General features: G+C 42.5%; 1 non-coding gene across 1 annotated transcript; it reads left to right on the forward strand.

The window, feature by feature from the left end:
- The first annotated feature begins 10090 nt into the window (after positions 1-10090).
- LOC101419849 (uncharacterized) lies at positions 10091-77751 on the forward strand. The gene is made up of 3 exons (XR_009187184.2): positions 10091-10411; positions 58099-58151; positions 73239-77751. It is a non-coding gene; the product is annotated as an uncharacterized protein (transcript).
- The last annotated feature ends 66428 nt before the right edge of the window (positions 77752-144179 follow it).

Consider the following 144179-nt stretch of genomic DNA (forward strand, 5'->3'; position numbering starts at 1 on the left):
GGGAGGAAACACAATGAGAGAGAGAGCAAAGCAGGGAGCAGAGGTGGCTCAAGCAGTTGAGTGCCACTCTCCCATGTGGGAGGTCCTGTGCTAGGTTCCCAGTGCCTCCTAAAGAGATGAGCAGACACAGAGAGCACACAGTGAATGGACAAAAAGAGCAGACAGCAAGTGCAAACAATGAGGGGGCGAGAATAAATAAAATAAATCTTTTTTAAAAATTAGATAATATGGGTGAAAAGAATAAAGCATGGTTTAAAATGACAAGAGGAACTCCTGCTTCCAGTCAAGATGAAATAAGGGGACTGATTTTTACCCTCCCACCTGAAACAATCAAAAACAGACAAAATATATGGAACAACAGTTTGCAAGACACTGTAAATCAGGCAACAAAGAACAGTGATCCCTGAGAGACGGAGAATAAAAAAGCTAGCCCCACAATTCCCCTAGTTTGCTGCCCTGAGGGATTTCCCAAGCCACAGCATGGAGAGCGGGAGCCCTAGGAGAGCCTAGTGGACTCCCTGAGATGAAGAGATTGAGATTAGACTTCAGGGCAGCTCAGATTCACATAGAGTACAGAAGAGGGAGGAGCTACATAGAAAGAGAACCCCAGAGGGCTGCAGAAGGTCTCTCTTGAGTAAGAAGACAGGCATAATAACTATGAGTAATGATGAATGCATGCATGTGAAGCAACTACCTGAGGCCAGGAAAAGAACCATCTGCAAGCATCAGAGGTAATAGTGTCTGATGTTCACACAGGGCCAGGAATATTGCCTGTTTCTACCAGCCAGCCTAGAAAACCTCAAGATTTAGGGGGCACTGGTAGACAGACTACACATATGGGTCTTGCTTCATTTGGGGAAAAACTTAGCCCTACAGTTACAACTGCTCCTATCCCACAAAATAAATCTTAAAAGCAAGACTTGAAAGAATCATTCTGTTTCCAAGTAACTTAACTATATTCCAGAACAAAGCTCAAGGCAAATTATAAGAGTACAAAAATACCCAGCACCCAACAACATAAAGTTTACAACATCTGGTAACCAATCAAAAATTACCAGGCATGAAAGAAGAAGAAAATATCACCTATTATGAGGAAATAAATCAACCACTTGAAACTAACCCAGAAGTGACACAGATGTTAGAATTAGCAGACAATGACATAAAGCAGTTGTTAAAACTGTATTTCATATGTTCAAAAAGTTATATAGAGATGTGGGAGATATTAAAAAGACACAAATTGCACTTCTAGAGAGGAAAAGATGAAAAATCCACATGATAGGATTAATGGCAACTTAGAAATTACAGAAGAAAAATTAGTGAACTTGAAGACAGGAATAGAAACTATTAAAAATGAAACAGAGAGATAAAAGGGAATTAAAAGAATGAACAGAGTATCAATGAGCTGTGGGACAACTTCATGTGGCTTAATATACATATAATTGGAGTCCTTAAATGGGAGGTAGGGAGAGAAGAACTTCTTTTAGGAAATAATGGCCAATTTTTTTCCAAATTTGATAAGAACCATAAACTTACACATCCCAGAAATACAACAAATCTCAAGCACACGAAACATTAAGAAAGCTACAATAAGGCACATCATTATTAGATTGCTCAAAAGTAGTGCTAAAGAGATCTTATAAGCAGCCAGAGGAAAAAATGATACATTATATACTGAGCAACAAAAATAAAGATGACAGCAGATTTCCTATCAAAAAAAGGTAAGTGAAAAGACAGTGGAGCAAGGAAGTGAAGACAAAAGCCTGCTGACCTAGAATTCTATACCCAGTGAAAATATCTTTCAAAACCAAAAGCAAAATACAGACTTTTTTTTTTCCTGAACTGACCTGCCCTACAAGAAATACTAAAGGAAGTCTTTCAAGCAGGATGAAAATGACACCATACCAGATGGAAATAAGTATCTACACAAAGGAATGCCAGAAATGGTAACTGAATGCCAATTATTCCTTCTTAAAGGTAATAAACATAGACAGAGTGATAGGAGACAGTGGAAAAGGGTGCTGCTCTTTATGATTTGGGGCCTCATCTCCTGCTGCTTTTCTCCACATACCTCTCACCGCCTTGGCTCTGGAATCTTGCTCCAAGCAGAGCAAGAGGTGCTTCCCGTTGTTGTCCCTGCAGGAGTGTGGGCTCCAAGGAGACAGGGTAGGTCCTACTCCTGCCAGTTCTCCTTCTGCACTTGGCTCATGCAGTATGTGGTGGGAGCTAAGTTTGGTGGATGAAACGAACTGAGGGCAAATGAGTCCCTACACAAGAGAAGAAGGCATTTGTATTTCATAGAAAGGACTGCAATTTACCTGCCTTTCTGTTCCTGCCAGTTGCATCTTCAATTCCCAGTCCTTTATCCCCCATAGTCCCTTTCCCACTCTCTGAAACATACAGCAAGAGTTCTTGACTCCTCTGTGGAAATAGAAGTTTACATTATAAAATGGGTTTTTAATAAAAATATTAATAACAAAAGCTAATATTTATTGAGAGGTTACTGTGCTCAGTTGTTTTTTATCACAGTTTATGCCATTTAAGTTTCACAACAACCCTATAATTTAAATTGTGATATTACCCTTGTTCTACAAAAGAAGAAACTAAGAATCAATTCTCCTTCCCAAGGTCACATAGAAAGTTGGGAGCCAGAATGTGAAACCATGAGGCTCACACTTTTTTTTTTAAAGATGTATTTTATTAATTTCTCCCCCCCCCCCCCCATTGTCTGTTCTCTGTGTCCCTTTGCTGCCTGTTCTTGTTTTTGTCCGCTTCTGTTGTCAGCTGCACAGGAATCTGTGTTTCTTTTTGTTGCTTCATCTTGTTGTGTCAGCTCTCCATGTGTGCAGTGCCATTCCTGGGCAGGCTGCACTTTCTTTCGCGCTGGGCAGCTCTCCTTACGGGGCACACTCCTTGCGCGTGGGGCTCCCCTACGCGGGGGCACCTCTGCGTGGCACCGCACTCCTTGTGTGCATCAGCACTGCGCATGAGCCAGCTCCACACGGGTCAAGGAGGCCCGAGGTTTGAATCACAGACCTCCCATGTGGTAGAGAGATGCCCTATCCACTGGGCCAAGTCTGTTTCCCAAGGCTCACACTCTTAAGGCAAAGAATATCAAAGGAACTGAGGATATTTAGTCTGAAGAAGAGAAAACTATGTAAAATAATAATAATAGCAGTTAGAAATAAGAAGAAAAAGAGTAGCTCCCAGTTTTTAAGGGATAGCTATGTCCTGGGTGCTCTGCTAGAGAGCTTACATACACTATCTTTAATTCTCACAACAGGTAACATCCCATTTAACAGATGAGGACTTGGAGAGATTGTGTTGCTTGTGCGCAAGATCACAGCTAGTATGTAGCAGATCTGGCAGTAGTAGAGCCAGGTTTATTTGACTCCAAAGCCAGTGTTCTGGTCTCTATTCAATGTTCTCCTTAAATAATGGAACTTATATGACCCTGGGCAAGTCATAAAGGCCCCCAGATTCTCGGTTTTCTCATTTATGAAATAAGAAGGTTGGATAAAGTGATCTCTTTAGATTTTCTAGCACTCTAAATCGAAGGTCATCAACCTGCAGGTATAACTCTGCTACAGTTAAACAGACAGAGCCATCAAACTGCCTGGAAAGCAATCCATCATTTGTACCTCTCCTTCATTACCATTTTTCACTGTTATTATTTCAACAATTAAATATACTTACTGAGAACTCACAGTATGCTAGACACCATACAAAGTACTCTAAATATATTAACTGATTTTGATCCTCTCATAAACTCAGGGGAATAGGTACTATCATCCTCATTTTACAGGTGCAGACACAAAGTCTCTGAGAGGTTAAGCAGCACATAATCTCTATAAGAGATTACCACAACTACTGTCTTATAGAACCAGTATTCAATGCCAATCTGCCTGATCCAAAGCCTGTGCCCTTAACCACTATACTTCCTGGCCTCAAGGCCTCCATGAATTTTGAAGCCCCAAATCGAAATTAAATTATTTCCTGCATAGGAACCAGTGCTCCAACAATATTTACTTTGGAACATATTTTCGATCTCTGACTCCTCTTTTACCCTCCAGGTACAGAGGAGTTGGTTTGGGAATTTTCTCCCTCACAATCAGCCTAAAAGTTCTTACTCACAAAGACAATATAAGCAAGAAGGACTAGGATGAGCAATGCCAGACTCTTGTTTGTTTCCAGAACTCAGCCGGAAAAGCTAGACGTTGGCCCTGGTGTGGGATGCATTAGATGCTGCTTAACTAAATGGTCCAACAGAAACATTCTCCCTGTCAACCATTCACCCCCAGAGCTTCCCTGAAGAAAATACAGATCTCTGTAGTGTCAGAAAGGGAAGTAGCCTGGTAGAATGATGATTAGATTATTGGTCCATCGAAAGCCTATTCTCCTGGGTTTTAACTCACACAGAGGTATGACCTGTGATGGGAACTGTGATGGGAATGGAAAGTATTTACTCTGGGACTCTGGTAGCAGACCTGCTAATTTCATTTAGCTCTGCATACTGGTGAGAATGAAAAGTACCAGGCCTGCAAATGCTGTGACTGCTGTTTATACTGATTTGTTTTCAAAATGTCTGAAACATTTTTTCACAGTTTTGGGGACTCTCAGAAAATGTGATTATAATGCTGTTTTTCCATAGTCCAATAATACGTGATACTTTAGAGTACTGAAATCCAAGCATTATTGTTTCTATTACTCTGTTATCTCAATATTTTTTAAATAAAAATATGAATCATTTCTATCTTGAGAATTATACACCACATTAAAATTTTGAACTTAATAACGGTATATTAGTTTAGAGAGTGTTCTAACAACATTCCTCTTCTGATTAAACCCTCCCCAGGTGTTTTATTGTATTTTTCCTTTTGTATTTCTTGCGTTACTAGGGAAGTTGAACATCTTTTCTTAGATTTATTAGCCATCTGTGGTCCCAGTACCAGTTTGGGCATGTATCTACTCCAGAGGTCTCTGGTGGAGTGTGCTGGAGGGGAGGATTCCAGGAAATGAGGAGGAGGGTGTGAGGAGGAGTGGAGGAAGAGGCAGGAGGAAATTCAATTCCAGCCTTTTATCTGGAGCCTGACACTCTTCCTTCCCCCTCCATTCCCTCAGCCCCTCTAGCTTTTTGCCTCCAGTTCTGGGTCTGTACTTTAGGACCTCACCCTTCCTCCCCCAGGACATCCCCGACCCTTGCACCTTGCCCAAAGCAGAGAAGAACCCGAGTACTCAACTCTGGCCTTCTCTAAAGTGGAAAGCATCTGAGGACAAAATGTAGAACCCAATGGTGACCTTCCCTCATTAGAAGAATGAGAAAGGAGAGGAAGAGCAGGAGGAGGAGGAGAAAAGAAAGAGGAAAAGAAGGAAGGAAAGGAGGCTCTACAGACATGGACTATTTGAATAGGTATTGTCACTTTGCTCTGTTATTATAACCACTACTTAGAACTGAAAGGTGCCTTAAGATACACAGACTGTGTATATTTATTTAAAGAAAAAATTCAGAAACACTGAAAATTGAAAAATTGGTAAAATCTAGACTGCAGTTTGTCATATTGAAAAAGTTTTCTAGCCCAATTGTCTACACCAGGAGTTGCCACACGTTTTCCCTAAAGGGGCAAATAGTAAATATTTCAGACTTTGCCATACGGCCTTTATCGCAACTATTCAACTCTACCATCGTGGAGTGAAAGCAGCCAGAAACAATAGGCAAATGAATGGGTAGGATTATGCTCCAATAAAACTTTATTTACAAAAAATGGGCAGCCCAAGGTCTGGCTTTTCTTCCTTTTATAAAATGAAAAAAAGGTTCATAATATGAGCAATATGTATGATCCATAAAAAGCTATATGTTCACTGTAAACAATTTCATACAATATGAAAAAAGTATAAGTCATCTGAGATTCTACCACCCTATGATAATCACTGTTTATATTTTCACAAACATTATTGCAGATATACTTGTATAGAGATTTGTGTGTGTGTGTGTGTGAAAGAGAGAATGTATGCTTTTTTATAAATTAATAAGAAATTCTATACATGCTGGTCTATAACCTGCTCTCTATGTTCAGTGTGAATATTGAACATAGTGAATATATTTTCATGTGAATATATTTAGAGCTACATTTTTTTTAACAGGTTGGTTTGGATGGGGCATCATAATTTAGTTAACCAATCTCTGATGGACATTTGTGTTGCTTCCCTCAATGTCCCCCAATGTCCTCTATATCTCCACTTCCTGTTTGACCACTGGTTGAAATCCTTCAATGATGGAAAATTCATTAACTCTTGAGGTCATATATTTGACCTCTAGACAAAAGTGTCTGGGGACTTCAGCTCTCCAGGAGGCTTAGCTCTGTGATAAACTCGAGAGCTCATACTGAGTTAGTAATCAATTAGCTTGAATTAGTGCCTCAATTTGGGGCTACTCATGCACCGCCTTCTGGAGGCTTTCACTTGTACAAAGACAGAACTTTGTTGAAAAGCCTTCTGATCTATAGCCACTTTTTGGTCATAGCTCCTGCCCATGGTAGTACACGTTTTGACAGGTTACTTGGGGATTTCCAAAATTGTGGGTGCTTCTCCCTGACCTACCTTCTACATGGAAATATGGCAGCCTCTGACTGAGCAGAAAAACCAGTTTGTGAAATACTTACCCAGGTAACATATTCAAAAGCAGGTAGCTCTCCATAACTTCTAGGGCAGGTTCAGACAAAGAGTGTGGCCATGTGCAAACAGGACAAATAAAATCCTTAGGGATAAAAGCTGATATCCTATAATTGTTCTGAATTCTTTGGAGACGTGGTTATTCACAGACTGATTTGTTTCACTTTTTAAATACTTATTCATCCATCTCTTTCTGACTAACTCTTACATTAGGGTGTTTTGAATATTGAATATAAGTTCACATATGAATTGCAATTAATTTAAAAAGTCAGCTCACCTGAAGTCCAAAATTGCGTTATCTTGCTTGCTTCATAAGGGGTTGTATAGCAAAGAAAGCTGCCTCTTTTATTAAAATTAATTTCCACAGATTTGTGGTTTTAGAGACCATTTTCTTACAATCACTTTATCTAAGCAGAGGTCCAGTGAGGTTAAATGACAGCCCCAAATTCACACAGCTTGTTAGTGGCAAAGCCCAGACTTAATCCCAAAGATCTAGTGTTATAATGCGTAATGTTTAATCTCGCTCCACTTCCCCCAATGTCTCCCAATGTCCTCAAGATCTCCACTTCCTAACTGACCACTGGGCAACAGGTTTGTTTGTTTATTTATTTATTTAGTCTCAGGTGCCATTGAGCAGAAATAAAATAGATGGAAAAGAACATAAAAAGGGAAGGCAAAACAAGTTTTTAAAAACTTTGGAGAAAGACAAAAATGGAAAAAGAAATTGAATTACGGTATGAGGAAGGTAGGTAAAGTGCAACCAAGAGTTGTCCCAGTGCTACATGGACAGCCGGGGGCGGGGAGGGTTGGTCAGGCTGTGGTGAGCAGAACTGAGTTTTCCTGTTATGACTGACCATAAGCTCAAGTGAGATCCCAGAGATAACCTCCTTGTAGTGTATACCAGGGAAATTTTCCCAGATCCCTCTTTCAGGGCTGATATATCTATTCAACAGCCCAGGGAAAGTTGAGTGCTGATCCCTTATTGTGCCTGAATCTGATAACTACCCTCAGCCTCAGGGAATTGCTTTGTCCAAGGTTAAGCCTCTTCCCAGAAAGGCAAGTATGGTGATACAAAGGTCCAGCCCCTTTGCCTCAATTTCAGACAACTCTGAAGAGTCATCCCAGGTCCAGTTTCTACCCACTCCCGCCACCTATCAGCTTAGGACCACCTGAAGCCTCAGTTGCAACAACATTGTGAAGTAGCTTCTCCCTCAGGTTAATCCTGCCATCCTCACTTCTTTATGGGCACGTCTTTTAAACCACTCGACAACACTCCACTTCAAAGTTTGTTTCCGGGGAAGTTAATGTAAGACATCCAAATTCACACTTTGTACTATCACTCTGTCAGAATTGGAACCATAAACCCAGGTTTCCTGACCCATCATCACATTACCCTAAACCATTCTCAACTACTATATGTCTTCCTGTGGCCAAAATCTTTCCCCTAACACTTGATATAACCCAGAAGTCACGGTTTCCCAGTGTCCGAGGTGTGGTATGCTGACCACCACTGTGTTGCCTTTAGGTAGAACTTGGATGGGACTGTTTCTACTTTAACAGTTATTGTCTTAGCCTGGGGTCCTCCTAAAGCTGACTGAGAGGAGGATTAGGACTTAAGTGAAAATGATTTATTAGGACCAAGGCTAGCTAGCTTCAAGGGTGTACAACCTGTGCAGTTGCATTACACACTTGTGCAGTCACACAACTCTTCTCCCCCCTTACAAGGGCCCCCTGTTTAATTTAATGCTCTGCTGGTGCCATCTTGAAATTCTTAATAATTTATGAACACGGGATCCTACCTTTTCATTTTGCACTGAGCCCTGTAAATTATATAGCATGACTTGTTTAGGATGTGTGGAAAAAATTACGAATATGTGGAAAGTGGGTCCTGGAAGACAAATGGGACTGAAAAGGGGAAGAAGGGCAAGCAAAGATGCAATATCAAGCAAAGTCCCATGGGGTGTGGGGCTGAAGCACAGGGGGGACCTTGCTCAATCTTCCAGGGGGCTCTGTAGACAGCATCATTTCACCTCAGAGTTGCCCCAGTTGGGGATACTCTTCAGATACTGGTCAAAGCCTAGGGGTGGGGATGCAGGTCATTAATTCCCAGGCATTTCCACCTGTCCTGTTAGAAGGCAATGGGACTCCTTTAGCTAAGGGTACCATGAGAAGACAGGTGCTGGCAGATGGGAAGGACAGCATGCTTGGGTCATTGTGCAAAAGACTGGAAACAGATCCAGGGGTGCATGGCAGAACACTGACAGCGAACACTATGTTTTGCATTTACTTTGATGTGAACTAGGGTAGATGACTGATTCCAGCCTAGCATGGGTAGAATTACAAACAGTAGGGGGAATAACAACAGTGAGTCAATCAAAATATAATTAAATTGAAAAAGTAATGTGAAGATGGAACGTGAATGAATGAAGTTTGTAAAACACCCACACTGTAGAAAGTATACTGGATCTATGTCGGGGGATAAAAGCACAAAGTCAGCGACCAGGTGCTCTGGGTTCGAATCCTGGCTCTGCCATTTACCAGCTGACTTAACCTCCTGGAGCCTCCCATCTAGGATTTTTAGGAGGATTAAAAGAGTTAACATATGTAAAACACTTTGGACAAACAACTGGGCCTCTCTACTCACACTGGTTCCAAAGTGACCTACTTTAGCCTCACCTTCTCTTTTATCTCCACCCTGTCAAACAAGAAAGCTGATACCTAGGAATACCGGAGAGGTCTGCTGGGTGGGGAGATTTCCATACCTCCATCTTCTGGACTCCTTGTAGATTTTTTGAGGGTGAGACCCATGTCTGAGTCATCTCCCTATCTCTCCCATCACCTTTACTGGCGTGTTTGGAACACAGCAGGTACTCAATGAATGTTAGTTGAATGTATGAATAACTTGAAGTTTGTGGAAGCAGATGTGGCTCTTTAAACTTCCTGACCCTCACTCCATCCATAAAAAGGCTATCGAAGCCAGGGAGTTCATTACGGACCCGCTCTGTCAGGTACTGGGCATTCGGAAACATGAATTTCAAGAGGCAGAGCGGAGGATAGAAGCTCATGAAGTGTTTATGTAATTCGAATTCAACAATCCGCAGTTGTATCTTCACTTTCTGGGAACCGAAATCTCTCCGTGGCTCCAGGGCACTTTAAATATTACTGTTACTGTTTTCGTAAGAAAATCCTGGAGCAGAGCCTAACTTTTGTGTAGGGGTTTGGCAGCGTGCATCTTCCGCGGCCCAGGGTACTTTTGGCACGAGGGCTGGAGAGGCGTTTGCACGCGAAGGAAACTTCTGAGCAGACAGGGCAGCCCCGCGCGGTGGCCGAGTCCGGGAGCGGGGAGGGGGGGCGGTGCGAATCCCTGAACTCCAGATCCTCCGAGGGAATCAGGGGAAGCGGGGACGGTCAGAGCGGCCGGACGGTCGCAAACGGCGCTTCACCAGCTCCCATCCTCTCCCGTCTTCCCGTGAGGGGAGCACAGCTCCGCGGCTGAGCCCGGGAAACACCCGGGCGTGTGGGCCGGCGGGAGGGCCGAGGCCGGGGGAAGGCGTCCTGGGCCGCGAACTGCTCGCCCCGGCGCCGCCGCCCCGCCCGTCGGGCAGTCCGCCCCGCCCACCCCGAGCGAGGCGGAGCCGGCGCCCGGAGCAGCGAGCCGAGGGAGAGAGGTCGGAGCCGTCTCCAGGAGCCCTTGGAGACAGAGTCCTCGGCGGCCGCGGTGGGAGCGGGGGCAGCGCACCGGCAGGCGAGTGTGGACCGAGCGGCGGGCGGGCGGCGAGTCGGGGCCCGCGGGGACGGGGCTCGGCGCGGGGCGTCAGCCGGGGAGTTGAGTGGCCGCCGCCGAGTTCCCGGGGCTGGGAAACGAGATGGAGGGAGTGAGCGGAGGAAGGAAGAAAGGAGGGAAGAGTGTCCCGGAGGGCGGGACTGGTCGGGGCACCGGGCGTCTGAGGAGGGGTGGGGGCGGGCGAGAGATCCGGAGACCCGGAGACTTGAGACCCGCGCGCGGGGCGCGGGCGAGGGCGCTGCGCGCTGGACGGGCGGCGGCCCGAGGGCGCGGGAAGCGGGGGGCGCTCCGGGACTGGACCCTGGGATGGGGGCGGGGACGGGAGGAAATGTCTCCCAGCTTGGCGGGCCCGCCCCTGTGCGCCCCGCGCGGGGTTGGAGAGTCCCCCAGCGTTCCCGCCGTTGTTTGCGAGGGTGCCAGGCTTTGGGGTAGGGCCGACATTTGGGGCGAGGGGAGCGCCACGCCCCTCTTCCCTACTTTCTTCCGCGGCTCCTGGTTGGGACTAGCCCGCGGGAGCGCCGCCCGGGAACCCGTTCGGCTCTAGGGGGTCTGGCGAGGAAATAGCGGGCCACCGAGAGGAAAACCCAGATCACACATCCCGCAAGGGACCTCCGAGTCAGGACTCCAGAGGCTGCTCTTTTGGAAACTGTTTGCAGGTGGGAAACAGAGGCCCAGGACTGGGCGTGAATCTTGCGCTATTTTTTTTCAAGTGTCGCACGGACACTCATTGCGTGGATTAAAGGTCTTTTTTTTTTCTTCTTTTAATTAGGGCATCTCAATTAAAGCTAATTTAAAAATGCCACTCCTAACGTCTCCTGACATTCACTTGTCCCTCGCCTTGTGTTTGTGTTTGTGTGAACTTAACCATTCATAACTTTCGAAAAGGAAGTAGTGATTTGCATTGCGTTCACCGTCGCGAGGGAAGGTTTGAACACCTCGGGATCGGAGTGAAGGGACTGACCAGGCCTGTCATCCCGTGGCCATCCCTGTTTGGGTGTGGTTGTATACAAACAAGTGGATAGAGAAGGACAGGGCCAAAAATCGGAGAGAAGGGAGGTCCCTTTCCCCACGTGTCGAGGCACGTTTAATGGCTGCTCCCTGAGGAAGCAAACCAGGAGTCTGTTAGACCTTGTGGAGCTGGACAGACTTCACATGATTAGCTTCCTTCCCATCAGTTTATTTCCTCTCCCCGCTCAACACCCCAACCCTTGACGGACCCTGTTTATATTTCCTGGCGCAGTTGTAGCCTCTCTTGAATAGATTGTAATAAATCTTTCGGATGTTGTCGGAGGGAGGGTCTGTGTGTGTTTTCTGTTTTAAAAGCAGAGTTTAGCCTTGTTTTTAAAGTGAAATCATTAGATTGCACCATTGTTGGTGCTTCTCCGCTCACCCTTTAAATTATCGCAGGATCATGGTCCTCAGCTGGGAGAACCGGGAAGGCAGGCTAGGATGATGGATTGGGTTTTACTGTTGCCAAAACAATCATTCAAGTTAGTAAAAATTCAAGTGAAGGAGCTTTGTTGTTGTTTTTTAACCAGCTTGTATGTATTAGCAAACCCCTTTTCCAGTAAACAGAAATGTGTGATTCACATACACAAATTTTTTTTTAAATAACCAAACATTAAAAAGACTTAAGTATAAAAGAATTTTAGGATCAAATGTTCAGTCCATTGCCTTCTCTAACAACTAGCTAGTACCATAAAATCCTCATTGAAGTCCAAAGAATGTTGGACTGTCTAACTCCTATACCATTAAACATTATAAAAAATGCAGCAGTATTTTTTAAACTGCACAAGTAATTTGCTGGGTATTGAACCCTGACTGGGTGTACAGCACTTGACTTGTATAGAAATATATAAAATGTGAATCTATCTTTCACAAGAGACTGAAAAGATTAGAATTAGAAAAATAATATTTTTGGCATAGAAGACCTCAGTCTTTAGAAGACCTCAGTCTTTCTTATGTGAGAGTCTAGCTCTCTAACAATTAGATTTGTGGTGTTGGACTTGGGTTGTCACTTGTTAGGTAATATAGGTGGTTTGTCAAGTTATGAAAGCAGTAAGCTTCACAGTAAAAACAAAAAACCAAAAAAAACTTAAATGGTTAGTTAATATCAAATTAGTTTTATTTTTATGTTGAAACCCCTTCTCTGAGAGGGAAAAATCTTTGAAATTATGTCATTTACTGTGTTAAATTTATATTGGGTGGTTTTTAAAGTTTTATATGGCAGCTTTAATTCCAGACAGTTAAAACTGCTGTCAAGCAAATTTTTCTGAGACCTGACTTTGAAGACAAGCAGTTGAACAGTGGTTTGGGTTTGGACTATGGTGCTGGACAGACCTGCATGGAAATATTAGTTACTTAAACTTTCTTAGTCTGATTTGTAAAATGGGGATGGTAAAATTTCATAAACTTTTTATGAAAGTATATGAAATAATCCTTGGGAGAACAGTACAATACCTAGCAATAGCAGATGCTCTAAATTATTACGTAAAATTAGCATAAATGGAACCCGATAGCTGTTTTATTTGCCTGGCCTGCTCAAGCATTAGGCTATTGGATAAATTACAAGATGGCTGTTTGAATTTTCTGGAAATGATAGCTAGAGCTGCTTGAAATTCCAAAGAAGTTCCTGATTTTATATATATATTTAGTGTGTGTATGTCTACGTATATTTATTTATGTGTGTCATGTTTCTACCACAGAAGTATAAATAATGATTCATGGATTACTAGTTTTAATATGCTTTTAGTACCAAAGTTTCAATCATATAATATTTTTAGAAACAGGGAGTCAGAAACATTTCATGAATTATCTTTTAAATTTAAAAAGAGAATTTATATTTCAAATGGTTGTGTTCATTAGCCCTGGATAGGAAACTAAACCAGGAACAGATTTTTTTTTAACCAAATATGATTTTTAATTAAAGCATGAAAAAATGTGACTCAATGGTATCCATTTATTTACTTTTTCATGTACTGATGTCCATTGCCAACAGATAAGCCATAAGAAGTGTTTGGGATGATTGTGAAGTTTTATTTTTAATCTTGTGTGCAAATGGGTGTTTGGTTAATTTGTGGAATATAATCATCACATCATTGAATCATTTGTAAGATTTAAAAAATGTTTCCATCTTTAAACCAAACCCTTTTTATGCCTGTTTTTTTCTTAATGCACATCATGTGAACAGAATTGGACTGTGGTAATCTTAGCTCATGCCACAAATGACTTCTCATTTTACTAATTGTTTCACAGGGATGCAGAGATGGTCTTAATAATATTTAAAAATAACTATAAAGGGTATAGTGTTATTATGAATGCTTTCTTGCCTATGACATTATACTCTGAGGCAGCGGAGGACTTGATAGAATGAATTATTGATTCTTTTCACTCCTAGACATTGTAGCATAGTGATAGATTCCTGGCTTATACGTCTAGGTATGTAGACTGTGGACAAATTACCTAATATCTCTGCCTCAGTGAGGCATTGTGAGGAATAAATGAATTAATCATGTAAGGCATTTAAAACAGTGTCTGGCACATAGTCCATGTTCGAGAAATGTTAACATTAACTTACTACTTAATGAAATTTTCTCGAAGTGTTACACAATGAACATGCGTTATTTTTGCAATAAGAAAACAACTGTAGAAGATTTAAACATTTCCCAAAAGTGTAAAGAAGCTCAGTAAATTAAAAATCCTCCATATGAAGTCGTGGTTATGAAGGGAATATAATCAGGTAAATGTCATTGCATCTCATCTCTTCAATGTGAGATGGATTGCGATGTTTACTGAATTTGTTCAACTAAAAAATTAATTCTTCTAGTTCCCAATTCTATTTTCCTTTCTTATTAGAACCTTAAAAAGAATCAGTAACCCATATAGTTCATGTTAAAATAAGTAGGGAAAAGGTAGTATTCACAGTGAGAGGGCATTATTGTAATTACAGCTAGGTTAAAAATTATTTTTTAACTATGCAAAGAAAAAACAGCTAGAAGACAAGATGGAGAATGGATGGTGGAATTACAGTGCTTCCCCCAACCCTTTTTCCCCCATTTTGCCTAATGAGCATGTATATATAATGGAAGGTAACTAATTTATGTAACTGTTACCCAGTAAAAATTGCAGTTCATTAGCTGCTATCCTAAAATAGCAGGATTTTGTTGTTGTTTTGATAAAACAAACAAAACACCAACCTGCATAGCAATCGAAGACCCTTAAGTTAAATGTCAAAACCTCCATAATGAGCATAGTTTAGCAATGAATGAGAGGTGCTTGCAGAATTTTTTAGGCTTGTCTTCATAAAAGGTATTTAAAGGTCCAAGAACAGGTAATTATAATCTGTCTGTAGACCAAGTCCACCAGCCTTGACTTTATGGAAGTTGTCTCTTCCAAGATCTAGGCCCTCCACTGACAAGAGAGCATTGGTAGAGCGCCTTCAGTGTATCAGACACCTCGGAGACAGTAAAAAGTAAGATGTGGGTGCCCTTAGTTTACCAGGAAAGTTTGATATAAAAAATAATCATAGCACAATTGTGTGATTTCATGGATGTTTTAGGCCCTGCTGTAAACCATTTATGTAGGCTATCTTGCTTGGTTCTCACAATAGCCCAAATAAGGGAGCCGAGGTCTCCTAAGGGTCAGAACCTTGGTGAAGTGGCAAAACCAGAATTCGACCCAGAGTTGTTCTGACGTCACATCTCATGCACTGAGCACTCCGCTGAGTGCCACACTGGAGGGGCATCCAGCTTAGAGGTAAGGGTGAAGAGGGCCTTTTTGGAGGTTGCTTCCTTTAAAAGCTCTAAATCAAACCAAGGGAAGCAGGAGACTGCTCATTTCAGGGGTGAAGTGATCCAACCTGAGGAGAAATTTCACTCCCTCTCCTTTGGGCTCACCCTGCTTCAGCCATGGAAGTAGAAGCTTCCAAATTTGCCACAGATACCCAGCAGGCCTTGAAGTGAGCACAGGCCCAGTCCTTCGGTGGCCTGTGAAGTCCACCTCACCTGTACTTGACTCCCGGAGGGGGCCTTGTTAGTGCAGATGAAGGCACTGCCCTGCTAAGTTCTATCTAGAATCAGCTCTTACCAACAGGTCCTTGACTTCCCACCTTTTCCTCTTAGGAACCAAAGGAAAGTAGTGAGCAGGGAGCTTGGATCCAGAGCAGAGAGTGGAGGTGACTCCAGTGAAAGTAACTTCTAGCTGGATTATTTAGTTTATTGTTGAGTCTCTTTTGAAAATCATTCCTTAGTGTTACATAAATGTTTGGTTTACCATGTCATAGTTTATTGGGTATCATAAAAGTGCTTAAATGTGAGTGCCTGGTTGCCATCCTCTGACAGGGGATGTTCTGGCCTTTTTAAATAGATCTGCCATTTTGGAGGATTCCTGTTCAATAAAAACCAGGGTGTTGCACATTGTTAAGACTTTTGATCCTTTCATATCTGGAGAATTACTAGCTAAAAGATGAACTTGATTTAGGTCTGCCTTAGTGAATCAGGTGCTAAGAATCTTTTGTAATTTTCACATTCATTGATTTTGAGTTGTCAACTTGGAGATAGAGAGGCAGGAGGTCATATGTGATGTGCATTCTTACAAGGTGGGCTTTTATTCCCCTTGCAGTCAAGGTCATGTCATTGACATAGGGTCTCCTTTTGTTGACTGAGGAGAGAAGCAAAAGCTTGATTTTGTCTTGGTTTGTGTGATTATATGTGCTTACTGGAATGGACTTTGAATCAGTCATCATCTGCACTTCCATTATTTGTATTGAGAGCTGCCTTCATTCAGAATGGCTGTGTATAAACCCACATGAGTCCATTGGGAGTGGAATATATTCACTTCACTGGATGTAGAATTATCGGGCTTTTATTTAGCTGCAGATGCTGCCACCCAAGATGTCCCTTACCACTGGACATTATACTCTTACCCCCTACTGGAACCTTTGACTCAGACCCCAAGCTTGTGGTGACCTCAAATTTTATCTGCTTTTTGGTGAGAAATTATTGCAGAGGAGCAACATGGGGCTTCTCCTCAAATGAAGATCCAGACAGAAATCCATTAAATCCCAATATGAGCTAAACTTAAATATTGAAAGAGGAATCAAAATCCAAAAGCTTTTGAACCATATTGAGGTTCTTAGGGGACCAAGACAAAACCATCACACCTAGTTCATTCAACCAAAATCTCAGGCAAATTGGAAAGGGGTTGAAACCAGCAGACTTGGTACCTGACCTGTACCTTAGACTAATGAAAACTTTTAATTATTAGACCATGGTCTGCACATTGGACCACAGGACTTCATATAGATGTGTAAGGTCATAATTGGCCTTAGGTTGTCAAGTGTGGGTTGAGTGTCTGGCCAAGAAGCAGATGAGTTGACTTCTTGACAGGGCTGCCTCGACCTGTTGTATAGGTTGCTCATGGCACAAGGGTGCCTGGCCAAGGAAGCACCTGGGGGCTGAAATCTGTTCAGCGAGACTTGCATCCTGGATAGAGCTGCCTCTGCCAGGAGGAAGGGACACTTCTTTCTGACCTTGTCAAGCCTACAAGACTAGGTCCACTTGGATGGGTTGCCTTTTTCTAACTCACACAAAAGCATAATATAGCTAGCAGCCACTCTGCCTCTCAAAGGCCCTTAAGTTACAATAACCCTTTGAATATCATGAGCCGGCAGCCTGGCACATAGTAGGTGCCAGTGGACTAAGGAATAAAACCACATTTTCTGCAGTGTGTGCCAGCAAGGTGCATGAGCCAGTGTTCTTTTTTTTAATAAAAAAATAAAATTGATTCTGTCTGCTCAGAAACTCACTGTCAGTGGTACACATTCCCTCTGGCAGGCTTCTTCCTCTTCAGGTCTGCATTTCCCAAAGGACAGGTAAAGTCCAGCACTTGGAGTGTTATTGACATTGTTTACTGTTAGTTGAACCACAACATGTCCAGTATTGCCTGGTAAGTTCTGGGGTCCCTGCACTCCTTTTCTAGACTGCCTGATGAAGGGAACGTAAGTGGTGACTTCTGCCAGTATGGAAAGGCCTTCATATTATTTACTGACCAGTGTGGACCTTCTCCATGAGGACAGGATGCAGGTGTCAGAGGCTTCAGGAACCTTTAGAATTTACCTAAGAATGCTGCTGCTTGTGGAAAGGATTTTTCTAGTTTCAGGTAAGAAGTGGGGTGGGGCACCTTGTGGTCAAAACTATCAAAAACTACGAAAGGGAGTTTTGTCTGTGCCTCTCTGTGAGCCGGTTGGCGCTTCGTGTGCGCTTTCTCTTTTAAGTTGATCCTTTGGAAAGTCTACTATCAGAATTAATTTCCTCTTCCTGTCCCCTCTCCTGGGAGGCAATTACACAGCAGGTAGGACCAGCCATGGTAAGTGGATCTAACCACTAGGGCAGTGGTTCTCCAACATCTACCTCTAATACCTAAGGATATAGGTAGTGATTCACATGTAAGACGTTGGCCTTCTGCTCTTTTATGGAGAGACTGCACCTCTTGGCGGGGAACAAAGCCAACAGGTGCATGAACTTGAAAGCATTTCACATTTAATCTGGTTAAATGCAACCTTTTCAGACAAACTCAGATTCCCCAAACAGAAATATCTGGAAATGACAGTTCATCACAAGGATTCACTACAGAATATCTTTAAAATAGCAAGCTCACCTTTTGCATTTACTGTGCTTTGATTTTGCAAAATTCCAGGATTCTCAACTTTTGAGGAATAGTGCTGTTGAATTAAGCAGACTACTCCGGCACATGCCTTGCCCTCTATTTAACATAAACATTTGATGAGCAGCATGCTTGAGCCATTACTGTCTAAATCCAGAAAGTAAATAAGCGCTCCTGGCATGATGCCTGGGAGGTAATCCTAGCGTTTCTATCTTTGCCTCCCATTCACCTACAGTTCGCTGACTTCCTTCTGGCTGTAATAAATATTGGGGGCTCAGGGCCACCCACACCCAACAGGTGCTATAAAACAGGGCAGAGAACAGTCTCTCCTTGCTCACTTGTGCTCACCTCCTGAACTCTGGACTGAGGTTTCTCAGACTTACTGGCATTTGTCCATATGAGAGTTTACCTGCCCCAGCTTTGTTTCTCCCAAGCTGTTCTTGTCTTGGTCTTCACACTCCTGTGAAAAATAGTTTAGGCAAACTCTTCTTAAAATATATACACACACACATACATCTAGGTAATATATTTGTATGGTCCATAACACTCACCACTACATAAAAAGTATGCACAGAGAAATCTTATCTCATCCCATCCCCATCCATGCCTTTCCCTCACTCTGCACTTAGCCACTTCTATTAATTTCTTGTTTATTCTTTCTGCAAATAGGAGCAAATACAAATATGTATTTGTAGTCTTTCCCCTTCTTTCACAAAAGGTGGTATTATCTATACTGTTCTGTACCTTGCTTTTTTCATTTAACAGTATGTCCTGGAGCTCTCTCTCTATCAGCACATAGAGAGTTTTCTTGTCTTTTTTGTTTTGTTTTGTTTTGTTTGTGTGTGTGTGTTTTAACTACATATAGTTTTCCATTGTGTGGATGTACCCTAGTTTATTCGACCAGTCCCCTACTGCCACTGTACCTTTGGGTTGTTTCCAGTTTTTTGGTGATACACATAGTGCCTAGATGAATAAATGTGTAATAAGTCATTTTGTTTTTGTGCAGGTTTACCAAAAGGATTGATTCCCAGAGGTGGGACTGCTGAATCACAGAGCAAAAGTCTCTGTAATTCCTCTCCGGAAGGCTGAACCATTTGCCTTCCCACTGGCAATGTATTAGATTGCCTACTTCCCCACAGCCCCAGCAGCAGAAAGTGTGGTCAGCTCTTTTTATTTTTGCCAGTCTGGTTGATGAGAAGTTGTAACTTAGAGTAGTTTTAATTTTTCTAATTATGAGTGAGGTTGAGGCTTGGGGCCATTTATGTCTTTGTCTGCACAGCATGGGCCTGTCGATCTTCTTGTGGGCATTTATTGACCTTTCCTCCTTAAGCAAGTCTCTTGTATATGTCACTATCAGAATCTCTTAAATACAGACTCAAGAATGCCATGGCTCTTTGGGGCCTAAGGGTAGAGTGGGCTGCCAAATTGACTTTGTCAGTGCAAAATCTAGAGAAGTGGAAAGCAGGGTTTTATGCCAGTTGCTAATGTCCAAATTATAAATAGTTTTTGGCTAATGATATTATTAAACTGGGAGTTCTCCAAAACCATTATGAAGATGATCTTCTAAGTCTAGAATTTCTCTCTCTCAAACAAAAACAAATGAGAGATATTGAAAATATATAAATTCCAATGGCATTTCCTGCAAAATTTTTAAAGAAAAGTACATTTTCCATTTATGTATCTCCTGAAAAAAGATGCTGTGGATGTCACTTTTTTGTTTGTTTGTTTACCCTCTGAATCAGGCTCCTGTTCCCTCTTTCACCATCGGAGATGTCTATTCTATTTTCAAGGTGAAAGAGAAGATGGAAGTATAAAGTAAGGAGATGTGCCAGAGGCAGGATTCCATGAAGGGAATGAGATTGAAGCTGCAAAAAATCATCTTTCTTTTTGAGATGCTTTTTCCATCACCTCTTGGGATGCTATTTTAATATGGAATGCTCATCTTTTTGAAAATGAATCCATCTAAAGAAAGGAAAATTGTGATTTGGTAAAAAGGTGGTTGTGGTTTTGTTTGTTTTCAGTAATTCATAGATGAGGCAGTCTTGTATAAAGTTGGCCTACATTCCCATGGAAAGAAAAAAACAAAACAAAAACCAACTACCACTAACAAAAAACCTCTTTTTCTCAGTGTTTCCATATTAACAGTGACCCAGGAAAGAGTCGAAAGAGAGGATCTTAATCTTCCTGGCCCTCTATTCTATTTCTTTCCAGCTCCTGAATATGTGAGTTATTACTTTTGTGAAGGCTGATTTAAACCATTCTGGGTGTTTTGGTTTTCTTTTAGCATTTACCTCTGTTACCCTACTATTGGTCTCCCCACCTCTGGTGTCATCTACATCATGGCAGGGTCTTGGTTATTCCAGCCCTAGTAGCTAGAATGGAACCTAGAATTAGTATCTAGAATAGTACCTAGCACCTTTGGGTGCTTGACCAATAGTGAATGAGTCTGTGCTGCTGAGGGTAGGTTCCTTCTGGACTGAGTTGGATCTTTGCGGTCATTTGTGTTAGGGATCCTAGGTCAGACAATGCCTTGGGAAGTCATGGCAATCATTTCCTTAGCTTTTTGGCAGGATATTCTAGATCTTGTGAGCTCTCTGGCGGCATACGTGATGGTTTAGAGTTCAATCCTACAAGGTAAATGACCTGGAAAATTCACCTAGCCTCTTAGAACTTTGGTTTGCCTATTTCAAAATAGAGATAATTACACTATAAAAAATTAAAGATGCCATTGATCATGAAATACATGATCAATGGCATCTTTAATTTGTGTGTGACTAAGAAATTTTAAAAGACTGCCAATTAAACTATAATCCACATCAATTATAAGAGTGTATTAGTTTTTTATTTCTGCCATAACAAATGACCACAAACATAGAGTCTTAAAACAGCCCATTTTTACTATCAGAAGTATGGGGGACTTGTCCGGTTTCTCTGCTCTGGGTTTCACAAAGCTAAAATCAAGGTGTTGGCCAGCTGGGCTCTTATTGGGAGACTGGGAAGAATCAGATTCCAAGTTAATTCAGGTTGTTGGCAGAAACTAGTTCTTCACAGTTGTAGGATTGAGGTCCCTGTTTCCTTGCTGCCTGTCAGCTGGGGGCCACCATTGGCTCCTGGAGACCTGCGCCTGGCCTCCTGTATCTCAGAGCCAGCAATAGCGGGTAGAATTCTGCTCATGCTTTGAATCTCTCTGCTTCCAGCCAGAAGAAGGTCTCTGCTTTTAAGGCTCCTGTGATTAGATTGGACCTCCCCAGGTAGTCTCCCTGTATTAAGATCTGTAGCCTTAATTACCTCTGCTAAGCCCCTTTTGCCATGTAATGCAACATATTCACAGTGTCCATGGATTAGGATGTGGACATCTTGGGGTGGGGCAAAAAATATACTTTTTGAAGAATTGATGAAATACAGACTTGGGTTTAGGACTAAAGGACCTAATGTATGTAAAGTCCTCAGCTTGGGACTGGTAAGTGTCCAGGTGTTAACACTAGTTATCATTGCCATCAAATTATGATTATAGGCCTCACATAGTACCCATCACCTTTAATCTCAAGTATAGTTATTTGTGCAGTTAAATGCATTTAGCAAACACTAATTGAGAGTCTAGTGTGCCTTCAGTTAATATGGTGATGATGGTGATAGCTGGTCTTGGAGCACCCGCTAGGTACAAACATCTGCTAGGAGCTGTACGTACACTCTCTCACTTCTCGCAGGAACCCTCTGAGGTGGGTAATACTGGCTCCATTTACAGATTCAGAGAGGTCGAGTACATGTTTAAGATTGCACTGGTGGTGGCGGCATCTTGGTTTGAATCCAGGTCTGTGTGACCTGGATTGGTGGAGCTATGTTGCCTTTCATGCAGCCCCTGGTAATAACGGTGTGAAAAGTGCAAGAGCAGAGGCCTCCACTGGGTATGCGGGCTGGGGGTACAGTCTCTGGAAGGGGAGGGAGCACAGGGGAGGCGACACACCTAAATGTTTCTTTTAGCTGTTAAACTCCTTGAAGACAAAGACCCCATCTACTCATCCTTTCAACTTTTACTAAGCACCAAAGTGGTCTTTTTTTTTCTCTTTCGCCCACTTTTTATCACTTGCCTACTGTCTAGAGATATAGCTCTGAATAAGATACTCGAAGTTCCTTGAGTAGAAAACATACAAATACATTAACAAGATACAGTCAGATTGGGATGAGTACCTTGAAGGCCACAAAACAGGAGATGGAGGTAAGGAGATGGACTGGAGTGGGGGTGGCCGCCTTAGTAAAGGCTCAGGGAAAACCAGCCTGAGGAGGCAACATTTGAGCTTCAGCCAGGTGAAGTCTGGGAGGAAACAATTACAGGTACAGGGAGAAGTGAGTGCAGAGGCTCTACGAAAGGAACAAGCCTGCTGTGTTGGGGGACAAAAGGAAGGCCCCTGTACAAAGAGTAAGTGCACAGTAGGAGATGAGTATGGAGAAGTAGTCAGGGCCAGATCACTGAGACCATTGTAAAGAGTCTGGATTAATTGAAAATGCAAACTCGATATCTCTAGGAAGTCTGTTTACAGGTAAACCTGCTATCCTAGATGGCTGCTATGTGTTATTTTCAAACGGAGGAACGTTTAAGGTTAGGGAACTCCTGATTTTTAAAGTATTTTAAGTGTAACAGGTGAAGGGGAAAAGAAGAAAGTGGGAAAGTGGCTTAGCAGAACTGGGGTAAAAATAGTAGCTACCTGAATTCACTAAAGTACCCTAAGATCAAAACCTCTAGAATTCTCCCAGGCACCATGTATTCTCAGCTGTAAATTGTTTGTCTTAGGCTCTTCAAATTTAGGTAGGTAGACATTGTCTAAAACTAATTTCACTGTCTTCCTCTCAAAACCTGCTTTTCTAACTCAACAACAAAAAGACAACCTCATTTAAAAAGGAGCAAAGGACTTGAATAGACATTTCTCCAAAGAAGATAAACAAATAGCCAATAAGCCCATGAAAAGATGTTCAGCATTGTTTATCATTAGGGAAATGTAAATCAAAACCACAGTGAGATACCACTTCCTACATACTGGGATGGCTGTTACCAAAAAATTTTAAATAACAAATGTTGTCAAAGATGTGGAGAAATTGGAGTCCTCATACACTGCTGGTAGGAATGTAGAACGGTGCAGTCTTGGCAGTTCCTCAAAAAATTAAATATTGGCGGCAGACTTGGCCCAGTGGTTAGGGTGTCCGTCTACCACATGGGAGGTCCGCGGTTCAAACCCCGGGCCTCCTTGACCCGTATGCAGCTGGCCCAGGCGCAGTGCTGATGCGTGCAAGGAGTGCTCTGCCATGCAGGGGTGTCCCCCACGTAGGGGAGCCCCACGCGCAAGGAGTGCGCCCCGTAAGGAGAGCCGCCCAGTGCGAAAGAAAGTGCAGCCTGCCCAGGAATGGTGCCTCACACAAGGAGAGCTGACACAAGATGACGCAACCAAAAGAAACACAGATTCCCATGCCGCTGACAACAGAAGCGGACAAAGAAGATGCAGCAAATAGACACAGAGAACAGACATCCGGGGTGGGGAGGGTGAAGGGGAGAGAAATTAAAAAAAAAAAAAAATTAAAGATTAATTTACCAGTGTTTCCTTTCTTATGTATATATCCCCAAAGTATTGAAACAGAGACTCAGAACAGATACTTAGCCACCAAAGTTCATATCAGCATTATTTAGTTAGTATACAGTATTATTTAGCAGCCAAAAGGTGGAAACAAACCAAGTGTCTTATCAACCGATGAATAGATAAACAAAATGTGGTATAGATACACAGTGGAATATTAGTCAACCATAAAAAGGAATGTAGCTCTGATGCCACAACATGGATGAATCTTCAAAATGTTATATTAAGTGAAATAAGCCAGATATATAAAAGACAAATATTATATGATTCCACTTATATGAAATACCTAGAATAGGTAAATTCATAGAAAGTAGATTAGGTTATCAGGGGCAGAGGGATGGAAGGAATGAGGAATTACTGTTTTATGGATAGAGTTTCTGCTTTGGATGATGAAAAGTTTTGGAAATAGTGGTAATGATTGTGCAATATCATGACTAAATTAATGGCCCCAAATTGTACACTTCATGGTTAAAATGGCAAATTTATATATATATATATATAATATATAATTACAGTTATATATATATATATAGCACTACAGTTTAAACAAATGAAAAAAAGTGAAACAGCTTTTCTTCCGGTCTGATCTAAGCCAGTTAAATGACATTTCCATTGAACCTGAAAGCCCTGAACGCCTCTCTTGTGCCGTAGTCCTGCCCACATCCCAAGCACACCACATCCACTTCCCAACCCTTCCACTAAGTTCCTGCTCTTCTCTACCCTGCTGCCTCTCACCTGAATGGTTGCTATGGCTTCCTAACAGACCTCTACCCTCCACACTACCTCCACAGTAGTTTTTCTAGAACATAGATTGGAATGTGTCCCTTCCTGATTAGAAATTGTCCAGTGGCTCCCCAAAGGTATCATTTTCAAACAGCACAGGTCTAAGTCCTGGGAAAGCTTCTTACTTGGAAGCTCAGAAAGCTTATTTAACTACTCTTTGCCCAAGTTTCCCCTTCTCTGAAATGCCTCATTTTTCCCATCTCTGAAACGGGTGTGATAATAGCACCTGACTCACAGGAGTGAAGACTAAAATAAGTTAATGTGTGTGAAGCACTTAGAACAGTGCCTGGCATACAGAAAATCCTAATGGACATGCTTATTACATAAGTCTTTTATAGCACAACTCGAGCTCATCTTTCCTGTTCTCTACACAGTCCCGTCCCAAAGCTACACAAAGCAGATTCTGCAGGCAGAGCTCTTTTGAATGATCTGCAAGGAGAGTTCAGAAATCAAGAGTACATGCAGATTTTACAGTCATTTTACATTTCTTGATTGTAATTAAAAAATGGACTTGCATTTTTTATGTCTTTTTATCTTTCTAGAAATTCATTTTTACTGCATTTTACAAAAATATCAGCCAATGATGAATTGGGAGTAAAACAAACCCTCCCAACTTGATTCACACTGACCAAGGTACCCAAACTCACTTGTAGCCTTAAACCTCTGGATTTCACACTGTTTCCTCTGTCTGGAGTTTCTTGATATGTTAAGGACCTGTAGTAAGTGGCCCTTACTTTCAGGGGACATAGAGATAAATAAGGATTTGCCTCTACTTTTGAGAAAGTTCTCCTCAAACTGCTCAGTGTGAGATCATTTAATAAACACTGACTGTTTACTTGGCATGTGCTGCGTGCTGTTCCTGACCTTAAGAAACACCAGGAGGGGACACACACTCAGAAACAAATGACAGTATGATCTGAGTGTTCAATAGCAGGGTGAATAGAGAAGGCTGGAAGTACCAAGGAGGGTGTGGCTGGCTTTGCCTTGGCCAGGGCGGTGAGTGGGGAGGTCAGACATGGTTCCGGAGGTTAAGGAAGAGGCTAAGAATCCAGGTCTTGCAGGGGCAAACCCAAGGCCAACGCCCAGCTCTGCTGCTCACTGGTCATGTGACTTTTAGGGCGAGTGACTACTTGTTTGAACTTGATTCCTCATCTGTAAAATGGGAATAACAGGACCTGCCTACCTACCTACTTGAGATTATATATATAATGTGCTTAGAACAGTGCCTATAAATGTTAACTGATACTTTTCTTGTTATCATCTTTTTGCTCTCTACTCTGGACATACTTATATATTCCCTTGTCTTGGTTTCCATGGGCATGTTATTCAACCCTTGTATTAAGTGTCACATTGAATTGTGTAGTGTTCCCTACCTTATTTGTTTTCCTTCAAGAATGTATTGTACCTTGAGTTCAGTGATATTTTTGCTGTGCACTGGCCATGTCCAGTGTACATGAGACTCAATGAATGTTTTTAGTTAATTTATAGTCTATAAAAATCTAACTTTGAGCATTTTTTTTTTTTTTTTTTTTAAAGATTTATTTTATTTTTATTTAACTTCCCCCCCTCCCCTGGTTGTCTGTTCTTGGTGTCTATTTGCTGCGTCTTGTTTCTTTGTCCGCTTCTGTTGTCGTCAGCGGCACAGGAAGTGTGGGCGGCGCCATTCCTGGGCAGGCTGCACTTTCTTTTCACGCTGGGCGGCTTTCCTCACGGGCGCACTCCTTGCGCGTGGGGCTCCCCCACGCGGGGGACACCCTTGCATGGCACGGCACTCCTTGCGCGCATCAGCGCTGCGCATGGCCAGCTCCACATGGGTCAAGGAGGCCCGGGGTTTGAACCGCGGACCTCCCATATGGTAGACGGACGCCCTAACCACTGGGCCAAAGTCCGTTTCCCACTTTGAGCATGTTTTACTTTTCAAAAAGCTTTAGGAGGAATCTGTCAAACATTAATTTCCAATTATCTTATGGAGAAACTGAGGCACTTTCTAGAAAACCACTCTGACTTGTCCAGGGTCTTGGAGCTAGCAAATGGTGGTGCTAGGGTTAGAGCCCCCCTCCTCCAGTTGTCCTGTTTTGTGGGGCCTTGACAAGCCTACACTACTAGTTCAGGGCTGGCAGGTTGCTGGTGAGGCTCAGAACCTCTTATCACCTGGCCCTGCCTGCACCTCCTCCTCTCCCTCCTCTGAGCAGGCCTGTGGAGAGCCTGGAGACACGCCCTCTCTCCCCTCCCCACCTCGCCCACGGCTTCCGGACGCGGTATTTATGGGTGGCTGCTCTCAGCAGTGGAGACCCACCTGGAAACCTGGGGGCGGGGGGAGGGGGGAGACAGAGGCAGCAGCAGGCCTGGGCTGGAGGCAGGAGGCTACCGGGAGAGTGGAGGTGGGGAAGGAGGGCCTTCAAAGAGTGAGTAATTTCTAACTAAGACTGTAGAGCCGAGTGAGTCAAGGAGGAGGAGCCCCAACGAAGCCAGGGGCTTGGAAAGTCGTGAAAGCTCTTATAAGGGATAAGGAAAGGGCAGTGAATTTGTTTCTTAGACTTTTCTTTTCACCTTCATAATTGTCTTGGTACATTTCCCTTCCCACCCTCCTTTGAAAGCAGCACCCTTTACCCTCTGCCCAGGAATATATTACACACTCTAATCACTTAGATTGTGTTGTAATCTTTATTTTGTAGGGCAGGGCTGAGAATTCACACTAAAGGCTCTGATCTTGAATTTTCCTGTCCTTAAAAAAATTTTTTTAGTCTGTAACTTGATATATTATCTTATATTTTTCCATTGGAGGGAAAAAGAATTCTTAAAGGGAATACAATCTTAAAACTGTTTTTCCTGAATGCAGAAGTGACTAGGTCCGGGGTTCGCAAATTTGTTTGCACAATAGAATCAGCTGAGGAGTGATTTTTAAAATACGGGCACCCAGGCCACACCCTAGGCCTGTTAAGTCAGGCGTGGGTGGAGCAGGCGTCAGGCTTTCATAAAGCTCCCCAGGTAATTCCAGTGGGCAGTCAAGAGTGAGAGGCGCTGGGGTGAGTGTGGCCCGGCTGGGCTGCTGGCTGCAGAGTTAGCTCTGCAGTACGGATAATTGACACTAGGGGAAATCGTGATTTGGCCACCGATGAGTCTTGAGATCTCTGGCTCATTTTTCTCCTCTAATTCTGAGAATGGCCTTTGAGCTCATCTCCTCTGTCAGTGTCAGCCCACAGAGCCCCTTCCCCAAAACATTCTGAGCCCTTCTCATGAGCTGTGTAATCCATCCCGTTACAAAGAAAAAAGAAAAAATAGCTCTCTCCCTACTTAGGAACCCGTTATTGGGTTTCAAACAGGATACCCTGTTAGAAAAAATACATATCCTTGAAGGGACAGCATAACTGGTCCCATTTTGACACAGTAGCCCACAGTCTACTGGCACAGCAGCTCTGGGAACTAGGTACTTCACCAAGGCCTCTTTGTGGCAAGTCACACATCATGGACAATTATCTTGAGGAAGCTGAATCTTGTGATTCTGGGATAAAAGTGTGTCTTAGGTCCTGGTTTATTTTATGGAGACTGAGAGGAAATTAATCTTTTTGAGGGGCATATGTAGGCTCCCAAATTGTGACCAGAAATGGCTTTCATGTTCAACATTAATTTTGTTCTATGTTCAGCAGCATATTTTATTTTTCATCAGGAATTTAGAAAAGGGAAAAATGTGAGGGATGGTGACCTGTACAATTCACATTCATAGAAATGATTTATGGATTTGTTTTTCTGTAAACAAACACAATTTTCTTTTAGAGAAGGCCTATTTGGATTGAATATGTCTGCCCCTTACTGATGTTCCCATTCCCCTTTGAGAGCTAGAAGCAGTCTTTATGTTAACACTTTTCAAAAACACCTGAAAGTGGTAGTCCCTTGGGAGCTTTTACGGTCACAAACCAAATAAATATATCTAAATGAAATCTCAGAATTGCAACTTGGTTTTGAAACTGAGTTCACTTTTATGATTTTGATGAATGCTTTTGACCAGTCATTAAACCCGGGAAGAACAGGATAATTAGTTCTTTTTACAGTGGCTACTACTCAGAAAGGCTCATTAACTTGCCTAAGATTGCACAGCTCATGAGTAGCAGAGCCAGAAATCAAACCTGTGCCTGGTTGGTTGACTATACCACATTGTCCTCCCAGGACTAAAAACAAACAAACAAACAAAAACCCACATAACAAAATAGTGTTAATTTTCTAATCTCTTTAGAAGACTTATTTTATTGTCCCCAGAGCATTTCCTGATAAGCATGTTGTCCTTAGCCTTATATAACCTGAGGCCTCATGGAATCAGCATCTTTGTGAGGACAGAAAGTCCAGGGAAGAGAAAGTGGAACTGCAGGTACCATGTTTATAAAAGAACCCAGCCATCATTCATGCAAATTCATTTTTAAACTGACTCATAACAGCTGCGAAGACTGGAATTATCAGTTTCCAGCTCAACTGTCTTTTTATTTGTGACCCGCCCTTGTTAAATATGGAGTTCTGATAGGAACAGATTTGCTGATTTTTAAGTTTGCCTTTAGTTAATTATTATACTGAATGCAGGCTTTCTGGTTATTTCACCAGAAAAAAATGCTGAGAAAGTTTAGAGTAAATCTTGGAAAAGTGACAGAATGAAAGGGTTGGTGTTCTCCAGAATTTCTAAACAGGAAGGGCTCAGGGCTGGCAGTCTGATTGGAAAAGGGTGCTAGGGGGGATCTGGAAGCTGAGTTTGCTTAGCAAGCACTTTTTTTTTTTTTTAAACTTTTGCTTGTATGTTTCTATAATTTTTCTAAAGATATTTCTACTTTGTACTTTATAAGGTGAGAAAATGTTAACTGCACCTGGTAAAAAGGGGACCACTGTAGTGGCAAAGAGCCTGGACTCTGGAGCCTGAAGGGCACGTCACATCCATCTCTGCCTTGGACTAGCTTGGTGATCTAGAACAAGTTACTTGACTTTTCTGTGCCTCAGCTTCCTTTCCTGGAAAATGGGGATATTATTAGTGTCTTCCTCTTGGGACCCCTTTGAGGAGTAAATAGGTTAATATACATATAAAGCTTTAGAACTCTTGTTCAGCAACTATTAAACTAAAGGCTCAATAAATGCTTGCCATTGTTATTTTAATTAGGGGTGGTTTGGAGGGGCTGCTAGAGATAATGGGGGGGGGGGGGGGGAGGATGCTAACTAGCCAGCCTTCTGAGAATTCTTCCAGTATAAGTAATAATAAGTGTTAAGCTCAGTGTTTGTAGGTTAGTGTTTTTTACTCTCACAGTACTCCAGATTTACATTTCTACAATATGGTATAGTGGAAAGATCATTGAACTATTTAATTTTTTAAATGTTATCATTTTAGCTACATTTCCAAAAACTATTAGATGTGGCCTTTGCAGAAAATATTTATTAGTAGAGTAGAGATAAACCTCAGAAAGAGATCAAGAGCTAAGTGTAGGAGACTTAATGGTTCCAGGAATTGTGGAAAAGGTGACCTAAGTATCTGATCCTCTGAGAGGCCAATCCAAAAAAAAAAAAATTTGGAGTGAACAATGTAGTATTTTCATTCACTGATGAAAGGAAGCATATCAGGGCTTCTGGAAAAATATACTTTTTCTGGCCCTAAATGCCAACAGTTTTGTAGGTCCTTAAATGAGGGACATTGGGCAAGAGGTTCCTCAGTAGCTTCAACAGTCATTCCTGGAGAATTTAAAGAGATCCTTCTTGTGGCTATTTCTTATGTTACCCCTTGAAATAATTAGAAGCACGATATTTAATTCTTATTCAGTTGACCCTCTTTGTATAGAAAACAGTAAAGTCCAGTGCACAGCACTCTTGTTCTAGTTTGATAAAGGGACCAGGAAAGAAGAGTGGGTAGCATCGGGAATTCGCTACCTAGCGCTTTAGGTGTAGAATTATGGGATTTCACAGCTGAAAGGGACCACTGTGATCATGGAGTCCATCTTCCCCTGTACAAAGATGAGGAAACTGAGGACCAGAGAGTTGCCTGAGCTACTTAGTGGCAGCCCCAGGATTCCTGATTCCAGGTCCAGCTGCCCATTCCTCCCAACCATATCCTCATCCTAAAGGATGTTCTTTAGAGTGTTGCTGTGCAGTAGAACTTTCTGCATTGATGGAAATGTTCTGTAATCAGTCCCATATGTAGCTGCCAGCCACATGTGACTTTTGAGCACTTGAAAAATGTGATTAGTGTGAGCGAGGAATTGGATTTTTTGTTTTATTTATTTTATTTTTTAAAGATTTATTTTTATTTATTTCTGCCCCCCCACCCCCCAGTTGTCTGCTGTGTCTTCTTCTGTGACCGCTTCTTTCCCTATCAGCGGCATCAGAAATCTGTTTTCTTTTTGTTGCATCATCTTGTTGTGTCAGCTCTCCGTGTGTGCGGCACCATTCCTGGGCAGGCTGCACTTTCTCTTGCACTGGGCGGCTCTCCTTACGGGGCGCACTCCTTGTGCGTGGGGCTCCCCTACACGGGGGACACCCCTGCGTGGCACGGCACTTCTTGCGCGCATCAGCACTGCGCATGGGCCAGCTGCACATGGGTCAAGGAGGCCCGGGGTTTGAACCTCAGACCTCCCATATGGTAAATGGATGCCCTATCCACTGGGCCAAGTCCACTTCCCTTTTGTTTTATTTAATTCACTTAAATTTAAATAGCCACATTACCTTGTGGTACAGTTTTGGACAGCACAGTTTTAGAGATATTGAGGAGGAGAAAAAAGCCTATCCTCACCTCTCACCAAGTGAAAGGCTCTTTTTTTCCCCCTGTGGTTCAGTTGCACTTGGCCTTGTCCCAAGCCAGGAGAATCACCATGACCCAATCATTGCACTCTTTGGATGAAAGAGGGCTTGTCTATAAAATGAGGAGATTGGAGTAGATCTTTCTATGAGGCCTCCTCCACCTCTGAAACATGACTGTATTCTCTCCATTGATCAGCGTTTTGACCTTCAGCAAGCCACTTACCTACCTGTGCCTCAGTTTCCTTATCTGTCAGCTGAAGTTAACACTGTTCTGCATCCTCCTAGTGATACGGGGAGGTTCAAATTTGGGAATCAGTGAGAGGAAATACCTTTGCAAAATCCTTAGTTTGATAGTCTTTGGTGTGTGGCAATATTTTTTATTTTGTTACAAGTCATGGTTGGGTTTACTTTTCTCTGAAATGTTGCAGTTGAATAACTTTCTGTGTCAAGGTGTTCCTCATTGTCCTAATAGAGGTAGTAAAAACTTGTAGACATATGAAATATGAGTGGGAAGACATGGTGCTGATAAAAGGTGACTGATTTGATCAGAATGTGCTAGTTTATTGTAATCTTGCTTAGCTACACATTTTCCTAGTCTGCCACTCCACAGTAAGCTGTTTAAGCCAAGAAACCGAAGCAGATCCCCTCAGTTATTAATAGAACTGGTGGGCTCTCCATTTTGATTTTCTTTCTTTCCTACTGGCAGCCTAATTAAGTCCCATTTTGAATACTTGGTTCAATGTGTGCTTTAAAAAAAACCAAAAAACAAACATAAAACCCTCTTGTTATTGTCTCCTTTAATCCTGGGTAATGATTCTCACCTGGCATATCTAAAGCTCACTGGCCAGCCTTGACCCCTTGCAGGAATCTACCACCAAATTTTGATCAAGACATGAAATCTATCTTTGCCCCCACAGAATAAGTAGGTGTTCTGCTCTGATATAAAAGGGATGCAACCTGTGCCGAGTAGCAGGCAGAGTATACTGTCAAGCTGGGGCCACAGAAAGCTAGCTAGTTGGGCACTTGTGAGAAGTGTGCTCCCCTGTGTGTGTAAGATAGCCAAGTGGGGACAGCGTTGTGGTCCCGGAGAGGGACCCAGTGCCAGGTATTAGCAGTGGATGTCCCTTGCAACCCAGGCAGTATTATTTTACTGTAACAAGGTTTGCCTTATACTTACTGTTGAATGGCTTAGCCTTTTTTAGGTCTTTTAGTTCTTTTAGTACTACAGCAATTGTAATGTCTATAAATGTGCTGGGGACACTGATCTCTGTCCTTGAATCCCCCAGAAATGGCTGCAGGGAGCCAGAGTGCACAGGTCGAGCTTTCCTTACCCATTTCACTCAGAGCTGTTTCGAATTTATGTGTTTCTCAAGACATCCTGAATAAGATTTCCTTTTGAAGAAAGGAATTCTCTGCTTGCATAGAATAGTGGTTCTCAAACTTCAGTGATCATCAAAATCACCTGCAGGGCTTCTTAAACACAGGTAGCGGGGAGCAGATACAGTATTGAGCACCTGCTTTCCATATACAAGATCCTGGGTTCAATCCCTGGTACCTCCTGAAAAAACAAACAAAAACACAGATCTCTGGGCCCCACTCCCGGTGGATTCAGTCGGTCTAGGTTGGGGTTTGAAATTTTGTTTTCTGAAGCATTCCCTGGTGATGCTGATGCTGTGGTCCAGGGACCACACTGAAAACTGAACCGCTGATCTAGGGAATAGTACTATATTAACTATATATTGGGTGCTGTTTACTATGTTAGATGTGATAAATTCAGTCTCATTTGAAGATTAAAACCTTATAAAGAATTATCTCCATTTTGCAAAGGAATAAACAGAGACCTACAGAGTTCTGGTAATGCACGTGTCATCACAGAGCCCTTCCCTATCCTTGACAGCACTTGCCTTTCTGGAAGACCTGTGGTCCAAGATGAGGGGTGGGAGGAATGGCCTGGATTTATTGGGACGGGTATACAAATCCAGATCTAAAGCAGCCATTACCATAGACTGGATTTCTTACGTACTGATGTCTGTTTTTCAAATGCCCCTAGACAGTTTCTTGAAAAAGACACTGTAGAGTCCTATCCAGTGTCTCATCTGAACAAAGTTAGTATGAATCTCCTGTTTTCTCCAAATGGATATTAAAAGTACAGATAATTTTGCTGAATGCCTAGGAAGTTGTTTGCTTTCTTTTTGGTGACAAAAAGTTGTCTTTGTACTAGAAAAGACTGGAAATTTATTTCACTGAAGCACAGTTCCTAGTTGCCTTTTGGGGGTGGATAGAGGACATGGGAGAGAGGCATAGTATTAATTGACTGATTATCATCCCAGAAGGTTGCTGGGGAAATAGTGTTATCATGCTCACTGATTCCACCAGAAATTTATGCCCTCTTTCTTCAGCTCAGTGCCCTAGTCCCAACAGGATTTCTTTACTCTTTAGACACACCCGTCTCCTGCTGACAGCTCCTCATTTTTCCTCACATGAGGAAAGCTGTCCCACATGCGTGCTCAGGCTGTCTTCTGCTCCTTGTTCTGGCTTCTAAGGAAGCCAGGGTGTCATTGTTCCTTGCCAAGGCCAACCCTTCTGCTTGGACTCTATCTTGTGGTATCTGGATTCCTTATCCATTAATTGTTTTCTCTCCCAGTTGCATTTTTGATTCTCCCATCTCATTCCAGTGATACTTTTTGGTGCACTAATCCTGTAGCAGAAACTTATTTCCTTCTACCAACAGATTTGTTCAGGTTTCTCTGCTCTGATAATTGAACCTCTCTGATGTGTCAAGCTTGTACTAAGTATTAAACTTGGTCATTCATCACTGTCCAATTGTGGGTCCTTGGATAAGTTGCATTTGCTAAGCTTCTGTAAGAAGGGAACATAACTTCATAAAGTTGTGAGAATTAAGTAAATGAATACATGTAAAGCACTTAACTCAGGGCCTGGAGTGTAGCAAGTGCTCAATGTAGTTATGGTTCAGGAAGTTACCTATGAGGGGAAGGAGAAATAGTAATTATCACTACCATTTTTCCTCACTATCTCCTTCTGTATCAGTTCCTTATAGGCCACTGTTCTCACCCCTTTTACTGAATCGCCTTTTTTAAAAAATCAGTGTTTCTAAACCTTTTTTCATTTTCACCCCTATAGGAGAAAAAGTAAAACAAATAAACATTAAATTAATTAATTTAATCAATTAATTACATATAATTAATTGAGCAAATTAACTTACATTTAAACTAAAATTCTCCCTAACTAGATAAATTAAGTGCTAAATAATGAGATTTGGTTGGTTAAGTTTTGGAGGGCCGCAAATCCATTGTATTATCGAAACTTTTTTTACCTGCTTCCCCACATCCCCAACCAGTTTTCACCCCCTCGAGGCAGTTTCGCCCTGTGGAGAACTCATGTTTTAGATCCCTGATAGTCTTCTCTTTGTCAGATCCACTGGCTTCTTCTGGACTTTGTCACCTCCCGCCTCTCTAGGCACCCCTTATCCTCTGGCCAGAATTCTGCCGCCCTCCAGACGCCCCCTGCTTCTCTGGGGGCTCCTTCTCTGCTCGCCTTCCTGGTCCACTCAGTCCTACAGCTGGTATGAGCATCTACTGTGAGCCAGGCACTGGGGCTGGGGGCGGAGATATCTGGGACAAGGTCACATTCTAGGGGGAGAGAGACACACCCAGCTCTACTAGAGCCAGAGATAGACCACAAAGTGGTGTACAGCAAGAGCTAGCATGGGGAGCGGGCGGGGGGATGTGTACGGTGAGTGTGGAGGGGGTGGAGGGAGCCGGGCACAGCCAGGTCTACTACCCTCAGGGAGAAGATGCCCAGAGCAGCACCATCCCACAGGGCGATGAGGGAACCCAGAACTTAAAGGTACCACTCTGATGTTGCTCTCCCTAGTGATTTTTTTTCACCATAATCTTAACATGGAACTTTAAAAATAGTTAAGTGCCACTACCATGCTAGGGAAGAGGTGGGTTCTTTTCAGGCAGTGAGAGTGGTGTTTGCAGAAATCTGGTGAAAGCATCTTCTGTCTGGGCAGCCTCTGGTGTGACACCGCAGGAGGAGTGACTGGCACTGAGCCACAGGCCAGGGAAGAGCCTACGTGTGCCTTGCCAGCAAGGGGCTGTTAAATGGTTTTAAGCAGTTGCTTCCTTGTTCTTTCCCTGACCCTGTTTTCTAGCCCCCCCCCCCCTTTTTTTTTTCCAGTTCGCCCTCGTTTGCTATGCCACAAGCCCAGCAGACATTTATTGAGCCTTGCTCTGTGCCCGTTCCCTCACTTGTCCGTTTCCTCTGCACAGGACTTGCAGATCTTTACCAGCAGTCTGCCCCGCTTGGCAGCCACAGGAGCAGCCTCCTGGGACACTTCTTTCTGGATGCCCTGTGGGTACCTTTATATCAGCTCATTTTCTGGCCACCCAGGCTCAAAACCTTGGAGTGATCTGATATGTCTTTCTTATTTTCTAGTTAAAAACCACCACCAGGGTTTATAGATTGGCTTTCCTTCTGGCACTGCCCAGGTTCACTTTGACATTCAGAAATATTTCCCTCCTTCCCTTCCTTTCTTCCTTCTTTCATTGTAGCCAGCATTTATTGAGCCAAGAACTGTGCCAGTTGCTTTGTGTGCATGTTTCCATTTAATCCTCATAATTCTTATGAAGTTATACATTATTGTTATCCCATTCTGCAGATAAGGAAAGTGATGATCAAATATAAAGTTAATTTGTCCAAATTCACATAATTAAATGTCAAAGAGGAGAAATCTGAGGTCTTTCTGATATCACCCTGGTTGTAGTTTTAACCTAGCCCACTGAAATAGGATCCAAATTAGTGTTTCCTCCTCTTCCTCTCCATTCCTAGCAATCCTAGATCCTGCTGGAGGTTTAATCCTTCCAGAGCACAGATGTGATCGTGTCAATTCCTTTCTAAAACTCCTTCAGTGGTTCCCAGTGTCCACAGCAGTATTCATAGGCCACCTGTTCTGATATCCAAGCCCCCCCATCTCAACTGTGTGGCCCCAGTTTTTATCACTTTGAACACATCAGGGTATGATGGAAACACCATTTCCTGGCTGTTTGACCTTGAACAGATAGTTAACCTCTCTGAGCCTCACTCATTTATTCAATTAGTGAATATTTATTTTGTGCTTACTATGTGCTGGGTAATGTGAGGGTGGTTTTGGATATTCACTGATGAAAACAACAGACAGGGTCGCTGCCTTCAGAGAGCGTCCACAGTGACCTCAGTTCCCTCATCTATAGAACAGGGATGGTGATAATACCGGTTTCACTGGGCTGTTCTAGAGAATCTGCAGAGAGGATGGGAGTGAAAGTATTTTGCTATCTGTAAGATGCTTTCTAGTCACCTGAAGTTGGATTTTCTTCTACTTTTAATCCAGGCAAGCACCCTGTATTCTAGTTCTAGTTTGCTTGTGCTCCTATCAGCCTCCTCTGCCATTTAAACATCCCATGTGTTCTTGATGCCCCTCAAAAGGCATTTTCTCCATTAAACCTTCCCAGAACCTCCCTGCTAAATATCATGTTTTAGTCATTCTTCATTGAGAGATCTAAGACTATTCATGAAGAACATTTTAGGACAGTGTTTCTCACAGTGTGATCCATGGACTCTGGAGGTCTCCAAGACTGTTTCAGGAAGTCTGCAAGTTCAAATTTATTTTTGTAATAATACTGAAATGTTGTTTTGACTTTTTCAGTGTGTTGACATTTGCACTGATGGTGCAAAAGCAGCAGTAGGTAAAACTGCTGATACCCCATCATTAATCAAAGCTACCTCATCATTAAAGGCACCATACTACTAGAAGTTCTGTTCCTCACCACCCTCCACTCACAGCAAAAAAACAAAACAAAACATATATATATATATATATGCTGTTTTTACTTAGGAATGTCCTTGAAGCAGTAAAAATTATTTAATTATCTCTCAACCCTTGAACACACATCTTTTGTTATATTCTGTGTGACAAAATAGGAATAATAAAGCTCTTCAGCAGAAGAATGAAGTGTAATGATTGTCTCAAGGAAAAGTGCTTGTGTGATTGAGTTGCATGCTACCTGAGTTGCTTTTTTCACCTAACACCATTTTTACTTGAAAGAATGTTGAACCTGTAATCTCCAGTAAAACAACTGTCATTATTTGCTGATAGTGATAGAATTCTAACTTTGAATCAATATTTAGAATTTGGAAAACTTGTATCTGCCACTATGAAATTGACAATTTCTAATAATTAAAGACTTCTCTTATGGGATCAAGGTAGGATCAGGGTGATGTTAATGATACTGTATAATGAAATATGTTCACATTTGGAAAACCTGCATAACTTAGTGAATCATTATTTTTCAGTGACCAATGTGTGATGTTACAAACCATGCCTTAAAGATCCATTAAAAACGCAAGATACACAAGTCAGTTTAATGTAACAGAGAATGAAAAATTCATTAAAAGGGATTCACCTAACCTTTCAGAAACCATAGTGTGTCAAGTTTTGGTGTAATATCAAAGAAAAATATCTGCAGTTATCTGAGAAGCCTATTGAAATATTACGCTTTTCCGTCAACGTCCTGTGTGAGGCCAGACTTTCTTCATCTACTATAACCAAAGGAACATATTGCAACAGATTAAATATAGAAGCAGAAATAAGAATCCAGCTTCTATTAAGCTTGACATTAAAGAACTTTGCAAAAATGTAAAGCATTTAGTTCCACTCTTTTTGTTAAAATTTCTTTTGTTTTGGAGAATATGGTTTGTTTTTTTAAAAAAAACTATGTTAACATCTAATAGGTTTAACGTTATTATATATTTAATGAATTATTAAAATTTTTTTTTAATTCTCAATTTAATTTCTAAATGTATGTGTATCAATAGATTGTTAAGGATTGAATCATGTCCCCCTCAAAAGGTATGTTCAGATCCCAATCCCTAGTACTGTTGGCACGAACCCATCTGTGATGGTTAGGCTAATGTGTCAACTCAGGCAGGTAATTGTACCCAGTTGTTTAGTCAAGCAAGCGCTGGGCTAATTGTAATAGAAGGATATTTATGAACTTTAGTCATCAGTGACTTTACTGCATAGATAGCTTTCCCAGAAACTCATCAAGAACCTTCATTGGACTTTCATCAGAGCCCCTGTTTGCAGCCTGCCTGCAGAACCTGGACTTGTGCATCCCCATGGCCACATGAGAGACTCTTATAAAATTGCATACTATTGACAGATATCTCCTGTTGATTCTCTTGACCTAGAGAACCCTGACTAATATACCATCTGTACATAGGACTTCTGAAGAGGTTATTAGAGAATTCAGTCCCTAAAGCTGCCTTGGCTTCTCTCAGTTCTTGAACTGCTTTTTTCATTTGGATGAGGTCCTTCTTCTTGGCCCTTATTGTCATGTGTATTCTTCCAATAAACTCTAATATTTGAGGTCACCCAAGGAAGTCTGTTCCCTTCTACAAAAGAGCTGAACCATATGCAAAAGTCATTGGAAGTCAGAGTGTGCCAGGAGATCTCCTTGGGGGAGATGGGCTTAGTAGGGACTGATGGGACTTGAGGGGACAGAGGGCATTCCAGACTGGGTAACAGCTAGTTTGAGGAGAGGAAGAGGATGGGAAGAGAGGTCACCCACATAGAGCTAAGGAAGACCGTGATTAGGTCATGTGGCCCCGTGTCGTGTAGGGCATTGGAAAACACACAGGAGGGCAGACTGATGCAGAAGGTGAAAGGGAGACCTTGTAGGTTCTTGAGTGGAGGACTGACAGTGGAGTTTGAAGAAGGGTGGACTGGCCTGGTGAAGAGGAAGGATCAGACGGTGTGTTTTGAGTCATGGAGGCTGGTTTGCGGCCATTGCGGCAATCATGCGGTGGCAGTGGAGACTCGTTACCTCAGTGCTGCTTGAAATAGAACTTGAAGAGCCTGGCTGGCTCAGTCACCTGACATGATTTTCTTAAGTGCCATGTGCCGCTGTTTCACACCACCTCAAAGGCAGTGACCCTGTTGACTGGAACTTGACGGATCCTTTTTTCCATCTCCCACCCCCACTTTTTAGGTCTAGAACCTTTCCAGGCAAAGTACGGAAAGTTTAACTAAGAAGTATTCCAATAAAAGTAGTTGGGGTTTCCTAAAAGTCATAACTACCAAAGCTACCTCATCATTAATCAAAGGCACCAAACTACTAGAAGTTATATTCCTCACCACCCTCCACTCACAGCAAAAAAAAAACAAAACACAAACACACACACACACATATATGCTGTTTTTACTTAGGAATGTCCTTGAAGCAATAAAAATTATTAATTTTATTATATCTCAACCCTTGAACACACATCTTTTTTTTATATTCTGTGTGACCTCTGGTTGGGCTTCTTTAGGCTTCAGCTATAGAGTGTTAATTTTATTTTTGCGTTAATACTTGAATTGGTTTTTTTCACAATTGATTTAATTTTATGGTTTCAGTTAATGCTGCTTGACTCATCTATGCTTACGAATCTAAGTTCTCAGCAAGCAGCAGTACTGCCTTACTTTAAGCCGTCTTGTCTTGCACTTAGTGTCATATTTTTGGCCACATTTCCACACTCCAGGAAAACAAGGTGGTAGGGGTGGAGGCAGTGTCTCTGCCTGTCAAGGACCTGTATCTTAATGGCAGAACAAATTAAGTATGGATAGAAAAATAATTTTAGAAATTATTCTGGCAAACATGACTCTGTGTTTTGAAAGTTAGCATTTTCTTTTGTTTTTGCTTTTAATTTTTTTAACTCATAAAAGTGTAATATTTTCAGGTTAGAGTGAGCCAGGAACTGATATGGAATGAACCGAGTTAAGAAGCTTACTGACACATTTCTATGGACCTTTGCAAAATGCTAGCCATTAAGTAATTGCCTTTACCTGTCAGTGCTTCAGTTTTCCCAGCTATAAGATGTTGATAATTATAATACCTCCTTCACAGTGTGGACATGAAAGTTAAATTAGCTGAAGTGTAATACTATAATAGGCTAGAAAACATGCATTTATTGAGCACCTACTATATGTCATATACTCGAGTGGAAAACAAAATTGAAAATGGGTATTGTAGGCAAGCGCTTACAACTATGCCTAGTACATAGTAAAATATTTAATAAATGGTACTCATTGTTATTACTGTTATTTGAGGGACCTACACCCAAGTTCAGAAATTGTCAGGCGAGCCAGAGTTAGTCAAGGAAAGAGTGTGGAAATGCAGGCCTCTGGCAAACAGCATCCTCAGTGTGCCAGTCTCAGCAAGGAATGGTTGTCCCTTCAAAGCAAAGACTAACTTTATCTGAATGCACTGTGTGGAAAGGGTCATGTGTTGAGCTTTTCAGACACATACACACACTCACCATTCACTATCATGCTGCCTTCAGGCACTGAGAACAATGTATATGTTTAGCCTGGAAAATAAATGGAGGTCTTTTATCAGTAGAGCATTCATTTTCATCATAGGGTCATAGAAAGCATGTTTTTCAAAACTAGTCACTTGTTAAATTGTCAGTGTGTATTATGTAAGAATTCTGTAATATTGATCATTAGGAGAGCCGGTGTGGATGTGGAGATAAAACAGTAGATAGAAAAGTCTATGTTTTTTTAAATTCTGGATTTGTACATTTAAGATAACTATTCTTTAGAGTCTGGAAGTGCATTCAAATACTAGTCAGTTTCCATGTGCATATTTTTGCATAGTTGCAATCAGTGCGTGCATTCTGTCGATTTACTTTTGCATCTAACCCGTGTCTTCACACTCCATGTCCTTCTCCTCATAGTAGTAATAAAATGATCTGTGCACTGATAAATGGCCATTGGTTTAGCCTTTCTCCAAATACCGGACAGTTGGATTGTTTCCAGTGTTTCACGGTTAGGAACATATTTGCTATAAACATCATTGTACAGAGAGCTTAGTCAGCAACTTATTAAGCACCTTCTGGAATGTGACCCTCTGCCAAGGTCTTTGAAGTGATGTCAACTCATTAAATTAAGAGCCTCAAAACTGGCACTCACTGTTTTCCTGAGACAGCATCTTGTTCTTAGATTTATTTTTCTTCTTTCATTTAATCAGAAGATATATATGGAGGATGCATCATGTGCCAGGGTGTGTGCCAGGCACTGGTGAGCAAAGTAGAAATGGTCCCCTACCCCTGACAGAGGTAACCATTACCAACAGGTCATCACACATGAGATGAATGTTGCAGAAGCAGAAATTGTGTCAGCCTTGCCAGCCGAAGTCATATGGTCAGTCAGACTTTCAGGTGAAAAGTGGATGTTTATTCTGGGTGCAACAAATGTCCAGATATGGTACAATGTAACTACCTTAGATTAACTGGGGATGGTGGGTGAAATTAAAAAGCATTGCAGTTTTTGTTATTTCTGAAAACTTTGAGTAATTAGGCTAATGAAGTAACTAGACTGTCCATTGAAGGCCATATGGCCTAGGGAAAAGCATTAGGTTGGTGGAGTCAGATGGTCCTGAGTTTGAATCCTAGCTCTTCCACTGTGGACTGCTGGTTTGGGGGAAAACATTTAAACCATTTGAACCTCAGTGTCCACATCTCTAAAATAAATATAGTATTGTCTTCCCTTGAGGTTGTTTTGTAGGCCTATTGCAGTGCCTGGCACAGAGCAACGGCTCAGCATTTGGTTCCTGTCAGAAAAAAAAAAAAAAAGGATGGGTAGAACAGTTACTCTGGATTGAGGAAGACGCAGGACCTCTGTGCTAAATACTATAAATACATCTATCAGAAGTCATATTTGTCCTATTAGCTTGAGGTTTGCTAGGCAAATTTTTGTAGTTTTAAGTTAAAGGGGACCAAATTAAGGGGCCATCAGTTTCTCTTGTCATCTCATGAATGTCAGAGTTAACACATAACAGAAAATCCTGACTTGTGGTGGCCCTAACAAGTAGGGTTTTATTTTTCTACACCTTCAGGAAGTCTAGAGGAGACAGCTACTAATGCTATTTGCCGTTAAGGACCTGTGCTCTTTCCATTACTCTCATCCACCCCCATTGAGTTTTTCAAATTTAGATTTGCTTCCTCGTGCATAACAGATGACTGTCACAGTTCTGTGCCTCATGACCAGTTTTAAAGTCAGGAACCTAGGAGGCAGCTAGAGAGAGGCTTGTCACACTGCTCCTGTCGTGTGTGAGGTAGCCAAAACCTTTCACAGCATCCTCACAGAAGGTTCCCCTCAGGTCTCATTGGACTGAACAAGGCGCTTGTCCTCCCTCAGACCAGGGCTCCCCAGTGTTCCTAGCTCACAGCCTCTCTACCTGAACAAAAGAGGGTTCTGCTAACAGGGCAAGTGTTGAGAGCTGTGTGGTGGGTGGACAGCCATAGTGTCTGCCACATTCTCACACAAGCAAACTGAAAGGGAAAAAAGTTGAAGTTTGGTGGATGTGATTCACTTGTAGGACTTGGTTATTTGTATTAGGGGATTCAGGCTCTGCAAGCCCCCTATTTGGGGTTTTAATGTACTTTTGATTGAAAATGTTTTTGTGACTGTGTCTTCGTTGTGTGTGTGTATGTGTATGTTTTTTCCTCTTTGGGTGGCTGATGAAAAGAGGAGTAAAAGAGTTAAAGTAGGAAAATATTTCCTGGAGTTAGTGTTGTGCCTCTGAAATTCTGCAGCCTTGAGTAATGCCAGGAACTTTATGCTGAAACTGGCCAAAGGACTGTTAACAAAATACTTCCCCAACCAAAGTGAGTTAAAGAGAAAAAAATTAAAAGAGCATTTGAGGGAGGCAGGGTGAGGAGGGAGGTTGGTGGTGAAATTTTACAGAAGAGTGCAGGAATTTTGGGGTTGTCCAAAATGTCATCAGTGTATCATTTACATTGGCTCTGCCCCATGATCAGTGTTCAGAAAACAGAAGAAGGGAAGCCACTTGCACAGCCCAAAAAGCATGCAAAAATCCACAGTGAAATTAAGTCAAGTTAAATTGCACACACACATACTTTAGAAATCCAGATTTATGGTTTGAAAAAAAAAATTTTGTGGGAATTTTTGACTTGGATGACAAGATGCTTATAATAATTAGCAGTAATACATATCTACTATTTTCCACTTTTGAAAAAGCCACCCAACAGCTTATAATATTCCTAAACAATTAAATAGGATTTCATATTACAAACATCAGAGCTCTTAAACGTTAAAGAAATATTTACAGATATAAATAAAAGTTCGCCAAGACTTGTATATGATTTCTTGCATTTCATTTATTGATGAGGTAAAAGGGCTGAACTGATACTTTTCAGTATTTTCTATTTATGTATTGTTAGAATTTGACCAAATCCCTGAACTGCGCCATGTCTGGCTTATTTCTCAAGGGATTAAAGATTAATAATATCTTGTTTTTCTGCAAGCATTCCAAGATCTCATATATAAATTGCTCCAGAACGATTATGCGTCAAGCAAAGGAGAAAAGACACAGTTGACAAATGTGAATTTACTGAAATCTTTGAAGCTGGGATTTGTTAAGGGCCAAGTTAAAGGAGAGAAAGGTGGAATTCACAGAAAGAGATACTGGTCTCTGCGGAGTGGCATTCACGGCCACGCTGGAAAAATGCCAGTCTGGGAGAGTGTCTGCCCCCTTGGAGCAAACACTGACCACTTAACGCATCGTGATAAATGGGGCGCATTCATGAAGAAAAACACTGCTCTTCTGAAAAACATGCATATTGGTGAAGCAACCAGAAAATCCAGATGCATTGGAGACGTCTGGCTGGAGCGATCTGTGCTTCCTTCTGGGTCTCCTCTGGGTTTTCTTAACATTCCACAGTATTTTCAATGGCGGCAGGACTCAGACTGCCTGGAAATATCCAACAAAGGTAGTGCAGCAAACCACTTGGCATTGAAAACCGAGCCAGCCATCTTCAGAACGAGCTTAAAGAAACACCGCTACTACCATAGATAAGGTAGTGAACTTTTTTTTTTAAAGGTGCTAAGGCTTTAAGAATGAAAGACAAAGGATTAGAGAACATTGCAGATGTTTAGTAAAAATTCAGGATATAGTCATGAGTTTGTATACATTGAACTCAACCATCGTATCATTGATTCTCAAGGGGATAGGGCCCTAATCCGCCCCCTTCAGGGGGGTGTTTCAAAGAGGAGGGATAAATGAGAATATAAAGGGGGAGGAATGTATAGTTTAAAAATCACATGCTATGTTATGATTAACTTGGGAAAAGGAGAAATATTTATTTTCATAATACAAACAACAGAAAACCAAGTTCAGCAGAATAGTTTTGGCTAGTGGTGCATATGCATTCATTAGGTAGCAAATATTTTTTAATTGAATGATTGGTCTGTCAGGCATAGCCTCAGGCATACCCATGAGCAGCAACATGCTTTTCTCAGGGAGTTTACATTCCAGTGAGTAAGAGGGCTAACATTTCAATAGATAGACTGTAGAGTGCCGGAAGTGTTAAGTACTGTGAAGAAAAAGTAAAGCAGGGTAAGGGAAGAGAGAGGGCCTCTCCGAAATGACAGTTTTTATAATAAAGCTGGAGCAGGAAGATGCCCAGATCAAGCAGAAGGGAGAATCAGTGTCAAGGCCCTGAGGCAGGGCCTTGAAATTTTGGAGGAGGAAGGTGGTCAGTGTGACTGAGTAGAAAGAGCGGGCCTGGTAGACCAAGCAGTGGGCTTCAGCATGTGCTCTAAACATGATGGGAAGCTGTGGGAGGGTTTTGAGCAGGGAATGCAGTGGTGTGATTGACATTCTTCTTGGGGGTGGAGACAAGGCTGTAGGGGAGAGCAGACTGAAGCCCAGACAGACATACCCAGGCTATTGCAGTCATTTGGGTGAGAGATGCTGGCGGCTTGGACCAGCAGAGAATGGAGTACGTATTTTGAAGGACAGGATTTGCTGTGGACCATTTGGATGTGGAGCGGGTGAGAAGGGAGCCAAAGATGAATGAGGATGTTGTCTTGAACGAAGGCCTGGATGGTAGTGCCCTGCACTGAAGGGGGAGGCCCGGGAAAAGCAGTGGCGGGGGGAAGGGTGGTTAGTGGGAAATCGTGGCCATGATGAAGTTTGAGATGCCTATTAAGGTATCCTTGGGGAGATGTCAAGAAGTCATTTTGATAACAAGTCTGGAGATCAGGAAAAAGGCTGGGGCTAGAGATGCAGATTTGAGAGTCATAAGATTTAGGGAAGAGAGGAGAACTTATCAAAGGAGACAGAGAATGCAAATCATTGTTACTCCAGAGTTAGGAAAGGGATAAGAATCTTGTCAGGGAAGGGAAGGTTTTTATGATTATCAAAAATGGGTGTGAATTTTAAAAGGTTAAGAAACTCTGTCTTGCGTCATTAGTGTCCACAACTGTTCATGAAATGAAGGAGGACATGTTCACGGGAACAAAAGCTACCTATAGCAGTTGAAGATAGAGGAACCCAATTTCTGAATTAGCTGTTCCCTTGCCCTTCCCTAGGCCACTGTGAACATTTCAAATGTAGATAATTAGATATAAATGTGTACATCCCAGAGCTTTTTCCCCACCTTTCATTTGTTGGAAACCTGCGGGATGTTAAGTAAAGAGCCAATTCTTGCAGGGAGGAAAAGAAATGCATAGAAGAATCAAGTAGAACCTATGCAGTAAAAAAAAAAACCAAAACCTTACAATCAAGTTGTCGATGCTGACACAAACAAGTCAGAAATGGGAGGCTCCAAGGAGAAGGGTTGAGCATGGAATTGGCTGCTACCTTTATAGGTAGAATACTCCTAGATGCCTGAACTGCCTTTTAAAGGTCCTTCTCAGTAGTATAATGGATGACGGATTTGCTTTTCCCCTTGGCTCTGGGGTTTGGGGGTTGGCATGGTTTCTGGTGCAGTGAGTATATGCTTGTGTGCATCCCAGGATGATGGACAGCAGATTGTCTGCATGGTTCAGAATGTATGTAAGATGGAAAGGCCTAGAAGTATGCACAGCAGAGAAGCGTGGTGCAAAGTAATATTAGAATGGAGGCAGCAACGGTGGCAGTGGCTTTACCCACAAAGCAAGTGGTAGATGTAAGAACAGGTAGGTTGTCCCGGATGTGCTGGTTTTCTTATTCCTGTCGAATTGTGACCTTGGATGGATCATGTTATCACAGCTTTTTTTAAGTTCTTGGTGTCTTGATTAAATAGGAAAAGTTGAACAAATGTTAGAATCTCTATCTTGCCTCCTCCTCTGACTGGTTTTCAGTAACAAAAAGATTCTTAATACCTCACCATTATTTGATGGCTATAATTTAAGACTGAGCTATTGAGTGGAATTAAAGCCCAAAGACCAAGGCAGGATATTTCATTGCACAGCCTCTCCACCTGTCTGTGAATGCATGGGGCTTAGAGGGGGTCTCTCCCAGCCTCACCTGAGGAGCTCTTCTTATTCATTTCTTCCCCTTCTGAGTACAAGACCAGGAGAAGTAAGCTTGTCCACACCAAAGGTCTGTAAGAGTGAAAACAAAACCTTCCGTTCCTTGTTTTTCTCATCTTGTCTCAGGGCAGTGCCCTCTGCTGTATCCTGCTCTTGTTACGAAGCCTGACACTGAACAGTGGACATAACCTGAATATTTCTGCCATGACTCCGTATCAGTGTCTGATGGAAAGTGTCTCGTAGAAGGGGGTGATATAATTAGAGGACTAAGCCTCGTGGACAAAATGATTATTTTCACCATACAGCAGAATCCCAGTTAACCAGAATGCCCCAATAAAACTGAAACATGCCGTAGATTACCAGAAATAAATGCTGCTAAATTTGTTCTTAATTTTTTAGCTTTCTGGCTAATAAACATTCAACCCTCCATAATGTATTCTTGTTCTATTCAAGCATAGTTGGATTTGAAAATATTTTTGCATTGGAAACTAAAAATTTCTTAGAAATTACTGGTTTGTGTATGTGTGAGAGAGAGAGAGAGACAGAGCGAGAGGTTCTAAGGCCCATATCTTCATTCCTATGTCGTGTTATCACCGAAGACCACTGAGCCTGGATACCATAAACGTAACTTCCTGTGAAGACACCTTTTGAATCAGGATTCAGTGGTGTGCCCTTGATAATATCAATTTGAATGCTTCCCGCATCTGCTGCTGACTGTAGGCTGCATTGGCTATTTTACTTGTTATCCCTGTGGTAAGGAAAAGAGTGCCTCTTAAGAGCATATGCTTGCTTTTATCAGAAGAGAACTGTGTGGAGCTACTCACAGTTCCCTCTGCCTTGATCACCAGCACTGTAGCAAAAGCTCAAATATAGCCATTATGTCATCTGTAGTTCCCAGTAATTTTGTTTTCTGTAGTTCTGCATGGCCCACTTTTTCAATGGTATTCATTCAATACAGATTTATCAGCTATGCTTTCTCTGCCTGTCAACTACTGCCATAAAGTAATGTCCTATTGTGACTGTATTTATTGGAAACTACATCATGTTCTTAATGCTCTGTTGAACAGTAAGAATGTAAGCCATTGCAATGGGTGAGTCATTATAAGATCCCTCTTTAACAAATGACATATGAAAATGTGTTTACCACTCTTGTAGGTAAGTAGTCCAATTTATTTTAGGAAGATTTTCAGTGTCAAAAGTTTGGTCCCCAAAATATTAGCGCTGCACTCCCAGTTAGTTAACAACAAAAATGAAATTCAGACCAGTGTTCTGGCTAATTCTTTTCTGTAGGTATTAAGTAAATGATTCTTTCCCTTCAGCATGGCAGATAGCAATCAGGAGCCCATCAGCTAATCTATATGCTTTGCAAGTATTATTCATTATTAAGTATTGCAAGTGATACAGTATCCCCAGGGAAGCCCCCATGATATTCCACAGGGTCCCCTAGCTCCAAGGATCTATCCTAGATTGTCGGGAGGGAAGCTGAGATCACATTTAATTTTGCACCAGTTCCTGTGCAAATGCCTGGACTTAAAGCCTAGTGTCCGCTTCACGCACCTCGCAAATTCTGTCAGAGATAGGGTGACCAACCATCATGGTTTGCCTGGGACCAGGAGGATTCCTGGGATGAAAGACTTTCATTGCTGAAGCTGGAACATCCTAGGCAAACCAAGATGAGTGGGTTTCCTTAGAACAAAGACTAATTTACAGAAAGGAATATCAGTAAATACGGTCTTCTAAAACCAGCAGTGTTTCTGTTAAATGGAGATACTTCTGTCTTCCTCATGGAGTTGTGGTAAGGATAAAATTGTCTGGTGTACAGTAAATGTTCAATAAATGAAAATGCTAACAGTTGCACCTGCCTGCTCAGTATTCCCATCTTTCAGGTTGGGTAGCTTGGGATTGGTTGGATTTTCTTTGGAATTGGTGACCAGCTCGTCTCTGATGAGGTTGTGCCCATGGGTCATTCCTGTGCCCCTTAAAAGGCTGGTCATCTAAAAGGGCCTTGGCCTCCGGATCAGTTAGCGCTAGCTCTTTCCAATACAAGGATGCTGGAGATCCCGGGCGGTTTCCATTGGCTTTGTGGTCTTACTATAATTACCCCTTTGGGTTTTGCGTGACCACTGCCTCAGGTGGTAAGACCTCTCTCCATTCTAGAGCTCTGTGTGCCAGGGCGCTGAATTCTGTGCAGCCCTCAGGATGCACATGTATTTTCTTCCACTCAAGCCTTTGCACAAGCTGTTCCCTCTGCCTGATCATGCCTCCCTCCTTTTGCCTTTAGTTAACTCTATCATTCTTCACACTTAGGTGCCACTTCCTTTGGAAGCCTTCTGTGATCACCCTGGACTGTAGAGGTTGTCCTCTGTGCTCTCAGAGCCCCTTGTACTTAACTGCAGTTAGATTATGTGCCAGTGGGCCATGACTGCCTGATTAGTTGTCTGTCTGACTTCTTGTAGGTCCTGAAAGGAGAGGGATTCTTTTTTTTTTTGTTCTTGATTCTGTCCCCTGCACCTTCCACATTGCCAGCCACAGAGTTGGTACCAAGAGGCTTCTAAGGAGCAGGATGGTGAAAGAGCCACCAAGAAACAAACCAGGCAGCGGACTTGGCCCAGTGGTTAGGGTGCCCGTCTACCACATGGGAGGTCCGCGGTTCAAACCCCGGGCCTCCTTGACCCGTGTGCAGCTGGCCCATGCACAGTGCTGATACGCGCAAGGACTGCCCTGCCACACAGGGGTGTCCCCTGTGTAGGGGAGCCCCACGCACAAGGAATGTGCTCCATAAGGAGAGCCGCCCAGTGCGAAAGAAAGTGCAGCCTGCCCAGGAATGGTGCCTCACACACGGAGAACTATGGAACAAATGACGCAACAAAAAGAAACACAGATTCCTGTGCTGCTGACAACAGAAGGGGACAAGAAGACAATGCAGCAAATAGACACAGAGAACAGACAACTGGGGTGGGGTGGGAGAAAGGGAGAGAAATAAATAAATAAATAAATCTTTAAAAAAAAAAAAGAAAAAACAAACCATCTTCATCTGTAATTTGTTTGGGCCTTCCAGTGTCCTTGTGGGTCACTCTCCTTCCATTCCTTTTAGGGAGACATAAGCCATCCTACATCTTTCTCAGAAGAGCCACTTCTTCTCCATGCAGGGACCACCATACAACTCAAATTGTGAAAGGACCAACCCAAACTGCCAAGGGTTACCAAAACGTGGGAAACATAGGGACTGAGGATATTGTATGGGGTAGAAACATACAATTTAATGTTATTTGTAAACACATAGAATACGAATTTTTTTACTGTGACATGTTTTAATAAAATGTGAAATCTTTCCTTAGTTCTGAAGATCTGATGACTTGTAGACTATGCTGTATTGAATTGTGAATTTGGATGTTTTCATTTCATAATCTGATCCAGATTATTTTTTTTGCTCCCTCGTTAACATTAATCGTTTCCTGTGAATTTTCCTGATATTAGGAAACAGATGTTCCATGTTTTTATCTGAATTTTTTCCAAATGCTGAACCAGAACTTTTGTGCTCTGTGCTTTGTGTGCATGTGTGTGTGAGTGTGTGTGTATAGTGAATTTTTGAGGAATGAGTTACATTAGCATTGCAAATGAGAAAAACAGATATATCTACAGAATTACACAGATTTGTCCAAGGTTGGAAACATTTTAGATGTTCTGTTTAATGTGATTTAGTATTGTTTAGCTTACGTAGACTTCTGGCTTAAGAAGCATTAGAACTGTCTCATGATAATATGCTTGCCAAAATGAGTAGTAGTGTAGCAAAAAAACACAGTTAAGATAACCTATACTTTAATGCTCTGGTTTAACCAAACTAATTTTTTTCTGTTGTCTCTTAACTATATAAAATTCTTCCCCCTAAAATACTGAATGAGTGCATCCTCTGTGCCAAGTAGTGTGCTGGGTCCTTTGACTGATACAGACACAAATAAGATACAGACTCTTAGGACCTTTCCGTCTAGTAGAAGAGGTGAAACTTTTCGAAATACCTGTGATAAAGGTAGCCAGTGCTGAAGGTTGTAAGAAATTCAAGAAGAGTAATGATTTCATTGAACCCAGAAGTGAGGGATATGGAAAGAAATGGCATTCATGCCAGGTAAAAAAAAAAAAAAAAAAGTAAAACCTATTGTAGGACTAAGTTATTTAAATTATTTTAACTGCATAAAGACTGCATAAAGATGGCCATTTATGTAAGCCATCATTTTGGTAGAATCTCTAAAATAACAGATATTTCTTGAGAGCCTCCAGTGTAGCAGACACTATTCTCTGACTCTTTAAAAGGTTGAAAGCAGGAAATGATATGGAATTGATGTTTTGGATAATAATTCATTTTGTACAAAATACATCTCTTTATCTCACAGCCTTTCTTTCCGTGGGGGAGCCTTTGGTCAGAAAAAGAGGAACTGAGAGTCCGGTCTTGGCAAACTCTAGGATTCAGCCTGGCGCTCAGTTTTCTCCATGGTATGATGGGAATTGTCAATGGGAATTGTCATACACCAGCTTGCCTCCCAGTGTTGCTGTGAGGATCAAAGAAAAGATGCATGTCAGCAGACTTTGAAGAGGAATCAAAACCTACATCTGTCTAACTCCGAAGCCTTTACTAAAAGGTTTTCTAGCAAATAACTTATAAACTATGACCGTAGTCATAAAATCACATAGATCTGTCTAGGGTAACAGGCAAAATTAGATAGCAGTGCTAGGTAGAATGGTGAGAATATGAGTAAATTCCATAGAAACATGCTTTCCTTTTAAAGCCATATTACTTTTTCAGTTGAAAAAAATATGTAAAAAATATATGTTATGACATTTCACCTTACTATTCACTTTGACTTTTAATATATTCTCTTAAAGTTTGGCAAAATGGGAATACATGTGTATTTCAAAATTGGTTTTATCCAAACACTTCCCCTCCCCAATTTACCTACAAATTGAGTATATCTATCATTAGCTCCTCAATTAAAAACAATAGAAGTCTCGGGGAGCTCTTCATGAATTAAGTACAGAAACCAGGTAAAAGAGTTTCTCCCCTTGAACAGCCCAGACTAGCTCTTCCAGCCAAGAGTCTGTCTTAAGACAGAGATAATGGGATGGTGCCCTTTGGTTAAATTAGGCCAGTTCATCTACTCAGGGCATGTCCTTCCCTTGGATAGAAGCCCTTGCATAATGGGGCAAAATATCACCATTTTGGTTCTTACTGTCTTTTACTTTGGGGGCTCAAGACTTGATTCATGAGTCTTTTCTTTTTGTTTGTTTTCTTTTGTTTTGTTTTTGAGATACTGGGACTGTGGGTTGAGCCCAGGATCTCGTATGTGGGAGGTAGACACAAACCCTGAGCCACATCGGCTCCCCATGAGTCTTTGAAACATACCTTGTAAAATGTCAATAGCCCTGCCAATGTTCAGTTATAACAGGCAAACTTCTCTGATGGACTCAAGGCATGGGGTATATTTCTTTCAACTTAGCCTCACCTTTGTGGAATATATATCTTTTATCTCTGCAGAAGGTGCTTTATGTGTTTCAAAGGTCATTTGAGATAATATTCTTTCAGAATTTGCAAGTGAAAATGTAGACTGGACTAGAGAATACGGACGTGTCCATAGTTGAAACATTCTCTAATATACTGTTTAATATACTTTATTTAGGGTAGCTCCCCTTTTGTAGGTGGGGAAATTAAGGCCCATGTAAGTTAAGTGACTTGCTTAAAGTTACTGGTAGTAAAGACAGAGCTGAAAGCCAGGTCCATAATTCCTCTGTGCAGTACATGCTCCCACAGTGCCTATATTATTTTCCAGGGAATAAAAGTGAGACTAGAAAAAAATATGTCCAGAGAGATCAGAACCCAATGCCATTCAAAACTAAAGCGCTCCTGGGACTGTAATATTGTATTTTACAGTTGTTTCATACTTTATAGTTATGAAAGAAGTCTACCAGATTATCATGTACTTTGTAGATGAACCCTGTACAGTAAAACTTTTTATGATGATGGAAATATTCCATACGATAACCACTCCTGTTACTACTTGGCCACTTGAAGTGTGGATTGTGTGACTAGGGAAGTGAGTTTTTAATTGTGTTTAATTTAAATTTGAATCTTCACATGTGGCTAGTGGCTACTGTATTGAACAGCATAGTTTTCTAGACTTCTTTTTTTTTTTTTAATTTATTTTTTTTCTCTCCTCTTCCCCTCATTGTCTGCTCTCTGTGTCCATTCACCGTGTGTTCTTCTGTGTCCACTTGCATTCTTGTTATGTGGTACCGAGAAATTCTGTCTCTTTCTCTGTGTCGTCATCATGCTACGTCTGCTCTCTGTGTGTGCAGTGTGACTCCTGGGTAGGCTGTGCTTTTTTGTGTGTGTCTGTTGTGGGATGGCTCTTTGCGGGGCGTACTCCTTGCACATGGGGCACCTCTACACGGGGGACATCCCTGCGTGGCAGGGCACTCCTTATGCATGGCAGCACTGGGCCAGCTTGCGCATGGGCCAGCTCACTACATGGGTCAGGAGGCCCTAGGTACCGAACCCCGGACCTCCTGTATGGTAGGCAGACACTATCACTTGAGCCACAACCACTTCCCAGTTTTCTGGACATCTTAACTGCTCTCTTGACATCTCCCACATGGATAGCTCCAAGTTAACAAGATTGATTTTCTTTCCTCCTTCAACCCAGCTCTCCCCCTTCTCAGTTAGATGGAAGCCATAATTTTTTTAAAAAGATTTATTTATTTATTTATCCCCCTTCCCCCAACCCCAGTTGTCATTTGTGCTCGCTGTCTGGGATCTGTTCATTGTATGCTCATCTTTTTTCTTTTTTTTTTAGGAGGCACCAGGAACTGAACCCAGGACCTCCCATATGGGAGATGTAGGAGGGAGCACCCAATGGCTTGAGGCACTTCTGTTCCCGCTTGTTGTGTCTCTCATTGTGTTTCCTCATTTTGTCTCTTTGTTGCATCATCTTGTTGAGTCAGCTCTCCATGCAAGCCTATCGCATCAGCTCACTGTCTTGCTCATCTTCTTTTGGAGGCACCGGGAACCACCCGAGACCTCCCATGTGGTAGGAGGGTCCACATCCGCTTCCCTGAAAGCCATCATTGACCCCGTTGTTTCAGCCAGAAACCTAGGAGTCAGCTTGACCCCTTGCCCTCTCTCATGCCCCACATCTATTTCATCAGCAAGTTCTGCTTGCCTCCAGAACCTATACTGGATCCATCCACTTCTCTCCATCTTTATTGCTACCACCGAAGTACTATCATATCTGGCCTGAACAATAATAGGAGTGGTCTCAGAATGGTCACCGGTGATCCGCTCTTGTCCTTTTCCAATCTCTTCTCTATTTAGCAGCCAAAGGGACTTTGTTAAACTCTTCATTACGTCACATCATTCCCTGCTCATGTGAAAAATGTGTAGAACTTAACACTATTTGAAATGATCATATGTATGTATTTGTGTTGTTTTCTGTCTCCCATTACAATGGAAGGGACCGTAAATCAGGAACCTTGCCTACCTCGTTCACTGCTGTATCTCCAGCACCTACAGCAGCACCTGGCACATAATTTGCACTCAGTAAATTTCTCAATCATAACTTAAGCATAAATTATATGTTTATAGTGGAGGGAGATAAGTATTTTTAACTGCAGGGCATAAGGGAGGATGAGGTAAGAGTCAAAATACAGATTTATAATTTGGTCATTAATAATAGAGATGATGCTGACATTCACATCATGGGGTGTCAGTGGTTTCTTTTTGCATTCTATGTGCAGTGAGAAAGGTGGAGGTTATGGCTGATTCATTTATCTGTGAACAGTGAGGTTGGGCCAGGGTCCTGATGTAATCTCTGACAGTTGAACTACAAAGAGTTCCTTTTCTCCCTAGAAGTATGTGATTGTCCCAGATCTTGAAACTTTTGTCTTTCCCATTGTTAGAAAAAGGAGAATGTGTCCTCCCACAAGGTTACTTTTCATAGCCATCCAAGGGGAGTTTAGTAGTGATTGAAAGAAACATTGTAATGGAACTTCAGGGTAGAGAATAACATGGCAGGGCAATGAAAGAGTTACAACATGTGGCTGTTGTGAGAAAAGAAAATATTTGAAATATACTCATCTAGACAGTTATTTGAAACCAAGAAAACTTTTTGAAATAGAATTTGTGTCATTTTTTTCTTTCCTTTTGTATTTTTTAAAGGAAATTGTCTTTCCTGGCATTCCTTTAAAATGGCCAGACAACCCTTTTAGAGGGTGTGTCGTTATTTACATCCATGTGCGAAATATAATCAAGCTTCCCAACTTGTGGGTGGTATGAGTATGTACTCCAGGCTCTGGGTTGCTTCTGTCCTCCTGGTGCAGGAACAGGCCTGGGAAGTGACCCTCCCCTTGGCACTGGCTGGGTTTAAAAGACGAAGTTAAATCTTGTTTTTGTTAATGTGAGTATTCCGAGAGACTTCTTCTTGGTGGTTTTTATTCGGCCTGAGTTTAGAGTTCTGCTCTCCTTCCTTCCAATACTGTTCCAATGGTTCCAGCTTGTGTCTTTCTTAAGCATTTTTAATATACCTGTGTGCTAGGTCCTGGAAGGACGAAGATGAGTTGGACACAGTCTCATCCTTCAGGGATTCTACAGTTAAGTAGGGAGAGAGACCACAAGGCAGAAAACTGAAACACGGGAAGCGTACACTACATGGGCAGGGAGAGGAGGGGGCTTTGGAACATAATGGGAGGCAGGGATGGTGCCGTTGTTAAGAATTCAGGCTCTGGAGCCAGCCTGTCTGGGTTCATAATCTGGCTCTGCCACTTAGAAGCAGTGTGACCTTAGGTTACTGACTTAACTTCTGTGCCTTAGTTTGCTCACCTGCTGAATGGGTTAATGAAAGAACCTATCTCCAATGGAGTTTTCCCAACATTGTCTTTCAGCCATATACATGCTAATCCCCAGTGTTCACCTGCTCCCTCCTCCAGCCCTATTCCAGTTCCATGAACCATCCAACCCACCCTCCCCACCCTACTCCTGTCAAACTTGCACCACCCAACTCAATAGTATCACTATACCCTTGCCACTGAAGGTGCTGAAGGCAGGGACAGGGAAAAAGAGATGTAATATGGGGGCATTTTCGGGACTTGGAATTGTCTTGAACGACATTGCAACATCAGATATAAGCCGTTAAATATCCTGCCCTAACCTACAGAATTGAGTGGGAGAGTGTAAACTAGAATGTAAACTATAATCCATGCTTAGTGGCAATGCTCCAAATGTGTTCATCAGTTGCAGTGAATGTACCACACTAATGAAAAAAGTTGTTAACTTGGGGAAGAGTGGGAGGTATGGGGAATGGGGCATATGGAAATCCTTTATTTTTTGTGTAACATTTTTTGTAAGTGTCTTTCAAAAATATATATTTAATATATATTTATATTAATATATAAAAATATATATTTAAAATAAAAATATATATTTAAAAAAAAATAAAAAAAGAACCTATTCATCAATTTATGGAGGTTAAAAGAGCAGGTAAAGGGAAGCGGATTTTGCCCAATGGATAGGGCGTCTGCCTACCACTTAGGAGGTCCACGGTTCAAACCCCTGGTCTCCTTGACCCATGTGGAGCTGGCCCATGCACAGTGCTGATGCGCACAAGGAGTGCCACCCCACAGAGGGGTGTCCCCCGCATAGGGGAGCCTCACAGCAAGGAGTGCGCCCTGTAAGGAGAGCCGCCCCGCATGAAAGAAAGCGCAGCCTGCCCAGGAGTAGCCACGCACACACGCGCACACGCGCGCACACACACACACACACACACACACGGAGAGCTGACTGCAGCAAGATGATGCAACAAGAGGAGGCGCAGATTCCCGGTGCCGCTGATAAGGATAGAAGCGGTCACAGTAGAACATACAGCAAATTGACACAGAGAGCAGACAACTCGGTGGGGGGGAAAGGGAGAGAAATTTTTTTTAAAATCCTTTTGCGAATCTGATGAAGGCAGAAAAATCACAAAGACAAAATTTTTCATAGACCCTAGCACACCCCCACGTTGGTCACCCCAACTGAGGCCCCCAGACCAAAGACTGTCTTTCTGACTCCAGGCCTCTTGGTGGTTTTTATGTTCCCACACCAAATTGTTTTAATTTCATTTTTTAGCACATCCAATAATTCTTCCATCTGTTGTCACTGCTGTTATCTAAGATAATCACAGAGCTGGGATTCTCACTCAAATAGTCTGCCTGCAGAGCACATGGTCTTAGCCACTATACTTGTAATTAAATTTGAGCAGCTCAAAATAAGATAATTATTTTCAGTTTTAATTATAAACATCAAATGATCCAAGCCTGCGCTAATAATATATCTTAGGACCTTGAGTAAGTTACTTAACCTCTTTGTGCCTCAGTTTCCTGTTTACAAAACAGGGACAATAATCTACTACCTCATGAAATTATTGTGAGGATCAGTTGCATTAGCAGAGAAATGTGCCCAGAACGCCTCCTGGCACATAGAAAGTGATATATAAATATTTGCTATTATTGCGTTATTAACTACTAAAACCACATCATGAAACGGGATAATAATGGATTCTTTGGAAAAGGGAAATAGGTGTAAATAAAATCTCCATATGCATTTGACTTGCTTTGGAGTCTGGCCAATAACTGAAGGCCAAGCAAAGATTCCCTAGACCTGCTCTGTCCAGTAGCCACTAATGACATGTGGCTATGAGCACTTGAAATGTGACTAGTCAAACCGAGATGTGCTGGATTTTGAAGATTTAGTACCAAAAAAAAAAGTCTCAGTAATTTTTTTATACCAATGACATGTTGAAATGGTAATATCCTGGATAAATTGGACTTAATTAAATGTGTTATTAAAATAAAAAACAAAATTTCATGTTTCTTTTTACTTTTTAAAGTAGCTACTAGAAAATTTTAAATTTTCCTTGTGACTTGCCTTATATTTCTTTTGGACGGCACTGCCCTAGGCTCACCATTATCAATGAAAGAAAATTCTGTGATGATTTACATGTCAGGTAACCACTATTGGAAAGGCTTTTATACCTCTCCCATTGTCCTTCAAGGAAACTGGACCACCAGTTTTGTAATTGGTTCCACAGTGGGAGCAGTGGCCTGACCCTCGAAGAAGGGGGTGGAGTGGGGAAAGCAAGAGCAACAGCTAGGGAGGCTTCCGCTGACTTGGAGGGGTTTGGATAAAAACACTACCATTTATAGTTATCCTGGCCTCAGACTTTCAGCACTCCCTGAAGTAGATGAGAGAATGCTCTCTATTCAGGAAGTGGAAATATGTAGGCAAAAAAACTCTCTTCCATCAGGAGCCAGAAGAGGCTTTGCTAATCTTTAACTATAAGAATAAATACTCAACATTATGGCAGTCACTTGGGATTGAAAGCACACCCTTTCCAAAGGTGATTTACTTATGGAATGTTTGTTTAATTCTCTTTCAGGTTCATTCCAGCACTTAAAACCTGAAAATATTGGGCCACACAAAGTCTTACTGGTGAGTTCTCTTTCATTTTAAGAACAGAGTGTCTGTTTGACATTACTTTGAAGTGATCTTCACCCTTCTAAATTAGATGCGCCCCTCCTAGTACAATGATGAGATGTCTATTTTTTTTTTGTCTCCAAAATGATTTACAATGTTTTCATGCCTTTAAAGAAAAAGCCAGAGTAATCCAAGTTCTTTTGCTAGGAACATGGACGGGAAAAAGATCCATGATTACATGCCAAATACTATTAAAACTTTTTTTGAAATGAAACTGTTTCCAGGCCCTTGTCGATGGTCTTCTTGTTTTAAGCAGTATCCAAAACAACAAAGTGTTACTTCAGCCAAAGGATTCAGACAGTCCTTGCAATGTGTTATAATGAAAATTGGCCCAAAGCCACAACATAATATGTGTCTACCATTACTTACTGCCCTATTTTTTTCTCTCATCTCTCTAACTCTAAATGTGATTGGTGTGAGATAACAGTTCTGCAGCGGTAGAAAGTTTCCTTTAAAGATGGGAAAATAATGTGCTTTTTAAGTGAAAATGCTTCTGGAGCATCATGTGGCATCACTCCCTGATATTGTGGTCGTGATGTTATTTGTGGTGTGTATCTGTTAGTTCTTGCTGCATAACAAACCACCCCAAATCTAGTCACTCAAAAAATCATCTGTTTAACTTACAACGCTGTAGGTTGGCCATTTGGGCTGGGCTCAGACCATTGCAGCTGAACCATTCATGTGTTTGTGGTCAGCTGCAGGTCCAAATCAGCTAGACTGTTTTTGAGCATTGTCTGGCTGTCAGCTGGATTGATGATCATGACTAAGTCATGTGTCACATCATCATGCAGACTAACCTGGGCTTGTTCACATAGCATTGGGCAGGATACCAAGAAGGAACAAAGGCATTTTGAGGCCTAGGCTCAGAAATGGGCAATATCACTTCCACCATGTTCTCTTGGCTAAAGCAAGTTATTATGGTCAACCTAGATTCAAGGGATATAGATACAGATTCCACCACTAGATGAGATGACCTGCAAAATCACATTCCAAAGGGCATGGATACAGGGAGGGGAAGAACTGTGACCATTTTCATAGTCTACCCTGTGGTGTTTATGGATAACATGAAAACAGCTATGATGGCATGAAAAGAGCTTGTTGAGTAAGAACTCAGATTAGACTCTCATCTCCCAGCCCCACCCTTTCGCCCCGTTCTGATGGGCAGTGCCCTAGAATCCTAACCTTGGTCCTTGTCATCTGGCATCTCAGCCAATGCAGTAGGTCTGAGCTGGTCTTGCCAATGCTAGGTTTTCCACTCTCCAGCCCTTCATTCTACAAGCACCACCACACCAGTTAGCCGTCCTTCTCTTCATCTTGCAGGATGTTATGTCCTTGCTCAAAAGCTGTCTGTGCCACTCGTTACACAAGCACAGACTCCTCTCTCTGGCTCCTCAGCTCTCATTATCTGGTCCCATCCTCTTGCTCACTTCCCACTGATCCCTTTATTCTAGTCAGGATACCTCATGCTGCTGGTTCCCATCTCTGCTTAGAAATCCTTGCCATATTGTAAGGCACAGTGGAACCTTCCCTTCTCTGGAACGTGGCCTTCCGTACCTACTCTTCCACCTGTGATCTCCCCTGCTCTGAACCCCAGCAAAGCCAAGCACTGTCTTCTGTGGTTCACTTCCTTTTCTTTCACCTTGGCTAGTCTGATTTCCTCAGTTGTCCTGTTAGCTCTTTGAGAGCAGAAGGCTACCTAGGCCTTCCTTGTCTGGTGCGCACAGGACTAAGAGTAAAACAGGTGCTTAGTCAACCAGGAGGCAGTGTGGACACTGCACTGTTTGACCTGCCAGCAGCTCATCAGAATCACAGTGTACACTCTAGTTAGCCAGCGTTATACATGGTGACAAGGGCAATTGCTATGTGGTGATGATAGAGGAACAGGAGTGAGTAGTTGAGTGGCAGTATTAATAATAACAGGAATAACAGTAGCAATGGTGTCTGCTCTCTATTGAATACTGATTGTGTGCCAGGTGCTCTGCTGGCTGCTGTATATATGATGATTTGAGCTTTACCAGGAAGAGTCCATTATTCAGTTGCATCAGTACCATTATTATAGTATTCAAACTCCACCATTAGTGAATTATTCCATTGTTTTTGTCTTCGAAGTACCTGGTTAGCATGTTCTTATCTCTGAGAGAGGAAATACATTAGGGGTTATCAACCATTGACAGCTTAGAGCCAAGTTCAAGACCCTATAGAGTGCAAGGCATTGGGGAAGGCCAAAACCAATAGTACTGAAGAGAATGCAGGCACTGATGGTGAGGAAAGGACCAGAGGACACGCAGCTGCCCAAGGAAGGGTGATGTGGGGGGGAAGAAAGCAGGAGGAGGAGAAGCAGAGTGGGGAGGCTTGAGATATTTGCTGACTTGATTGTTTGGCCCAGGCTCTTCCTTCAGAGGGCACCACCTCCTGTACCCGCTCCTTTGGCGCTTCCCTGTAACGGCTGCCCCAGGGGACCGCATGTGTAGAGCTGTTTACCACTCACCATCCGATTTGTTCATTTTACATTTTATTTTGATTGCTATTGATCTAATCTTTATGCTTGTCTTCTTTCCTAGGTTTTTTTTTTTTATGGTCCATAGCGTACATTTGGTATATTTTTTCCACATACCCCCTATTTTATTAGTATTGTGCATTTGTTAATAGTTCATGAGAGAATACTCTCATATTTGTACTGTTAACCACAGTCCATTCCCCATGACACAGTTCTTTGTGTTATACAGTCCCATGCCTTGTACAGTCCATCTAAAGTGTATACTCAGTGGCTCTCACTTTCATCACAGGTTATGCAGTCATCATCTCAACAACAAATTTTTGAATGTTTTCCTTAGTCCAAAAGAAAAAATCCCATACCTCCTATTATTGATCTTTAGTGTTGTTATAGTACCTTCTTTGACATTGATTCTTTCATAATTTTTTAAAAAGATTATTTTTTATTTATTTTATTCCCCTCCCCCTTTTGCGGCTTGCTTACTGTCTGCTCTGTGTCCATTTGCTGCACATTCTTCTGTGTCTGCTTGTCTCCCTTTGTTGCATCATCTTGCTGTGCCAGCCCTCCGCGGGCATGGGCGGTCAGAAATCCAGCAGGCGTGGGCCAGCTTGCTTCCACAAGGAGGCTGGGATGCAAATCCAGGGCCTCCCATATGGTAGACGGGAGGCCAGTCAATTGAGCCACAGCTGCTTCCCCATCTTTCATAGATTTTTGAGGTGACTTTTAAATACACACACAATGGGAAGTAAATGTTGCTCAACTGACAGAGTGCCCACCTACTGTATGGAAGGTCCAGGGTTTGATACCCAGGGCCTCCTGGCCCATGTGGTGTGCTGGCCTATACACAGTGCTGCTTCGTGCAATGAGTGCTATGCCATGCAGGGGTTCCTCTGCATAGGGGTGCCCCACACGAAAGGAGTGCACCCCGCAAGGAAAGCCATCCCATAAGGAAAAAAAAGCGCAGTCTGCCTAGGAGTGGCACCGCACACGTGGAGAACTGACTCAGCAAGGTGATGCAACAAAAAGGGACATAGATTCCCAGTGCCACCTGACAAGAATGCAAGTGAACATAGAAGAACACACAGTGAATGGACATAGAGAGCAGACAACAGGGGTAAGGGGAGAGAAATAAATAAAATAAATCTTTTAAAAAATAAATACATACAATATAATGACATTTAGAAAAACAAGGAAGGTAGGAAATTTGTGGGGAAGGAAAAGTCAGAAATAAGGTTAGGCTCCCAGTGCAGACTTGAGATTCTGTACATTTGCTCCGAGCTTCTGAGCAGTCAGCAGCTTCAGAAAAACACACTCAGTTTATAATTCACAGTGACCAGAAGATTAAAACAAACTGCTTACTCAGAAGAAGCAAGGACATTCATGACTCAAGACTTAGAGAAATTTCTTGCCACATAGGTAAGAAACAACATCCCTCTTTATTCCATAATAAATAAAATAATAAAATAAATAAAATAATACCCTCAGTGTAGTAGGCTAATAATGTAACACTTGAGTCCAAGAAAAGCCCTTCCTTCCAGTCCAGGTATGCATTTCTCTGTTGACTTTGCTTAATCCAAGGATAAGACTTAATAAAGTTTCAGCTGGAATGGCCAGTACACTGTGTTTATGCTGCCTGCCCCCACCCCCTCCAATTCATGTGGGACTTAACAGATTGTCTTGACTCTCTTATTGGGCCTTGGCATTTGGCCGTGGACCAGATTTGGCACGAGTTGAAATCTACTTACTATTCCTGTTCTAAAAGAATAACAAACAACTTCCTGACAGTCCTCTGTTAATATTATTTCTCTCAACTCCCAAATCGTTCTAAGCCGTGACTCAGTGTATGATGTAGCTTTTTGATACACCTCTTCCCTTCTCCACCTCTGTATCTCCTGTTTTGAGCCCCTGGCCCTGGCGATTTCTCATTCTGGTCCTCTTTAGGGGACCAGAGATGTTTGAGAAGCTTATAGAGGTAGACTCCAAGTATTCATATGATGACAGCAAACTATAAACTAGGATCCTGTGGTCTACCTCCACGACTTCTTCTGATCAGTAAGTGTGATTATTTATTGCAAGAGGGGAATATCATCTAGTTGGTAGCAGCACTGATAAGAGGAAGAGTCAGGGGTCCAGGGTATTATGGGCATAACATTATATAGGATGAAACAGTTTCAGTTCAATAGGGATCATTGTTAGAGAGGGGCCAACAATTCCACAAGGACTACCCATGAATAGGAATTTCCTTTGGGTTTTTTTTTTCCTTTAAATCATGTTTATTAGTTTGAGTTATTTTGGTTGCAAGTAACAGAAATCCATCATAAACTAGTTTCTTGACTCACATGACTAAGAAGTACATGATGACATAGGCTGCAGGCACAACTGTATCCAGGGGCTCAAAAGATATCATTAGGACATTATCATTCACTCTCTCATCTCTTTGTTCTGCTTAACTCTGTTATCTTCCTTCTCAGTCAGGCTATTGCTTACTACAGTAACAGTGGTAGCCACCAGCTCTAGGCTTCTGTCATCCTTGCAGCTGTGCATTCTAATGAAAAGAGACTGCCTCTGCCTCTTTTGCCATAATTCTAACAAAAATACCAAGGAAAGCTCTTGATTGGCCCAGTTGAGGTTACCTGAATCAGAGTTGCCAGAATTAGGCAGTAGAGAGTAGACAGCAGTATCTGTTTGGCCAGGGCTTGTTCAGGAGGTGAGTCCCACCAAAGTCACCTGGAATGGGTTCCCTGTGCAAAAAGGAGACATTCTGTTGCCAAATTAAAACTGAATTGAAAGAACATGCCAAGTGGATAAAATTTCTAGGTATCAAAATCTACTGGCTTAGAAATTGATTTGGGGCCCATCAAACTTGAAAGGTTCAAAATTAGATTCAGTTTCAGATACACTGACTACTTGTTTCAAATTTGGTAGCATGAAAGAGACTAGTAACAACAAGATAGTAGAGAAGATCAGAATGAGTGATCCCATTGCAGGGTCAGTGAGGCAGCATGTGGCCTGAGAACCTCGTATTACATCCCCAGGATCTAAAGCAGATCTGGAAAGAATGAATGGGCTTCACTGGGTGGATGGACCTTTTATAATTATTTGTAATATTGTGCTTACGTGCTTTTTTTTTTTTTTTACTGGAAAAGGGGATCATGGTTTCCATCATTTTTTCTTAGGGCTTCATAACCCCAAACTGCTTAAGAGCCATTGCTCAAACTTACTTGCTCTAATTGTTTTAGATTTAGCTGGCTTAATAATATGCATTCATTTCTTGTTTGGCTCAATAAGTAAGGTTTAGCATCCATGATAAACATAGCTCCTCATGGAACAGACAAAGTGATGTCAGTGGCCAAGTATGTTGCATTAAATTATATGTTAAGAGTTTTGGACATGTGTAGAGTTTTCACAATCAAGTTCCCATTTATCAAAAGCCTCGTCTGGTGCCAGGCTCATTCCTTACATGCATGATCTGAGCAATGTGTTTACACATATGTACTGTAATTGGGTGAACTCAGGTCTATTATACCAAATCTGGAACCAGGTCCTTTTCTCCTTCTGGCTGTCTCTCTGGGAACACAGGACACTAACTCTGAGGTTTTCCTCTGCCGCATGTCCACTGTTGGGGGCCCACCTCTCTCCACCTTCCCTCCCACAGACAATAGAATCATCGACCTCCAGAGTTGGAAGAGACCACTGAGATCATGCATTTAAGTGGTTTCCAAACTCTGCCCTTTGGTTTTCCAGCTCGGGGACTCTCAAGGCAGAACGATAGGCAGGACCCCAGTCCTTATCCTGCTTTAATCAGAGCTGTTCAGCTGGAAAGCACTCATCTGGCAGCATGTGAGTGTTCAGGGGGTGATGTCAGAAAGGCTTGAGGCTGAGTCCATCCTCCAGCCACGTGACCTATCTACCTGTGTGACCCTGGGCAAGCCACCTAACCTCTCTGAGCCACTTTTCTGTCAAAGGAGGTAATAATACCTGCCTCCCAGAGTTTTAGAGCGATTGAATGCAGTCATGTCTGTCAGGTACTTGCCTTGTGCCTGGCACATAGTCAGTGCTTAGCAAAGCTTAGCTCTAACTTGTATACTGCACAGCTACAACTCGTGAGACACCCAGGACACTGTTCCTTTAAGTTTATTCAATGGACTGTGTTTTCCTCTTTCCTGATGAGAACTTGATCAGGCCCATGATTCTTCTGGTTACTCTCTCCCTCTTTCCCTCCCTCCCTCCCTTCCTTCCTCTCTCTCTCTCTGTCTCTGTCTTTGTCTCTCTCTCTCTCTCCCTCCCTCCCTCCCTTACACACACACACACACACATACCCACACACACGGCTTCATTTTGAAAATCCGAAACACCCTCTCGAGGGCATAAGCGGTTTTATCCTGAGGGAAGACGACTTCTGTCCAGCCGTGTGAGGACTTCCTCCTCCAGCTCCCGCCAGGGCCTCACGGCCTCAGGGCTCACCGGGGGTGTCTTGGTCTGCCAGGGCTGCTCTAACAAGTACCACAGACTGGTCGGCTCACAGTTTTGGAGGCTGCACATCCAAAACGAAGCTGTTGATGGGCCCTGCTTTCTTCGAAGCCCACGGTGTTCGGGTGCTGGCTTGCCAGCAGACCCGAAGCTCGGTCTCTGCCTCCTTCAGGTGGCCCCTTGTCTCCTCTCCCGTCCTCACTCCTACTACCTGAAGGACTCGAGGCAAGTCGGAGTAAGGCCCACCCTGTTCCGTTTGGCCCCATCTTAGTCTGTTCTTTTTTTTTTTTTCTAACAACTATATCCAGTATTTAGAAACAACCAAACCAACATCACTATACCTTTTTAATTCCACAAAACTGTTAGGGTGTCCAAAACTCTCCCCCAGAACCTTATCTCTCATAAGCATTTGAATAGCCGTATCCAGTGGCGATATTTTTTTTAACAAATCAATTTTATTGATACTTATTAATAAAGCATACAGTTCATCCAAAGTGTACAATCAGTGGTATTTAGTATAATCACGTAGTTGTGCGTTCACCGGTTCAATCATTATTAGAGCGTTTTCATTATTTCAATAATAATAATAAACAAAAACCAGGAGAGCGGCTGTGGCTCAATCAGTTGGGCTCCCATCTACCATATGAGAGGCCCTGGGTTCACGTCCCAGGACCTCCTCGGGAAGGCAGCCTCGCCCACAAGCGCCGCGGAGTGCCACTCGGCCTGCAGGCACCGTGGAGAGCCAACTCAGCAAGGTGCCACAACAGAAAGGGAGACAAGTAAAAAACAAAAACAAAAAACAGAAGAGCGCGCAGACAGCAAGCAAGCCGCAAGGGGGGGAGGGATAAAAAAAATAATAATAAAAATCAGACAAGAAAATTCTCCTCCTTCCAATCTCTGTTTCCCCTGCTATAATATACGTTCTTCAAAGAACCATTTACAGATGGGGTCACATCCACAGAACCGGGGGTTAGGACTTGAACATGTCTTTGGGGGGACATGATTCAGTCCACAACAAAGGGAATGAGGGAGAGCGGGGTGAGGATACAGGATCGTTCTCGCCGGACTGCTCCTGTCACACTGAGCCTGGCTGGTGGATAAAGAGCACTCTTTCTCTCCTGGCTGTTTCTGTGGCTTTTTTGGGATTCTCCACTGGACCTGTCTAGCTGTATCTCCTGGGACTAGGCAGGGTCTCTCCTTGGGGACCTCTCACCCTCAGACCGAAGCCCTCTTGGATAGAACTTATTTTAAAGTAACAAGACTGGCCTTTTGGTGCCCGGGATTCAGTGGGTGGGACATGGGTAAGGAGCATTGCTTGCCCTGTCACAGCCTTCTACTCTGCTACCTTGGGCCACTTGGGCCTCCCTTGCATTGTGATTCTTTAGGGAAGTGTCGTGTATGAGTTCACAAGCTGTAGGAGACAAAAATCAAGTCTGCCAAATTCTACTGTCTGTGTTCATTCGCTGCTTGTTCTTCTGTGCTTATCTCTCTGTTGCATCATCTTGCTGTGCCAGCTCCCTGCAGGCGCAGGCCAGCTTGCCTTCACAAGGAGGCCCTGGGATGGAAACCCAGGGCCTCCCATATGGTAGACGGGAGCCTGGTCGGTTGAGCCACATCCGCTTCTCCTGGCCCCTTGCATTTTGGAATTTCCCATCTGCTGCGTCTTGGTGCCCCAGTGGGAACGCCCATTTTAGCACCTTGCAGTATTAACTATTAACCCCTGACCCTCTTCAACAAGAAACTCCTCTTCAGCAACCCCTCCAAAAGTGGTCCTTCATCCTGTGCTTCTTTAAACCTGTCTGATAATGGGGAGCTCCTTCCCTCTCTCCCTCCTTCTCAAAATGTCCTATCCCAATTTCCAGACAACTCAGACTTGTTGGAAAGACCCTGCTCCTGGCAATCCAAAACTGGCTTCCTGTAACTTGCCCTTTAATGCAAAGGTTCTTGACAAGGGGTTATGAGCTTGAATTGAAATTCAAAAAAACATTATTCTTGTGGGGATGTGTTGGTATGAGTGTGATATATTTATTAAATAATACACGGTGTAGTGTGGACTTCGTAAGAGGTCTGTTCTTTTCACCTGACTGGCAGAGGGGTCCATGGAACAGAAAAGGTTAAGAACCCCTGCTTTAATGGGATGGTGATTGTCAGGGATTCCTGTGAGCTTGGTGTGTGAACCCAGGCTGAGAGAATCTGCCTGGGCCACAGGGATTCGGGAGGGGGTTGGGGGGACTTTCACAGACAGGCTCTTCTCTAAGACCATAAGGAAGCCTTTGATCTGGGTCTTCGGTAGGTTTACTCTATCCTCATACCAAAGTGCGCTTGGTATAACCCCAGCAGAAAGCTTGTCTCTGGAAATTCTGTGCTTAATCACCATTTCTCCTCTGCTGACCCTGACATGTTCCTCCTGATCTGAAGAGTTGATTTGCTCTGCTTCATGGGGGCATTTTGATCAGGACTATGTCCTGAGTTTGTGAAGTACAAGATCAAGCCTTGCAGACTGTGCCCCATCCCCGACCACAGAACCCTCTCTCCCCACTTTTTTCTGACAGGTTTTCTTTTTATGCTCCACCTCCTTTGCAGTCAGCTGATTTTCCTGCCTTCTCTAGTCCCAGCCTTTTGAACTTGGGTTTAGGACACCTTTGTCATGTGCAAGTCGGGCCAATGTGATGTTGGATTCTGTAACAATTAGGCCATACTGTATGTTTAGGCCCCTTACCATGGTGAAGGCAGCATCTCAAATGAGGAAAGGGCATGTGCTAGCAAGATGTGTGTCAGCTAAAGTTGGGGTGATCTGGGGGACAGTGGCCTAGAGAATGTATTAAATGCATTTTGGGTAGTTCTGTCACGGACTGGCATCCTTGACAGTCCTCAAATTATGTATCCAGATGTGCACGTGGTTTATGTCCTATTGTTTTTACTGGGTGTTTGCAAAGATGGCAGGACATAGCTCCCCTCCTCCACTCCCCTCCGAGCCCATACCCATCACAGATCAGGGCCTCATGCCCCAGACGAAGATGGAGTCAGAGATTGAGAGGGCAGAACTAAACTCCCCTAGCACTGCCCATGTATCTTCTGTTGGCCTAAAGGATATAGTGGTTCCCATTTGGCCACTCTAGATGTATTGACCATTTGGCCATTGGTCTAGATGTATGAAATAGGTAACAGCTATTAACTAAAATATGTTTTCTATTTGTATACATTTTGCAGTAGGGCGGTGGCATAATGTAAGCAGATAGACTGGATAAGCTACTGAGACACATTGTAGGGAGTGGCTTAACCTCTCTGCATCTCAGTTTCCTCATCCATTAAATGGGTGTAATATCATTTGCCTACCAAGAACACTATATTAAAAGAGACAGTGCAGGTAATGAATTCAGCACAGTGGCCTGTCACATAGTATGTGTTCAGTAAATGGTGATTATCATTTGAATTCGATTGTTGTGAAAATTTCTAAAAACTTTTAAAGACTTGACAGAAATAGCCCAGTTCTTCAGCAATAGTTTTTTAAAAAATATCATATAGTAATTTGAGAAAAATTTAAATGTCTACTACTTGCTTTTAAAAAACAGCTATCTTGCAAAATTCGTTAGTACTTTTTAATGTTCAGTGTGCTTTTTATGTACAGAAGTAGCATGGCACAGGGGCTAAGAACAAAGCTCAAACTGCCCAGCCTCAAATCTAACCATCACTAGCTACTTGCTTTGACAAGTCGCTTACCACTTAAATCCTCAATTTTCATATTGGTAAAATGGGGGCAATACTGCTTTAGGGTTATTATGAGGATTACATAAAATCATCTCTGTGAAATTCTTCACACAGGTCTGGCACACAGTAAACACTCAAATAATGGCCCTTATTTTCCCATGACAGTATTATTCCCATTTTGCAGATGAGAATTTGCAGAACACTTTCCCCCCTCTTGGGATAACTGGCTTCTTGAAGACACTTTCAGCTCTAAGTTGTTCTCAATATATTCTGTTTTGTTCAAGGAAGAAAAAGAATGTGCAGTGGCTAGTTTGCTTATAAATACCAAACCATAGCATAAATGAAAACAAGCTAAGCTAACTAAACAACTTACATTTTTGTAGGCCTCACCTCATTTCATTACGATTTTACTAAGTGATTTTGCCAGCATATTAGGAGAAATCTGTTTATCATTTTTACAGGGAATATGAAAGTATGCAAACATTGCTATATTTAGTTAAATGCTCTAAATTCAGATCAGTTTTATTTGGTCTCTTGCTCTCTTTGTTGTTGTTGTTTTTTCTTTGTTTTTTGGGAGGTACTGGGGATTGAACCCAGGACATCGTACATGGGAAGCTGTTACTCAACAATTTGAGCTACACCCACTCCCCTGGTCTCTTTCAATAAAGACTGGCATAGTTGGCACCCTTGCGTGGCCTGAGGAAGTCTGGGAAGGGGACTTGACCTCAGGGGTGGAGGAGGAGGAGAAAGCAGGGCCTGGACTAACTGGATGACCCAAACTGGAAATTAGGCTGGGCCAGGCAGGTGGGGCGGGGCAGGTGGGGCGGGGCAGGTGGGGCCAGATTAGGTAAGTGTGCAGAGGCAGCTGTGGAGAGGCAGCCCCTGGAGGAGCTGGGATTCCTAACAAGGAGGCTTGCTCCCTTTAATAGGGCAGTGTGGGCCTTTCCTTCAACAGTTCCTTCCCTAGAATCTGTCTCGGAGCAGTGAGCAATCTTAAGCAGGTACATCTTACAGACCAGGTGCCCAGGAGATCCTGGATAGAGTGAAGACCAGGTCACTCTTTGTTAAACTGTGTTTGAAACTTGGGTAGCCTGTGTCTGGGCATGGTAGATGTTCATGGAGCGCTCTTGTTTTGAGTCTGACTTATAGGCTCTTCCCTGGACAGTGAGTTCGCTGTAATCTTTCTTTACGTGGAAGCTCGAAATGTGGCTAGTCAGAAAGGAGGACCAGCCTTGAGGGGGGTGGGTAAATTGGCAAAGCAGTGGGCCCGGAAGTTTTTATTGAGGATCCGTTGTGTATCCAGGGCAGGATGAAGAAAGAGCAGCGGAAGGGAAATTCCCCTCTGCGGGCCACTTTCCACTGTTCCTTCCCGAGCTCTTCAGTCTGCTCCCTGGGGCAGAAGCTGAGCCATGCAGCCTCAGAGGAAACCATCAGTTGCCGTTCTGTGGACAGGGCTGGCAGGAGCGCCTTGCCAGCACACTCTCCTCAACTGGCAGGGCCGACCAGAAGCTAGTGAGGGTTACGAAGCGTACGCTTCAGGGACCCTCACTTGCAAACAGTGCCCCATGCCGAAGGTGGTAATCCTAACTTGGTGTTCTTTTCTCTTGACGAACTCCCCTTACGTAATCTGTAGGCCTCACAAAAACTGGATCTGCCCTTGGGCGGAGGAGAATTGGCACACATTCCGGGCCTCCACTCTGCCCTGTTCCGTGGTCAGTGAGATGCTCAAAATCAAACGTGCTTCTCCCTCAGGGGAAGGTTTTGCCCCAATGTGTGTCCTCTTCTGCAGCTAAACCCGAGTTCCTGCTGTGCGCTCCTAGTTTTTTAAGTAAGGGGGAAGGGAAGCCTGGGGAGAAATGCTGTCTGGGCTCCTTCCTGACCACCAGACACCCTCAATGGGTGCATCATTTGTGCAGGAAGGCAGTGCTGTCAGACCTCCAGGGTTTTGCAGTTACTCAGAGGGAGGCATTCCGGAGGAGACAGGGTGGACTGGCTGAAATAGACCCAAGGCAAAATTTGCCTTTAAAAAAAATAAGAATATCCTTGAAACTGCATCATCTTTGGCAAAACCAATAGCCCTGATCTCCAGTTTCAAGAGAATGTCCTGGCCAAGCTACTGGGCTGCGCTGATAAAGAGTTCCTGCACTCAGTCCTTAATCACACTCCTTCCCTCTCACTGAACAAAAGGGCTGGAGCGCTTTGCTAATCAGTCAGAACAAAATGTGTTGCAAACAGACAGGAGGAGGGAAAGGCCCTCTTTGTACAGGAATATCTTTCTAGCTCTGTGAAAATCCAAGTTTGAAAATAACTTCCTTTCTCAGTGACATGCTGGCCAACATCGCCCCCTGGAGGACAACTAGAGACTTGTTTAAAAAGAGCCATCCAGCGCATCCTCCTTGTTCTGGAAAGCATTTCTCAGCCTGTGATGAGTCCAGACAGTGAAAAGAGCCTAGTCTATAAGGTGCCAGCCCCCGCCCCCCCGTATTGAAATGCTTATTCTAAGCTCTTTTATACCTGTAAAGAGTACAAGGGTTAAAATATCACCAGGTTTAAGTCCCACAATTGGACTATTTTGCCAGGTATGGAAAGTTCTGAGCCTCCTTTCATTCCTTGAAGTTGCAACAGACATAAAACCAACCAGAAAACAGAAATTCTTAACCACCAACTGGTTATCTGTTTCAGATCCTAAATCACAAACTCCAGTTGCCCATGTTAAATCTTTTGATTTAGTCCAGCCTATTTAAATTATTTGTATCAGTTCATTTATACTTGCTATTGTTAATAACAACTGGCAAGAATTAGCCTTCAGTTGCAGTTAGGCTACCAAGGTACTAGTTACTTCATTACTGCTTCCTACATTTTAATGTATTTTTTAAAAGCAAAATATAAAACAGACCCAGAAGGATAACTGTTGAATAGAAAAACTGTCCCATATAGTTCATCTTGTTATAAAATGCTTCTATTCTGACACCTTTATTAATCCTTTGTTAATCCCGCAACTGTTTTAATTATCAGATCTGACCCAATAATTTAGCTTCTATTGTGTTCTCTTACAAATAAGAGTCTTCATAATAAAACTCATCTACTATCTTTTGTTCATCAAGTGGCATTTCATGTCTCCGAATGAATGTGTTTATCATCTCCATTGTCCTGGATCTTCATCCCATAAGTGAGAATACAATCATAGTGTTTATATTTATATGTAAGCAAAGAATTTTTCACTTTATCATCTGTTTGCTTTTTGCCTTGGGTATATGGGAATCTATTACTCTAAGCACCAAGCAGCCTTAATTGGAGGGTGTGGGGGGTAGGGGAGAGGGAAGAAGATATATTTCCCCCAGAATTAGTTTCTGGGGGACTTTTTTTTTTGCCTCTCGATTTACTCTGACAAAACTCAGGGAGTGGGTTAGAGCCTGGAATTCCTGCTGTGCCAGTCTGAGTCCAAAGCACAGATTGGTTGTTTCTGTTTGTGAATACCTACCCTCCTTGTCTGTGGCTGCAGCCACCACCTCCATTTTTGGAGACGGAGCTCTCTACCACTACCCAGCTAATAGTACTTTTCTCTCTCCTTGGGCATCTGTCCTCTTTCCAGTGCTGAAAGTGGCCATTAATCTAATGTTGAAACCCAATTCATTAATGAACCCTTGATGTTCACTTAATTGCAAGGCTGAGCAGCTTCAGAATGAAACATAAGTTTCCTCTAATTGTAGGTCATTTTCACAAAAGTAACACACTTAAATTTAGACTCTGTTGATCAGGATGGGCAGGGAGGAGAAAGGCAGGCTTTAGAAATGGGTACTTGAGATAGGTCAAAATAGGGACTCCCTTTTTTAGTCAAAAGAGTATTTTGCAGACATTTTGATGGGATTTCATGGTAAGTTCTATAAGATGAAACGGAGAGGTGGCCTAAATCAGGTCCGGCCTCCCCCCACGCCACTCTACCCCACCCTCCCATGCTCCCAATTGTAGCTGTACAGGACTCTTTTTCTTTCTTAAAGTACCAGGATCTTTCCCCATCTCTGGCATAAGCTGTATTCTCTGCCTCGGGGCCTCTCTCCAGTTATTTTTTTTTTGCACCAACCTGTTTACTTCATAGTCCTGATCACAATTTTGTTTATTTCTTTACTTGAGAGCTCACTCTCAGCACCTAGAAAAATGCCTGGCTCAGAGAACAGGCTCAGTGAATATTTACTGAATGAATGGATGAATAAAAGAATGAACAAATGAACGATGATATATTTAGTGTCATTGAGAAGAACAGTGCCCTGTGTAACATACTTGAAGGTGAAGGTCACTAAAACAGCAACGCAATAGTTTTTTGTCTTACCACATTAAAATGTATTTTATAATATAACTATGTTCAATTCTAGGTCATCCATTGTTGGACTGCAACCTGGTAGGAGCTTTTTAGAAGAAAGTTAATATAATATCACCAGCCTCATAATACTTATTCTCTAACTGCACAAGTAATTCATTAATATAGAAACTAGTGGAGAAAAGGAAATATATGAAAAGGCAGGTGGAGATAGGCTCAAATTGGAATTATAGCAAAAATTATAAAAACAACCTTAAGATCCTCCAGTAAGGAAATGTTTCTGTAAAATGCAATCTTAGGACAATCTTTAAAAATGATCCTTATTTGCTTCTGTGGTATCCCTGCCAAAAGTGTATAACCTGAATCTAACCATGAAGAAACATCTGACAAATCTAAATTGAGGAAAATTCTGCAAAATAACTAGCCTTCACATGGGAAAAATATCAATTTCACAAAATAGAAAGATTCAGGAGTTGTTCCAGATTAAAGAACACCAAAGAGACAGGATGGGAAGATGTGGCTCAAGAGATTGGGCTCCCATCTACCATATGAGAGATTCAGGGTTTGATTCCTGGGGCCTCCTGGTGAAGGCAAGCTGTTCTTTATGGCGAGCTGGCCCTCGTGGAGTGCTGTCCCGTGTGGAGAGCTGGCACAGCAAGAGACACAAAAAGAGACACAGAGGAGAGACAATAAGAGACACAGAAGACCAGGGAGCTGAGGTAGCCCAAGAGATTGAGCACCTCTCCCCGACTCCAGAAGGTCCAGGATCTGTTCCCAGCACACCTAAAGAGAAGACAAGCAGACACAGAAGAACGCACAGTGAGTGGGCACAGAAAGGAGACAGTGGATGCAAAACAACGAGGGGGATAGGGAATCAGTAAATAAATCTTTTAAAAGAGAGAGAGAGAGAGAGATGGTAAGTGAATGCAGTGTATAATTTTGGATTTTTGTGCAGTAAAGGACAATATTGGGACAATTGCCAAAATCTGAATAAGGTTTGTAGATTAGATATTAGTATTATGTCATTGTTAATTTCCTGCTTAGGCTAATTGTTGTTTGACTATGTAAAAGATGTCTTATTTGTAGGAACTATGCACTCAAGTATTTAGAGCAAAAAGGGCATCATTTCTGCAACTTTCTCTCTTTTGGGGGGAGGGTATATAAAGTAAATGTAATAAAATGTAGACATTTGAGGAATCCAAATCTACATGAAGGGTATCAGAGAATTCTCAGTACTATTTTTGTAACTTTTCTCTGAAATTCTGTCAAGTTTTAAAACCTGATATTTATAAAGTATTTATAATCACACAGGTCAATGTTTTTGTTGAAAAGTAACAACATATAAAATTGTTTAATGGAGTGATTCAACTACCTTAAACACACATAGAGAAAAGAGTACAAAGAATTATTGTAACATATTAATCTTTCTTGCCTGTTACCTACTTTATTTTATACATTTTTCTCTAAATGCATATATCTCTGGTAAAATTCAAAACACTTTTGAAAAAGATCAGGGCTAATTCTCAAAGAAAAATCTGAATGACTCTTTCTCTTTGTGTCTTTACCACCAGTACCCCATTCTAATAGAAAGATGATACATGCACATGTACTTTTTTTTTTAAAACTTTTCTCGTATTTTCTTTAATGATATTTTGAGGGAAATACTACATTGGGCAGGAGGTGAAATGAGATGATCTCCTAGGCCTCTTCCAGCCCTAAAATTCCTTGTTTTCCTTTATAGTTCTTTTGACAGTCAACCAGCCAAAGTCTAGTGTCCTTTATTCAGTCATTCTTTCTTTCATCACACCCCCTCTGCCATCCAGACACTGTGATAGGTCTTGACCACATGAGGCAGATAAGCCACTGAGTCCCTCCTCTAAAGATACCCCTATTCCCTGGGGAGGCAGATAACCCAGTGATTAGGGCCTGTGCTAGATACTCTGGGAATGCTGCATTCATATAGTGGACAGACTTGGTTTGGGACAGGGATGGTAGGCAGGCAAGATTTAACTAAGAAGCCAGCTTTTGATCTCTGCCATGCAGAGAAGAATAATAGTGCATTTTTGGCAGAACATTCCAGCACATCTACTGTATGTTCTTAACAATGGCCCACTGGAAGAAATGACCAGTAAAGTTTCCTTACCCACATAGGGAGTATCATTCTGGAAACTCTAACCAGAGAGGTGAGGATCCTCATAAGACCTGGGGAGCTTCAGGTCCTGCTGGGTCTGCTTTCCCAGATGTGGGACAAGTGGCCTGGCTGCAGGCAGCAAAAACGGTACTTCCCATGACTTGAAGCAAAGCCCCGATTGAACTTGATGCCCCTACTTACAGAATCACTGTGGGAGGACACTGGTTCCCCTACTCCAGAAAGTGTATTCCAAGGACACCCTTAGGGAGGACAGAATAAGGGGTGATGGCAGTACCAAGTTGAAAAGTTTGCTGATCTCTGGTGTACACCATGCTTCTTTCATTTGGGAGCATAAGTAAAACCAAGGGTCAAAGTCTACCTGGCACTTTGCCTTCCAGGCTCTGCAGCTGTTTCTGGAGACCCAGAGTTACCCCGAAGCAATGTTGTTGAGCAGCCTGCTCCCTGGACAGTAACTCATCTTTGACCAGTCATTTGCCCAGGCCCATGATCCATTCCAGCTGTGAGAACCCCAGGAACCAATGTGTTGGTGTTTTGTTTTGTTTTTTTAAAGATTTATTTATTTATTTAATCCACCCCCCCCCCCCCCCCCCCCCCCCCGTTGTCTGTGTTGTCTGTTCTCTGTCTATTTGCTGGGTCTTGTTTCTTTGTCCGCTCTCTGTTGTCTAGCTGCAAGGGAAGTGTGGGCGGGGCCATTCCTGGGCAGGCTGCACTTTCTTTCGTGCTGGGTGGCTCTCCTTATGGGCACACTCCTTGCACACTCCTTGCGCGTGGGGCTCCCCTACGCGGGGGACACCCCTGTGTGGCAGGGCACTCTTTGTGCGCATCAGCACTGCGCATGGGCCAGCTCCACACGGGTCAAGGAGGCCCGGGGTTTGAACCATGGACCTCCCATGTGGTAGACAGATGCCCTAACCACTGGGTCCGTTTCCCTGTGTTAGTGTTTTTAATCCACTGTGTAAGTAAATCAAAGAGAAGTAGAATAGCGGTTAAAGAATCCTACAACTGGATTAGATTGCAAGTTTTGCCATTTATGTTGGGATATTTTATAACTATTTTAGAGCACAATTTTTTTTTACTCAGGTATTTCCATTTTAAATATGTCTCATGTGTTGTTAGGATTTCATGAGCTAATATAAGTCCAGGGCATGGCATACAGTGAGCATTTGATAACTCCTGGTCAAAATGGTTATTTTGAATAAATATTGACTTGTACAGGTATATGTAGAGAAAGCACTAGACTCTTGGTCAGGAGACCTGGTTTCTAGTCCTAGCTCTACCCCAGAAATCATAGAAGTGAAGATAAACTGAACTGGGAGGTCTTAGAAATCATATAGCATCTAGTTCAACAACCTCTCATATTCAGAAACTTAGACCTAGTAAGGTTAAGAGCCCTGAATTTATTACTCATAACTTGAATATGTTCCCACCCATTTTTTTCTTTTTAAAGAAGTTGTAGATTATGTAAATGTTACATCAAAAATATAGGGAGTTTCCCAAATACCCTGCCCCCTCTCCCTTCCACACTTTTCCACATTAACATCACATCTTTTATTAATGTACAGTTATTACAATTGATGAACACATATTGAGGCATTGCTACTAACCATGGTCAATAGTTTACATTATAGCTTAACTTTGCATCACACAATTTTACAGGTTTTGACAAAATGTTTAATGGCCTGTACCCATCAATGCAATGTCATTCAGAACAATTCCAGTGTCCCCAAAATGCCCCATGTTACACCTGTTCTTACCTTTCCCTCCCTTCAGAACCTCTGGTGGCCAGTGACTTTATAGCAATTCCAAGTTCTTCCATTGCTAGAATAATAATATGTCTACTTTAGTACATTCCTCATTCTTGAAGATTTTGGCATGGTAATGCCCACTCTATTTCTGATTGAGAGGGGGCTTAGATCCCATCAGACAAATGGACGGAACTGTCTTGCTTGCAGTTTTAGATACTGTTTTTTGGGGTGGGTGTTGTCCATCACCATCATTTTGTGAGTTGTCCTAGGCAAGTCCAGTGAACCAAAGAGTAGGTATTGCAACTCTGGTGAGATTTGGGACTCAACCGGCTTATGAACAAACTGAAGACTTAAGTCTCTGGAACATAATATTTAATGAATATAGTGCTAATTATAAGTTTAAATAAAAGGGGCAGAAGACTCTTGTGTAGGAAAATTATAATGAGTCTAACTCTGTTACATTAGGGAACATATATTCCAAATTAAGGCGTGCTGATGGTGCCAAATTCCTGAGATTGTCTGCCCTGCCTGTAGTGTCTAGATGTCTCTAGATCCCTCAGGAGTCTGCCTGCTTGAGGCACTATTTACTGTAGCAATCAATGAGATCCTCCCAAGACATGCATAAGCGTAACCTCTGGAATCACTTTGAAATCTCTTAGCCATGAAAACTTATTTGTGTTTAATATTTCCCCATTTTGTTTTTTTTTTTTTTTTTTTTTTTTTATTTTTTTTTAAATATTTATTTATTATTCTTATTTTTTAATTACATTAAAAAATATATATGAGGTCCCATTCAACCCCACCGCCCCCGCCCCCCACTCCCCCCACAGCAACACTCTCTCCCATCATCGTGATACATCCATTGCACCTGGTAAGTTCATCTCTGAGCATCACTGCACCCCATAGTCAATGGTCCACATCATAGCCCAGACTTTCTCACGTTCCATCCACTTGGCCCTGGGGGGATCTACAGTGTCCCGTAATTGTCCGTGAAGCACTATCCAGGACAACTCCACGTCCCGAAAACGCCTCCACATCTCATCTCTTCCTCCCGTTCCCCACACCCAGCAGCCCCCATGGCTACCGTTCCCACACCCATTTCACATTTCCTCTGTGGACATTGGATTGGTTGTGTCCATTGCACACCTATGTCAAGTGAGGGCTTAGATTCCACATGGGTACTGGATGCACTCTTCCCGCTTCTAATTGTAGACACTCTAGGCTCCATGCTGTGGTGGTTGACCTTCTTCAACTCCATGTTAGCTGAGTGGAGTAAGTCCAATAAGTCAAAGTGTAGGAGCTGAAGTCTGTTGAGGCTCTGGGCCTGGGTGTCATATTATCAGTCCAGAGATTCAAATCCCCTACATATATCTTAAACTCAGCACCAACTACAATTCCAATAAAGTAGCATGCAAGTCTTGTGAAAAGAGATCCCCTCTGAGTCCATTTCCATCACGCAGAAACACCAGCTCCAAAGAAGGGCCATCTGTCATGGCAGTGAACCCCTTCTGCCATGACCATAGAGCCCGTGGGTCTCTTTATCCCTCAAAAGAACCAATACCTGGGGTTGTATCTACCTTATCTGTCTCTTAGACTCTGTTCAGTTGTACATAGGGGTATTCCTTCTGACAACCTCCAGACTCTTTTTTAGAGACTCACAGCCTTATAATCTCATTTCTCCTTTCCATTTCCCCCTTACATTAGGTCAAACCGCTTCCCGAAGTCATGTTATTATATGTAGACAGGTATATTCTGCTGTTCCGCATTGAATCTTTAATTCAAGGTCATTTTCTAGTTGCTTCTTCAGCTGGTATGTGGTAGTGATCCCTCGGTGCCAGGGAGGCTCATCCCCGGGTGTCGTGTCCCACGCTGGGGGGAATGCATCACATCTACACGCTGAGTTTGGCTGTGAGAGTGGCCACATTTGAGTAACATGAAGGCTGTCAGGAGGAAACCCCCAGGCACAATGCTACTCTAGGCCTTGTTCTTATTGCAGGTGCATAGGCTCAAAAGTGTAGCCATTAATATCAAGGGCCCACTGTTGGGCCCTCCTTCCTTCCTGGTTCTTGCCGTTGCACCTGGAGGATTGCCGCTGCTCTCCCAGGGCCCACAACAGTGACCCCCCGGCCAGGAGCCCAGTACCCCCCCCAGCTGTTGTTTTTAATTGTTTCCACTATGAGTATATATAGACATTACCATATACCCTGGGCATATGCCCTGTATAACTCCCTGTCAACCATATATATCCTGTCAATAACATCCCATATCAGTATTCCTCCGCTGCCATTGTTGAACCACTCTGTGATCCAAAACTTCCCGTAAAGTGAATCCCAACATAATGTCAGCTTCAGAAGAGTCTTAGATCACCAAAATTCATATATACAATATACAGTATTTCCCCAGATCCACCATAAAACCTTTTCCCTTCCACAGCAATAATCTTTTAACTTATTCATATCATATTTCCTGAAACTGATGTACAGATTCCGAAACTATAGTTTTCAAACAAGGTAACATTTGTGCTTACTATGTGGTCCATACTTTAGGTTGTACAGTTTTCTAAATTTTTTAGTTATCCTATGTTTTGTCTTATGGTTTTCATTATTAGTCTGTCGTCCCCTATATGTTTTTGGTGTAATATTAGCTGTTTTATATTCATCCTCGTGTACTCTCACATAACTCCTCTTTTGCCCCCTTATTTACCTTTGTTCTATCCATTGCACGTCCATTTTCCCCTCCCCTTAGGGCCCACAACGCCTGCCAATCTAATGCCCTGGGAGCCGTCCTTTCTCACGAGAGATACAGTTCTCTCTATTCGACGGCATTAGTCTTCCCCAGGATATGGGTCCACCCCACCCAATGGTAGAACCCACCTTGGCAAAATGAGCCTTCAGCTATTCCCTCCGGAGTCCGTCCCGCATCAGACCATACCCCCTGAGCGTCCTAACCAGGTGACCCTCCTACTTATACTTTGATACGTTTTACTCAACATTTAGTTCTCAACAAACTTCTGGCACTCTCCCATGTTTGTATGTTGCCCCTCCCTCCCACCTATTTCTTGGACCATATTACCCCTCTTCCCATCCCCAGCCCCCCTCAAACCCAGAAAACCCCACCCGAAGGTAACCCCTTGACCCCATTTTGTCCCTTCTTTGTGCTCATACTTACCCCCAGCTCATCACAGATTCCACCCCTACAGACATTAACTCACATCCTTCCTCCACCCCCCGATTTCCAGTAAGCCACTTTTCCAGACTCTAGCTCTCTGAGGCAGTTAACTTATTTCATATCATTGAGGTCATATAGTATTTGTCCTTCAATGCCTGGGTTGCTTCACTTAACATAAGATTCTCAAGGTTCATCCATGTTATCACGTGCGATTGTAGTGTATTGGTTCTTACAGCTGAGTAGTATTCCGTTGTGTGTATATACCACATTTTATTGATCCACTCACCTGTTGATGGACTTTTGGATTGATTCCAACTTTTGGCGATGGTGAACAATGCTGCTATGAACATTGGTGTACATATATCGGTTTGTGTCCTTGTTTTCAGATCTGATGGGTATATACCCAGCAGTGGTATTGCTGGGTCATATGGCAAATCTATGGATAATTTTTTGAGAAACTGCCAAACTGTCCTCCAGAATGGTTGGATCCTTCTGCATTCCCACCAGCAATGGATGCGTGTTCCCCTTTCTTCACATCCTCTCCAGCATTTGTATTCTACTGTTTTTTTCATGGCTGCCAATCTTATGGGAGTAAGATGGTATCTCATTGTAGTTTTGATTTGCATTTCCCTGATAGCTAGGGATTTGGAGCATTTTTTCATGTGCTTTTTAGCCATTTGTATTTCTTCTTTGGAGAAGTGTCTGTTTAAATCTTTTTCCCATTTTTTAAATGGGTTGTTTATCTTTTTGTTTTTGAGATATATGAGTTCTTTATATATGCAAGTTATAAGTCTCTTATCAGATATGTGGTTGCCAAATATTTTCTCCCATTGTGTGGGTTCCCTTTTTACTTTCTTGACAAACTCCTTTGAGGTGCAGAAGGCTTTAATTTTGAGGTAGTCCCATTTATCTATTTGTTCTTTTGCTGCTCGTGCTTTTGGTGTGATATTCATGAAGCCATTTCCTATTACAAGGTCCTGTAGATGTTTCCCTACACTGCTTTCTAAGGTCTTTATGGTCTTGGCTCTTATATTTAGGTCTTTGATCCATCTAGAGTTGATCTTTGTATAAGGTGTGAGATGGTAATCCTCTTTCATTCTTCTACATATGGCTATCCAGTTCTCCAGGCACCATTTGTTGAATAGGCCATTCTCTCCCAGTTGAGAGGGTTTGGTGGCTTTATCGAATATTATATGGCTATATACATGAGGTTCTATATCTGAACTTTCAATTCGATTCCATTGGTCTGTGTGTCTCTCCTTATGCCAGTACCATGCTGTTTTCACTACTGTAGCTTTGTAGTATGTTTTGAAGTCAGGAAGTGTGATTCCTCCTATTTCGTTTTTCTTTTTCAATATGTCTTTGGCTATTCGGGGCCTCTTTTTATTCCAAATAAATTTCATAGTTAGTTTTTCTAGTTCCTTAAAGAAGGCTGTGTTGATTTTTATTGGGATTGCATTGAATGTGTAGATCAGTTTTGGTAGGATAGACATCTTAATAATATTCAGTCTTCCTATCCATGAACAGGGAATATTCTTCCATTTATTTAGGTCTTCTTTGATTTCCTTGAACAATCTTGTATAGTTCTCGATGTATAAGTTTTTTACCTCTTTAGTTAAATTTATTCCTAAGTATTTGATTTTTTTATTTACTATTGTGAATGGTATTTGTTTCTTGATTTCCTCCTGATCTTGCTCATTATTGGTGTATAGAAATGCTACTGATTTTTGCGCATTGATCTTATAACCTGCGACTTTGCTAAACTCATTTATGAGTTCTAGGAGCTTTGTTGAAGATCTCTCAGGGTTTTCTATATATAGGATCATGTCATCTGCAAATAATGAAATTTTGACTTCTTCCCTTCCAATTTGAATGCCTTTTATATCTGGTTCTTGTCTCAGTGCTCGAGCCAGTACTTCCAAGACAATGTTAAATAGGAGCGGAGACAATGGGCATCCTTGTCTTGTTCCTGATTTTAGAGGGAAGGATTTCAGGACTTCGCCATTGTAAACAATGTTGGCTTTAGGTTTTTCATATATACTCTTTATCATGTTCAAAAAGTTTCCTTGTATTCCGATCTTTTGGAGTGTTTTTATCAGGAAGGGGTGCTGTATTTTGTCAAATGCCTTTTCTGCATCTATAGATATAATCATGTGGTTTTTTTCTCTCAATCTGTTTATATGGTGTATTACATTGATTGATTTTCTTATGTTGAACCATCCTTGCATACCTGGGATAAATCCCACTTGGTCATGGTGTATAATTCGTTTAATGTGTTGTTGAATACGATTAGCAAGTATTTTGTTAAGTATTTTTGCGTCTAGGTTCATTAGAGAAATTGGTCTGTAATTTTCCTTTCTTGTGGTGTCTTTGTTTGGCTTTGGTACTAGGGTAATGTTGGCATCATAGAAGGAATTAGGCAGTGTTCCTTCTGTTTCGATTTTTTGGAATAGTTTCAACAGGATTGGTGTTAGTTCTTTCCGGAATGTTTTGTAGAATTCACCTGTGAAGCCGTCTGGCCCTGGGCTCTTCTTAGTTGGGAGATTTTTAATGACTGATTCTATCTCTTTGCTTGTGATTGGTTTGTTAAGATCATCAATTTCTTCTTTCGTCAGTATGGGCTGCTTATGTATTTCTAGGAATTTGTCCATTTCCTCTAAATTGTCATTTTTGTTGGAATATAGTTTTTCAAAGTATCCTCTTATGATAGTCTTTATTTCTGTCGGGTCAGTGGTGATATCACCTTTCTCATTTCTTATTTTGTGTATTTGCATCTTTTCTCTTTTTTTCTTTGTTAGTCTCGCTAAAGGTTTGTCAATTTTGTTGATCTTCTCAAAAAACCAGCTCTTGGTCTTGTTTATTTTTTCAAGTGCTTTCTTATTTTCTATTTCATTTAGTTCTGCTCTTATCTTTGTTATTTCCTTCCTTCTTCTTCCTGTTGGGTTACTTTGTTGTTGTTTTTCTAATTCCTTCAAATGTGCAGTTAATTCTTCAATTTCTGCTCTTTCTTCTTTTTTGATATATGAATTTATGGCTATAAATTTCCCTCTCAGTACCGCTTTTGCTGCATCCCATAAATTTTGGTATGTTGTGTTATCATTATCATTTGTTTCAAGGTAGTCATTGATTTCTTTTGAGATTTCCTCTTTGACCCACTGTTTTTCTAAGAGTGTGCTGTTTAATTTCCAAATTGTCGTGTGAAGTCTGGGTCTCTGTCCCTTGCAAATTTCCAGCTTGACTCCACTGTGGTCAGAGATATTGTTTTGTATGATATCGATCTTTCTGAATTCATTAAGCCTTTCTTTGTGGCCTAGCATATGGTCAATCTTGGAGAATGTTCCATGTGCGCTTGAGAAAAATGTATATCCTGCTGTGTTTGGGTGTAATGATCTATATATGTCTATTAGATCCAGCTCTTCTAATATACTGTTCAAATGTTTTGTTTCTTTAGTGATTCTCTTTTGAGATGTTCTGTCCAGAGTTGATAGTGGTGTATTGAAATCCCCCACTATAATTGTAGATGCATCTATTCTTTCACTTAGTTTTTCCAGCGTTTGCCTCACATATTTAGAGGCGCCCTTGTTAGGAGCATAAATATTTATGATTGTTCGATCTTCTTGACAAATTGTCCCTTTCACTAAAATATAGTATCCTTCTTTATCTCTCACAATTGTTTCGCATTTAAAGTCTATTTTGTCTGATATTAATATAGCTACTCCTGCCTTTTTTTGGTTGTTGTTTGCTTGTATGATTGTTTTCCAGCCATTCACTTTCAACCTCCATGAGTCTCTGGGTCTAAGATGTGTCTCTTGTAGGCAGCATATAGATGGGTCGTATTTCCTTATCCAGTGTCCCAGTCTGAATCTTTTGATAGGTGAGTTTAATCCGTTGACATTCAGTGTTATTACGTTTAGAGAGTTATTTATGGTAGCCATATTTTGGTTGGATTTGTGTTTGTTATATTTTGTTTGTATTATTTTATTTTCCCCTTCTATTTTTGTCTTTCTTGTTGCTTTTACACTCTCCTCCATCTCTGACTGTCCTGTTTTTTCCTTTCTTCCTGCAGAATTCCCTTAAGAATTTCTTGAAGGGGAGGTTTCTTGTTGATATACTCTTTCAGTTTCTGTTTATCTGTGAATATTTTGAACTCTCCATCATTTTTGAATGCTAGTTTAGCTGGATAGAGTATTCTTGGTTGGAGATTTTTTTCCTTTAGTACCTTGACTATATCATACCACTGCCTTCTTGCCTCCATCGTTTCAGATGAGAAATCAGCACTTAATCTTATGGAGTTTCCCTTGTATGTGATGGTTTTCTTTTCTCTTGCTGCTTTTAGAATTTTTTCTTTGTCTTGAGCATTGGATAATTTGACAAGTATATGTCTTGGGGTGGGCCTGTTGGGGTTTATGACCAGTGGAGTGCGCTGTGCTTCTTGGATATGTACATCTGTCTCTTTCAGTAGATTTGGGAAGTTTTCATTCATTATTTCCTGCAACACTCCTTCTGACCCCTTTCCCTTCTCTTCTCCTTCTGGAATGCCTATAATACGTATGTTTGAGCGTTTTGCGTTATCATTCAGGTCCCTAAGTCCTATCTGGATTTTTTCTACCTTTTTATTGACCACTTCTACTATCTGTTTGATTTCCAATGCACTGTCTTCCACATCACTAATTCTCTGCTCTGCCTCTTCTAGTCTGCTGATATTTGCTGCAAGTGTATTTTTGATTTCTTGAATTGTGGTGTTCATTTCCATCATATCTGTTATTTTTTTGCGCATGTCTGCAATTTCCCCTCCAAGTGTTGTCTTCACGCTGTTAACCTCTTTCATTACTTCATCAAATTTGTCGGTGATAAATGTTCTGAGATCTTTCATTGCTTGTGCGAAGTCCTGCCCCCCTTCCTGATTTTCAGTTTGTTGATTGGATTCAGCCATGTTTTCCTGATTACTGGTTTGGTTTGTAGATTTTTGTTGCTGTCTTGTCAACATTTTTTCTTGACGGGTTTAATCAGTTCCTTAGCTTCTTTGTCTAGTCTTGGAGATTAATTAGCTGTTGTTTTTGCGTAAGTGTTATATCTTCTCTTTGTCACTTTGTTCTTCTTATTCCAATTTCTTATTGCTAGTTAAGCTCACTTTAAAGGAAAGTATTAGTGCTGGGGAAAGTCAATTGTGTAAGGAAGGAAAAAGTGTGAAGTAGTATTGGTGATATATGTTTACAAAGCAACAATATGAGTTCTGGGAGGATGGAGGTTAGATCATGTAAATTGTGTAGAGTTATAGTAGTAGGAAAGTACCTATAATGAGGTAGACGACTGAATATGGGAGGAATGTGGTACGTACTAAGAGGCTATTGTTTTCATGAGAGAGGGAAAGAGAAAAGAAAGGTAATAGTTTCAGGGACGAATACCAGATGGAAAACTAAACAAAGGTATTAGAAATTAAGAGTTAGACACTTTGTGGATCAAAGAAAGGGAGATGGAATATAGGAGAGATAGCAGATGGTGGAGGATATCAAGTTGTAGGGGAAAGGGGATAGTGTAGATAGGCTAAATCTATTCACAGAGAAATGAGGCAGTGTAGGGTGAGGAAACCCAGCAAATGTGAGGTATTTCCTGTAGGACCTATTGTATTGTTAAGGTAAAATAGTATAAGAAGAATATTGGGGACAAGAAAGAGAGGATTGGAAAAAAAAAACAACAACAACAACAACAAAAAATAAAAAATAAAAAAAAAATAAAAAAACAAAACAAAACAAAGAACAGAAACCCCGCCGCCAGGCTCGGCTGGGCTCAACTGGGCTCCGGTCCCCCACCCGCCGCGGCTCGGCTGGGCTCGGCTGAGCTCGGCTTTCCCGCCCGCCGCCCGGCGCGGCGTGGCTGGGCTTGGCCCCCCCGCCCGCTGCGGCTCAGCCGGGCTCGGCCGGACTCGGCCGGACTCGGCTTCCCCGCCCACCGCCCGCCGCCGCGGCGCAGCGCGGCTCGGCTCTCCTGCCCGCCGCCCGCCGCGGCACGGCTAGGCTCGGCTCGGCTGGGCTTGTCTCCTTTGCCCGCCGCCCGCCGCGGCACAGCGCGGCTCGGCTCTCCCGCCCGCCACCCGCCGCGGTGCTAGCTTCCTCGGCTCCGCCTACCCAAGGAGGGAGTCCTCCACACGTAGCTGGGATCTCCGTGTATATTTCACAGATGGATCCTCTCTGTTACCTTCCCTCCAAATCGATGTCCAGACACCTCCGGACCAGGAAAAATCCCGAGACAGCCGGTCCCAAAGAGTCTCCGACGCCTCCCAGCCGATTCCCCCCAGGAGCTAGTAACCGGGAAGTTCACTCAGCCGCCATCTTGCCTCCCCCTCCTGAAAAGTCCCAAATTATATCTTATAGACCAGTCCTTTCCGTTACCTTCCCACCAAATCGATGTCCAGACACTTCCTGCCCTGAAAAAATCCTGAAAAAGCCTGGTCCCGGAGAACCTCCAGCGGTGCCCAGCTGCCTCTTCCCAGGAGAGACGGCAAGGCAAGCTCATTCAGCCACCATCTTGCCGGAAGTCCTCTATTTCCCCATTTTGATCAAGGTCTTTTTCCTAATGCATCACTAGGTGGTGCTTGATTATAATCCCTCGGTGCCAGGGAGGCTCATCCCTGGAAGTCACATCCCATGCCAACTTCCACCAGTTTTTAAAGGAAGATGGGTAATAGCACCCCCATTATAGGATTTGTTGTGAGGATTGAGTTAGTGATTGCCAAGCTTTCAGCACAGTACCTAGCAACAGGGCAAGTCCATAGTCCCTGTTAGCTTGTGGTGTTATTGTTGATTCCCTATTTATTTTCTCTGTCATTGGACTGCAGGATAGAGACTTGTCCTCCTTATTTATTGTTATGTCCCCATCATCTGGCACAGCGCTTGGCACGTAGTAGGTGTTCAACCAGTGTTTGTTGAATGATTGAAGAAAGTAGCTTGCTGAGGGCTGAATTTAGCCAAAGTTTGAATCAGAACCTGTGTCCTAACTCTAAGGTCCAGGTTTTCCACACTGTTCCACTTTGGCTTCCTTTTCTCTTTGTGTTTAGGTGAGTCACTTCGTTATTCTGAGCCTCAGTTACCTCATCTGGAATGTGACCCATGAGGTCCCTCCAGTCCTGAGCTCTGTGTGTCCTGGATGTGAGGGGCCCGCCCACCAGCCTTTTGAGGAGACCCATGTTTGTGCTTGACTGGCCACTAGGTGGCATGGTTGGACAAGTGTCAGAGAAAGTGAAGCAGGAAAAATAAAAAATGAAAGGATAGCCTTGAACCGTTTATCCTAGTAGTGTATAGTAAGAGTGATATTATAATAAGAAATGTATTGCTCTTGGATGAGTTGACTGGTCACTCTGGGGAGGGAGGCACTTGTCCCAGTATTTGTGTGGATGGACTTTGGCGGCAAGTTTGGGTTAGAGCCTACAGCCCTGCCACCCAGATGCCTTAGCTCACCTGTCTGGGCCCTGGGCCTTATTAGGGCCATTGTTTCAGCCATGTAATGTATTGTCATGTGCTCGGCACTTTGCCTCGATGGGGGAAGAGCTCCACACAGTTAGTAGCTGTGAAGGTTACTTCTGGTATTTGAGTCTGTAAAACACGACTTTTCTGTGCCCTGCCAGGCCAAGCAGCTGAGCCTCAAGAGCCTGTGCCAGGTTTGTGCCATGCCCCCTGTTGTACAAAGCCAGAATTTTAAATAACTGCTTAAACGACCGAGTGGATAGTATATCTGTATCAAGTTAAAAGGAAGCTTAGACTATTTTGAGGGACATGAGAACTCCTTGGAGTGTCACTGTGGAGCTTCATCACAGAGCAAGAGTTTTGTAAGGACGTGGGAACTCAGGGTGGAGGATGGTGAGGTTGGGCATTGTCACAAAATATCCCTTGCTGAAATCATCCAAGGAGGGGATTTCTTTTTTGCATGGACTTTAGCATATGAGTGTCTTATTTTTAAAATAATTTGGGGAGTCTTTTAGGAATAAAAATGACTAGTATTTTATTGTACACTTACTGTGTACGAGGTATTATGCTAAACATGGTGCATGCATTATTCCATTTAATCATCTAAACAACCCAATGAGGAAGTATGGTTATTATTCCCATTTTATGGAAAGGAAAATGAGGTGCACAAAGACTAAAATACTAATAGCAAACAGGTATGGAGTGCTTAACTACAGGCTAGACCTCACTCTAAGATAACTATAACCCTATGATGTAGACACTATTACTGCTTTTGTTTTACAGATGAGGAAACTGAGGCACAGAGGTAATGTAGCTTTCTTTAGATCATGCAGGGAATGGGTGGAGGAGTCAGCACAACCCAGGTCCGTCTGATTCCGTAGCTTTTTTTGTTAACCACTGGACTATACCACCTCCCACAGTGCTTTTATGCAGTGGGTATTTAATAAATGTTTATGGAGTTGAATAGTTCTCAGACTATAATTAGACTATAATTAATCACTACAAAAGAGATCACAGTACAATGGCTCCTAAAGAGGAGCTTTAAAGCCATACCTGTATGGGCCTCCATTAGCATTATGGGATATATATGCCATTCCACGTTCTGGTTTGCTTGTAACTTTTTGTTATAACAAGGCATTCTTCCATTAGAATAATCAGGAAAAGGCTGTCACCATGAGAGACATTTTCAGGAAACACAGGGAACATCTCAGCTAATTTTATTTGCTTCACATTTTTCTGGCAGAGACATCTCTTGGGTTTGTTTGTTCTGGTCAGGTTGTGTCCAGTCTGGTCTCTTTAGCTTCCAGAAGCCTACGCTGGTGGTTGCCAGGATGTCGAGCCCAGCCCAGGGCGTTGCACCCGCCGTCTGTTCGCGGACGTGCACAGAGCGCACACTCAGCTCCACGGGGCCCACTTGTCGCCCCGTCCTGTCGTGGGGCCGGTGCCAGGAGACATGAAAAGCTCCAGAGAGCTGCTGCCCAGGTTAGCAAGCTGCTGCTGTTTCCAGGCGATATTATTTGGTCGTCACAGTACTGATGAAGTCTGAGCTTGGAAAGCAGGATCCAGACCACATTAATCATTCTCCAGGCATAATAATTCAGTACCAGTGGTTGCGTTGCTTGTTTTTTTTCTGTGTCACTGCAGTAGGAAACCCAGACGAAGCTAGCGTGAAACCTCCTCCCTCTGACCTGGGAGCCCGAGCACTGAGCAACTTATTTTGGTAACCCTGTCCGTTGCTGCATTTTTCTCTTTAAAGGGAGCTGAGCCGTTGCAAATCTTTCTCAGAACTTCTTGGCACCCCCCAGCATCTCTGGGGGCCTGTGTGAGCTAGAGGCCCCTTGGTTCAGTCGTCTCAGGGAAACCAGTGCTTTTCTTTCCAAATCTTCCTCACGCCAAACACGAGGTCGTTTCCCCTGTAACCAAAATTATGCACATCAAAGGAGATGGCAGGAGAGTTTGGAGCTATTGGAGGGGCAGGTGATAGTTAATGGGTCAAGGTCCCTGGAAAGACAGGAGAACAAGGGGTGGAGAGCACAGGGGAAAGGTTTCTGTTGTCACAGCCATTCAGGCCTTTCTGCTTCTCTCCTGGCCGCTTTAGCCCTGAACTCACCTTCCCACCATGCAGCTCAAAGCGGGTTGGTGATTGGCTCATCCTTAGCAGAGCTAGTGGATGCTTGAGTGACGGAAGGAAATGTAAGGTATAGGCTGGAGGAAATTCTGGGCTTGTTGGATGCTTTTCTGTCACCTGAGTTGTGCTTCCCACCTTCTTTCTCATAAGAGCTCATTTAGATTCAGTCGTATTGAGGAAGAGGCTAGTGGCGGGAGGTGGCCAATCCCCAGGGCTCTGGACAGCCCAGGCCCCGCCTGTCCAGCCCAGGCCTGAGGGTCATCCGAATTCCATCCAGGGTACGCTGATTGAGAACCTCTGGTCCGGAGAATTGAGAACTTTACAGTGCTATGACCCCTGCAACCAAATTAGCAAGGACCCTTAATTTACCAAATGCATTTGGCGCCCAGAGTTGGAAATTTAAAGTAGACATTGATTTTAGAGATTGTAAGGCCCAGCCTCTTCATGGGACCTGTGGGAAAAAAGTGAGGGTCAGAGAGGATTAGCCACTTGAGCCGGGTCATGGGAGAATCTGGGACAGTTTTGGGAACAGAACCATCCCTGTGCTTAGATAGCCATGGGGTGAATGAGAAGGAAGGAAGGACATCAGCCACTACACACACACAAACACACATACATGCCAGGTTCAACAAGAGCTACTCTGCTTCTTTTAAAGTACTGTGCTTTCATATTTTATTCTAACAAAGTGTTTACTACCAAACAAAAATTTTAAAACCATTACACTATAACTCATTCTCCTCCGAACCCGAAAGAGTGGAACTTGGTGCTAGGCGATGTCCTCCTTTGAGCAACAGCCACAGTGCCACATGTTCTTGGGGACCCACACCCACCATCACTTGACACCAGTCTGTTTCCAGCCTGAGAAGCCCCTGTCCTGCCGTGGGTTGCTGTAGCAGCCTTCTAACTGGTCTCCCTGGCTCCTGCCTTGTCTCCCCAACAAACAAAACAAACAGCTTTTCATAAATACAGAGCTAATCATGCTACTCTCCTTTTTATTTCATCCTTGTCCCTCTTTGATTGACTACCCTCTGCACTCAGCTGCAGCTTAGACGCTCCTGCCAGCTCTGTAAGTCTGGCCTCAGTATGATGTTTGCACCCTCTAACTTTCCCCCTGGTATAACGTTTACCATGCTGTTGGAGTTGTCTGTTTTTCTCTCCCCCCACCCAGACCCCCGCCCCCCTGAGGGCAGCAGGTCTATCTTACCTGTGATTGTGGCCCCAGGGCCTGGCACAAACAAGGTGGGCATTCAACACACGTCGGGTGAATGGGCACTTCTGCTGCTCTCTCTTCAGTTGTTATTCCATTCTGTGATGCCTAACTCTGCTTTAACATCTCATTGATATCAAGGCTTTCACATAGACAAGCAAAAACTTACCACTAGCCATATCCCAGGACCTAGGATATATTTAGAACAAATTGTTGATAATTACTGTTCATCATTATGACCTTAGGACCTTATAGAAGTCTTAAGTGCCCTTGACTCACCCGAGGCAGATTAAATTTTCCATTTAGCAAACATTTTGAGTACCTACTTTGCACAAAGCATGTGCTCCATACCATGAGGTGTATATGGATAAAATTGGTTTTTGACGCCTAGAGTTGACCATAGAGTTTTCCTGTTATGTTCATGTTTCTTCCATAGTTAAACATTAAAAAAACAACAGCAACAAAAACAGAAACCAACTAAGTCCCTGAAGACGGCAAGACCCATCTTATGGGTAGTAGAACTTCACAGTGTAAGGAGGAAGACATCATTAGAGACTAGAAGACAGTGGTTCCTGTTCATTAGAGCACAGGAGTGAGGAAAACTAGGGGAAATACAAGGATGTATCTGATGCAAACCTTGCCTTCAAGAAGAAACAAGATTTGTGGCTAAGTACCTCCAAGACAAACTAGGAGGTGAAAAATGCCCTCAGAGGCTGTACTTGGGCTACAAGTAACAGAAAACCCAATTTTAAATGACCTAACCCAAAAGGAGGTTAATCATCTCATATAAAAAGAAATGCAGATGTAGGCTGTCTTCTGGTTGACTGACTCAGCAGGTCAACAACAGTGTCAAGTTCTTTTCATCCTATTGTGCCAGCCTCACCCCAAGGGCTGTAGCTGTCCTATCAGGTACAGAGAGGTTGCAGGCATCTCATCCTGTCGAACCAAGATCAAGAACTCTTTCTTGCTCTTGTGCTATCTCTCTTTAGGAGTGAAGAAACATTTCCTATAAACTCCCCCAGGAGGTTTCCCCTTATGTTGCAAAGACTAGAACTGGGGCACGTGCACACTGCTAAACTAATCCCTGACAAATGGGATGGCACTGCTTATATGACCTAGACCAGACTGGATTTACCCTAGTCACCCAAGGAAAGGGTGAACTTGCTCTGCCGGCGGAGGCACGATGGCTACTGAGTGGCAGGCTAAAGCGCCTGCTACAGAGAGAATCATTAAAAATCTTGCAGTGCTCAGAGGAGAGCGAGGCAGGAGTTTGCTTCTAATTGAGAAAAACGCTGAGCGTATTCTGTTTTCTAATAAGAGAAATGCAGGTGCTTGGCAAACACATCGGCAAAGCTTCCTGAAGGAGGTGATATCTAAGTTGTGGAAGAAGTCTAAAAAGGAGAGGGACACAGTCGGGTTTTTCTTTCAGAAAGATCACTCTGGCTGTGCAGCATGGATTGAAGGGTGCTGAGGTACAAGGCAGAGAAACCAGCCGGAAAGCTGTTGCAGTTGCACTAATTGAGTGGCGAGCTGCTCCTAGTTCCGAGAAGGGTGGTGGGAGTGGGGATAAAAATAAACTAATTTGAGAAATATTGAGGAAGTCAACAGGACTTAGAGATAGAAGAGGGGGTGTGGTGGAGGAGAGTGGGGAGTCCAAGATGACTCCGGGAAGTGCCACTCCCCAGGCTGGCGACCACAGCAGTAGGCGGAGGTTTGTGGTGGGGCTGAAATGATGAGCTCAGGTATGAGCGGAGCTTAGCACGTGGGAGGCTAGGAGGCGGGTGGGGTCAGAAATGAGCTGAAAAGGTAATCAGGAGTCAGACACGCAGGGCCTTGAGGGCCGTGCTGAGGAGGTTAGAGTTGATCCTCTTAGGATTAGTGCAGAGATGGCAGTGGGGCGGGACGGAAGAAAGGAAACGCTGCAAGAAGTGGGGGGTTAGGCTCTCGCACCAGCAGGGAACAGCAGGTTGTTATATGTGATGATAATTGGGATGCAAGAAGTGGAATAGAGGAGGTGGGGGGGGCTGGCTGGAAAGGGAAGGGGTTAGGCTGGTGGCAACACCTATCCTGCACACAGCAGTAATAGCCTGCTCTTAACTTGACAGAGTGCTTAAATACACTGTCACACTTAAAGCTTGCTGCCTGTCCTCCCGTTAAATACAGAAACAGCCCTGGAGTGAAACTACCCAGGGGAGTCAGAGCCATTCTGGAAGCATCTCCCTCTTCTCCCGACTCGGGCTAGTGCTGTTTTTAGTTTTTACTACAAATCCTTTCAAAGAAACTTTTTTGCCACTAACCAGACACTATATTAAGTGCTAGGGATATAAAACTAACTAGAGCACAATCTAGTGTGGGAGACAGAGAAAGGCGGGAAAAAAAAGGAAATGGCAACAAAGCACAAAGGCAGAAGCAGAGCTATGAGTGACTTTGGTGTTTTAGGACTCAGAGGCGGTAGGTGCCAGAGCACAGTGGGATTAAGTCATGGGGGCTGCCTCCCCGGCCTCTGCTCAGGCCTGCCTGACCAGCACACTTTGCTTTATCTTGTAAAGAAAACGTACAGGGGTGGCAGCTGAAGTTGTCACAGATGGTCTTTTCATTGTAGAGCATGAGTTGAGGCTCAGAGAGTATTTGAAAATGGGAGCTTTAAAAAAAAAGAATTCTTTCAATGTAATTACCGAGCACCTATTAGGTCCTCAGCAGTGTGCCAAGTGTTAGGGATGCAAAGGAGAGGAAGGCATAGTTCTGGCCTTCATGGAGTTGAGTGAGGAAGACTACTGTGTGATCAGGTCGCTCTGAAACAATGAGGCAAATGCATGATGGCACTGTAGGAGGCAGGCCACTGGTTCAGCCTGGAGTCATCAGGGAAAGCTGCTGGACGCCATAACACAGGTCAAATTTGAGTGTCCTTTCCCTGCCTTGGGACTTTTGTGAAGACACAGGACATAAGTTAGTGCTTAGTGTCTAACAGTGTTTGGCAAAAGAGAAAGCATACAATGAACAAAACTAATATTACTTGTAACTCAGATTAGCGGAGTGATTAGCTGAAAAGAATAGAGAGACTTGCTAAAATAAAGTGATGAGATCTTGGTCAACAGACAATTGCGTGAAGTCAAGAAATGAAAATGTATCAGATCTTTTTGAACAGGCAGGGAACAGGTGTCCCCCACCATTGCCTGGAACCAGGTGTTGAAAAGAGGTATTCATTAACTCTATCTGGGCCCAAGAAAGAGCAGTATGGTCAATTAATGATGTTTGCAAAAGTTATGGGAGGAGGAAGAGGCCAGACACCTGCCATCCTAAAATTAGCCTAATAATTCAAATAACTGACTATATAGAAACCTATTAACACCAGACCCCTGCGTACTTGACATTTTTCAGAGACAAACAACAGTTTCTGTTCACGTTGTGAAATTTTCTTTTGAAAGTTAAACAGTCCTACCTTCAGAGTCTGCTTGGAGTTGATGTTTGCGTTCAGACCAATCTCCTATGCTGTCTCTCTAGCTAGACAGCTGCCCCCTTGTCAGACCTGGCAGCAGAGCAACAGCCTGCAGCACCAAGGGGAAAGTAGCTGCTGTGTTGATTATGTTCTGTTTCTTCTGGCGGTAGGAGTAAAGGAACATATTTTAGATTTTCTGCAAAAGCTTAAATAAAAGGGTGGCTAACGAGACTGTCCGCTTATGCAGAACTTCTCACTAAAAGGTCAGCTCAGTCAATCATGGATGAGCTATATTTATTTGCTCTGAGTTGTGATGGAGTGGGGAAGAGACTGTAGCTTCTTGCATCTTGGTAATAACTCTTACTCAAAGCAGATGTGATACAATTGTACCTGTCACCCTCGCTGTCGTTGAGCTGACATCTCTATTGTGCGGTACTAAATGCTGATTGGGGTTAGAAAGGCAGCCTTGAATGCCAAAAGATTGGGAGAGGCATGTTTAGTATACATGTTTATTAGCATGTTCGGTTTCCTGTTTGCTTTTTGTTTTGTTGTTGTTCGGTTTTGGCTTTTTTAGAGCATCAATATGATAACTCTGTCAATCTTAGAGATATAAGAGAAAACTTCTCATACCTGAAAATCATTTTGATTCGTATTTTCGGAATGCTATTTAACGGACACAAGGGCCAAGGTACAGCTTTTTAGGTTACCTACACGTCTAGAGAGCTGTCCAAGGGAGCAGTACAACAGCTGGCATTTGTATGCTTGTACTTTGTACTCATGGTCCCAAACACAGCAGCCTGCTTGAAGGGCCTATCCTGGGCAGGGCGCAGCGCTCCCCTGGCCGCTGCCTCTCAGCTGCCACGCTGCAGATTGGAAGGAGCCTGGCCACCAAGGCCCCTGACTGTCCTCACCATGGCCAGAATAGCTGGGGGTGTTCTTCTGTCAGAACCCCTGAAAGCTTTTTGCTACAGATGTGGTATTATCCCCAGAGGCACACATCATTGAATATTTTCTCTCTGCCTCAGCAAGAAAGCGTTTTACAGACTCTGCCTTACTGTCAAACAACTATAGTTTTTACTTTAAAAGCTGTCACTCATTTGTTTGCTAATAAATATTTTTAATGGCACCAGGTTTTTTTTTCAAATATATATAAATAGGCAGTCCTGGAGGCTATGAATTTTACTACAACTCATTTTTGGAAATAGCTGAAAATGAATGGATTCATATATGTCTGTTTGTAAATGGTTGGGTAAGTCTGGCATGGTCCTAACAAGAATTGGAGTTATAAACTATTGAAAAATATTTTGACACATGAAGAAAAAGGAAAACAAAAGTACATGCATCTGCTTTTTTTAAATGATGAGCAAAAATAATTCCTTAGTTCTTAATGTTATTTTAAGTCTCTAATGTGTAGAGCATTACCTGATGCTACATAGATTCATAAAATATGAAATCAAAACAAATATGGGAAAAATGTACTAATTTTTGATGCTTATGACTATAATGAATCATTAAAGTGAGGGAAAAGAACCTAAACATTATTTTGCACGTGTACCACACTGGTCTAATGTGAGTCTGACGTAAGTGATGAAGTTTAATAAGAGTGTATATAAATATGTATAGGAGATTCTGAGGATTGAGTTGGCCTGGAAACCGAACCACTGGTTATAACCCTGTTTCTTCGGGGAAATATGCCCCCAAATTCCTTCTTTGAGACCAACTTTTGAACCCTGCCTATTTATAAGTTGGAGGTTAATGATATAAAACGATCACCTACTGATCTGTAAAATTCTAAAGCACTGGCCCATCATCAAGCATTTATTGAATCACTGCTTGGTAGATTATGCTGTGATAAGCATAGCAGGGTGAAACAAAAGAAATAATGGAGCGTTTCTGCCCTCAAGAAGCTTGTACCTAGTTGAAGAGATAAAACAAGCATGCAAAGCAACTTGAGAACTGTAAATTGCCTGAAACTGCACTACAAAGCAAGAGTCCTGCAGGCGGCAGGGTGAAAGAGAGATGTGAGGCAAGTGTGGTTAATCAGGAAAATGTGGGGTTCCACTGGCAGGGCATGCTCCCTATTCATTTGTAATCCCCAGACACACACCAAAGACTCCTTCTCCTCCTTCCTGGAGAGCCTCACACAAGCGTGAAGCAGTGATTGCTGTGAATGTCATATGATCCCGACATGCCCAGCAATTTGAAACCACAAATGGCATGTGGCATTACCTTATTAGGAAAGGCTCAGAATTCTTTCCTTCTTTCCTCCCTCCCTCCCTCCCTTCCTTCTTTCCTCCCTCCCTCCCTCCCTCCCTTCTTCCCTCTCTCCCTCTCTCGCTCTCTCCCTCTCTCTCTGTGCATTTGTGTGTGTGTTTTTAAAGGAAGATTACCTCTTTGCAGGCTGGGCAGTGGTGTGCCTCCTGCCCCCAGGGTTCCATCTCTGAAGCACGCCCTGGTGAATCAGAGCCTTTCTGAGGTGTCTGAGATTTGGAGCCTGCCTTGGTGCATTTGAGCGTAGTTTTCTGGGAAAGTTTACAAATCAGACAGGCCTTCACTAGTGACTCAGTACTAGCAAGGCAGGGTCCTTGCCTTATTTGTGAAGCAGAACTGATGCTTTTCAATTTGCCCAAGCCTTGATGTCATTAAAAGGGAGCAAAGAAGTTGGGAGGCTGGGGACAACTTGCTTGTAAAATTCCTGAGTCTGGGGCGACTTGCATCCCACTGGGAATGTTGACAGCCTGCAGAGAGGGGGATGTGGCTGAGGCAGCTCTGCCAGGTGAGGCATCCAGATTAACCAGTTGGCCCTGATCAGAGGTTCTTAAAATATGCCCTCTACTCTGTGCTGCACACTGCCTCTGAGAGGTGCCTCTTACAGGCCATGATCAACAAAACGATTGCCTCAGTAGCCCTCTTTATTGTACTATTATTATTTAGCCTTTCGAAGCACCCAGTCCTTGCTACTATATGCAGTGGGGGCGGGGTGGAGGTATGACAGTCTTATGCAAGAGATTTGTAATATAGCATAACAACAGCAAAGATAATAAATTAGCAGCAAACATTAATTGAGTACTTAAAATATTCCAGGCACTGGGAGTGCTTCATATGCTTTGACTTGTTTAATTCTTACAGCCTGGAAAGGATTTTTTTTTTTTTTAACATTATTATCTCCATTTTGCAGATGAGAAAATTGAGACTTAGGGAGGTTGCATGACTTATGCAAAGCCTCACCACTAGTGAATGACAAAGACGCAAACAGGTTTTTCAGCCTCTAAACAGAATTCCCAGTCTATTCTTCCTCTCAGACATATTTTTATTTATAGTTTCTTAGAAATCTTACTTCTGCTTTATTCTCCTGCATATTTGGGGGGCGGGGTGGTGGTAAGAAGAGGACCTTTTTTTCCCCCTAGGATGTGGGAGGCAGGAGAAACCTTGGAAAAATAAATCTGAGATGAATTTATTTTGAAAAAGGAGGGTTTGTAGAGGAAGTGTTGAGTTGGCCGGAGAAAGGAAGCTGCTATTCTGGACTTCGCATGTGTTATGGAAGAATGCATGGAAATGAGTGGGAGAAACAGAAAGTAAACCAAGACAGGGCAAGATCAAATAGAAGGAAATGTGATAGTCAGCAAAGAAAGGGGCAGCCCTGCCTTCAAAAGTAGTGTGTTAATGATTAGCACTCTGCAAACTTTTCCAATCTCAGATATTCTCAGCGGTATGTAGAACTCCCTTGTTTGAGGGAGAGTTTTGCTTCCAAAAAAACAAAACCGTGACATTTAATTCTGAGTTTCTACAGGGACTGGATGAAATCACCACTGGAAAAACAAGAAGGGCAGTGCATGTAAATTATTTCTGCAGTGCTTATAGGGTACAAATAAAGTATCCGCCACTCCAAGAAGAGCTGCTGCCAGGCTTTCCTCCACCCTGTCATCTTGCTAGCGCCCCCACCCCTACCCCCATTCTGCCTCCTGTGTCCTTGCTTTCTCTATGAAAGATCCTACATTCCTTGTGTTCCCATGGGTAGAGGGGGTAGGGGATGCATAAAGGAGATTTTTGTAAAGCAAATTATATCTTCCCAGAAGCTTCTAGAATCACTGCTGGGTTATATGTGGTCTTATATCTAATTGATCTTTGGCTAGTAGCCTGCCTTCTAACACTTCGGGTTACTCTGTCCCTGGTGTCTGGAAAGCCAGAGATTTCTTTATTGATCGTAAACCAAACTCTTAAATGCCCAGGACTTTCCTCTTCAAAAGAACTATTTTTGCAAGCAGAAGATTCCTTTTGTAGTCCACATTTTTTTGTAGATTCTCTCCTTTTTTTTTTCCCTAAAAGGAAGGCTCTTTATCCCTGCCCTTCCCCCATACAGACTAACAGTCTCTTGTTCTGATAGAGCAAGTTCTGTAATTATTTGTCCTTTGCAGATTAGGATAATGAAACATTTCAGCCACTCTCTGCGGGTTCCCATTTGCCCCTGTGAAGAAAACACTGCTTGCTCCACCATCCTTCTCCTCGTCGCCTGCAGCCTCAAGTCCCACAGTATCTCTGCCTTGGCACAGGGAGCCGACATTGTTTGCATAGTGTACATTCCTGGACAATTGAAATATCCCTTGTAACCTTCAGAGCATCCCCATTGATTTGTGGGCGTTCGTTCCGGGCAGAGGCAGAGTGTGACTTCCATAGTCCACACATGATGCTACTACCCACACAAACACAAATCCAAATCTTTCTCCTTTAGAGATTAGATGAATCACACATAAAATCAAACATTTAAGTTACTTCCATCAGTCTTTTTGACTGGAAGCAGATAGCATTAATGCTTCCTTCTTATGACACTCTCACCCACCCCACTCCCATTATATTGAAGACTTTTCAAAATAACCCAATTTCATGTGAAGTTAATCTTCATTAATTAAGATGCTGTAATTGGCAAGCTTTTCTCGAGGCACATTCTGGGTATGATGGTATGACTTTTTAAAATGTAATGTTTTATTTTAAAATGTAAAACATTTCAGCATGCTAAACAGAAAAAAAAAATAGAATGATGCAAATTGTGCTTAAGTACAGAAGAAGGTTCTTGAACTTTTGATACAATGGCTCTTCACTTTGCTGGCAATGAAGCGTTCTACAGGAACAGAGATTTTAACCAAGCCTTGGACTGCCCAACAGTTAGAAGATTCTTTATGCTTTTGGAGCTGCCCAGAATCCCTGTTAGGAATTATTTCCAGGTTAGTGTGCATGCAGATTGGGTCCAGAAATAAACTCAGGAAGGAGTTAAGTAACCAAGTTGAAACTTAGCAGTTCTTCCATTTATTGAGTATAGCTCCCCCACCCCCCAAAAAATAACTTTTAAAATAATGTAGGATTATCTGGGCTGCCTTTTGCTTCCAACTAGAATTTAAATCTTTTGTATATCCTTATCACCCACGTTTCTTTTATTTCCTTTCCCCTTTCCTCATTCTGAGACAAAAGATGTTTTAGAAACCTTGAAATCAAAATAAAATTGCAACCTCCCTGAACGACTTGCTGATATTCACTGGGTTTTAGGGATGATTTTTTACTCCAAAGTTAAAAATCAAAACACATACTGGTAGATTTAAGCCAAACCCTCTATTTTTAGAACGGTATTTTAAAAATTGCAGGTTTTATTTTCGGCCACAGGGACGGGCGGATGGTGACAAGGGAGGCTTCTGGCACCTGGTCCCCTGGTGAAGAGCTGGTGCCCACCCGCTTGCCTCCCTCCGGATGGCCTTCCCCAGCACCGGCCGCTTCCAAGCCCCTGACGCATTGGCTTCTGGGAAGGAGGGATGTTGCAGGCTTAAGTTCCAAAAATAATGAGTGTTTTGTAACTTTCCTTTTAGTCCTGCTCAATCTGAGTACTCATTGAGCTTGGGTGGGGGGAATGAGACTTTTTTTTTGTAGTAAGAATGAAGGAGAAAAGTTTCCTCATGTATTCTTACAGGAGTCAAGTTAATTACGCCTTTGTCAGCAGGCAGTTTATAGGGGAGTTGATTTAAAATAAAAAAAAAGAAGGCTCTGGCCTTTAATTATCCCAGTTGGTATTCAGTTTTAGAAAGACTGTGTACCTGCTGAGTATGTTAATTCCACCACTTATATAGAGGGAACATCTTAACTCTGCCATTCCCTCTCCCCACCCCTCACAAAGAAAAGAACTGAGAGTAGCCTGGTGGTGCTGACAGAGCTCTATACCTGCGTAGCTTCACTCATTTGTTACCACGTTTGGTTTTAATTAAAACGTTTGGGCTACTTTGTTTTGCTCCTCGTGTAACTTCAAAGTCATTCATTGATTTGGACCTTCCACAAATTCAGTCAATAAATGTTTGCAAAGTGCTTTTTTCCAATGCAGAGATGTCCCTACTTTGAGGGACCTTAGATTCTTGGGGGATAGGGAGAAAAACAATAAATAAAGCAGGGAATCATTTTAGACAGTGCTGTAGATGCTATGAATCATCACAAGTGTCTACCTGTTACCCACAAAAAAGAGATCCTCTTATAGAGCTCTCCTGAGAGGTCCTCCCTCTTGCCCAGGACTCTCATATTCACTCTTATTTGCCCCGAATCTTGTGAGGTAGGGGAACAGGTACTGTTTTGTTCACTTTAGAGAGGAGATTGAAACTCAGAACAGGTAAGCAGTATGTCCAAAGTGACAAAATCCATTTGCAGGAGAACTGGAACCCAGACTTTGTTGGTCCCTGTGTCCTTTTCTTTACCGACATGCTGCCTGGTCACTCCAGGGCCAGCTTTGGATCTCATCAAAATCACACCTCTCTTCTGACATGTAAAGAGACACAGCCCAGAAAATCAAAATGCCTTCTCCAGGTTGCACAGCTAATTCATGTCTGATTTGGGACTACATCCTGGGACTCTTCCAAATGTATTTTCAGATGGAAAGCTTGTGGTGCCCTATGGCGGTGTTTGTGGTGAGTCTACTGCACTGGCCACTTCGAACCCTGGTTTACGTATATTTTTCTTTGATTTTAAGTCCATTACCTTTGCTTTATCTGTCATCTGTATATAGGTGCCCACATAAGAGAGAGATTTATATTTATTTAACAAACACATAAGCATTTATTATGTGCCAAGCAGTGTTCTAAACACTTGACAAATATTAACCCATTCATTTCACAAAACAACCCAATAGGATGGGTACAGTTATTATTCTCATTTTACAGATGAGAAAAGAGAAAAGAAGTGACTTGTCCGCAGTCATACAGCCAGTAAGTGGCAGAGCCAGGAATCAAACCCAGTCTTGCCCCAGTCTATGACCTGAGCCACTATTCTAGCTATTGGTTTAAATAGGATCACGTCTTTCTTTAGGTGACATGCTAGGAGGAACAGAAGATTTGGAGCTCGGGAGGTTCAGATTCCAGATCTGCCCCTTCCTGGCTGTGCGATTTGGTACAAATGACCGAACTCCTCTGGGCCTCACTCTCCCCATCTGTAACCTGCGACTAACATGTAGTTTGTCACGCTGCTGTAAGGGTGACATGATATAACATGGAGATGGCCCTTCACAAAACACCTGACTCCTCCCGGTAGGCCTGCAGTGAGGAATGTTACACACTCATGACCTTGGAACTGCACTTTGTCACCATCTGTTTCCACAGGGCTGGGCTAAGATATGTGGACCTTCCTGGCAGACTGCAAATTGACACCCCTCTCAAGAATATTCTTTAAATGTCTGAAAAATCGGTTATTTAGGGAGAAGTCTGAGTACTATGGGGGGCACATGGGAAAAAAACATGAGAGGTAGACACTGTCTTTCCTTAGACACCCTGAGAACTTCAGCTTGGGCTCTGGACTTGCATACAGCAGTTGGCAGTACCCTGCTCTCTAACCAAAACTGTCTTCCTTAGAGGACGATTAAGAGAACCAAGTTTGTGAGCAAAAGTTTTAACATCTGTCAGCTAGGTTCAGATTCCATCTCTGCAACTTGCTAGCTCCAATTGGCTTAGTTTCTTTGTGCCTTAGTTTCTCATGCATCAGGTAGGGTTAGTCTGAAGATTGAATGTGGTAGTCCTTGTCTAGCACTTAGCACAGCACCTGTTACTAGTAAGCACCCAGTAAATACAGATACCGTTATGATTATTATTATTGTTATCATCTTCATCACTCAGGCAATGCTTTTTGGGGTATTTCTTTTTTTTTAAAGATGTATTTTTAATTTATTTCTCTCCCCTATCCCCCACCCCCAAGTTGTCTTCACTGTGTGTTCTTCCTTGTCTGCTTGTTTTCTTGTCAGCAGCACCCGGAATCTGTGTCTCTTTTTGTTGCATCATCTTGCTGCCCCAGCTCTCCGTGTGTCGGCACCATTCTTGGGCAGGCTGCACTTTTGTCGTGCTGGGCGGCTCTGCTGGGCGGCTGTCCTTACAGGAAGCATTCCTTGCACGTGGGGCTCCCCTACATGGGGGATACCCCTTGTGGCACAGCACTCCTTGCACGCATCAGCACTGCATGTGGGCCAGCTCCACACGGGTCAAGGAGGCACGGGGTTTGAACCTTGGACCCCCCATGTGGTCAGTGGACGCCTTCCCCTTTGGGCCAAATCTGCTTCCCAGTGGATCTCTCTTTCGTACATGTACATACAAACACTCTTAACACACACAAAGTTGCTTATCACATTATTTTTACTGACCATTTTCAGTATTTTCTTGACAGGTAAATGCCATTTTTTTCCCTATCTTGTTATATTTCCAGAAAATTAAATTGTTAAGCATCCAAGTGATGTTCCCAAGACTTGGGGACCTGTCCCCTCAAAAAAAAGCTGGATGATTGAGCTACTTCATGATTTAGCTCCTATTTCCAGAGACTGAGAGAGAATTCGGTTTATTGATGAATAGATAGAAATATCTTAAGCACTACTGCAGCCTTAATAATTGTTTTTGAGGTTTTCTGAAGTTTTAAAAATATACATAATCAATTTAGACGAGGCTCTTTTAGGGAATCCTGAACCCAAACTATTTTATTTCCCTGGAACCTGCCCTTGCAAAGGATTGCTGTACACAAAGGTATTCTGCCTTGTTATTGTCCTTATCTAATCCATCCATCTCTGGGTTTCATTTCTTTCCTACTGTCTACTTTCTCAGTTGCTATAGCAGGAACAAATAAAAATCTCCAGCATCAACTCTGTAGACACAGTTGTACCATAGAGTTACATGCATTTTTTATGATTTCTTAAAATTTTGTTGCATTTTGTCTTATTTTACTGTGTTTTGATGTTATTTTGCTTATTTAGCTAACAATGCAAGGAAAACCTTGCTTCTGCTATCAGATACTAGTTGCATAACATACTCAGTATTGATGCTGAGAATCCAGGATTCAAATTCCAAAAACACTAGATAGCATTTCATTCTTGCCCAGCCCATACTGCTCTACTAGGATTCAGATCATGGAGGGCACTCCGTGGTAACACTTCACCCGGAGAACCTATCCTTTGTGAATCCAGTGTTACTGTGAATTTTGCACTAAGCCATTCCAATTAATGGCTTCCTGATTAATAAGACAGCTTGGTTCTTTAATCTTCTAATGAGGTAGCATATTCTAAACATGCTGAAGGTGTTTTGCATACCACCCTCAGGGAAATTATTACTCCTACATGTAGTCTACTTTTGATGTTTACTGTTTTTCTTTAGCTCTATTTTAAATTAAACTCACTTTTAAATTTCAGCTGCTGAAACAATAACATCGTTAACATTGATTTTGTGTACAGTTACCTTTTGCTATCAACATTAGAATTAATATCAGCTGTTATTGTTAAAATAAAGAATGTATGTCTGTCTGCCACCAAAATCATCATATGTTCCAAAGAGTGAAAATAACACTCTTTAATATAGAGACCAATTAAACGGTGCAGTTTACTGAAATTTAGTGACTTTATTTATAATTAAAAGTGTTTGTTTTTTTAGATAGTGCACGCTCCTTTGTACACACTGTCCTGCACTATTTCTCTTCAACTTCCTGGAACCCTACCTATCTGTTGAAGGTTCTGAAATGGACTCCTTTGAGATAATAATAATACTTATCTCAAGGAGTAATGGTGAGACTCAAAGCTCTGAGCACAGTCCCTGTGGGTAGTTAGGGCTATTAGCACCTCCTTGGTCTGTATGGGTATTTTCTTCTCACCTGAATGTTCCCCTCTGACTGCTTGGGGTCAGGGAATTCCTGAATTCTTTGTGAGTGTATCATACAGTGACTTGCCTCTGAAAGATGTCTACAACATATTTATTAAATGATTAAAAATTAGGTGGTTGTAGAATAGTCAGGGGAAATAAACAGGAGACTGGGGTGGTGAGAATAAAACATTTCTTGATATTAATGCCCATTATCATAGACCAGCCTTCCATGAATGATTATCCGTGTCATGTCTGCAAGAGTGTTCAAGAGGACCTCTTCCCCTGGCCAGTGCATCCTTAGCCATGCTGTCCTTAAATGGAGAAGGAGAGAGAATGAGAGTCATTTAGGTTTTTTGATCCTAAACTTGTCACTGGTCCCATCACCTGGTTAAAATATTGGAACAGCTTTCCAGAAGATCATTTACCCTGTGGTCACCGACTTGGATGCCTCCAGGGTCAGGCAGGTTCTGTGCTTGGAGTGAGTGGACCAGGCCCTGTCCCAAGGTGCATCTATTACTCCACCCCAGCTGGGCAGCCATGTGGGAATGTGCTCTCTGCAAAGAAACCAGAAATCTGGATTTTCATGTGAAAACTCACAATTTTCAAATGTTAGCTCTGTAGTTTTTAAAAAAAATAATTCTCTGTGAACTAAATATAATAGGTCTGCAGGCCAACTCCAGCCTTCCTGCTGCCAGTTTGTGACTTGACTTCATTTGTTTCCTTCATCTGATTTCAGTTTCTCCTTATATATACATTTTAAAATAATTCCTCCTAATGGCAAACAGCTTGTTTATTTGCTATAAACTCTCATAATGCTGGAATCAAAGAGCAGTTTGTCACTTTGGTGGTCAGTTTCTGTTTGGAGCTATCCTAGCCCTTCCAAAACCCGAGACGGAGCTGTTGACCCTAAGGGATGGGCGTCAGTCCTTCACTTCTTGGCAGACAAATGAAAAACAGATGCCAGGCAGTTAACAGCATAGGTAACTTGCTAGGGACTTCGGTGAACTTTCTCCCAGTGTCAGTGCCTTTTTGTAGAGCAATAAGGAGCACCTTGGAAGAAAAGTACATTTTGGCTGCACATGCGAGTGACCTTGTACAAGAAGGTGATGGCAGTCTGTCAAAATAGCAGGAATCTGACTCGTTTCTTCTTCCCAAAAGCCAGAGAAGTCTTGAAAAATAAAACAAACCTAAAAACTCTTAAATCTTAAGAGATACTTTTCAGCTTTCAGCACTAATGTTTAATTTAAGAAACATTTCTGTCCCTTTTCCTCAATCTGTACTTTATAGAAAATAAACTGAGGTTCAACTTAGGTAGTAAGTTACCTGATTCATGCTTGACCTTCATCGCCAAGCTAAAGCGGAAACAGTGGAGAGAAGAGGTATTTAGGGAGTAGTTAGGGGTTTATGTGTTTATAAATTTTTTAAAAAGAGGTAGGGTATGGAAGGGTAAAACTTAGGTTGTTCGCTGTTCGTTCATCCATATTCTTGCGGTGCCTAACTAGGTTATGTTACCAGGTACTGTGGTCAGCTTTTGGAATGAAGGCCGATCTTTCCTTAAAGGTACCGGGTCAGCAAACTTTTTCTGTAAGGGCCAAATAGGCTTTGCAGGCCATCTATTCTCTGTTCCACCTACCTAATTCTACCATTGTAGGGTGAAAACAGCCACAGATAATACATGAAAATATAGGCATGGCTGTGTTCCACTAAAACTTTATTTGCAAAGTTAGACGGCAGGCCAGATTTGGCCCAAAGCTGTAGCTTGCTGACCCCTTCCTTTTTTTTTTTTTTTCTACCCCTGCCCTGCTTTAGATGAGTGTGAAAGAATGATAGGAGATGGTTGGAGACTTTTGTTATTACTATTTGTAATTGTTTTTATTATTCAAAGAAGATAGCATTTATAATCTTATCAAATTAGCTGATCATGTTTCTGTGTTCTGCCACTCTTTCTCCATTTGCATAAATGGTTTTTAGACACCTTGTGAGTAGCACAGGTAAAATTATATAATTTTCTACTTAATTTAAGATCCTAAACAGTTTTTCATTTAGTAATATAATCTTCAAATATTATACTTTCAGTGGTTTAGAATGTTCTATCCAACTGATGTGCCATAATCAGTTCATTCCTAAGTTTTGTAAACTTCTATTATTTTCCTTCTTTAATAAAACTGCAGTGAATAGCCCCATATACATGACTTTTGAACTCTTTCCTTAGGATAAATTCCCTGGGTTAGGACTATTGGATCAAAGGATCTGAATTCACGTTTTTATGGTTTTGGGAAAGGTTTGATGGTAGTTTTAAAACTACTTCCTGGCCATCAGCAGTTCCAGTTTCACAATGTCGTAGTGGCGGAGTTAGGCTTAGATTAAGCGGTTCTTTTGGTCTCCAGATATCTGGGAACTTATTGTGTCTGGTTCATTTCTAGCTCTGATTTGCTCTTGCCTGCAGGGGTAGAATCATAACACATTCCTCACCCCTGAAATTCATCTGCCAGATATTTTGAGTAATTGGGAGGATCGTGAAGAGAAAAATGCCATAATCTTCTAAGTAGACTACTTTAAAGTGGGCTCTTCCTTTGAAGGTATAAGATTTTGAACACCACTTCCAAAAGGCCTCCCTGGTCCCCTGGACCATGAGAGCCCCTTTGCTTGTTGATTTCACAACATTGAGCACAGCTTCATCTAACAGTCACACTTTTAACCACTTGTTTAATGCCGGCTTTCCCTCACAGCTGCATCCCTTGTATGTCACATGGGGCTTGGTACATAGTAAGTGTTCATTAAACTTTGTAGAATTATGATCAGATTGGTCCCTGTGTTGAAAAGCTGTCGTGTGTTGGTAATCGGTGAATAGGACGTTGTAGTGAGACACTGCTCTCTGCCAGAGCCCTCATCCTAGATTACTTTTGAGAGTTAGATTGGTTAAAAAGCCACCCATGATGGATGAGCTCAGCTATCTGTACGTGTCACCTTGAGGGATGGGATCTCAGAGCAGGAAGACCTGGGCCCCAAATTCTAATCAAGGCCTGACTAGATGTGACAGAAACTGTAGTCACTGGGGCTCCTGTATCTGAAGAAAGAATGTGTTAACAGAAGAGGGGTGGTCTGCCTGGAGCCTAGAGGGGAAAGAACTGGTTGGTGTTTACTGAGCATTGCCCAGGGCAAAGTCTGGCTGGATCTGAGGTCACCTCAAGAGAGAAGGGCCTGCCTGAGGCCCACAGGCCCCCCCACTGCCCAGCTGAGCCCTCTCAGCATTGTTCGCCTTCCTTTGCTAGACTGTGTGCTCCCCACCCAGCCTCCCAGTGTCTCATTTGGCCACATCCCTGAGGGTCCTGATCCCAGAGAGCTGCCCTGTCAGTGACCACAGTTCTGGCAGGGAATGTCCCCACTGGTTTCTCTGGCTGCCTCTTATGAGTCTGGCTAGTATAGATATTTCCATACTATCTGACACTGGCAAAATGGAGTTTCAAAAACTGCCCTGCTGAGGGTTAGCCCTGAATGTAGCATCCTTGCAGTGGTATTGCCTCCCTGGAGACCTAGCCTGAGCACACAGCTGGGGCACCTTCCTACCATCCCCTCCAACTGCGTCAGAATTGTAAGTCAGCCCTGAAGAGTGCTGACCATTGGGTCAGAGAATGGGCTTGGAATGAGGTGACCTGAACCTCTTATTTTAATAAGGGAGAAAGAGGCCAATTAGGCAGGAACTTGAGCAAGAGCCTGCGGATAGTTAGACTTGGCAGAGCCGCAGAAAGGAGCAGCAGGCCTCAAGTCTAGGATTTCAGAGTTTCCTGACTCTACTTACCACCAACTCTGTTTCAAGAATTATTATTACTGTTTTCAGTGATCCCTGGAATAATTTCTGTGATCCCTTTCAGGATCCCACTGATTGCAGACCCATCCAACAATCACTAGGCCACCCAGGACACTCTACAATTACCTTAGCTTTCTTATCTCACACATGCCACACTGGTTCAAACCTTGCCTCTTTTCGTCAGTGGCTGTGAGAATGTAGGACCACTTACATATGCTTTCTGAGTGTGTTTCCTTGCCTGTGAAAGGGTTATAATAATATATACTTTGCCAGGTTGGTCTAAGGATTAGAGATCATGTACAAAAGAACCTGGCACATGAGACACATTCAGCACATGGTACGTAAGGTATTATACTGTTTAGTCATTCATCACCACATGGGTTTTGAATGTCTACTGCATGCCAGGCACTTTTCCAGGAGCTGGGAAGACAGCAGTGAAAAAGACAGGCCTTGCCCTCAAGGAGCTCAGATTCTCGGGGCAGGGGCAGACACATGAAAAACACATAGAATATAACATCAGTTGGTGACATATATTTGGAAGAAAATTAAAAGCAGGTTAAGGGGAAAGCGAGTGACAGGGTAGGGTGGTGGCTATTTCAAGTAGTGCAATCAAGAAATGTTTCTCTAGGAAGATGATGTGTGAGCAGAAACCTGAAAAAAACTAAGGGAGTAAGCCTTGCACATATCTAGAAGAACAGCATATGCTAAGGCCCTGAGGTGGGAGCAGATCCATCATGCTTATGAGAAAACAAGTAGACCCCTGGGAAGGAACAGCAGGAATTAAGCAGAGAATGGAAAAGGAGATGGGAGCAGTGGCCAGGGGTGAGATGTAGGGTCTATAAACCATGATAAATACCCTGACTTTATTCTAAAGATGATACGAAGGCATTGAAGGATTTTGAGCAAAAAGAACCACATGATCTGATTAAATTTTACAAGGTTCACTCCAGCTGTCTATTGGAGAACAAACTGCTCTAGGATAGCAGGAAAGGAATGAGAGAGAGCAACTAAAAGAGATCCAGGGAATCCAAGAGAGAGAGAACAGTGCCCTGAACCATGTTAGAGCATGAAGGTCATAAGAAGTGGCTGGATTCAGAATGTATTTTTTGTTTGTTTTGTTTTGTTTTGTTTTAGGAGGTCCTGGGGAATGAACCCAGGACCTTGTACATGGGAAGCAGGCACTCAACTACTGAGCTATGTCCGCTCTCCAATGACAGTTGGTTTTTTCATTTGTTTGTTTTTAGGAGGTACCAGGGATCAAACCTTGGACTGTTTTTAGGAGGTACAGGGATCGAACCCGGGACCTTGTACATGGAAAGCAGACATGCAACCACTTGAGCTACATCCACTCCCTCAGGATGTATTTTTATATATAGTACCAGCAGGGCTTGCTGTGAGTAAATGCTGGTTATGAGAGGAAGAAAGAAGTCAAGGATAACGCCACGTGCTTGGGCCCTGAGCGTTGCAGTGACTGTTGCCTTTTCATAGTTGGGGAATGCCATGGAAGAAGGATTCTGGTGTGGGGAGAGGGACCTGGAGGTTTGCTTTAAATATGTTAATTTGGGGATGTGCTTTAGATATCCAGGTCGAGATCTTGAGTAGGCAGGTGGATATTGGAGACAAGTGTAAGGAGGAAGTTGAGGCTGGAGATACACAGGGAGGGCTTAAAGTCTTGCTATGTGAGCACAGTGTCCTGCCAGTTTTATTCAGCTTTGTATACCCTGCACAAGCAGTCAGCATGTATCTGATGAAGAAGTGAATCTATGGCTGTTAAAGTGTGGCACACTAAGTGTGGTTAAATGCAAAACAAAACCACTAACTACAATTTGCTTTGTTAATTCCAAACAAAAAGAGAAACCTGATGTCTAGTTTCTTAGAAATAATGGCATATAATAGAATCAAAGCTTGATACTGAAAACACTGAGAAATCCTGATCTCATCCAAGCTCTTTGTTTTACAGATACAGGAAGGGAAGGGGGAGTAGGATTAAGTGACGACTAAATTATGCAACTAATTGCCTGGACTGAGACAGACACTAGGTCTCTTGACCGCTGGGCCCGAAGCACTTTCTGTCACCCATGTGCTTGTTCTGTCTTTCAGCACCAATTCTTCAGACTCATAAAAGAAGAGGTAATACCTTAGGTAGAACAGAAATCATTTATATTTGACCAGGACATTATTTTAGTGAATTATTTTGCTAATAGATTTAATATGAGAATTGTAATTACATTTTACTTTATCTAATTTCAAAATCCATTTACAACAATTCCCCAAGTACGTCCCATTTGGCAGTGCAGAAGAATAAGTAGCCAAGGAAGGGTCGATGAAAGTAAAAATTTTAATTGATGGTAAATAATTACCAAACAAGTAGTTCTCATGTCAAAAATTAAGGCTTCATTTTAGTTGGAAACATCATTTTAAGGAAGTTTAGAAGCCTATATGGAGATTCAGGAAGGGACATCTGAATAGCCACAACTCTCAACCGTATGAACCTTGGCCATGCTCTCTCCTCCAAGCCTCAGTTTACTCATCTGCAAAATGGCATGGTTGTGACATTTTTTTTTAAGAAAGCATATACATTTGGTGCCTGCACAGATGAGGGCCCCAGAAAAGAGAGGAGCCCCCCTCAGCTTACACAGGAGGAAACTGAGGCCTGAGAAGGAAAAGTCACCCAAGGAAAATTCTGAGTTCAGCCAGGAATCCGATCCTCTAGATTTTAATCACCGCACAACTTAGTCCACGTTCCTGGCGTCTGTCTTCCCCAGGCTGAGCTTGCCCGTGAATCATCTGTCCATACCGTGTGGACATTTTCCCTGGCAGAGGCGGTACCCCGTGAGGGGTCACCACCCTTGGGACTGGCATCACGAGTTTTGAGTGTGAGCTCGTGAGCTGCACCATCGAGTTCTGCCGCGGCTGCCCTGGTGCCGACATTACTCACCCGTCACTGCCACACAATGTAGCCGGCTCTAGCCAGAGCACATGGTTCATTTACATAGTTGCACAACAGGAAGCAGGTCCAGTGCTTACAGTGCTTAGAGCCGCTGGGGCCCACTGAGAGTAAATTGCTTCGGGAGCTCTGGGTCCCGGAGCAATGGGCCATGCATGTGGCTCACTCGTTAGCAGTTAGCGTCAGGGAGCAGTAGCCTTCTGCTGCAGCCTCCCTGCCTGCTGCGTCGTGAGGTTATTTGTTTGTTTAGTTTTGTTTGTTTGGAGGTTTTTTTTTAGTCAACTGTCACCTGTTTGGCAGGCATAACCAAAAGGTGGGGGAAGTTGGGGGGGAGTGCAGTGTGCCTTTTGTCAGAGTTCCTGATGAACAAATCCTCTAGCTCTTCTCTCTCAGTGGCTGTGAGCGAAATGGCAGATGCATGAGTCACTCCATAAGATGGGAACAGGAAGACATCCTGTTGATGCCAAGCCATTTGCAGTTCAATTATGAGACTTTAGCCCCACCCCCCAAAGTCAATGTACATTTTCTTCAAACCCAGTGAGTCTCTAGCACCTGACACTTTCCCTTGTGAAGGATGCCTCAGCTTGATTTAGCACTCAGGAAGTTGGACTGTGACTATTGTGGTATCAGAGGACCTTCTTTGTCAAAGAAAGTTCATCTGATCTATATTGTAAAAATATATTCCTTGTTTCTCTTTCCTTCAAAACGTGATGTACTCCGGTGTTTTAGGATTTCTTTTGTGTCAGAATATTTCATATTTTTCTGACATGAACTGTTGTTAGTGAAGATCACTTGGACATTATAGTATTTGAGGAAATTCTCTGATATTTTTTATTGAATTCTCATAATTCTTTTGTTCTTCCTGAATTATTTGGTATTTGTTGTCATTATCATGCCTGCCATTTATTGAGTGCTTACTAAGAGTCAGGCACCTCTTTAAGAACTTTGCACAATTATGTAATCCTCACAATAGCTCCTTGAGGTATAGGGGCTATTCCCATTTTGCAAATGAGGAAACTGAAGCTCTGATTAAACAGTTTTTCAAAATCAAACAGTTAAGTAGCAAGAACCAGAACCCAAGTCCTATTCTTAACATCTCCTTTTGCCAGCATTTCTTAGAATATGGTCAGCAGAACACTAATCCCATGAGATGTTTTTAGGAAAATAGTTACATGTTCATATAATTTGGGGAAATTCTGCAAACCAAATTCCTCTTGCAAATCATACATGGTAAAGACTCTGAGAAGTCTTTCATGAAAGAAGCCTGCTTATCATCGTTTGAACTACAGCTTTTCAAAGTTGATATGACGTGGAATGCTATTTGTATATATACCTGTAAGTTTGCAGTACATTTTGGTTAAGTGCATGAGCTTTGAAACCAAACCACCTGGATTCAAATCTTATATCTGTTACTTCCTAGGTAAATTATTTAGCTTCACTGTGCCTCACTGTTCCCATCTGTCCAATGGGAAAATTATAATAGTACTTTTCTCACAGGCAGCTTGTGCAGATGTAAGCAGTCAGTGCAGCTGAAGTACTTCTGGCACACAGAAGTACTTAATGTACTGAGTGTAGCAGAAGAAATCTAAACATTTGCCACTCGTGGGGCCTGGCCAAAGTGCTATTTCATGGGTCCTCAGAAAATCTGTCAGAGGGGAAGCACTCCCTCCATCTTTCCCCGGAGCTCGCTCGCTCTCAATGCCCTGTGCTCTTTCTGCCCATCACCGTATGGTTGCTGCAGATAGCAGCCCAGACCTGGGCTCAGGTCAAAGCAGTAGGTTTCTGCCCTCCAGTCAGGATTAGCATGCACTCCTCCTGGTACGGGTCAGCTATCAGGATTAGCCACATGCTTGTGGGTGGTCCAGACAGAATCTGCAGAGAATGTGCTGGCGAGAAAGGAACTCAAGTTCTCTAGGTTTGAGCAAGTCAACCACCCTTGCAAACAATTGGCCCCTGAATTTCCAGAAGGGGAAACAATTGCAATGCATTGAACTTTCACTGAACTTGCCACTCTCCCCACCCCCACCCCTCACTTGCGATTAACCCAAACAACTCCTCCAAGTGGAGTGGGCTCTGAATGATGTTTGCATTGCAATTCTGCAGCTCAGCTTCTGGAAGCTGGTCTCTCAGCACCCAGCCTGCCTGGACCTCCTGTTCTAAAGTCCTGCAACAGATAACATTTAGTTGGGTTTTCTCTTCTCCTCCTCTGAATGTTGATCCTGTGTTGACTCCCCTTGGGAAGAGAGCAATTCCAGGAATTTACTAATTTTCTAAATTGATCCAAGGCATTTGTTATGTTGCTCTTTGTGTTTTTTTCCTGTAAAATTTAAATGTCTGAAAATGATGGATTAAAATTAGGAAAATAAAGCAAGGATGGTTGCTCATGATATATTATGGAATGAAAATGTAATTTGCAGGACAGTGTATAAATATGATCCCATTTGCTTAAAAACCATAAACAATGTGTAATATATGTGTTTACAGGAGAACAGAAGAAACTGTAGAAGGAAAGGAAAAAAGATTATTGACAGTAGTTATTACCCCTTTAGAGTGAAATTAGAAGGGAAGGATTTTAACTTTTTTTCTCTTCACATGCAAGTAGTTTGATTTTTAAAAAACGTATTTCTCTTGTTACTGAAAAAAAGAGGGGTGCTAATATACACCCCCAAGCTAGCTCCCAAAATAGGGCTAGACCTTAAATAGTCATGGTTACTAATAGATGTTGTTGCCTGAGTGGCTAGAAGGCTTTGCAGTGAGAATGAAGAAAACAGAACAGAAAGTGAGCCAATTCCTGTCACAGTCAGCTCTGTACCAATTAACTCAGTTTTGCAGCATGCAGCTTTGGAACCTGTGCAGTTGCAAATGGTGCTAAGTTTTGCTTTTCCTTTCCCAAGCCCTCCCCTGGATAAGCTACACAGGCTGCTCCCCCTGTGTTAAGCTCCCCCTCTATTGCCCTTGGCCATGATAAAGCAGCTTTAATCACTCAGGCCCCAGACCAAATAAAGGGGCCCATCCCAAGCTCAAATACAAGAAGGCACAACTGCCAGAGGGCAGTCATTATCACCAGTTCAGCTCCGAGAAGTCGCTGACTCTGGCCTTCCTTGAAAGTTACTCCCCAAGCCCTGGAACACCGCCCATGGAAAAGACCAGAGATCTTGAGACTGAGGTCAGGAACCCGGTTTCTCTCCCCAGTTTGTAGGGACCTTGAACAAGTCATTTCATGTCCTGTTGCTTCAGTTTTCTCATGTGTTAGCTGGGCAAAGCAATTTAATTACAGGGTGGTTGTGAGGACTAGATGTGATAATAGAAGTGAAAGAGCTTTAAAAAGTAAAAGTGGTGGTGTACAAATAGAAAATGGCACCCATAGTGAGTGTTAGCATTAGCTGTGGTGAGCTCAGTTCCTGAGCTCATTCCTCTCCCAATGAAGTGTCTTGCGCTGCTTGATTTGGAGGCAGAGCCCCTTTCTTTGCAGTGTTCAAAGCACTTGCTGTCCTAGAAATCCCCCCTTTAGGTAAGAAATCCGAGGGCCTGAGAGATTGAGCTGTTAGTCTTTTTCCCCACCTTCCCAGACCCCATTTGGAAGCCAGGGAGCAGGGCTAAGAGTAAGGCTGGCATCTGAGTCCATGTTCTAGGTACTAATCTTTAAACCGGAATATCCTGATATAATAGTGCCTTTATTCTCAGGGCACCTCCAACTGATAATCAGCCATTCATTTAAGAACATAGGATGAAACACTACTCCTCACATATACTTCCTGTAGGGCCTTTGGTAACTTTAAATGTTCCCTTTGTGAATGTTTTTTTTTTTCATTAGACATCAGTCATTCAGAAGAGTGAACATTTATGCATAGGCATGGAACCTTAAGGTTCAACAGAACACCTGAGCTCATTTCATCCCAGCTCATTTTTGGGTTTTTTTCTTTCCCTCCTTCCTACCCTCTTCCCTTATTCATTCAAAACCAATTTTAAGTGGACATTGCATATAATTTGTTAACTAAGTAAATATTTATTGAATGCCACTGTGTGTAACGCAGTATACTAGCAGTAAAACCATTTCTGCCTTTCATTAGCTTAAGTCAAGTGGGTGTAGGGAGTACTAAACCCATCAGTAAGGACACAGGTAACCATGTGATAAAGCAAGAGGCAGTTAAGTACCATAAGGAAGGATAAAGTGTTTTAAACCCTCAAAGGAGGAAGAGATCATTTCCATCCATCTGAAATACCAAGGCACATCGCCTGCTTAAAAATTTTCAGGGGCTTTTAGTTTCCCACAGCATAAAACTCAAAGAAGTGAGGCTGGCAGGCAACCTTCTGGCTCCACCCCACACCCTTTCCAGCTCTTCCTCTGCGTGACTGCTGTGGGTGAACTAAACTACCTGGCTTCCCACACACAGGTCCAGAACTTTCACAGGTCTACGCTTCGCTCCTGCTAGCCCCTCCTTAGAAGAGCCTTACTTCCCAGCTCCAAATCCTGCCATGAGTGCCACCTCCCCATAAAGTACCCTCCCTCCCTCTTCTGATGCTTCTTTTCTACTTAAAGTTATGAGTGGATGCATCTGTTTTCCCCCTTGCTGAATCAAAAGCTCCTTGAAGGCAGGGGTTAGGGCTCGTTTATTTGTACATCCTCATCTCCTACCAGTGTCCTAGCAGAACCCAAATGAATCATTGTGGAAGGGAGTGGAAGGGTAGTTTTTAGTTGGAGGATAAACAGAGTAGTAGGCCTTGGAGATAATCAGACATGACCCTGGAAGCATGGGTAGAATCTCAGTAGGGAGTTTTGGGAGAGGGGAGGGCTTTCTGAGGGAAAATAACAGGAGCAAGTCCCAGAGTAAAGAAATTTGGGGGATTATTTGAGGAGGCACAAGGGAGAGGTTATTGTTCCTTACATTTTCAGGGCTGTGGGGCCCTTTGGAATCTAAGAAATGCTTATGGACTCTTTCCCACAGAAAATACACATTCCCAAAGGATACCTGTACCCTTTAGGAGTAAAGAATTCCCAAAGTTAAATTTTAAAAAAACTCAGAAAAGACTGAAAAGGCAGGTTCTAACCATATTGTAAAGGGTTTCAATAGACTATAGTTGATAATACAGTTATACAAATGTTCCTTCATGAATTGTAACAAATGTACCACACTAATGCAAAGTGTTCATAATAGAGGGATATATGGGAACTCTGTATTTTATGCATTTTTTTTTCTGTAAACCTACAACTTTTATTTAAAAATAATAAGTTTTTAAAAACACACACATATTGTAAAGGTTTCTAGGCCACAATGAAAGTTGCATTTAGTTCCCAGTTAATTGTAAGCAATTAATGGTGGATTTTGTTTTGTTGTTTAATTTTTTATTGAAGTATAACTTCAGACAATTAATGGTGGCTTAAATCATTGTGTGTGTGTGTGTATAAAATGATTTTTTTCACAAACCAAACTCTCACTTGTTTACTGCACTTAAATGCCCCCTTTTTCTGTTGGTTGCATCGTCTGCTCGTTGCAGCATCTGCTCGTCTTCTTTAGGAGGCACCAGAAACTGAACCCAGGATCTCCCATGTGGGAGGCAGGCACCCAATTGCTTGAACCACATCCACTCCCCAGTTTCACCTGTTTTTGTACTTACTATAAATGGAATCATATGGTATGTCTTCCTTTGTACTCTTTTGTGTCTGGCTTCTTTCACTCAACATTATGCTTGTGAGATTCATCTATATGGTTGCAGGTAGTTGAAGCTTGTTCATTGTCATTTGCTGTATAGTATTCCATTGAATGATTGATAATTTCTCCTGTTTTGATCATTTGAGCCATTTCCATTGGTGGACACTTGTGAACATTCTGTTGCATGTCTTTTAATGAACATATGTACAAATTTCTGCTGGTCATGTACTTATGATTAGAATTGCAGTATACAAATTTCTGCTTAGCGGATACTGCCAAACATTTGCCCTTAGTAGTTGTGCCAATTCTCATCCTACCAACCACTTGATTTTTGAGGTGCATTATATGATTAGAGTTGGATTTTAGAAAGATTTATCTGTCTGTGGTATCTGTGGTGGCTTGGAGTAGTGGTTTTCAAATAGTGTTTCACAAAGCCCTGGGAATCTGCAGAGACCCCTCAGGGGCTGCTAGGAGAAAGTAGAGAAGGCTGAGTCAGTAAGAGTGCCCCAGACTCCTCATTCCCAACCACCCTCAGCTTGCTTGTATCCATTTAATTAGCTCTTACCACTATCTTGGATTACTGGGCCTTGGCCTGCAGTCTTAACATGTTGAAAGCCGTTGGAGTAGAGCACAAGGGAAACCAAAATCACCAAGGCTGTTGCCATCCTCTCCCAAAAGACATATATTAAGAAAGGGCCTTGAAAAAAGGTTGGTGGCAGGGGAACTAGAGAGAAAGGCACTAATATAAAAATAAGAACCTATAGGACAGGTTTACTCTTTGCATGAAAAGAGGCAAGAGGGTGGTCTCAAAAACAGAGCCAAAATTTTGAGTCTAGGTAATTAGAAAAAAAGTTTTGGTTTTCTTGTTTGTTTATTTTGTTTGATTTTGTTTTAATTTATTAAAGTGTATCACTTATACATAAACATACATAAACAATATGTTGTGAACTTACAAAACAAGCATACTAACATCATACGGGGCTCTCATACCTCACCCTACCACCCATATCTTGCATTGATGTGAAACATTTTTAACTAATGATTAAAGACCATCCTCAAAATATTACTATTAACCAAAGTATCTTATATTTGGTATATTTATTATTACTACTACTATATTATATCATTTATACATAAACATACATAAACGGTAAGTGAATAGTAAAATTTGTGAACTTACAAAACAAACATATATAACATCATACATCAACCTACCACCAATACCTTGCATTGTTATGAGACATTTATTACAAATTATGAAAAAATATTGTCAAAATCTTATTAACTATAGTCCTTATTTTACATTTAGTGTAATTTTCCCCCAACCCACCCTATTATTATTTTTTAAATATATTTTTATGACAGAAGTTGGAAACTTATAAAACAATCATGCACATGTGCAAAATCCCCATACAATACCCCTATCAACACATGACACCATGGTAGAACATTTATTATAGATTATGAGATATAAATATCATCATCAGACTGTTACCAGGTCCATAGCATACATTTGGCATACTTCTTCCATACTCCCCCATTATCAACACAGTATGTCTTTGGCATAAATGTATTAATATTACATTATTACTGTTAACCACAATCCATAGGTAACTCCAGTTGTATTTTTACTATGCTTTGCCACATTCTCACCACCCTGCAATGGTGACATACATCTGCTCTAGCTCACAAAAGCATCTGTACCATTAACCACAGTTGTCATCCACCTCTGGGTTCACTGTGTTAGTCAGTCCCTGGATTATTCTCTAGCTTTTTTTCAGTTGACATTTACATCCCTAGACTATCCTTTTCAACCACATTCCCATTTGTAAAGCAGCATCAACTCTACACGCTTCCACACTTTTACAGTCAAGTTAATTAAAACTTCTACATATATTAAACATCAGTAGTCCATCTCAGTCCTCCTCTTATCTCCTTTAAGAATCCACCACCTACCACCAGGTCTTGAAGATATTTTCCTACATTTTCTTCTAGAAGCTTTATGTTTCTTGCTTTTATATTTAGGTTTTGATCCATTTTGAGTTAATTTTTGTAATAGGAGTCCTTTTTCCTTCTTTTGGTGATGGATATTCAGTTCTCTTAGCACCATTTATTGAATGGACTGTTCTGCCCAAGCTGGGAGAGTTTGACAGGCTTGTCAAAAACCACTTAACCACAGATGTGAGGGTCTGTTTCTGAACCATCAGTTTGGTCCTATTGAATTGTATGTCTGTCTTTATGTCAGTACCATGCTGTTTTTACCACTATAGCTAGGTAATATGATTTAAAGTCCGGAAGTGAGAGTCCTCCAACTTCACTTTTCCTTTTGAAGATGTTTCTGGCTATTCAGGATCCCCTCCCTTCCAAATCAATTTGATAATAGTGTTTTCCATTTACTTTAAAAATGCTGGTGGAACTTCTATTGGGATTGCATTGAATCTGTATATCAATTTGAGTAGAAATGACATCTTAATGGTATTTAGTCTTCCAACCCATGAGCATGGAATGTTTTTCCAGTTATTTAGGTCTTTTCAAATTTCTTTTAACAATGAGTTGCAGATTTCTAAATACATGTGCTTTACATCGTTGGTTAGTTTATTCCAAAATATTTGGGTTTTATCTGTCATATTTTATTTTCACCACTCCTTTGACACTTTTAGCTACTTTTACTGGTATAATCTTCATTTCTAGACTCTTTTCCAAACCTCTCTCTCCTTTTCTTTTCAGACTGTAGCACACTGTTTAGTATTTCCTACAAAACTGGTCTCTTGTCTACAAAGTCTCTCAGGTTCTGTTTAACTGTGAATATTCTGAACTCATCCTCATTTTTGAAAGACAGTCTTGCCAGATATAAGATTCTTAGCTGGAAGTTTTTCTCTTTCAGTATCTTAAATATAGCACACCACTGTCTTCTTGCCTGCATGGTTTCTGATGAGGAATCGATACTTAATCTTTTTTTTTTTAAAAGATTTATTTATTTATTCCTCTCCCCCACCCTAGTTGTCTGTTCTCTGTGTCTGTTCGCTGCATGTTCTTTGTCCGCTTCTGTTGTTGTCAGCGGCATGGGAATCTGTGTTTCTTTTTGTTGCATTATCTTGTTGCATCAGCTCTTTGTGTGTGTGGCACCATTCTTGGGCAGGCTGCACTTTCTTTTGTGCTGGGCAGCTCTCCTTACGGGGTGCATTCCTTGCGTGTGGGGCTCCCCTACGCGGGGGACACCCCTGCATGGCACAATACTCCTTGCGCGCATCAGCACTGTGCATGGGCCAGCTCCACACGGGTCAAGGAGGCCCGGCGTTTGAACCGCGGACCTCCCATGTCGTAGACAGACACCCTAACCACTGAGCCAAATCCACTTCCCGGTACTTAATCTTGTTGGGTATATTATTAAGCATTGCTTTTCTCTTGCTACTCTCAGAATTTTTTCTTTGTCTTTGGCATTAGATATTGTGATTAATATGTGTCTCGGAGTTAGTCTATTCGGATTTATTTGATGGGAATACACTGTGCTTCTTGGGCATGGATATTTATGTCCTTCACTAGGGTCGGGAAATTTTCTACCATGATTTCTTCAAATATTCCTTCTGCCCCTTTTCCCTTCTCTTCTTCTTCTGGGACAACCATGACACGTATGTTTGCACATCTCTTGCTGTTGTTTAGTTCCCTGATAACTTCTGCACTTTTTTCCATTCTTTTCTTCATTTGTTCTTTTGTATGTTCACTTTCAGAGACCATTTCTTTAAGCTCACCAATCCTTTCTTATGTCTTCTCAAATCTGCTATTAAATGATTCCCGTGTATTTTAAATTTCATTTATTGTACCTTTCGTTCCCATAAGATCTACTATTTTTCTATGTATGCTTTCAAATTTTTCTTTGTTCTCATCCAGTGTCTTCTTAGTATCCTTAATCTCTCTAGCTATCTCTTTAAATTTATTAAGGAGATTTGTTTGAACATCTAGGTTTAGTTGTCTAAACTCCTTTATGTCATCTGGAGGCTTATCTTGTTCCTTTAACTGGGCCATATCTTCCTGTTTCTTGGTGTGGATTGTAATTTTTTGTTGGTGTCTTGGCATCAGGCTTACTAGATGTATTTATTCTGGGTACAGTTTCTCTCTTTAATTTAGGGCTTTCTTGCTCTTTCTCTCTTGATGGTTGTGCAGTAGGAGCCAAGGATGTAATTGGTGCTGCAAGTTGTGGAGACTCAAGCTGCCCTCATTACCCCAGGGACCAATGAAGCTTCTTCCAACTTTCTCCTTTGCCGGGATAGGGACAGAGTCACAGCTGTGTCTAATAAACCAAGTTATGTAGGCCTAGACCATAGTTGCCCAGGGATAATGATGAAGCTTCGTCCCCTTTCTCCCCTCCCTGGGGCAGGAATGGAGCTGCAAGCATGGGCAGCAGTCTATGCCATGCAGGTACAAAATGTCTGCAGTTGCCCAGGTTGACTTCCAACTATTCAGTCTGTCCCAGCCAAATGTACCTGAAGTTACCTGGAGAGGATGGTGCAGGTCTCACCAGCTTCTACCCTACCAGAGGTGGGTCTGAAGCCTAGGCTATGGCCGCAGCCAATCTGGGTGAAAGAAACGTCTCCCTACTGTCACTGTGATTTTCAGTCATCCTGGCTTCCCCTCATGCCAGGGGCAGACTTAAAATGGCAGCCACTGGCCTCTTTCTAACTTGGACAGGTTCAAACTTTAGCTGTTTTTAGGGCTATACTTTAGCCAGCTCAATTGACTAAGTTGCTGGCCGCCATCTTTTCCTCCCCTGTTTTTGGGAAATGGAGCTTCCAGTTCCAGCCATAGAATAGCTCCTGGGGCAGTTTATGCCACCAGGGTAGGATGACCACTGGCCTCCACAGCGTGGCCTGTATTTTCCTGGAGAGGCTGGTACAGGTTCCCGCAGCTTCCTCCCTGCTGGAGGTGGGGCTGGGGCTTAGGCTAGAGCAGCAATCTGATCTGATGGAAAAAAGCCAGTCCCTACCAGCACTGTGCTTTTCGGTCTGCCCCCCTTCCCCTTGTGCCAGGGATGGAGTTAAGGTGGTGGCTATCGGCCTCTTTCTGACTTGGACAGGTGCAAACTTCAGCTGTTTGTAAGATTATACGTTAGCCTGCCGAATTTACTAATCAGTAGGTGGAGTTGGTGTCCAGCTGTCTCTTCTTCCCCCATTTTTGGGTAGTGGAGCTGCCAAACCCAGCCACAGAATAGCTCTTGAGGTGGCTTGTGCCATCAGTGGAGGATGGGCACTGGCCCAAGGCGTGGAGTGCTCTACTTACAAATCTCGGCAGATTGACAGTCTCCTCCTTTCATTCTTTCAAGGTTGTTGCAGGACTGCTCTTCTGGTCTGTTTTTTTTGTTCGTTTGTTTGTTTGTTTGTTTGTTTTTAATTAGGAGCAAAGGAGAGAGAAGCAGAGTCCAGAGAAGGACCTCCTGTGTAAAAGGAGAAGCTTGGGTTTGATGAGTTGAAGGAGCAGATAACCTTCCCAGATGAGGGGTTCCTGCCTACAGATCCAGCCAGAAATAGATTTAAGAGTCTTCTGCTAGCACTTGGGAGCAGATGAGAGGGGAAAGGGCAGAGAGAGGAAAAATGAGCACTTTGGCAAATCTTCAAGGATAGCTGAGTTCAGAGGACTCAGAGAAGGGAAGATGTCAGCCCAGGACAGGAGAGGTGGTCAAAGATGTGAAGACATGCCCAGGGGAGTGCTGGGGCGCAGAAACTGAGGGCAGTCCAGAATCAGTCCCCAAAAATGGGCTTGTTCACAGCCTTCTTCAGCTTTATCTGGAATCATGAAATTTCACAGGAGTGCCTTCTTAACCATCAGTTATGTTCAATGTATTTTATGTATTGTGCTGTTTCTTTGAAAATTGGCAACAGTGGTATCTTGTACATGGTATTCCACTAGAAACTTCAATTTGCTCTGATACCCTTTCCCAACACATTCTGGCTAAAAGCTTACTATATTTGTGGGTGTGACTTTTTTTTTTTTTTGATACCCATAAACACTAAGTATTTTCTTTCTGTGTGCTTATGTACTTTACAGCCAAAGGATAAGGAGAGCTGCGAGCCCTATGGCCTCCCTCTTTAGGCTGGTCCCCAATTGAAATGTCTTCCGGTGCTTCAGAAGCAGCCAAGTTCTGACTTGTGTCCCCACCTCGTGTGTATGATACTTTCAGGGCACTAAATGCAGCTCTTTCTCTTGCCTGTCCTGTTGATCTTAGTGACATGTACAGTCCTCCCCTCCCCCTTGGCCATTACATAAACAGGGCCTCATGACCAGGAGTCCATGAGCTTGAATTGAAACTCAAAGAAAAAGCACTATTCTTGTGGGTATGTGTTGGTGCGGGTGTGATGTATTTATTGAATAATACACAGCATAATGTGGACTTAATAAGGGGTCCATGGTTTTCACCTGATAGCAGAGGGGTCCATGGAACAAAAAAGGTTAAGAACCCTTGACGTAATATATAAACCTAAAAGCTTAAACCAGTTGATCTAAGTAGCTCTGAAGAGGGGGAAAACAATCCAGATAGAAGCATAAAGGAGGAGTAGAACAGGCATGATAGTCTTCTTGGTTACAGATGAGGAAGCTGAGGCCCAGGAAGGAGAAGTGGCTTGCCCAGGACAAGCAGCTGGCTCAGGCAGAGCAGTCAGAGAGACAGGGTGTTGCTGAGTGTACCTCCCTGATAGGCTCTAGTCACTTGAAGGTGCTTCTGAATTCACCTTTGCCAGGGCCTAGGTGTAGATTTTCTGAATCAGGAGGTATGGGCTGAGGTTTGGACCCAGGTGCTTTGAGAGCGCTGTCCAAGTGATTCTGAAACACAGCCTTTTTAGGAATCCAGCTCCTAATAGCTTTATTTTTAGTTTTCATCTTTCATTATGTCCTACAGGTATAATAAATTTCTTTGAAGATTTCATTAAATGAGTTATATTTAGGAGAGGGAAAAGCAAGCCTTTTCTCCATTTAAGAAGCATGTGGAAAATTTCATTATTAAACGTGAAAATACACTGAATGTTAAGAGCAGAAGCTCCTCATTTAAAGAGATTTTACTGAACTTGAAGTAATTAGTATTGCTGAGAATTTTATCTCCTTAAGATGAACTGGAAGCATTCTGAAATTTTGTAAAACTCAGCAAACCAAAGTAGACGTGTGCCTTTTAGGTGCCAAATTATTTGAATTCATTAATGTTACCAATGAAGTTTTGGACCTTAAATGACTAGCTTTGGTTTATTGCTCCATGTTTTCCCTGAAGAAACATTTAAAAAAGAAGTGAACCTGCAAGTTAGCATTTAGGGGGAGAATACTAATCTCTTTGAACAGAGAATGATTTATGAACTTTTAGGCACTGTGAGGCTGAAAATAAGTATTCTATCCATGGGGGCCAATACAGAATGTTCACCTTTGCTGGACACCCAGGTCTCAATGAACTTTGCTTTCCATCAAGGCAGTTATCAAGTCTGGACAAGTTTGGAAGGAGGGTAAGGCTGTTTCCTTGCTATAGTTTCATGGGCAAATGTGAGATGAAGGAAGAAAGAAAACTGAAGTGTCATGTTTTGCAGGTTTTTTTGACATTTTTGAGTTATGGATATCTGGACTGCAGTGTTGGGATGTGTGTGTGTTTGTGTGTGTGTGTATATGTGTGTGTGTGTGTGTGTGTGTGTGTGTATATATGTTTGTGTGTCCCCAGGGAGTGATGCTTCCTGGCAAGTTAAACTTTAGCACCTGTGACCCAGGGTCTTGATGCTGTGTGAAATGGACATAGGGTTCAGATCATGGCTGTTTTAACCACATTTGTGCCATCTCGAAAGACAGTGACTTCCTTTGCACTTGATAGATCATGATCTAGAGAAGGAAATAGTACATCATCATTAATGTATTGTCCATTCTTTAGGGACAAATCTCCATGTATAATTTTAAGTGAATAATTATGTAATATGTGATGAGGTGTTTAAGATCATGGCATTTTACTTCTAACTTTTTATTCTTGAAATTTTTCGAACATGTACTAAGAGTAGACTAGGATAATGAATCCTGCGTACCTGTCATTCAGCTTTAACACTTGGCAACTAACTCACGACCAATCTTGCTTCATCTCTATCTCCACCCACTCTTTCTTGAACTTTATATAACTAGAATAATACAGTATGTGCTCCTTTGTGTCCAGCTTCTTTAGCTCAGCATGATGGCTGAGAGATTCATCTATGTTGTGTGTAACAGGAGACATAGACATGAGGCAATTCATTAGCATGAGCTGCTTCACTCTCCATTCATCTGCTTGTCTATCTGTTTCTTTCAGTCTCCTTTTCTGGGCCTCTTCCTACTTTCCTAGCTCAGTCCTGAGCCAGCCTCTCCAACTTCCTCAGTAAACCTCTCCTCTAGCAAAATTCACTGTCTCCCATGTTGCTCAGTGGTCCTCCTCTGCTTAACCAAAATGGGCAGCTGATAACTCTCTTAAAACAATTTCTTGTCTCTATTACCCTGCCAAATTTCCCTTAGTATTCTCCAATATGCATTGCTTAAGCTCCCAAATTAATAGCTCTCTTCAGCCTCTTATCATTTGAGTTCCATCCTCTTCATAACTATCAAAACTCCTCTCAGAGGTCCCCAGTAACTTTCTAATCACCAGGTCCAGTAAGCTATTATTCTTCTCACCTCCTTTACCCTTGTAAAGTGCCTGTTAACTACGTGTCCTCCTGGTTTTGTGAATAACAGTTACTGGACTTTGGGGCAGGGGCAGGGAATCAGAAAAATATCATGTGATTAAGAACACAGAATCTGGAGCCAGGTTGCCAGGCTGGAGTGCTCTCTCCTCCACTTTCTGTTTCTATGACCTTGGCTATGTTCAGATGCCTGCCCTCCTCAGCTTCATTTCTAAACTGGAAAGAACAGTAGTAACAACCTCTTGGCTCCTTTTGAGGATCAAGTTAATATCTGTTATGGGGTTAGAACAATTCCTTAGCAAGTGGTAAGTGCTATATAAATATTAGCTTTTAATATAAAAATAGCCTGTAATTAATGAAATGCATTTTAAAAAATGGTAAAAACTCTCTTAAAATTTCCACCACCTGGTAACAACTACATTTTGGATTATATCCTTCAATAAGTTTTCCAGGTACAATACGTCTTTAACTAAATATATTTATATGTGATTAATTTGTCTTCCCCCAGCGTTTGGACACTGTTGCCCTGCCTGGGCTGGCTTCCCCTGCCTCTCACAGCCTCTTCTCTGCTCCTCTGAAAGCTGCCCTTCTTATGCCCGCTGCTGTGAGGAAATCTGGAGGATGTGCACATCCTATTCTTCTCTTCCTGCTCTCCCTCTGAAGTTTAGTCACAAAGTTCACCTGTGGGCTCTCACTCGTCGTTCAGCCCCAGAAATGAAGTCTTAGTTTAATCCTTAGATTTTCCTATCTCTTGCATCCAGCTTTTTTCTTTGCACTCTAACTGCCTTCATCTGTTCGAAACCTTCATGCTCTAACTCCTAGTAATGGAAACATGGAGGGGTTTTCTAGGTACCAGGCTCTTTTCTCTATTATTTCTTTTCATAATTATTATCCTTTGAGGCAGGCATTCCTGTTATCCCATTTTATAGATAGAGAACTTGGGATTCAACAAGGGTGCTCAACTTGTCTAACATCATACAGTATTAAGACCATCCTCGGAAATATTCTAACTGGTCTTTCTCAGTCTTCCACCTCTCTCTGTCCTACACAGACTGCTACGTTGTTTTCCCAGTAACATTCCCTCGTGCCTGTCACTTCTGCTCAGAAGGCTTCGGTGGCTCCCATTTTCACATAATAGCATCTGCTTTTAATCTGTTCTGCTTCCCTCAATAACCTTTCTGAAGTTCTCCCCATCCCTTCACCCCCGCTGTCCAGTTCCCACCTTTCCAGTATTGATTCATTTGAGGCTGATATCCCCCTCGTAAAGCTTCTCTGACCGCTCAGGTCCTCACTCTCCATCCCTCAATTCCAGAAACTTTAATGCCTGCATTTGACGCGTTGTATTGGACCACTATATTTCTTTCTTTTATATTCAGGACTTAGCTATCCTGTTGGAATCATAAGCCCTTTAACCACCACACTCATTGTTTGTTGGTGGCCATAAATGTCAGTGAACTGCCCAGACTCTCTTCAGTCCTGTCTCAGGCTTTTTCTCTTTTGAATCCATTTTCTGTCCCATTCAAGCAGCTGGCACCATTCAAAGAAGGTGGATGGATACCTAGTTGCCTCTAATCCAGAATGGATGCAGCAGCCTTGCCTGTTTGCCTCATTTTCAACTCTCCCATAATGTGTGTGTTAGTTTGTTGTTGTTAACTCCAGGCATGTGGGTGAGCTCCTGTCTGCTTAGCAGTGTTAGAAAGCATGGTCTCTGCTTTTTGCAGATCAGATGCCAGGCCTTTCAGACCAGAATCTTTATGGGGAATGAGGGTAGAGTAGCCACACTGGGAACATCTGGGGTAAAGGTGTCATGTTGTAGACAACCTCAGCCCTGCTCAGCCAGGGGAGGCAGGAGAAGGTGGAGGCAGGTCCTTCAGGGAGACTGGTTGGGGGATTCCCACTTGGTCACATAGATGCAAAGGAGATTACACGTTTTCTAGGCTTAGGTATCAGAAGAGCCACAGGCCCTCTTACCACAGGTAAGAGATGGAGCCCTAAACCAGGGCATTTGGAATGTTCTGCCTCCTTCCTTAGACAGATGGGTCTTCTCTCCCTTGCCACTAATAAACTCCTCAAGATGTAGGGTCTTGTTGCATCCCTCTCACTTTTGTTTAGTCCTTGGACAATGCAGGAATCTGGATCAGGCTTGGTTTATTATTGACAGCTGGATCATCCTGCTATTTTAAAAGCTCTAATTCAACCACCTACCTCCTTCTGGAACAGTGGTTATTAAACTTTAATGAATATTAGAATTACCCAGGGGAACTTGTTAAAACCCAGATTGCCCAGGCCCCACCCCCAGAGTTTCTGATTCAGTAGGTCTGGGATGGGGTGCAGGAATTTGCATGTCTAACAAATTCCCAGGTGGTGCTAAAGTTGCTGCCTCTGACCTAGAGACCACTCTTTGAGAAGCACTGATCTGGAGGCTGCCCTAGCTGAGAGCCACTCTCATGCTGAAGCTCCTTCCTTTACAAATGCTTAGCCCCTTGGGGGTACAGTGAAACTTTATCTTGGTTATGTTCTTATGTTGCTTGGAAATCACTCTCTCACTTCATTTATCACCGTTTTCCCCCAAAGCAGGGAGCCATTTCAGGGCAGGAGTTTTGGCTTCTGTCTTTCTGATCATTCCCACTTCCTCTCTGCAGCATCGGAACGCCCCAGTACAGAATGTGCAGGAGGGAGACAGTGGAGTAATGGTTAGAGCACCAGGGCTGATTTCAGCACTGGCACTTACTCTAATAACGAGGGTCCCTCGGAGCTTCAGTTTCCTCATTTGGAAAATGGGTTAATATCAACTTCAACATGATCTCCAGGATATATTGTTAGCTAAGATAAAAAACAAAAACAAAAACAAACAGAACATGCTCCCATTTGTATTTATTTAAGACAGATATATGTGTAGACATGGTTTGCATGTGCATGGGATATCTTCAGAAAGAAACATGAGAAACTGGTAGCAGCGGCTGCCTCTGGAGTCTAGAGTGGAAGGGGAGCTAGCTTTTGTTGTATACCCTTTGGGGCTATTCAAATTTCTTACTATAGGCATCTATTTTTAAAACTGGTTAATGAAATAATTTCTTTCTAAGGGACACTGTGAAGCGTAAATAAAATAACTTTACATAAAACCCTTAGCACAGTGTCTAGCACAGAAAAAAACATTCTGTAAATGCTGGCTTTTGTTTTTAATAGGTAGTTGTTGAATTCATTCGTTTATTTATGGATAAACACATGAGATATCCAGCCATCCTAAGCTAGCCATGCAGGTATGAGAAATCATTTATCAGCTAGGCATGCTACGCTAAGTAAAGAGTAAAGCTTGGTTTTAAATGTCATTCTCAGTGTTGTCTGTAAACATATCTCTATGCATGACTGGGTCCTGGCGCTCCACAAGAAGGCACGGCATACCACACAAGGGGCCAGGTCCTACACCCGGATGCCACTATCAGAGGGCTACTCCCCCTAGCCCTAACTTCAGGCCAGAAACCTGTTTGGAGTGTAGTATGGGGGTGCAGAATAGATCAGCCCTTGGAATATGGGCACCCCACAGGTTACCATCTCATGCCAGGGGTGAAAGTTCACATCTCCAGCAACTGGCCAGAATAAAGTGCATAGAGTCCCAGAGACTCCACCCAGGCCTATGGAGCCATGCAGGGAACCAAGCAGGTGAGTGACCTTTGTCTTGGAACAGTCAGTACTTTGCAGGGTCTCTGTGGGAAGGAGCAGTAGAGCATATCCTGTTTGTAAGAAAATAAACACTGGCACACAAACATCCCAAGTGATAGGTTCACACTGGCCGATGTGTTGGTCACTACATAGCATGTCTTAATTTAACCCGAGTGTTTATTGAGGCCCCATTCTCTGCATTATGAGAGAGAAGAGGGCATGGGATAACTCACCTGCCTGCTTAGGGGCATGGCTTTGAAGAAGGAGAAATCTGAATTCTAATCCTGTTTCTACCATGTACTAGCTATATGATCTTGGGCAGACATATTTAACCTTCCTAAGCTTCAAGCTCAATAAATCTGACATCTTAAGTTTGCAGAGAATGTTTAATGAACTCATACCTGTATAAAGTACTTTGCACAGTACCTGGCATGTAGTAAGTAATCAATAAATGTAGGTGTTAATGGCAGAATAGTATTTACACATACAAACATAACAATAAGCATTAAATAACATACAATTAGGCATCAAAATAAATGGTGTTATAAACCCTTTTGAGAGCTTGGTGACAGCTATAAATACTCAAGAAAAATAAGCCTAAGAACACACACCAAATTTTGCTTACAATTTTAGGAGATTCATACACAGCTTCTCCCCTTTTCTCATGCTTGGTCCTTGGCCCCCTCAGCTGTAAACATATGGGAAGAATTCATAAAAGGGATTAATCAGTGTAAGTAAAACTAGGGATACCTTCCTGGAAGAGGTAACAGTGGGATGACAGGCCACTGGCACTTCAGCAGTATCATAATAGAGCTTCATATAGTGTCCTGTTACAAGGTGGAGGCAGCAGCGCTAACTTGACCTGCTGGCACTTCAGCAGTATCATAATAGAGCTTCATATAGTGTCCTGTTACAAGGTGGAGGCAGCAGCGCTAACTTGACCTGCTGGGTGCCAACACTGAGGTGAAAAAGAAGTCAGAAGAATGAGACAAATGAAAATGTGGGGTTTATCAAGTTAGGGATCAAGGGAATTGGAACTTGTCAGGGGTCTGGGGTTGCACTGTTCAATTCGGTAATCACTAGCTTCACGTGGCTATTGGGCACTTGAAATGTGGTGCTCCAAATTGAGATGTGCACATTGGATCTTAAAGTCTTGGTAAGAAAAAACAGAATGTAAATATCTCAAATTTTTACATTGATTACTTTGCAGTTTTGGTCAAGTTGGGTTAAACAATGTGTTGTTCAAATCAGTTTCGCCTTTTCTTTTTCCCTCTTTTATGTGGCTAATAGAAAACTTTAAATCACCTATGCATCCACATTTCAATTGGATATCACTTGTTCTAAGGTATGAGTGAGAGGGCTGAGGCCAAGTATGCCTCAGTACCCAGGACAGTGGTGGTCCCACTCATTGAAAAAGGAACATGGGAAGGTTGGAGGATTTGGCAATGTTTCATTGGGTTTTGTGTGTATTGTGTTTGAAGCAACTATGAGCCTTTCAAGGGTAAATATGAATAGGCTGTCAGTTAGGCATTGGAATTAGAGTAAAGGGCCAGGGCTATATCTGAATTGGGTTGGCCATGCTAAAGTCACAAGGGAAGAGCATCATCATTTCTGAAGATAAGCATGTGTCAGGTAATTGCTTATTAATTTACATACATTAGTTCATTTCATCCTGATAACAATACTTTGAGGTAGGTACTATTGTTATCATTCCCATTTTACAGATGAGAGAACTGAGGCTCAGAGAAGTGAAGCAACTTGGGGTCTATAAGTTATGAGCCAGAAATCAGATGTATCTGACTGGAAAAGCTCTTGTTCACTCTGCTACACCCAAATTCCAGGAAGGATCTCCTGGGAATATGTAGTCAGAAGAAGGGGCAAAAGCTATGATCTAGGAATATGATCGGGCAGGACAAGAACACAGTAGTCTAGCTTTGCTAAAGCAAGGGAAGAGACACTTTCCAGAAGGAACTGGCTGTGTAAACAAATTTAAACTTGTAGTAAAGAAGGATGTTAATTGATAAGAGCAATTTCAAACCAAAGGAGGTTTACTTCTGTGGGTTAAGGTCATTAAAAGGAGTTTGAATTTTTTTTTTTCAGGACTTATTCAGAGCATTAAAAAGTTAAGCATAGATAGAAAGTGGCCTTCTTTTAAACTGACATGTTTTCATTCCCAGAGAGAAATAAATCTGATCATTCATTGAGAATCAAGAGGCTAATCATTATCAGTATATTAAATAAAATTTCCTAGGTCCTGCCCCAGACCTACTGAATCAGGATTTTTAAAACAAATACCCCTGGTAATTTAGATACACGGCAAAGTTGGAACCCGCTGCTCAGGATCTGCAGCTCCCTCTCTTGGATTTATTACCCAGGATTGGCTCATTCTCATAACTTCCTGCCAGCTTCTCTAGGGCACAGGAGAATGATGGGATGTCCTGGGTCTTTAGCAATTGCCTTACCTGGAATCTAGGGCAGTTGTTCTTGTAATGACAGCAACCAGTTCTCCCTTGCTTAGGTTTTCTCCCAAGGCTTAGGTTTGCTGCACACTTCCTATGGTCATTGCTAGGTAGACCACCTTTTTAAATGAGCAGCATCTCCTAAATGAGAGCAGTAGCTCCCTTACTTTGTTCAGGACTTCAGCTTGACACTTGCCCCTGATTTCTTCCAACTCCTTGCTTGTATCCTTGATATTCAGAAACGAGCAGCCCAGGATGGTGATTAAGAGCGTGCTCTAGAGAGTCAGGTGGCTCTGAGTTTTAGAGTCCCAACCCTGCCACATAAATGTGAATGATCTTGGCCAAGACTTTTTAAGCTCTCTGTGCTTGGCCTATAAAATAGAAATGATAATGGCATTCATCTCAAAGAGTTATTACGATGATCAGATGAAATGATGCATCTAATTTACTTACCTGGCAGATATGAAATATTCAATAAATGGTAGTAGCTGTCAAAATATATTACTATAACTCACTGTATTTATTATTATTATTCAGGGACATGTGCCCTGGATGGCAGGGAAAATCAGCCAACCAGATATGCCAGATAAGAACATCAAGAGGCTTTACAAGGGAAGCAGACTTGACCCAGTGGTTAGGGCATCCGTCTACTACATGGGAGGTCTGTGGTTCAAACACCAGGCCTCCTTGACCCGTGTGGAGCTGGCCCATGCGTAGTGCTGATGTGTGCAAGGAGTACCGCAGGGGTGTCCCCGCGCTGGGTGTCACGCAGGGGTGTCCCCGCGCTGGGGAGCCTCACGTGCAAGGAGTGTGCCCTATAAGGAGAGCCACCCAGCACAAAAGAAAGTGGAGCCTGCCCAGGAATGGCGCCGCACACACGGAGAACTGACACAACAAGATGATGCAACCAAAAGAAACAAAGATTTCCATGCTGCTGACAACAACAGACACAGCAACGGACAAAGAACACACAGCAAATAGACACAGAGAACAGACAACTGGGGCAGGGGGGAGAAGGGGAGAGAAATAAATTTGGAAAAAAAAAAAGAGGGTTTACAAGTATAAAAACACACTGTTTTCAGAGCATGGACTTTTTTGATCTCTTGAGGGAGAATTGTTCCCATTCTTTCTCATTCTGCCAATTCTGAGCCTGTAAAAACTGCTCTTGGAATAGCTCTAGTCACTGTCTCCTTGTCATCCCAAACTGCGTTTCCCACCTCTCCAAGCAGCCCTTCCTCACCTCCTTTTCCTCCTTCCGTAAGCCAGCAACACACTTTTGCCCTTTGCTCTCAGAACTGGGCAGGGGCAGGGCAGGACACACAGCCAGTTACAGGTTCAACTACCCCTAACCCCACAGACTTGGAGATTTGGTAGGGATAGGAAAGAAAGAGAACTTTATTTCATACCCATATCTTGGAGTTTTGCGTGTTCAACAACAATAGTATGTTAAAGGTAAATAATAATATTAGATATTATAACCAATATTTATAAATGACAGTTTACAAAACAACAGATTAACAGTTGCATAGTAGTTGGGATTCAGTTTCAGCAAAGAAAAAGAAAGTGCTTTTGGCAACTTTTGCAGAATAGGGGTTAATAGAGGGAATTGAGTGTTTGCATAATCATTGGAAGGGCTAGAGGAGCAGGCTCTGAACAAAATAAATTTCTGGCCTCCATTCGGAGCTGTTGCTCATTTGGAAAGGTGGGTTCCCATAGCAATGACTGTAGGAAGTGTTGAGCCCCCCCGGAGCAACTCCCAGAATACCTTTGCAGAACTGGCCACCAGGGCCCTGCTTCTCCACCTCCAGCAGGAATTAGAGAATCAGGAGGCTGCTACAGCCACACAATGTCTCTGTATCATGTCTTACCTGGACACTGGGATGCCACCATTCCACAAAGAGAGCAACTTGCCTAGGACCCTACTTCCCAAGTACCAGGAACCTGGCAGCCGTCTCACTTTCACCTTCCAGACCTCTCCTGAAAGCATCTAATCAGCAGAGCCTACAGCACCGAGGGCTCTAGCTGCAAGAAAATCTGGAAGGTATGGTTTTGAGCATTCCACCCCTGCAGTTAGGGAAGCACACTGGGAGAAGGGTAGATTGCCACCAAGCACCAGCCAATCTGGAGCTACAAAGTACTTAGCACATATGGCGCAGCATATGCCAAGCGGATGCAGGGAGTCAGCACTCAGCAAAAGCATTCTCTATATTTATTACACTTAAATGCTTGTTTTATCTGATCCTCTTAACAGAGATAGGAAAGTATTATTATCTCCATTCTTCCCATGAGAAAACTGAAACTTAGATAAGTTGTAAGTCCTGTCCAGGACCCTCGAGCTAGGAAGTGGCAAGGACAGACTGAGCCCACTTCCACTGGTCTAATCCTTGAGTGTTTCATTATGATGAAACATACTGTAAAGATAGTGTCACAAGTTCAAATATAGGGGCCAGCAGCTGGGCCAGCAAAGGTGAAGGGAGCAGCTGCTACTCAGGTGCAGCCTGGTTTTGTTAGATTTTCTGATTTTTTCAGGAAATCTTTTATTTTCTTCCTTTTAAAGTGAAATCTCTCCATGTTTCAAATGTTGACAATCCTTTTCAAACACATACACGCAGTATTGGCCTACCACTGTCTGAGGCCAAACCTAACACATCTGTAGTCTAAATTCAGCCCATTGGGCCTGAGTTTACAGGTTCTGATATGAAATAATTAAATGTTAATGAGAAAAGGGAAATGATTCTTAAGGACCCGACTGCACTCCCTGAATCTCTCTAAGACCCTATTAGAAAGCTGTTACTACTAGGTCATGTAACCTTACAATTTTTCTCTTCTTTTCCACCACCAAATATGTGGTTTTCATCTTGTTAATAAGTCTTGGGGCATGTATTAAACATTTGTTTGGGCAGAGTGTGTCACGGATAGCTCATTTAAATTGCCCTCCCATCAACCCTGTGTGATGGGTGGTAGCGCCCCCCTTTTACAGATGAGGGAACCGACAAAGAACTCTAGGTTAAGACACTGAAAGGCAAGGCAAGGTGAGAGGATGTGGAAATCCATTGTCCTTTTTTTTTTGGCCTGCTCTTTTATTACAGCCACAAGGCATGTGTTTCTTGTGTGAGTGTTGGCTTCACTCCAGTGGGTCAGTTACTGGCCAGGTGGTGATGACTTGTGACTCAGACCCAGGGGCTTCCTGGTGCCTTCCTCCCGGAATGTGCTCTGTGACCCACTTTCCATCCCTGCACTCTTCTCCCGGCTTTAGGCTCCTCTAGGCAAAAATTAAAATGCCCATATTTCTTTAGTAGTTTCTAGGAACCTAAGGGGTCAGTGAACCACAGCACTAAAAACCAATGCAAATTTAGCGGAACAGATAAACACTACTTATGTTTATTCAAATCTGTTAGCCAAATGCAGAAATGAAAACAAGGCAACAGAACTAATAACCAGAGTTTTATCAAACCAGTGGTCAAGATCAAGATCCCGTCTTTCTGGAGGGGATGGAGCACTGCTGCTTCACGATCTCCAGGTGCTGACCCAGGCCTAGACCTCGGCCCTTGCCCAGTAAGAGCAAGAATATAGCTTCTTAGCTTGCAGATATGAAAAGGGAGACCTGTCCACCAGGGCACTCGACAGACAAACAGATTCCTTCTGCAGCAGAAGGGATATTGTACAAACTTGAGGCAATTGGCAAGCCTGTAACTCCAGGACATGGCGTGTTAAGGTCGCCCTCGATTATGAATCATGTTATAGAATGCGCTGTGAGGCCCTGAGTGTATGTGAATCAGATTAAGTGGGATTGTGTTCTTTCCTTGGTGCAGTGATAAAAGTGGAATGAAAAGACTTATAAGCTGGTTCAAGGCTTATGATCTGGATAACATGAAGCAAGTTTTTCTAACTTCTATTGCCTCATCGATAAAATGAGGGCAGTGTAGTAATACACCTCACAGGATCACAGTGAGGCTCCATAGACTAATGTGCGCAATAGCAACTTGTGTGCCCTAAGGTTCCGTATAAATATCAGGTCTTGTTTGCCTTGGAAGCTATTCTTGGTACAAGAATAAAGCAAGCTTTTTATCAACCCAGTAGTACAAACACCAGACTTCCCTGCCATTGAGGGGATACCAAAGAAAACCTGAAGACCCAGAAATGTTTGTAGATGTTTGTTTCCCCAGACTCTGTCTCGGTCTGCCCCAGCCCAGCTACTGAGGAGGTGCAAAGCAGCTGCAAGTTGGGAGGAAGTCCTCATCCAGATCTCCAGCTTCCATAAACATCTCCGGCTGCCCAGGAATAAAACAGCATTGCCCTTCTTGCATAAACATGAGGCCGTTCAATAGGCTGAGGTCCTCGAGGAGGCTCCTTAAAGTTGAAACCATCTTAAGTTAAAATGTTATGATTTCTCCATAGAAAAAAAGTTATAACAAGAGAGGAGATTCTTTTCCAGTGGCCCATGTACAACTTTTCTAGAAATGACCACAATTAGCCCATTTAATTGACTTATTGATGCTATTATATAATACTCACTAGAAAGTTGCTTGTTTTTTTAGCAAATCTGTGAAGATTAACTTTTTTCTGGGCAGGGTAATCCATATACCAGCAGAGAGGAGGGGACTTCTAGAAAAGAAATTGTACTTGAGTTAGGAACCCCAGAGGGGCTGGCAGACCAGGAGAAGGCAGAGGAGGGACATGTCTAATAACCTGGTGAACGTTTGTCTCCCGGGCAAGATCTTAAGCTCAGTGAAGTTGGGAGCTCTTCTGTCTTACTAGTGTATCCTCAACATGCTGTGCCTGGTAATGTTACTAGATTTTTTATCTAGGTTCTTGACTATGCTGCAGAAATGAATTTCAAGAGCATGTCAGATGAGTTAGGCCAGTAATTTATTCAGGTAGGGAGGAACAAGAAATGGGAGAAAATAACAGATCAGGGGTCCCAGGTAGAAAGGAAGGGGCTGAAAAGTGATAAAGCAGGCTGATTTACACACTACGGTTCCCCATTATAGGTTATAAACACCCAGGTTTTACTTGGGTAGTGATCCAAATGGGGGAGAAGGCAGCTGGAGTCGGGGTCCAGGGGCAAGAGAGAGTAAGAGTGCTCATTCAGGCCTTGCGCCTGCTTTTTGAACTGTTCATTATTCCATCCTTTTGCAAATGGCAGGGGAGGAGTTCCAGCTGTTTGCTGTTTTGATTGATTACCCCACCCATCAATTCCCTGTGAAGGTCCAATGATAAAGTCCTTGGGGAATATCTGGGGCTTCTGGCTTCTAGAAGACGTCTTTGTTCTGAATAGCAGAATCTTGGGGAGGGTCTTCCAGCAGCCATCTTGGGGGTTATTGATGTCCACGTGAACTCTCTGCCAGGTTCCAGATCTGTCTGTTGATTCCCTATCTTACTAGCCTGCTTCAGTAAGGGATAGCACTCAGTGAAAATATGTTCCAGGGACTAAAGATTTTTTTTTTTAATTTATTTATTTCTCTCTTCACACACACACACATACACATCTCGTTGTTTGTACTTGCCATGTCTGTTCATTGTGTGTTTGCATTCTTTTTTTAGGAGGCACTGAGAACCAAACTGGGACCTCCCATATGGGAGGGAGGCACCTAATCACTTGATCCATCTCCACCCCCTGCTTTGTTGTCTCTCTCTCATTATGTTTTCCTCCTTGTGTCTCGTTGCATCCTGTCATGTCAGCTGGCTGTCTTGCTCCTCTTCTTTAGGAGGAATCAGGAACCGAATCCATGACCTCCGCATGTAGTAGGTGGGAGCTCAGTCCCTTCAGCTACATCTGCTCCTCTCCAGGGGCTTTTTAGAGCCTGCAGGATTCCCTGAGGAAAGTGGAGTGGGTGCCTGAGTGACTGGGGAGAGGGCCCTCTGTGAGGGAGCAGGTCGGAACACAGATATCTGAATGGGAGACAGATGCAGAAAGCCCTAGGCTGGCAAGTGTGAAATGTGAATCTATAGCTGCTGTTTTTATCATGACTTACAAAACAGTCAGGAATTAATAAAGTCTTCAATGTACTAGATGCAGTGTTTCTTGCCAGTGGTAGAGGAACATACCCAAGCATTTTAATAATAGAGCCTGCATGCAGACTGTTTGCTTATGACCAGAAGGGTGGGAGCTGTGCCTTTGATTGAGTCCTGATTCGTGGGAACTATTCTGCAGTTACAGGAAAACTTGCTCAGGCCTTGGAAACTTTATGCTGCTGAGAAGAAGAAGAGAATGCTTGGCATTATTCTCATGCAAAGGGAACATTTAGAAAGTCTTCAGGGTGCAGCCTGGAAACCACAGGCCAGGCCGAGAAAGTGTCACATTCATGTTTGGAGGCTAGGGACAGATGATCAAGACCTGTGCCAGCTGGAAGGGGAGCCCAGTTTAGCATGCTATGGGGAACAGAATATGTGACCTCCACGTTGTGAATTGGGGCACTTCACGCTGTTCCCAGTGGGGTTACTACCGCCTGAGTCTCATTTCAATGACTGTTAATAAGCCCTTGCCTGGGAGCACAGAAGCAGGCTGGGCCAAGCTGCTGGGTGTGAGCGGAATCTCTGGGGAGGAGACCACAAGCCTCTCCTTTGGGTGGGGCTGTATAACTGAGGAATCTCGGAAGAGGCAGCAAGTCAGGGAGTCTGCCGAAACAAGGTCACCCAAGGCTTAGGACAAGGTAAAGCCACGTTGCCCTGCCACGTGTTCTCTCCTCCCAATTTCCTGCACTGCTCAGGCTTCCCCATTCCAAGGGGAATGCTCCACTGGCTGTCAGCAGTCATTCCACGCTGCCCTGGCACTAGTGTGCAGCAGCATTCCTTGGGGACTTGTTAAAAAAGACTGATGCTCACATTCCATCCAGACCCAGTTAGAATCTTTGAGGCTTATTGTCCACAAGAAATTCCAAGTCACTGCAGTGTGATCGTCCCTGTTCCCCTGCCCAGGAATAAAAACAATAATAGGTGCTGTTATGGAGTACCCGAGGTCCTGTGCTAAACACAGAATGTACATCAGTAAACTGAATCTTTAATAAAAACAACCCTTTTGGGGTGGGAAGATGGCTGAGTAGGAAGCTCCAGGAATCAGTCCATCCACCAGAACAACTATTAAACACACAGGTACTGTCTGAATCAACCATTTCTAAACTCCAGGATCCAGTAGAACACTGGACAACATCCAGGAAAGAGGGAGAGGAAGAGGCTGGTAAATTATTGTAAATACTAGTAATTTACCCCTGGCTGCACCCAGTGAATCCTGGCGCCCCTCCACCACTCACACAGCAGGCTGCAGAGGTCCAGCTCCTGGGGTAGCTTCCTGGTGCTGGAAGGGACATAAAAATCCACTTCCCCAAGATCCAGGGTGGGTACTAGACAACCACTGATCATGGTTTTGTTTTGTTTTTTTTAAGATTTATTTTATTTATTTCCCCCCCCCCCCCCGTTGTCTGCTCTCTGTGTCCATTCGTTGTGTGTTCTTCTACATCCACTCCTGTTATCAGGCACTGGGAAACTGTGTCTCTTTTTTGTTGCGTCATCTTGCTGCATCAGCTCTCCGTGTGTGTGGCATCACTCCTGGGCAGGCTGCACTTTTTTCACTCGGGGCGGCTCTCCTTGTGGGGTGCACACCTTGTGCATGGGGCACCCCTACACGGGGGCACTCCTGCAAGGCACAGCACTCCTTGCGCGTGGCAGCACTGCACATGGGAGAGCTCACCACATGGGTTAGGAGGTCCTGGAGTTCGAACCCTGGGCCCTCCATATGGTAGACAGACACTCTATCAGTTGAGCCATTTCTGCTTTCTGATCATGGCTTTTCATTAGCAATTTTGAATTGCTGGAGCAACCCACCCTAGACAAAGGCAGTGGAGCAGACTTAAAGATGGTGTGCTTCCTCAGAGCTGCAGAGGACAACTGAAGGGCTGGATTTGCTGGGCAAGTCAAGAAAGCATAGAGTTGGGAAGCCATGGCAGAAGCTCCTGGTGCCCTTTCTGGCCCCTCCCTCATCCCCTCTCCAGGGCAATTTGGAGGTGACTGGCTTTCCCTTTGTATAGACCCCTGACTTCCCTCCTGCCTGGGAAATACTGGCATAAAGCACTCCTCACCAGTATGCCCCCACTCCAGAATTTGCCCTCCAGGCAAAAGCAGCTTGATGCATGGAAAGCAGTATAAGAAACAATCCAATCCGGACAATGACCTGGGACAAAGATTTACCTGCTTTAATTCCAGTAGTGGAACATCTGGGAGAGGAAGAAGGTCTATCTCCAGGAAAGTAGAGGGGGCATTCAGGCTGCTGTAAACAAAGCTCCTAGGCCACTAGCAGCATAAGCCTAGGACACAGGCCCCAGAAAGACAGGCAGGACCCTATTTGCATTTGTCTTGGAGGGACCTTCCTGATAGGGCTGATATACAAGAAAATCTCTGTTATATGACCAGCTGGCTGTAAGTTCAAGAACCAAACTCTCAGGGAATGAATCCCAGAGTTAGCCTTTTAAAATATTAAAATGTACAGTGTGCATAGGGTGGGTTGGGGGAAAAACACACCAAATGTAAGATAAGGACTATGATTAGTAGTAAGATTTTGACAATATTCTTTCATAATTTATAACAAACGTCTCATGACAATGCAATGTGTTGATGGAGGTTTGAAGTGTGAGACCCCTGTGTGATGTTATGCATGTTTGCTTTGTGGTTTCACAATTTTTACTATACACTCAATTGTTTGTGTGTGTTCATATATAAATGATATAAAGATAACAATAGGATTGATTAGGGGAAAAATACTTTGTTTAGTAGTAATATTTTGACAATCTTCTAATTATTAAAAAGGTTTAAAAACTATGCAAGTTATTAGTGGTAGAGTGAGATGTTATATATGTTTGTTTGGTGTTATATATGTTTTGTAAGTTCACACTATTATACACTTATTGTTTATGTATGTTGCTGTATGAGTGATATATTTCAATAAATATTTTTAAAATGCTAAAAAAAGTACAGTGTGCAACAAAAGATGACAAGACAAACAAGGAAACAGGAAATGATGGCCCATCCAAAGAAAGAGAACAAAAATCCATAAAACATCAGTGAAGAAGACCATACTGTGATCATGCTGGGCAAAGACTTTTAAAAAATAATCCTTAGTATGCTCAAGGAGGGAAAATACAGAGAAAGAACTAAAGGATATCAGGAAAACAAATAAACAACATGAATATCTTAATAAAGAGAAAGAAATTTGAAAAAGGAACCAAACAAATCTACTGGATTTGAAAATCACAGTAAATAAAATAAAAAATTCCTAGATGGGTATAGCAGTTTGATAATGTTTATGAATTCCAAAAATAGATATTGGACCGTGTTTGTAAATGGTCTGTTCCTCTGGGCATATTAGAATGTATTTAAGTCAGAAGTTTCACTTTTACTTATTAAATCAAGATTAAGACTTTTATTTGACCACGTCATTAGGGCGTGCAGGGTTGAGTCTCCACCCCCTTGATGGGGATAAAACAAACTCTCACATGGAGAAGGAGAACAGATTTTAGTTTTGGATGCTGGATCCCTGGGGAGACAGCTGAGCTGTTTGCCTGATAGTTTGCAGCTGAAAAGACCAGAGCCCTCAATAGTTGAGAAATCACAGAAAGAAACAAGCCCCAGGCAGAGAAACAAGCCTTATGTCAGCCTACAGCTGAGACTGGAAGGAGCTGGGACCATGGAGCCTTAGGAGGAAGAGGAAGGCTGAACCCTTGCAAACGTCAGCAACCAGAGACCAGCAGCTCCAACACGTGGCAACACACTTTGGTGAGGGAAGTAACTTACATTTTATGGCCTTGTGACTGTAAGCTTTTACCCCAAATAAATGCTCTTTATAAAAACCAACAAATTTCTGGTACTTAGTATCAGCACCCCTTTGGCTAATATGGAGGGTTTCAACAGCAGATTGGAGCTGGCAGAAGAAAGAATCAACAAACTGGAAGACGAGACAATTGAAACAAGTCAGGCTGAGAAGCAAAAAAGAAAAAGAATCATAAAAAAGTGAAGATAACTTAAGAACACCATGAAGCATATAATATATGCATTATGGGAGTCCCAGAAGAAGAAAGAGAGAAAGAGGCAGAAGGATAGTCAAAGAAATAATGACAGGGAATCAGATGTGACTCAAGCAATTAGGTTCCCATCTACCATATGAGAGGTCCAGGGTTTGATTCCCAGGGCCTCCTGGTGAAGGAAAGTTGGCCCAGGCAGCGAGATGGCCCACATGGAGTGCTAACCTGCATGGTGTGCTGGCCCACATGACAAGTTGGCCTGGGTGGAGAGCTGGTGCAACAAAATGACACAACAGAAAGAGAGACAGAAGAGAGACAACAAGAGACACAGCAGAGCAGGGAGGTGAGGTAGTACAAGAGATTGAGTACCTCTCTCCCACTCCGGAAGTTCCCAGGATCAGTTCCCAGTGCCACCTAAAGAGAAGACAAGCAGACACAAAAGAACACACAGCAAATGGACACAGAGAGCAGACACTGGGGTGAGGGGAAGGAGGGAGTAATAAATAAATCTTAAAACAAAAAAATGACAGGAAACTTCCTAACCTTAGTAAAAGATGTGAATGTGCACATCCAAAAAGCCCAGAGAACACCAAGGAGGATAAATTTGAAGAAAAATATTCCTTGTCACATAATGATCAAGCTGTAGAATATAGAGGACAAGGAGAGAGTTCTGAAAACTGCAAGAGAAAACAACATGTTATGTACAAGGAAGTCCCAATTAGATTAAGTGCCTCTGTAATTTTTTATCAGAAATCATGGAGGCAAGAAGGCAATGGGTTGAAATACTTAAAATGCTGAAAGAAAACCAACTGCCAACCAAGAATTTTATTTCCAGCGAGAATTTCTTTCATAAATAAGGGATAGATTAAGACATTTCCAGATAAGCAAAAGCAGAGGGAGTTCATCACCACTAGACCTGCCCTGCAGGCAATACTAAAGGGAGTTCTTCAGATGGAAAGGAAAAGATGCTAGACAGTGATTCAAAGTGGCATAAAGAAATGAAGACTTTCAGTAAAGGTAATCATTTAGGTAATTATAAATGCCAGTACTATTGCATTGTATTTTTTGGTATGTAACTCCACATCATACTTCCTATAGGTGCTAAAATGCAAATGTATGGAAATTAATGATAAATCTATGGTATTGTACATGCAATGTGCAAAGAATTTGTAACAAGTACAAAATAAAGTGGGGAGGAGATGAAGGGGTACAGGAACATTTACATGTGTGCTATTGAAGTCAAGTTGGCATCAAAATAAATATTATTGTTATATTTTTAGGCTGTCCTATTTTAACCTTATGGTAACCACAAGGAAAATACATGAAAAATATAACCAACTAGAAATGAGAAGGGACTCAATATGGTACAGTACAAAAATAAATGAATAAATATAAAAGTAAGCATTAACAGAAGAATTGAGGGGGGTGTATAATACTAAAAGGAGTAAATAGCAGAAAGGCAGGCGAAAGTTCTGTATTATCAGTATTGTCTTTAAATGTCTCCAGACAAAAGGCAGAGACTGACAGAATGGATTTTAAAAAGCATGACTTAACTATCTGTTTACAAGAGCCTCACCTTAAATTCAAAGACATAAGTAAGTTGAAAGCAAAAGGATGGAAAAAAAACATATACATTCAAGAAGTAACAAAAGAGAGATGGGGTAGCTGTACTATTATCAGGTAAAATAGAATTTAAGTCAAAACCAGTTATTAGGGACAAAGATGGTCATTATATACAAATAAAGGGATAAATTCAACAAGAAGGTATAACAATTATAAATATATATGCATCTAACAGCAGAGCCCCAAAATTATAAATAACAAATTCTTACAGATTTGAGGGGGAAATGATGGTTCTACACTCATAGTAGATTTTAATATACCACTTGTTATAATGAATAGAGCATCTAGACAGAAGATCAGTAAAGAAGTACAAAACTTGAATAATATTTTAAGGCTTACAGACATATATAGAGCACTTCATCCAACAAGAAAAGAATACACTTTAGTGCATAAGGATCATTCTCCAGGTAGACCATATCTTAGGTCACAAAACAAGTCTCAGTAAATTGAAAAATTTTGAAATTATTCAGTGTATATCTTCTCTAACCACAATGAAAGGAAGCTAGAAATAAAAAACAAGGAGAAATAGAAAATTCACATGTGTAAATTAACAATGTACTCTTAACCAATGGGTTAAAGAGGAAATTAGGGAATATCTCAAGATGAATGAAAATGAAAATACAACATACCAAAACTTATGGGATGCAGCAAAGGCAGTGTTGAGAGGGAAAATTAAAGCTTTCAATGCTTACATTTAAAAAAGAAGAAAGATTTCAAATCAGAGACATAAATTCAAACTGGAAGACTGAAAAAGGAAAAAC

The sequence above is a fragment of the Dasypus novemcinctus genome, chromosome 9 (genome assembly GCF_030445035.2).
Source record: "Dasypus novemcinctus isolate mDasNov1 chromosome 9, mDasNov1.1.hap2, whole genome shotgun sequence".
NCBI classification, from domain to species: domain Eukaryota; kingdom Metazoa; phylum Chordata; class Mammalia; order Cingulata; family Dasypodidae; genus Dasypus; species Dasypus novemcinctus.